This window comes from Conger conger, chromosome 6 (genome assembly GCF_963514075.1).
Source record: "Conger conger chromosome 6, fConCon1.1, whole genome shotgun sequence".
NCBI lineage: Eukaryota > Metazoa > Chordata > Actinopteri > Anguilliformes > Congridae > Conger > Conger conger.
In genome coordinates this window covers 21,486,629-21,608,524 of record NC_083765.1, presented here as the reverse complement: position 1 = coordinate 21,608,524, position 121,896 = coordinate 21,486,629, and the positions used below count along the sequence as shown (strand labels likewise).

Below are 121,896 nucleotides of genomic sequence, written 5' to 3'. Positions count from 1 at the left end.
TGTACCACACTACCTTTGACACCATCCTGTTTTCCATGACACCAGTTTTCCAACAACACCAAACATTGTATTTGGAAAATTTATGGATTATATGTGACAAGTGAAAATCAGTAATACACAAATAACTCGCGTTTAAAAGGACTGAGTTCATGGTCTGTAATGTGATAAAGTTAAAAGTTGAGATATAATTGTATTATCAGTGATCTGCAAAACGATCTTATTCTGCTAACCTGATATTGATTGCTCATGCCTGCCTTTGTGCTGTAGGGGGAGTTCTCGCGCAATTCTTTCCAGTCGTGATGAAGCCATCAGTGGAGGAACGCTTGTGTTGAGTCACAATTATTGTTTCGTCCCCCTATTCAGGTAATTATTACCGTTAATATGGTTAGGAAACATTTGCAAGTTCTCTGTGTATATCTTGTTATCTTAGGAATGTAACTGAACATTTCTATGGCGTTTTCGTCGAATTTCATTCTGAAATTGAAAGAAGAATAACTTGCGGTTTATGTTAGCGTCCTGCTAATCCCAAATTTAGCACATGTGAGGCACGCGTCTTGCTAGCTTGCACAATGCTGGATATATCACGCCGATAAATCGGTTTAATACCTTGTACTTAATTTTGTGTTAGAGAATATGAAGTAAGACCTTTATCTAGGTTATTTCAGAGAAATGGTTATCAGATAAAGTACGGTATGTATCTAGCTAGGATAGCTAAAGCCGCCAGTTTGCTATATCTGAGGCTAATAGTTTTGAACTCCCCAAACATATTATTTTATGTAAGATAACAAGGATGGACATTAGTTCACGGTGTTTCTGCATATGTTACTAGTTAACTGTTTGTATTGGTATTGTTGCTAGTACGCAGTAACTTTTTTCAGTTTATATGCTAATGTTGAATTTACTTATCCAGAATGCAGCAGCTCGTCTACTCACGTCACCCCCCCGCTTACTTCCCTCCACTGGCTGCCTGTCATGGCTCGCATCAAATTCAAAACATTGGTGCTCGCTGACCTTACCTACAAAAAATCATCAGACCTACACCCCTGCCAGACCTCTTCGTTCAGCCTCCACAGGCCGCTTGGCACCTCCACCTCACGCTCACGACTACTGTCTGTTCTGGCTCTGCGGTTGTGGAACTCCCCGTTGAGGTCAGAACTGTAGAATCTCTTCCCACCTTCAAGCGCAAACTGAAGATGCACCTCTTCAAACAGCACCTCTCCCCATCCCTCCCTACCTCCCTGGGAACCTTAATTGTTGTCTTTCTGTGATTTACTTTTTTGTGTATCGGTATTTTTAGTTTGGCTAGGTAAGCAGTGTTTGGCTAGTTAAGTTTGGTCACTTTTGCTTTGTTGTTTTTTTAATAAATAAAAAAAATTAAAAAAATTGGCCCTGGTCCTTATCGTTGTTGTACAGGTAGCAGTTGAAATTGTACTTCCCTCTAGGGTCTTTCAGCGCACCCTGGTTATGGGTATGCACTTTGTACGTTGCTCTGGATAAGAGCGTCTGCCAAGTGCCATTAATGTAATGTAATGTAATGCTTATATCACGTTATTTTAAAAAGGATTCTCTACTTCCACATGCTTACAGCAGAGCAATTGGTTATGAGTATCACTGAGGTAGCCTACTACTACTTCTGCTACCCCCACTGATGTTATTACTACTACCACAGCCATTGCAGTTATTACTTCTAAGCTAATACTGCTAACATGCCTATACTCCTACTACTGAAGCAACCACTGCTACTAAAGCTATAGTAGACTAATGTTGGCATTTTGTTAATCAGTTGGCTAGGAATTTCACAACGTGTCTCTTTCTCTTCAGATTCAGCTGGAATCCGTGACCTGAACGAATCCATCTTTCAGAACGCCAAAGGCCAGACAGTTGTCGGGTGCAGTGCCAAAGTATACATTATACAAGCAGTTCAAAAACCAGGGGCGAGCGCCTCCATCAAAGCTGCAAAGGCAGCCCAGGCAGGTGCAGATCTACAGAAAGACCTTTACGTCTTTTGAGACTCTCAGGGGTAAACTGAAAGAACGTGGTATAAACTTGCTCAGAGATGTGATGCAGAACAAAAGGTCTAACCGGGGAGAACACATTTTCAACAATGCTCTGCTTGGGTTCTATGGGTCGATAATTGATTTGTTCATTGAAAGGCACGTCACAAACGGTAACAGAGTGACGTTGGTCGACCGTATCCCAAACAGCAGTGTTAGTGACGCCTTCCAAGGGAACGCCCCAGATGGCGAACACATCAACTTGACAGCTGATCAGAGACGAAATATTAGAACCTGGGTAGTTCACATTCCGGACAATGTGGTATATATCCCAATCAACATCCTGTTTCCTACATGATAGAGATCATTAGGCTCAATGCTGTTGACTACATGCATTTATTTAGTCAAAATAATGAGAATGTGTTGAGTATTCTCGCTCAATCAGTAGAATGGATGAATATGCATCGCGTTTATCTGGACCCACAGGCTGCGGAAATTTGTTTTTTTGAAAATCCAGGTCTTATTCCTCTTTCATATAACTGGATACGGGGTGCAACGTATGCTTAGGGACCTGGATCCCTACAGGTCAGGCAAGTTGCGTGATTTTGTGAATCAACTGACACTGGCGGGTGCAGGTTTTCAGTAATAGATTGTGTAGCAGTCCTTTTTGTTCAGTGTGATGATTTGAAAACGCTTAGGCTAGCAGCCAATGCAACTTTTAGTTTTTTTTTGTTTTTTCACAAAATAAGTTTCATGGTTTATTTTTGTCACACTGACGAATAAAAATACTGTTTTCTGACAAAAACTGTCCTTTTGTCATTTCCAAGGTGTTTTATTTTTTTATCCCTTTTCAAAATTAACTATTTAAATTGATATGAGAAATTTTTTACCACTAGATATGATTATAATTGTATTCTCTTTCATACCTAAACATGAGTAATTATTTAAAGTCTAACCACTGCGTTATTACCAATCATAAGTTGTATTAAAAATTGATGTAATCATTTTAACCATCATGAAGGGCCGGTTAAATAATGATTCTTGCAACTGTTTCCTAGGTCTCCCATTCAATGAAGGATTCTCTGATTTGTAAAAGGTTTTGATTATTTCTTGATGTATATGATTACTATACATCTTATTCTCAGGCCTCAGGTAAAATAGCTGGAAAATACCTTACCCGGGGGTGGGTTATGGTTGAGTACAGTGTCTCCAAATGTTTGAGCATGCTTTGATACACATACTAATTTTAAGTTGAGAGAACTTAGAAGACAAGTTGATACTAATTAGAGCAAACAACTTCTCAAGTTCACTTTACTTCAAATTCTAACGCAGGAAGGACACGTTTTGTATTTTCAGTTTTGAAATAAGTGATGAATTTTAATATAAGTAAAAAGGATAATGGCTTCTCTCTACTAAATGCATTATTGATGGGTTTGTATTGCATATACTTGTTTTTCAATAGTTATTTTTCTGACATACATTTTTTAGACTTCTACTGCTGTAGCCTATCCACTTAGAGTTATGATGCATTGTATGTTCAGAGATGCCCTTCTGCATACCACTGTTTTAATGTGTGGTTATTTGATTTACTGTCACCTTCCTGTCAGCTTTGACCAGTCTGGCCATTCTCCTTTCACGTCATATTAACATGCCGTTTCTGTCTGCTGAACTACTGTTCACTGGATTTTTACAAGTTTTTGCACCATTCTTTGCAAACTCTAGAGACTTGTGCGTGTGAAAATCCCAGGAGATCAGCTGTTTGTGAGATACTCAAACTACCCTGTCTGGCACCAGCAGTCATTCCATGGTCGAAGTCACTTGGATCACATTTTTCCCCATTCTGATGGTTGATGTGAATATTAACTGAAGCTCAGGTCCCGTATCTACATGACTATGCATTGCACTGCTGCCACACAATTAGCTAATTAGATAATCACATACACACATGCACACAGACTGGCACACTTTTATAGATGCACAAAGGGTCCAATCTTGTCCAGGGAGGGTGTCGGTTTTGTCTTATAATGGGCCTGGTCAAGATGGAATACACACAACTTAGAAAATTGCTAGCTGTCTATGTTTATGTATTAATTGATCAGAGTTGAATGTGTCGAACATCGTGTAGCCCGATTGGCATTTGCCAGAGAACACCAGGATTGGCAGATTCGCCATTGGCACCCTGTGCTCTTCACGGATGAGAGCTGGTTCTCACTGAGCACATGTGACAGACGTGACGGAGTCTGGAGACGCCGTGGAGAACGTTCTGCTGCCTGCAACATCCTCCAGCATGACCGGTTTGGCTGTGGGTCAGCGATGGTCTGGGGAGGCATATCCTTGGAGGGCCGCACAGACCTCCATGTGCTAGCCAGAGGTACCCTGACTGCCATTAGGTACCGGGATGAGATCCTCAGACCCATTGTCAGACCATATGCTGGTGCAGTAGGCCCTGGGTTCCTTCTGATGCATGACAATGCTCAGCCTCAGGTGGCTGGAGTGTGTCTGCAGTTCCTGCATGACAAAGGCATTGATGCTCTGGACTGGCCTGCCCGTTCCCCAGACCTGAATCCAATCGAGCACCTCTGGGACATCATGTCTCGTTCCATCCACCAACGCCACGTCGCACCACAGACTGTCCAGGAGTTGACTGATGCCCTGATCCAGGTCTGGGGGGAGATCCCTCAGGAGAACATCCGTTGTCTCATCAGGAGCATGCCCAGACATTGTAGGGAGTGCATACAGGCACGTGGAGGCCACACACACGACTGAGCCTCATTTTGAATTGTCTTGAGGAATTTCCACAGAAGTTGGATCAGCCTGTGATCTGATTTTTCCACTTTTATTTTGAATATGAATCTGAATCCAGACCCCTATGGGTTAATGATTTTGATTTCCATTGATCATTCTTATGTTATTTTGTTCTTCACGCATTCCACTATATAATGAATAAAGATTTTTAACTGGAATATTTCATTCATCGATATCTAGGATGTGTTGTTTAAGCGTTCCCTCAATTTTTTTGAGCAGTGTATATGTGTAACAATATCTAAGACCAAATTAATATTTTAACCCTTTCCAATTTGCCCCAGGCAAATTTCCACCTATTTTGTACTGGTCCTATAAAAGTGTCAAGCTATTTACTGCACATACATGTTTGAAGAATTTAATTAAGGAACTACAGACAGAACAAATTTATGTCAGAGCATGCACATACAGTACTGTGCAAAAGTTTTAGACAGGTGCAAAAAAATGCTGTAAAATAAGAATGCTTTCAAAAATAGAAATGTTAATAGTTTATTTTTATTCATTAACAAAATGCAAAGTGAGTGAGCAGAAGAACTCTAAATCAAATCAATATTTGGTGTGACCACCATTTGCGTTCAAACCAGCATCAATTCTTCAAGGTACACTTGCACAAAGTCAGGGATTTTGTAGGCATGTAGTCAGGTGTGTGATAAACCAATCATACCAAACAGTCAATGATCATCAATTTCAGATGTAGGTTGAATCACAACCTACAACTTTCAAGGTGAGGTTGCTGAAGACATTTTAATGTCAGAAGTCATACACCATGGAAAGACTGAGCACAGCAAGAAGACACAAGGTAGTTATACTGCATCAGCAAGTTCTCTCCCAGGCAGAAATCAAGTCAAGTTCAAATTCAAGTCAGACAGGGGTTTCCAGATGTGCTGTCCAAGCTCTGTTGAAGAAGCACAAAGAAACGGGCAACGTTGAGGATCGTAGACACAGTCGTCAGCCAAGGAAACTTAGTGCAGCAAGCCATACCTCCGATGTGGAAACAAGTCAAACACAGGAACTGGGGTGCAGAAAAATGGCAACAGGTTCTCCAGACTGATGAGTCAAAATGTGAAATATTTGGCTGTAGCAGAAGGCAGTTTGTTCGCCGAAGGGCTGGAGAGTGGTACAAGAATGATTGTCTGCAGGCAACAGTGAAGCATGGCTGCATTTCTGCCAATTGAGTTCGGGATTTGGTCAGAATTAATGGTGTCTGCAATGCTGAGGAGTCCAGGCAGATACTTAGCCATCAGGCAATACCATCAGGGAGGCATCCGATTGGCCCCAATTTCTTTCTGCAGCAGGACAACGACCCCAAACATACAGCCAACTATCTTCAGTGTAAAGAAGACCAAGGAGTCCTTGAAGTGATGGTATGGCCCCCACAGAGCCCTGATCTCAACATCATCGAGTCTGTCTCGGATTACATGAAGAGACATAAGCATTTGAGGCTGCCTAAATCCACAGAAGAACTGTGGCTAGTTCTCCAAGATGTTTGGAACAACCTACCTGCCGAGTTCCTTCAAAAACTATGCAAGTATACCTAGAAGAATTGATGCTGAAGGCAAAGGGTGGTCACACCAAATATTTATTTGATTAAGATTCTTCTTCTGTTCATTCACTTTTTCTGTTGAAGCATTTTGTTAATTGATAACAAATAAACTATTAACATTTTTTTTTTGAAAGCATTCTTATTTTACAGCATTTTTTCATACCTGCCTAAAACTTTGGCACAGTACTGTACATACATTATGAATTAATTTAGTTTCAGGCTTCAGTCGAGGAAGTTGCACAGGCATTTAACCTGCAATCCAGAGTGTGCTGCCCTTAAAGCTGAATCATTGGCAGCCAGCTAAACCCCTCCCTCCATCAAGACTCTGAAGACAGGTGATCTTTAGTCCACAGGTTTATTGATGAAAAGAACAGGGTGAAACTGTGAATAAACCAGCATAATAATGCTTATGACAACATGCACATTACTGTAAATAAATCCTAGACTAATGTTACATTCTCTTTTTACTTATTTGCCATTGTGTCTTATAATCACGTGCTTGTATTTTAACAATAAATCATAAACCATAGCAATCTATCATGTATTCGTTACTTTATCTTAATTACTATTTATACCCTCATGAAATCACATATTTATTTATTTATTACCGTAGACGTCATGAATTCAGAGCCCAATAAAACACTAGCTAGTATAGAATGAGCTAGCACAAACTTGTGGCTAAACTAGCAAGATAGCTACTGTAGCTAACATCACATAAAAGTTAATACAAAACGACTCGATGGTCACAAATAATGCATTCTGAATGTAGAAGACATATCAAGCTACAGTAGTTACCTGCCAACAATGCAACAAAGGGGGCAAAATATGTGCAGGATGTTCGCTGGATACTGAGCAGATCCAATGTGGATATTCTCCATGCCACAAAACTTACTTCCTCACTAAATGGCTATGGGAAGTCACATGACTTCACTGTTACTGCTCTCAGCGCTAACCACTAGATGGAGCCAAACACATGTAATTAAAGCAGATAGCAATACAAGCAAATGAGTAATAATTAACGTAATTGACAAAATACATTGACTAATCAGCACACAGAGTGATGTACTCATTAAACTCTGCTTATTATATTATGTTATATTATGTTATTATCTAGGTGGCACGGATGGTGCAGTGGGTAGCACTGCCGCCTCACAGCAAGGAGGTCCTGGGTTTGAATCCCCGTCGGCCGGGGCCTCTCTGTGCGGAGTTTGCATGTTCTCCCCGTGTCTGTGTGGGTTTCCTCCGGGTAGTCCGGTTTCCTCCCACAGTCCAAAGACATGCACGTTAGGCTGATTGGAAAGTCTAAATTGCCCGTAGGTATGTATGTGTGAGTGAATGGTGTGTGTGCCCTGTGATGGACTGGTGACCTGTCCAGGGTGTATTCCTGCCTTTCGCCCAATGTATGCTGGGATAGGCTCCAGCCCCCCTGCGACCCTGTTCAGGATAAGCGGGTTCAGATAATGGATGGATGGATGGATGGATGGATGTTATTATCTAGTCTCTTGGATTGTTTTTTGCATTGTATTGCTTTTTTTATTATAATAATAATTATTTATCTTTTTTCATGTTTAATATAGGCTAATTCTGCTATCTAAATCAGTATAAAACAGACTGATAATAAAATATTTAATATATATATATTTTATATTTATAATTATTATTAGGCCATTATTACTACAGTGTATTCAAGTAATTAATTTAGAAATTTGTTGCTTGATTAAATATTTTATCACACATCAGTCTGTTTTATGCTGATTTAGCCTACAGGATTTTCCTGTCAGGAATAGCCTTCTAAGCCACTAGATGTTGCTTTTGCTTCCACTGATTTAAAACACTGTGATGTCTCTGTTAATGATATCATCCTGTCTGCAGTAATGTGTGCTACGGTAAATTAATTGCTTAAAGACCTTTTCCAAGACATAGAGGGCCTATCTCTGTGCTAAATTGAAAAAAGCTTGGAGATTCCTTTACCTTAAAGGTGCAATATAGGTACTATATTTGTATTGCCTATATTTTATAAAATGGATATTTGTAAATTTGTCAAGCTAACCATAGCTAATTTGCTTGTTGATTAGCTTGACAAATTTACAAATATCCACTTATGATAAAACATAGGCAATGCAAACATAGTAGCGATTGCACACATGTTGTGCCTCAGGTGGATATTTGTACATTTGGGAAGATAACTAGTGAGAGCTAATTTGCTTGTTACTGATAGCGAACTGGTATTGTTTTCGAACTAGATAAGCAATAGTATACAGAGTTTCAGTGATCGCTTGTCTGGAGTGCAATTTGGGCAGATACACGAACAATCTGAATAAGCCCCACCACCATTGGCTGTGGCTGTTAGAACCAATTTTCAACCTATGAGCTTGAATTGTTGTACAGCTGTACAATGTTTTAAAACAGAGTGACGGCCCGACAAATGTACACTTTGAAACCCATATTTGAGGACTATAAACACAGGCAGAGTTTGAGTCAATATGTCAGTGAGCCTTTTTGGAAAAGTGCTCCTGTAACTTACGTTTCAGCTTGTTCGTAGGAGGGGTTCCAAGATTGACCTTCATTCCTTTCAAAGAGATTTATAAGCATCATGTAAATTCCAACCATTTACCATTCACCATTCATATTTTCCAGTAAATACTGGCATAGTAAATGTTTGATTGCTGACTTCTGACCCACTCTCCAGTCATCTACTCCTCATTGGATCATCACTGGTGAAATTAAGCTGTTAAAGGACTGCTGTCCTGTTTGACAAGGTAAGTCCCGGCGACTCATAAAGACTGATAGTCTCGTGCAAGCTCCTAAATGTTTCAAGTGGCATTGATCAAACTTGGACTGTTGGTTTTATATTCCATGCACAAGAATGACAGTTTCTGACAATCATTAACTTGCAATTCTCTGATAGTGCTTGATATGCACCTGGCTCCAGGGCACTCTGCCTGGCACTTGTACAGAGAGACGACATGGGGACTGAAGGCAAGGTAATGTATGGTCTGGTCAATGCTTAAAATTAATTATATTTGTAATTCAAATGGGAATTAAATCAAATTGGGGGGTGGGGGGGGGGGGGGGGGGGCATGAAGAGATCTTCTGTTTTTGCAGAGTCACACGAGGAAATCTTCTGTTCCACCAAATATCAGATAGAACAAGTTAGCAGTCAGAGGAAGCCTTATGTTTATGTTTTACTTCTATCCATAAATCAGTCAATCTTTCTGGAAAACAGCCAGAGTATCTGCCAACCTCCATAAAAAAACATTGAGAAGTCAATCTGAACATCATTAATTAATGTTAACAACTACAGCTAAGCCAAGTACCTTATTGTGAATTGAGACAAAATAAACTGGTGTTAACTGGACTGTGCTGTTTCAGGTTATTAAGTGTAAGGCGGCGGTGGCTTGGGAGCCACGGAAGCCTCTTTCACTCGAAGAGGTGGAGGTGGCCCCTCCCAAAGCCCATGAGGTCCGCATTAAGGTTTGTTCACCTTCACACGCAAGCGTTGCCACGGTTACAGAAGCAGTCCTTCTGATAGTAAACCATTATGCTGGATCACTGCTTCTGCCAGAGAAACACTTTTCTCAATATTACCTATTAAACATGGTGTAAAAGTGTGTGTGTGTGTGTGTTTAGGAGGATGCGGCAGTCATAAATGTGCTCTTGCGTGGTTTTTGGACAGATTGTGGCCACTGGGGTGTGTCACAGTGACTTAGCAGTCCTGAGAGAAACACCACTCCCACAAGGTGGAATGCACACCTTCCCGATCCTCCTGGGACATGAGGCAGCTGGCATAGTGGAAAGCATCGGCCCCGGGGTCACCAAATTCTCCAAAGGTGAAGTTCTGCATCGTTACCATAATCACTCGGCAACCTAAATATGTGTAGCTATGCTAACAAGGTGTTAGCCATTAAGCGCTTTCGGCCAATGATGTTGTAAACGTGTTGCGCTGTCTCTCTTGTGTTCTTCTGCAGGAGACGCGGTCATCCCTCTTTTTGTGGCTCAGTGTGGGGAGTGTGAATACTGCCTGTCTCCAAAAACAAACATGTGCAAGACACACTGGTACAGATCCCGCAGTCTTTTCTCTCCCTCCCTCTCCATCTCTTGTCTTCTCGCTTCGCCGTTTGCTTTTTTGTTTTTGGTCTTTAGGGGCCATTTGCCTGCTTGCTGTCTGAGAAACGTAAAAGATCAGCCATTTTACACAGCCTCTCACTGGGTATTTGCTGCCACTGTGTATCAGTCACTGTAAACACTAACAAACACTAACACTAACACTAGGCAAGATGCTGCAGATTACCGGGGAACTCCAGCCACTGACTAGCAATGCACAAAATATTTTTAAAAATAAATATATTTATATATACGACACCTCCAACAGGGCTCAACAGCAACATCTGGTGTGCCAGGTGTGCCCCCCTCCACTTTAACCCCTTCTACATCTCACTCCCTTGATGTCATTTCATTCTTGCAGTTATTTCGTAGCCCAGATGTTTCTCTCCTCCTGATCCAGAGCCACTGACTTGCCCTTTCAGAGAGGGCTTTGATGGCATGACTTTGGGCCTGGCCTCAGATTCCCATATCCTTAAGCAGCCTGGTAGTTGACTTGCCTACAAAGCCAACTTCCACTGGACAAACCATAGTTTTCCAGCCCCTTTGTTCAGCATCGGCTGCCAGCTCAGCGTACCTAAGCCTATTGCGTCCATAGGCCTCATCCACAGCCTCCTCCCAGGGCACTGTGAGCTGTGTTTGGTCGTGGCGATCTCCGTTGGGAGGCAGAGTCTCTGTTCAAGGTAGGCCAGTAATTTCCAGTCTCTTGCTGCTCCCAGCTGTCCAGCCACTGGTTTTGGTGTACGAGTCTTGGGTTGCTTTACGCCTTCACGGACAAAATGTCCTGTACGTGCAGGATGGGATGGCAGCGGAGGCAGGGTGTTGATGGTCGTCCGTCTGCTGTCCAGCATAGCTGCTAGACACTTCAGCCCCTGATTGTGCCGCCAGGTGTAACAGCCTTACACAAGGCTTGTCTTGCAGCCAACTAGAATGTGCTTCAGGTTTGCATGCAGGGTCTTCACCGTACCATTGGCTAAGGTTCTGAGGAGATGGGAGGACATCGTATGTTGCTAGTATGATGAAGCTGGTTTTAAATGCTTCCATGTTCCACAACTCCTTCCAAGAGAACTTTCTCTTCTCAGCTCCGTCCCATCGCATCCACTGTCCTTGCTTTCCTTGTGAGATGGCCTTTGTGCACATTGCTGCCTGCTCTGCAAATCCTCGACCACAAGGCCTCGTCGCTGAGATAGAGTTGTCTTGCAACAGGACGTTTTGCTCCCTCCAGGGCCAAGGCCTCCTCCCCCTCGTTGCACATGGCCAACGATGTCCCAGTGCTTGAGGGCTGACTTTGCCTGCTGTGTAGCTGTAGCTGGAGTCCACTTCCTCCCAGTTGCCGGGGTGGGAACAGTTTGAGCTACACATGGGTCACAGGATTCTGTCAACATCATCTCCAGCCTTACTTTGGTGCTCTTATACTCCTCTGTAAAGCTGCACATGGGAAGTTCCAGGATGCCTTTTCCATCGAGCTCTATGTTGTTAAGGCACCTGGGAAGACCTAGCCATTTCCTGGCAAATGAGCTGATCATCCTCTCAAGATTGTCAACCTTTGAGATTGGAACCTCGTAGATGGTCAATGGCCACATCAGCCAGGGTAGGAGACCAAAGTGAAGACACCAGAGCTTCAACCTGCCAGGGAGCATGGACTTGTCGATACTCTCAAGGCCGCTGGTGGTATCCTGCCAAAGCTGGTCCACTTGTTCTGTGTCCTTGAGGGGGTTGCATTGTACCAACAATTGAGGCTCTTGACTGGCTTCTCTGTGACAGGTGGTATGGGCTCATCACCAATGTAGAAGCGTTGATCTGAGAGCTTCCCTTTGACTACTGATATGCTCCTGGACTTGCTCAGCTTTATCTTCATCTGGGCCCTCTCGATGTTCTCCTGCAGCTTTCTCAGCAGTCGTCTGGTGCATGCCTTGGTTGTGGTGAGTGTGGTTATATCATCCATGTATGGGAGGGAGGGAGCCGCAGGCCTGGTTTTAGCTGCTCTCCTCCCACCACCCACCGTGATGCTCGGATGACGACCTCCATGGCCATGGTGAAGGCAAGCGGGGAGATGGTACATCCTGCCATGAAGCCCATTTCCAGGTGTTGCTGCCTGCAACAGGGCTATTCCCTCCTTCTCCTCCTCTGGGTCTTTCCTCCATTGTTTCTTCAGTTGCCTTCTCTCCTTGACCAGTCACTCTATATCCTGCTGTCTCCTGGACTTAGTTGGGATGGATGGTGTATTCCTCCTCTTCTCCGCAACCGCAAAGCGTTCAGCTCCGTAGCTGAAGATGAGCTCTCCCATTCCATCCTGCTTCTTCACTGCAGTTCCACCCTGTTGTTCCAACATTATGCTGAGGTCTGTGTTGACTGTTTCCCACTTATTTTTCTCACAGGATTTTGGCCAGTTAATGAGCCATCTCGGGCACTGGACCTCAATCCAATCAAAAATCTGTGGGCTGAAGAAAACATTTTTTGGAACAGGAACCGACCCTGCTGGGGTGTTAAGAAACTGTTTAGTGAAGCGACAGACAACCGTGTGACAATCCAAAATGTACTGCCTTCTAGTGTCCAATCAAACTGCTCTTATCCTAGCATGGTAATTGTGGATAAGAAGGTAGCAGAGGTGAATGAGAGCTTGTGTTGCCCAAGTATAGGGCAGAGTCATCCTATAGCACTACTTTGAGTGCTTTCTGGGTGTAGCCTACTCTCTTCAGCTGAATAAACGTGACTGTGGGAAACCCATCACTGTCTGGTGGAAAGTGTTCTTTGTGACAGACTAAGTTTCCCCGACAACACAATTAGTTTGGTGTGAAAAATGTCACATGCTTTTATTGTTATTGTTATCGGTAGATGCCAAACTCACATACAGCAAGCCGAAACCCAGCTGGCCCGCTCTATTGGGGACGGATGGACGGATGGGGGGGGGGGGGGGGATCAGTGAGTGTGCATACAGGCCAGTTTTTTTTTCACCTGCAGGGAGGAATTCCTGAAGGGGGTACTTTTGGATGGGACCAGCCGGATCACCTGTCAGGGGAAGGAGATTTATCAGTTCTCTGCCTTGGGTACTTTCTCAGAGTACACTGTTGTCCCAGAAATCTCACTGACCAAAATCCGGAAGGACGCCCCCCTGGACAAAGTCTGCCTGTTGGGGTGTGGGATCTCCACGGGATACGGGGCCGCCATCAACTCTGCCAAGGTGCGCGTTTTTGCCAAGGAGTTAAAAACACTACGCTTTATTACAGAAGCACAGCAACATCGCTTATACATAGTCACCATTTAGCTCAGTTTAACAGTGCTTTCTGGGTCTGTACAAAAATAAAGTGCAAATACATTGAAACATACAGTACCTACAGTGCAAAGGTCTTGAAAAATTGCTTTTGGCTAGTAAACCACTACACTAGTCTTCCGTGGTCTACCAGGTTGTTTGCCATGAGCTTGCTAGTGTGTTCTTGCTTCTAAACAATGCTGCTTAACAATGGGCCAAACAGTTCTGGGCTGCGGTTCCCGATAACGGTGTCTCTTAGCGTTTTACGAAGACTCTAAAGGCATACTTTACTAAAGTTGTTTACTTTTCTAGGTGTGTTTCTCAAACTATTCCTTCGACGATTGCTTAAGGGATAGCTTCTACGTGCGATTTTACTGGGCCCATCGACTATTCTAAGATCGATTATTCACTCCATCCATGCAGCGACTGCTTGACTGCATTATAAGAGAAAGTAGTGTTCTTTATCAATAAAACACTGCAGGAATACTTTAAAAATATTGAATTTTCAATATTGATTTGATTCAGTTTTTAACTATTCTGCCAAATTAGTAAAATGTAATGTAAAATGTATAGTACGTTTATTTAGGACCTTTCATTGAATTATTTTTTAATCTGTACAGAGTGTTATACAGGTGCCTAAGACTTTTGCACAGTATTGTATGTATGGTTTGTGATATCAGATTGTGCTATAACACCTCGTCCTGCTACACCACTGAGCAATACGCCTTCTTTGGCAAGTCATGTTTTATATACATTATTTTAATATCTTTGTTGTGGTGCCTTAAATGACTTTGCAATCAGGATTGATTTGGCAGAAGCACCATTACACCATTACTGGTGTAATTAACCATTTTCTCTGATTAGCTGACGTTTTCAATAACAGTGCACCAACACAAAAACAGCTTAAGCTATGGCGGAAACAAAACAAAGAAGCGGACCCACAGCTTCACAGCAAACAAAATGGAGATATTGTTTGAGGACGTGGCGCTGAATAAAAAAACATTATTTTCCAGTTTTAGGGCTACAGCGTCCAACAAATCAAAGAAAGAGCTGAAGTTACTCAGTTCACTCCAGCCCACAGAGAGAGTGGGAAATCGTCAGTTTATAAATATTATTTAAAAGGCAATTAGGCAACATGTTCAATAAAGTGCAACATGCATCCTTCTTAATGTACAATTTTGTTCTTTGCATGACAAATGGCCCATTAATGTGGTATTTTAGTAATATTATTAGCTAAGTGCAACTGTAGAAATATTAGTGTATATAATACTTAACATATTGAGATGTAACTAAGAGCAGCAGCTGATTTCAGAGGCTTGCGGTCGTAACAGTGGTGGCCACTAGCGGAGTGAGCTGACAACATCGATAAGGTATAGCTAAGAGTGGTCCGGACCAACTTCACGAAAGTACCACTTTCAGAAGGTAAGTTAAGAATGTTTCAGGAAACACGCTGCAACGTTAAGGTACAGCTTAAGGTATAACTTACGAACGACGTCGTGTTAAGAAGGCTTCAGGAAACGCAGCCCAGGTTCAATCATTATAATCTTACATCACAATCATTACCAAACCAGTCAATTGAAGTCATTGAAGTGTGTGTTAATACTGTTTCTAGACTTTCAACTTTCAATAATTATCAAAGATAATATCATATGCTGTGAGAATGTTGGCAAAGATAATCGCACTATGAAACTTTAATATGGGCACCTCCATACTGTCAACCACCACCCCCCACCCCCAGGTGGAGCCTGGGTCCACGTGCGCGGTGTTCGGTTTGGGGGCCATTGGTTTGGCGGCAGTGATGGGGTGTAAAGCAGCCGGGGCATCCAGGATCTTTGCTGTGGACATCAACAAGGACAAGTTCCCCAAGGCCGAACTGTTGGGGGCGACTGACTTTGTCAACCCCAAGGACCACGACAAGCCCATCAGCCAGGTGCTGGCAGAGATGACCAATGGAGGGGTGGACTTCGCCTTGGAGTGTGTCGGCAGCGTGGAAGTGATGGTGAGATTGATGAGCAGACACTTTCTGTGACTTACTTGTCTGACACCTGCCATCAACTGCGCTGGTAAAATGTGAATGCCATTTTTGTGAAGTCACTTCAGGTAAAGGCACCAGTGAAATTATTAAACTGTAAAATGTATGGCATACACTGATTGGTAAATGGACTGCATTCATATAGTGTACAACAATTGTAGCAAAAACATCAAAAATCTGCCATGAAAGGCACCATTTACCTGATCAGAAGCAATTGGGAGTTAGGTCTCTTGCTCAGGGCAGCACACCCAGGGCAGAGGATCAAGCCAGGAACTCTCTTCGACTGCTCTTACCTCCCGAGTTAATGCCACCCTACACTAGGGATAATCAAATCTGGCCCATGAAGGTCTGCCTGCTACCTTCTGTGTTCTGGGAATTGCATGTTACTCTGGCTGAGGTGAATCTGTGCTCTTCTCCTTTAAGAGAGCTGCTCTGGAGTCGTGTTGTAATGCCTGGGGGACCTGTGTGATCGTGGGGTACGTTCAGGAGAAAGACATGACCTTGGCACCCTTAAGCCTCCTGCTGGGCCGTACACTGAAGGGAACTTTCTTTGGGGGTAAGCATGTCAAATGGAGGTTTGAAGAATTCTACTTGGCTGTTTGCACAAATGTGATATTGCATACCTTTGTTTTCATGTGCCATTTTAAATCAGGATGGATTTTATTTTCTCAATTAATTTGGTCAGCGCTCTAATTTGGTTCTCTGTGTGCCTTAGGGTAAAAGTGTTCTTTTTCTCATCATGTTATGCTACATGTTTGAAAGTGTTGTTTTTCTCAGCGCTGTTTGTGTGGTACATTCCTGTCCTTCAGGATGGAAGAGTGTGGAGAGTGTGCCCAAGCTGGTCGATGACTACATGAACAAGAAGCTCAAGGTGGACGAGTTTGTGACCCACAACCTTCCCCTGGAAAAGATTAATGAGGGTTTTGACCTCATGACAAGTGGGAAAAGGTAAAATGCATAAATATAAAAAACTCAATTGTTAACATTACATTAATGGCATTTGGCAGACGCTCTTACCCAGAGTGATGTAAGGTTGATTAGACAAAGCAGGAGACAATCCTCCCCTGGTGCAATGCAGGGTTAAGGGCCTTGCTCAAGGGCCTCAGGTCTCAGTCATGTACTATAACCACTACTCTACAGGCTGCCCGTTAAGGAATGAAACAACAAAAAATAACATAAAAACAAAAGGTTCAAAGAGAGTAAATTATTATGCAGGCAAGCTCAGAATGATGGGTGTGAGTATGTTTTCCTGGAGTACCCACACTACTTTTCAACACACTACTAATTAGCGGCTCAAATAAATACTCTAGCTGTTGAATGAGGTGCGCTTTGTTAGGGTTGGAGTGAAAACCTACAGGAACAGGGTTGGGCTGCCCTGTTCTACATCATTAGTGTATCTACATTTTCACAATGAACCAGCTTTTTTTGTAAGTCCATTCATTTCAGCCACAAAGAGTAACCACCCCGCAATCCACACTCCTTTATATAATCATAGATTGTTCTCCAGTGTGCAAAAACTTGTTGATAAAAATGTACCCAGGTGCCGGTGTTCAGAACAATTCAAAAGCAACAATTCAGAACGATTGACACCACCAGAGTGATGTGCAGCAGCTTTATTTGATGACATGGCTGAAATGGTGAAAAAGTTAAGCAACTGCAATAGTTTAGGGTGGGTTTCCACCAGTGTTATATATGTGACGGTGGTGTGGGTGGGCATGAAGTAAGGCAAGGCTTTCATATCCATTTTACAAGACAGGCCTGAGGTTCAGTGATCAGTGATAGTGTGATCAGTGGCCTTTACATTGAAGCAACAATACTGAGTTAGCTGGATTACTGCACTGAGTGCACTGTTCAGAGTGACATGTCTCTCCTTTCTTGTGTACTCGTTTAGACTTCAACAGCCATTTTACCTGGTGTCTGGTGTTTGCTCTTCTGCTACTTCTGCTACTCTGTATCGTGTTTTTGTGACAGTGTTTTCTAAAAAGCATGTTGAAAATACTTATTTTCAAATACCATAATAAGTAATGTGAAGTGCGATAAAGGAATCAGTCTGGAGCACAGGGATTTTCAGCTTTTAGTGCAAACAAAAAGACACTCACAGTGTCTTCATCAAGGTCAAAACTGTTTCATTCTAAAGAAGACACTGTATGTACCGATTTGCAATAAAATATGAAAATCCATATCAGAATCAAATCACTCCAACGAAGCTATTTATAAAAATGCCATGGCCAAAGCAAACAGGCTAGTGTATCTTTGTGTTTTTCTTGTTTCAGTTCATTTTCAACTAGAATGTGATGTGAGTGACCGACCGATACAACCAGCACTGACACTGACTGTCACATATTGACAGATATAAAATGATTGGCACATCAACTAATGTCTCATTTTTACCCCCTTTATTGTGCTTATCACTCAGAGGCTGATTTCACTCACTGATTTATTTTCTCTTTCCAGCATTCGAACGGTCATCAAAATGGCCTAAAAGAGGCAGGCTGGAGGTTGAGCACAGAGACATGGCTCCCACTACCCTCCCCCACGCCACACCCTGATGGCTCTGACCTGTATGAGATGTAATGTAATGTAATGAGATGCATAAAATCAAATGGCAGTTCTGATGATTATGGCAACCTTTAAATGGATAATTATGGAAAAATGTATATGGATGATATTGGCCAGTACAATATGGAAGATTGTGGCTGTTGTTGAAATTATAGATTCATGTGATTATTTTATTATTTTTTATTATATTGTTGCGATGTCTCTCCCTTTCTGTACTGTGGGCCTCCAAGGCTACGGCGATAAACTGTGTGTTCTATATTATCTTCTCTTGGGAGCCTGTGAGCCTGCAGAACCAAAAACATAAGACCTCACCACGGAGGCTACCATGGGGATTATCCTCCCCCTAGACATAGGGAGTTAAAACAAGATAAGATAGACTTCTCAGACGCGCAGGGAATGCGCAGGCCCCTGCGTATACATCATGCTGGAATGTTTTGAGAACATGTATCTACATAAACAGTACTTTGAAGGGGGGGGGGGGGGGGGGTATGAATAAACAATCTAGTAAGGAGAAGAGTGGGGAATTGTCTTTGAATATTGATCATTGGGAATGTTTAATCCAAGGGGGCATACATATATCCAGACAAAGGAGAGAAACCTCTGTCCTTGTTTTTGCATGTAACATGGACCCTATGCATAGTAAAGATTGGATTTTATTTACTGTCTGTCTCTGAGTGTTTTCTAACAGGAATAAATTAAAAATCCCACCACAGTGGCCAGTTTCATGAGCATACCTATATGAAAAAATGTGGAAAGTTCCATACAGGTTTTAAAGTATCATAAGCAGATCAGAAAGTACTAAAAATTAATTTCACATGAATCTTCCAAAAACCATCCATCCATCCATTATCTGAACCCGCTTATCCTGATCAGGGTCGCAGGGGGGCTGGAGCCTATCCCAGCATACATTGGGCAAAAGGCAGGAATACACCCTGGACAGGTCGCCAGTCCACCGCAGGGCACACACACCATTCACTCACACACTCATGCCTACGGGCAATTTAGACTCTCCAATCGGCCTAACCTGCATGTCTTTGGACTGTGGGAGGAAACCGGAGTACCCGGAGGAAACCCACGCAGACACGGGGAGAACATGCAAACTCCGCACAGAGAGGCCCCGGCCAACGGGGTGTAGGGGTCCTCGCACGGGACTCCAAATTATGTAGGGTCTTCGCACGGGCCGCCAAATAACGCAGGGATTTAAAGGGAGTTAAACGTTGTGTAGCAGTATAACTGCGAAAAGTAATCAGTCTCATAAAATTATCAGAAATATCCAACCACAAATTTAGTATTTTAATTAATTAAAATAACCAATATTAATGATTGAACATACCGATAACGTGAAGGTTGGAAGTTCTTCGAAAGACTGCTTTAACTCGGCTCTCATGTCTATGCGATTCCAAAACGGACACCGGGGTTTAATAAAATATATTTATTAAACAAACATACAAACACATAACAAATAAACGAATGGGAATTAGTAGGGGAAGTTAGTATGTTAAGTTAGGGCGTGTATGTGTGGTTGCGCGCGATCGCGCGTGTCGCTTGAACAAAGGAAAGGTGGGAGTAGCTAGCTTGAGTAAGCTAGAGTTCTGGGTGTGGTAATAAGTTAGAGTTAGCTGTGAGAAGGGACTACTTGCGTAGTTTTACTCTATATATGCGCAAAAGACGGCGAATCAATTCACGTACATATATATGTAGCTAACCAAACACATTACAATGGTTGGATGGTAAATATTGAAACACAGATTCACAAAAACAGTTAAGACTAAACTAAACACTGGCTATGCCTGAATGTTTGTTTTTGAGTCCATACGCATTGCTGGATCCAAAAGACATGCTGTCCTTGTAGAAGCGGCGATGGTGCTGTGAATGGTGTCCGGGAGAGATGCGCAGGCTGGGGTGTTCCCGTCTTAGCAGCGCGCTGTCGTCTGATCCGCTGGTCCTTTTCCAGGTGTAAAAGTTCGTTGCTGTTTCGTTGTTGAGCTTTATTGGGGTAAACTGATGTAGCGTTCCGCGTACAACAATTTCCACTCACTATAGGCCACGTAGTTACCGCGAGGTAACTGGGTGTGTCCGTAGGCCTGGTAGTGCACTGTGCAGCATTCAGCCTCTGTCCGAGTCTCGGAGCAGATGAGCTGAAGCGAATGGCCAAAAAGGGTGCGTCGAAGAGTAGAAGCAGAAGAGGCAGAAAAAGCAGAAGAGAGATCCCAAGAACGTGTCTTGCTCTTATACGGGACCATTTATTGCTCCTGCCATTACGGGATTGGCTGAACCAAGTTAGACGTCATTCGTGGTGGACGTCGCAGAATTTTCCTGTGGGAATGTGGAAGTTGTCGTCCCTACATCCCCCCTGTGGTCTCAGGATGCGGCTGAAGCCAGTGTTCCTTGAGAGCACAAAAGTCAGTTCACAGTCCACAGGTCAAGTACATTGGGTCGGTAACACAGTTCACAATTGACTGACAAACATCCAGGCATTTATCAACAATTAACTAAACTGGTCTAAGACACATGATACAAACAATGTGAAACACTAAGGTCGAACAGTGAATACATTGTCACAAAACATAAGAAACCTTGGTGAAAGGGTTAGTCGTTTTGTTAGTTCAGGTGTTTTGTTAGTTATTGGATGGTGTCCAGAAGGTGGAGCACCAACAGGAATGACCCAGCCACGAAAATGCTCAGATGATGTAGGGGTCTAGGATGGAGAGGCTGTAGCCTTTTTGGAAGTCTTGTTCAGACTGACCAATTGTTCTAGTCCCTACAGTCAGGTTGCTGACGAGGGTTGTCATCTGAAATATGTGGGGGCATATTCAAATTAGGGCAGCTTTCTGTATCCAAGCTTAACCTTATGGCTGTGTCATCGGGAAGGAAATGGAGAGGTGGTCTCATTTCTAAATGATGTGGTAAGCTCACAAGTGGTCTTGTCTTGCTTGGGGAAGAGGTGGAGTAAGGCACACTGGGGTGTGGCAATATACTTGTAAAGATTACACTGTAGTTTCTACATGCAATACTTTACGATGGTTCAGTAGGTGTGGAAAGAAGCAATGAACGTTTACGAGTTATAACAGGTGTCGGATTTAACTCTACAGTACCTACTTACGATCTGCATTTGCTGCTGCTACATGCAAATCTAAGTGGCTGCTATAAACTACCAGTTTATTTTGCCACCCCCCTTTGGTAGGAAAGGTGTGCAAAAGAAAGTGGTCAAAGCTTCAGCTGGGAGTCTGCCTGTGAGGAGACCATGGCTATAGATCAGTCTTATTCAACGTCTTTTGATGGAGGTTGAACAAGACCAGATAGCTCTTTGGAGTGGTTACTCAAGGCATACACACTACTGAACAAAGGTTAGAGGCTTTAGTTGTCCTCAGAGGAACTGAAGAAGCTCTCTTCAGACAAGGTATCTTCCCTATCAGAGTCATGCTGGTGACTCTGAGGCTTGGGCCTGCCGGGTCGGTCTTCTCTCCAATTCCGGCTGGAATCAGAGTGTGAGAAGAGACCACGGTGGCTCTTAACCGGGAACTTACTCACATGCCGTTGTTTTGAGCCATTAGACTTTAATGGGGCAACTTGGGAAGTGCCGGCGGGCTTGGTTGGAACAACGTGCTTAGCTGTTTCCAATACCTCATTCCTGGGCACAATCCTTAAAGTGTCCCAGACCATTTGGGCTTCATTTCTTAATTCAAGGGCTGAGTGTTGGCCCCTTGAAAACAGTGAAACATGAGTTCGGACACAGGGGTGCAGGTTGTGCACAAAAAGGGATTTGAAGGCTTGATCTTCATCTAAGCCTGGTCCGTTTCTGCCATGGAAAAAAGCATGTTTAAGTCGTTGGTAAAAGTCTTTTGGTCGTTTTGTACGGCTATGTTTAACCTCCACAGATTTGATCATGGCTGTGGCCTGATCAAACCGTGGCAGGTACTCAGCTACCAACGCTTCACAAACCTTGGGATAGCTGGAACGAACCTGTGGTGGAAGTTGTTCCATAAATGTATGGATCTCTCTGGTTGAGGTTTTCCATACAAGTCGTACCTTTTCTCGATCGGTTGCCCTGGGCAGATCCGAGAGACAGTAGTCAACTTCTCTCAAGTAACTCTGAATGTTAAATTCGGAGTCCTTGGGGTCAAATGTGTGGACATACTTCGCCATGGCCTCTAGCTCCTCAAAGCGAAGACCATGTGAAGTTGCACTAGTCTGCCTGTTTGGAGAAGGAGAGCCTGAAATCACATTTGAATGTGAATGCGTTTCATGCGGAGCTCGACGTCCTCGGTTTGGTTTAGGGGGTGGAGCTACAAAACTGTCATTCTCACAATGGTTGGCAGAAGATGAATTGTCGCTGTCAGTGTACTGTACAGAGCTGTCACCTATCCTCTCAGTTATAAAGGGAAAGCTAGCGGGATTAGCGTTGCTTTTTGTGTGCCCAATTAATAACGTTAGATCTCCTCTACCGTGTTCCCGGGAGGGTTCCCTGACCTCCTCATGAGAGGGGTGGGCATGGAAGGTGCAGTCCTGTACTTGCCTGACTGTTTCTCCCTTGCGGAGATGGACCACCGTTGGGATGGAGTCCCCCCTTTCCCTCTCCAGGGAAGAGGTGGGCAAACCATTGCATGGGTGGTCAACAGCACTGCAATCTGAGGAGACTGACGAGTCTCCATCAGAGCAAGCTGTGGAACCGGGATCTGACAAACCCGAATCAATTTGTGACCCCCCTTCCCCCGCCTTGTGGTGTAAGGAGGAAGCAGGAGAAGCTGGAGTTGGGCAAGCCTGAGAAAGCAGGCTTACAGAAGAGAGTGGATGTGGTAGCTTGTGGCATCCACTCTTCAACTGAAATAATTCCTCTCTGTAGGAACAAAGATCTGATTCGGCTGAATGCAGATCACGCAAGTATTGTACTGCTTTCTTGCCAACAGTTTGAAGCTCAAGTAAAACACTGGTGTGTTGTCCTTTGAGGTATGCCATCTCTGATTCTAAGTTTTTGTTGCTCTGGAGAGCAAGACTAATCTGTCTGGCAAAATTCAAGACCAGACAACTTAGAATTGGATCTTTTGAATGGTTGGGGGAGTGACCTTCCTCGTTGATTAATGAGAACATTTCTTTCCTACAATAAGTGAGGTTCATCTGATTGAGGAAAGCTATGTAGCCAGGTGCTAAACCATGGGCTAAAAAGGAAAGGTACTCATCAATAGATATGGGTTCCATATCTCAAGCCAAATAAAGCTAAAAGCTGAATCAGTAACTTAAGAGGGTACTCTTGAAGTTAACTATTTCACAAGGGCCTTGAGCTCCTAAAAGTTGGCAATGAATTGTTCACCAAAATAATCCAACATACAAGTTGTGATGAAGGATAAAGAATTTAAAACGCTCTTTGAATATTCTCTAACTATAGTACAAGGTAGCTATAGCATCACACAGGGACTCGCGTTGCACTAGCGGTACTGCAATGCAACAACAGCAAAATGACCGAACATATGGCGGATATTCAGACCGTAAAATAGGAACTGTGATGCTGATCACATTAATCCTAAATACCAGAATGTGATTGGTTGAAATTACAATTAAATTTGGATTTAAATGTAAAATTCAATTAATTATTAAAATTACTTTGACAAAGTAATTATAATTAATAATACAGTGCGGCTAATAATACTATTATTGATAATACGTATTATACCGGAAGGTAAATGCCAATCAACAAACTACCGTGTAAGATTACGAATGTAATGCCACAATGTTACACGAGGGGGCAGCATATTGAGAAAGCGGCTCATGCAGGCTTTCAAAAATGGTACAAGGGTGACATCTAGTGGTCTTTTCAGAAAATTGCACTTGTGGCAATTTAGCTGAGAAAGAATGCCGAGAATTCGTTCTGGAGTCACGTGACATGAGCCAAAGCTTGTCTTTCTCATGCAGACTCCAAATATGGAGGGGAATTCGTTATGAAGTCACAAGACATGAAATTTGAGCCAAAGCTGTCTTCCTCACACGGGGCACCAAAATATGTAGGGGTCCTCGCACGGGACTCCAAATTATGTAGGGTCCTCGCACGGCCCGCCAAATAACGCAGGGATTTTACTCTCTACGAAAACGGGGCGCCAGTTAAACGTTGTGTAGCAGTATAACTGCGAAAAGTAATCAGTCTCATAAAATTACTGTTATCAGAAATATCCAACCACAAATTTAGTATTTTAATTAATTAAAATAACCAATATTAATGATTGAACATACCGATAACCTGAAGGTTGGAAGTTCTTCGAAAGACTGCTTTAACTCGGCTCTCATGTCTATGCGATTCCAAAACGGACACCGGGGTTTAATAAAATATATTTATTAAACAAACATACAAACACATAACAAATAAACGAATGGGAATTAGTAGGGGAAGTTAGTATGTTAAGTTAGGGCGTGTTTGTGTGGTTGCGCACGATCGCGTGTGTCGCTTGAACAAAGGAAAGGTGGGAGTAGCTAGTTTGAGTAAGCTAGAGTTCTGGGTGTGGTAATAAGTTAGAGTTAGCTGTGAGAAGGGACTACTTGCGTAGTTTTACTCTATATATGCGCAAAAGACGGCGAATCAATTCACGTACATATATATGTAGCTAACCAAACACATTACAATGGTTGGATGGTAAATATTGAAACACAGATTCACAAAAACAGTGAAGACTAAACTAAACACTGGCTATGCCTGAATGTTTGTTTTCTTACTGAGTCCATACGCATTGCTGGATCCAAAAGACATGCTGTCCTTGTAGAAGCGGCGATGGTGCTGTGAATGGTGTCCGGGAGAGATGCGCAGGCTGGGGTGTTCCCGTCTTAGCAGCGCGTTGTCGTCTGATCCGCTGGTCCTTTTCCAGGTGTAAAAGTTTGTTGCTGTTTCGTTGTTGAGCTTTATTGGGGTAAACTGATGTAGCGTTCCGCGTACAACAATTTCCACTCACTATAGGCCACGTAGTTACCGCGAGGTAACTGGGTGTGTCCGTAGGCCTGGTAGTGCGCTGTGCAGCATTCAGCCTCTGTCCGAGTCTCGGAGCAGATGAGCTGAAGCGAATGGCCAAAAAGGGTGTGTCGAAGAGTAGAAGCAGAAGAGGCAGAAAAAGCAGAAGAGAGATCCCAAGAACGTGTCTTGCTCTTATACGGGACCGTTTATTGCTCCCGCCATTACGGGATTGGCTGAACCAAGTTAGATGTCATTCGTGGTGGACGTCGCAGAATTTTCCTGTGGGAATGTGGAAGTTGTAGTCCCTACAGGGGATTTGAACCCAGGACCTCCTTGCTGTGAGGCGGCAGTGCTACCCACTGCACCATCCGTGCCGCCATCTTCCAAAAACTTAAAATATATCTTGTATAACTTGTGTCCTTGCAACAAAATTAAACTAATTCTCATTTATTGATTTCTCGACATTTATCCTATTTTTCTTTCATGATATGACTATGCGTTACCTTTTGTGGCAATATACTTCATGGCAATAATACTTTTATTACTTGTTTCTGTGTTCTCATCTCCCTGAGGGTAATAAAAAAATTAAAACTGTTTTGGGGCCCTTGTCCTTTTGGGTGTGTACAATGGATAGGCCAAATCTGTGAAACAAAGGGAATTATTTACAGAAGTAAACAGACTTTGCACACCCTCCCTGCATGTGATTTGATAAGCAATAAACCTTTGCTTTAGCCCCATAATTAAAGAATGCAAAGCATGAAGAAGGAGGGAAAAGGTTGCACATGAAAATTGCTCCCAGACTGTACAAGCGGTGAGAAGATGTGTATTGCAGCAATGAAGTGGCCATTCTGCCAGTTCTGTGCGAAGGTCATGTGGCTTTGGTTTCACGTTTCATCTGGAAATGTTTGCTGAATACTACTACTAGTAGGCATATTCAGCTAACCTTTAAACATGCCACACATTCTGGACCCAATCCAAACGCATTGCTCACTTGCACAGACACTTATACTCTTTATGTACCTATGGAGCAGCATGGGTACTGAAGGAATTCACGCTATGTACCTTGCTTTAGGCTGCCACACCAGGGCTACACCATAATCAAACTCACAACCTCAGTCACAAGCTCTGTTCACATAGCATTATGCTACACTTTGCACGGATTATGCATGTCCGATAATGAAACCGACATGGCCTCTTCAAGAACTTTCATTGTTAAAGAGTTTGGAGCTCAGCGCCTGGCTTGTCTACAGCATCTGTAATGACCCCTGACATTCTTACGCTCTGGTGCTGAACGGGTCACTGCTCTGATAGTGTCGCTCCCTAGTATGCCACCCAAGACACTGCAAGCTGCACAAGCTGCACACTAATTTTGAGGCATTTATCACTGGGGATCCACATTCCTTTCATCTTGTGTCTTCTTTACTTTTTTTTATACTGCCATCTCCTGTTCAAGAGAGTACAACACACTCAATTATTCTACACAGTGGTTACCAACCCTCTGTACAGGAAAGTAGATCCAGAAACAGGGTTGGGAACACTCCAGTACATTTTTATGACCTCACCAAAATAAAGTTTTAAACTACACACTTACTGCGGAGGATAATAGCTTCATATATTAAAGAGAGTTTTGACGTCAAATTGTCTGTATTTTTTTCAGCTGATAAGCTGTTCTCGGGTGTATCTTTGCTCCGTAGTTTGGTCATTTTAATGCGCGCGCACATTAATGTGTTACTGATGTGCTATCGCAATCAAGAATACATACATCAATTACGAACCATTTTGCGGATCATCTTTTTCTTTTTTAAGGCAATAAAATGACGCAAATGCACCAAAATCAGATCATTTGCGTTTATACTCTGCTAAGTAGCTACAATCATCCTTAGTTAGTGTGTGCATTAAAACTCGGCGAGGTCACTAAAATGAATAGGAGTGAATGGGAGCCGGACAAATTGGGAGACATGGCTGTTAAATGTCGGCAGGGACAGCTAATGTTGCAAAAACGTGATCTATGCAAGTAAAATATAATTGCAATATTTCAGTTTGTACTTCTCAACATTACAAGTTGCTTCAGAGTTAGCTAACGTTAACGTTACTTGAATTGTATTTTCTCGCTGGTGAACCAGCAACCTACTGATGCCCTTGTAGGATATATCTCAATCCGCACATACCACCAACCAAACAGTCTTTGTAGAAAATGTTATGACAGACGTTCAGTGCTTACACAGGAGATAGGGCGTAAGCCAGATTGTCGTTCACAGAGGGTGTCCAGTAAGCTACTCATCTTCTTACAATGGCTACTGTAGGAAAGGTATGTATGCTATTACTTTTAATAGACCATTCTTACAGCCTATGATGTAACTGCCTTTACAAGTGTTTTACTTGGGGTTGAAATGGATTTGATTGAATTATTCCTCAATATTTGGACACATTCATCTCTTAATTACACATTTTAGCAAAATGAAGTTTTTTGGAGTTATTCATTTAATTTAATTAAGTTTCACAAAAATGTAAAGTGGCGGCATGGATGGTGCAGTGGGTAGTACTGTCACCTCACAGCAAGGAGGTCCTGAGTTTGAATCCCCGTCTGTGCGGAGTTTGCATGTTCTCCCCGTGTCTGCGTGGGTTTCCTCCAGGTACTCCGGTTTCCTCCCACAGTCCAAAGACATGCAGGTTAGGCTGATGGGAGAGTCTAAATTGCCCATAGGTATGAGTGTGTGAGTGAATGGTGTGTGTGCCCTGTGATGGACGGGCGACCTGTCCAGGGTGTATTCCTGCCTTTCGCCCAATGTATGCTGGGATAGGCTTCAGCCCCCCTGCGACCCTGTTCAGGATAAGTGGGTTAAGATAATGGATGGATGGATGGATGGAAAAATGTAAAGTCACCTATGTCCAGTATTTGTATGCAATTCGTATGCATTTTATTTATGTTTTGCAAAAAATGTGACCAAAGTAAAAAATATATTGAAGACATAAAAAGCATATTCAAAACAGTATTCCCATCCTTATTACTGTAGCCATAAATCAGCTTTAAGATGAAGGTATGAAGTGATTTAGTCTTATATAATAATGACAGTACTGTTAGGACACAGCCTTTCTTTCGGGTTCTTCAAGCTACCACGGGCATAATTGTTTAATGTTGCAGAGTTACAATGCATACCGAGTTTGTTAAAGCTGTTGAATACATTGGGTAGTTTCAAAAACTTTAGTTGATCCAACTAACAACCCAGGTGAATCTTCATCTGTACATTTACATTTTAATCATTTAGCAGACTCTCTTGCCAATCCTGTTACAATTTTCACATCCTGTGCATTTATGAATGTGGATATTTAATAAAAGTAATTCAGGTTAAATGTTTCAATTACAAATACAATGGGACTTTTTCTGGTACTACTGCACATTTTACTTCATACAAATAAATACCTTCTCTATTTTGGCTGTTTGAATGATTGACCTCAAGAGTATGACCCCAAAAACTGAAAAGTAAACACACTGTTCAACAGTGACCCACTTGCGTAAAGTAAGTCACAGTTTTGCAACAGTGAACAGGGAAAATGATGAAAGTTACAGTCCATGTCCTCCTTTGCCAGAACCAATGAAAGAAGAGTATAGCTGCAAGCAGAAAGAGGCAATAAGAGGCAATGATGCAGTCAGGCCTGAACTAAAATATAAGGAAGATCATTATTATCATTAGATCAATATTTCTAAATAGCAGCCAATTTAATATGGCAGGGGACCCATAGAGCACTATATGCTCAGAATTATGCAAAAAGATGCATAACAGATGCAATGCAAAATGAACTGCAAAAGAACAGTTTTTTTGTGTTAAATATTTTTGCCATTTTGTGTTTTGATTGGGCCACTGCTATTGGGCTTGAAGTCAGTAAGAAGAAACTGAACATGTTTATCTGATGACTCTTTGGCTAAATGTTGTACAGAGTCTCAGGTAAATGGATTCTGCCTGTCAGTACTAAATCAAAGTGAGGTTTGTTGCACATGCACATATGACTCTATCACAACTCAACTCCACATCCTGCGGGCTGCAGTGACTGCAGGCATTTTCTTCAACCGTGCGCTACATTTACATTTACATTTTTGTCATTTGGCAGACGCTTTTAATCCAAAGTGACCTACAAGTACATAGGTTCTACCACAAGTCAAAGCATCACATCCAGAACTAAGAAAATACACATGGAATGCTGTTCTAAACATATAGTCGTCATCATAAGTGCAAATTTTTTTTTTTTTTTTTTTGGGGGGGGGGGTTAGACAAGGCTAGGGGTATCAGAAAGGGGGGGGGCAGGGGAAATCAGGAGGGAGGACTAAGGTAGAGTTTGAAAAGGTGTGTTTTGAGTCTGCGTCGAAATTGGGGGAGGGATTCTGCTGTCCTGACAGTGGTAGGCAAGTCATTCCACCACTGAGGAACCAGAACGGAAAACAGGCGTGAACGTGCAGCTCGACCGCCAGGTGCACGTAGAGAGGGAACCATAAGGCGACCAGAGCTGGCAGACCGGAGTGGTCTAGCTGGGGAGTAGGGAGTGATCAGGGATTGTATGTAAGGTGGGGCCTTGAATCGGATGCGTGCGGCAATAGGAAGCCAGTGGAGGATAATGAGAAGCGGGGTGACATGAGCCGATCTGGGCTGACTGGTGATCAGGCGAGCTCCAGCATTCTGGACCAGCTGGAGGGGCTTGATGGCGCACGCTGGGAGACCGGCTAGGAGGGAGATGCAGTAATCCAGGCGGGAAATGACGAGTGCCTGGACTAGGAGCTGGGTGGCTTTCTCCGTCAGGAGATGACGGATGCGGCGTATATTATACAGAAAGAACCTGCAGGTTCTGGCAGTGGAGGATACTTGTGGAGCCAGGGTGAGGCAGTTATCAAGAGTCACCCCAAGATTCTTTGCCGTACGGGAGGAGGAAACTACAAAGTCCTCAACAGTGAGTGAGAGGTCGATTGACGGAGAGGACTGTAGAGAAGATGTAGAGAAGCTCAGTTTTGGCAAGGTTGAGCTTCAGGTGGTGGGAAGTCATCCACGCAGAGATATCAGCCAAGAAGGCAGAGATCTGTGTGGTGACTTGGGTGTCGGGGGGGAAGGAAATGAAGAGTTGGGTGTCATCAGCGTAAGAGTGATAAGAAAAGCCATGGGAAGAGATAACAGAACCAAGAGACATGGTGTATAGCGAGAAGAGGAGAGGCCCAAGAACTGAGCCCTGCGGGACTCCAGTTTGTAGGGGGTGAGGGTCAGAGACTGAGCATCTCCAAGTCACCTGGTAGGAGCGACCAGACAGGTAGGAAGAAAACCAAGCGAGTGCCGACCCTGTGACACCCATCCCAGACAGCGATGAGAGCAGAATCTCATGGTTGACTTCGAAGGCGGCTGACAGGTCGAGGAAGATGAGGACAGAGGAGAGGGATTTGGCTTTAGCAGAGTGGAGTGCCTCAGTGACCGCGAGCAGGGCAGTCTCAGTGGAGTGGCCACTCTTGAAGCCAGACTGGTTCGCGTCATGGAGATTGTTTTGGAGAAGATAAGTGGACAGTTGGGAGCAGACCGCCCGTTCCAGAGCTACACCTCATTAGCGTATTATCTGAACCAAGCAGGTAAAATAATTACTGAAATCAGGTGGTGTAGCAAACGGTCAGGGTGAATACCTGCAGACACTGTGGCCTGCTGGACAAGGCGCTGATCTAAAATGCTACGAACATCAATTTTGCTTAACTGCTTGCCAGCAGTAAATTTACAGTGTTAGGTGTAGCTACTGCTCCACGTCCTGGTAATCCTCTCCTGCCTCCCAGGTGATAAAGTGCAGGGCGGCAGTGGCCTGGGGCAGGGGCCTTAGGCACTGCGATTACGACCGATATTGGACATTAACGTGACCATGGAATTTTGAGTGCACAACCCTGTCTGTAAAAAATAGCAATAGCAGCAGATTTGCACATTTCATGCCAACCAAGGCTGTCATAGGGAAGAGAGATGTCTGGATGTAGCCTCCATAGCTTAAACTACAGACTACTGTTGACATCAGTGAGCAAGATGTCAATGTAAATGTTACATCTTAATTTGCCAATTAGGCTGTTATCTGACTTACAATATTGACATTTAAATGAAACTATTAAAGTGTGTTGAAAAAATTGAAAATACAATTATTTTTGTCAGTAGGCTACTCATAAGTGAGATATGGTCATAAGCAGTATCAGTTACACGGTTTTCAAAGTGGGATGGTTTTTGTCATGACCCTAGTGTGGACACAGAAATGTAGAAGCTGTGGAGCTCACTGGATAATTTAAAAAAAAAAATTTTTGAGTTAGCTATTGTTGCCTACTTTTATTTCCCTAAAAATTTAGAATGCCTGGTGGTATTTTCAGATCGAACACAATGGCTCATAATCATCAGTTCAGGAAGGTCCCTAGAAGGCCATGCAACCAGCTAATTTAAGCTATGCTCTGCAGTCTCCCAGCTGGGCTGCACTTCTCTGCTGAGGTTCGGTGGAGGCAGACTGTATGTCTTCATTCCATGGGTTGCTATAATGCTGGCATCAGCAACTTCCAGTCCTTGAGGGCTGAGAACTGCTGTTTTTAAATTTACCTGGGAGTCAGGTGTGAAGACAGTCAGGCCAGTCAGTAGCACTAATGACCCAGGAGAAACGAAAACCAGTGCTGGATTTAGATTTTTTGGCCAGAGCCCTGGTATAATGGAAGCAGTCAGGGACACATTGCTGGTACAGCACATGCCCTCCAGCAGAACCTGTAGTGGAAATCTCCTGAGTCTGCTACAGGTATGACACTGCTGCTTCACTGCTTTGCCATTCAAGAATATTTTGTGAATAGTATCTTGGATTGATTTTGTGATCTGTACCTTTGCGTGATGTATGTAATTTGCAGATTGTTGCAATCGCTTTCACACAGACCTGCACTTCCTCCGCGAGCGTGGCCGGGGGGAGGGGTTTCCCGCGGTGCTGGGCCACGAGGGCGCGGGGATTGTGGAGAGAGTGGGACCGGGTGTGACCAGGTTTAAACCAGGTGAGCAGGTGCCCCAAAGCATGCTGGGCCACAGAATCCTCCGATACGGCTCACCAGAGCCTACAGCAACTGTCAAAATGTGTTTGTCACAGAATATATTTAGAATATATAGAATATCTCAGGCGAAGCAGTGGGGAATTACTGACATAACGTGCTCAACCATAACAATAATAAGTGTTTGAAGTTTCCAAAAATCGTTGCCGCTAGTAAAAAATATAAGTTGGCTGAATGCATTGGGGGCGGCACGGATGGTGCAGTGGGTAGCACTGCCGCCTCACAGCAAGGAGGTCCTGGGTTCGAATCCCCGTCGGCCGGGGCCTCTCTGTGCGGAGTTTGCATGTTCTCCCCGTGTCTGCGTGGGTTTCCTCCGGGTACTCTGGTTTCCTCCCACAGTCCAAAGACATGCATGTTAGGCTGATTGGAGAGTCTAAATTGCCCGTAGGTATGAGTGTGTGAGTGAATGGTGTGTGTGCCCTGCGATGGACTGGCGACCTGTCCAGGGTGTATTCCTGCCTTTCGCCCAATGTATGCTGGGATAGGCTCCAGCCCCCCTGCGACCCTGTTCAGGATAAGCGGGTTCAGATAATGGATGGATGGATGGATGGATGGATGAATGCATTGGTATGCTGCTTTTAATCACTTTTGTCCGCATGCTTTTTGCCTTTAACAGAACATTGTTAGAAACAGAGAGAATAAAAACAGGGCTGTGTGTTTGTATTTGTTATCCTCTAAAACAATCACAGAAAATAAATGGGGAAAGACTTCTGTGACAAACTACCAGCCATACAAATAATTGCGCTTCTGGGAGAAATGAAATATATCATGGAACCTCCGACACAACGTTCCCATTCTATCCCGACAATAGTCAAGCTCATTGCAACATCTTTGTTCTACGTCGCTCTGGATAAGAGCGTCTGCCAAATGCCATTAATGTAATGTAATGTAACGTTACAGTACATCTCGCATTTACTTCAAACGACAATAGCTGTCACAGCTGGAATATGTGCACTGCTCTAGATACGTTTTTACGTGGCAGCCAATACAAGGAATAAGCCACACACAGTGAAGCTATCAAATGCACTAAACACATGTTTTAACTGGCTGTTTAAGATCTGCCTCTTTCGCAAAGTGCGGTTCGTAGGCAGTCCCATTCGCTGATTACTTACTGAGCTGTAATTTCAATCTGTTACCGCACCAACATACCCTGATCAGGCTGCATTTTGCGCTGCGAGTTTCATGTACGTAAATCTGGCCCCTAGTCTTGTAAATGGACTGCATGTAAAAGAACGTGAGCTCTGCAGTTTGTTCAGGTTACTTGAAAAGTGTACTGCTAATCGGCGAAAGGTAAATATCTCTTTTCCTCTTTTTCAGGAGACACGGTCATTCCTCTTTTTGTGTCACAGTGCCGGGAGCGCAGATTCTGCCGGAATCCCAGCCTGTGACAAGAGCTGGTAAGTACCAAAGTACTAAACAAGCACAAGTACGCATAAAAACCAAACGGACATACAATTCATGGTGTTTCATTAGTGTTCCAAAATGGTTCTTGCATGAACAGTAATACATAAAATAATAAATCAATTGTTTTGTTTTTTCCATGATTGCTTTAATGTTTTGTTACATGGGCTCATAAAACACCTTTATTAATTAATAATTTGTTTGCTATTTGTCATACATGGAGCTGGATGACAACTTCCTCTTTGTGTAAAAATGCGTACTGAAAATAAAGATACATATATATAATTAGCTTGTGTACAGTAAAATGTCCATGTTAATTCAACTGAAACAGTGTACATATTAGTCAAATAGGGATCATATGTACACTGTAAGAGCTGATTTAGCAGTGAAAATGTTATTCTGTTACTGACAAAAAAGAAAAAGAAAAACTCAACTAGAGTATGAAAGGGGACGGACTGTATCTGTGAATCTAATTGTTCCAAGTGATCCATGAGCCAGGGGTAATGCCCACTATGTTTCATAGTGATTTTTTTGGATAGCCCAAGTATTAGAAAATGAAATGATGTAGAAAATGAATGATAGCATTGCAGCAATGGTAGCTTTCTAGGTGTTATTTGTATCTATCCTATTCCATCACCTCAGGTTTCATTTCTTCTCACGAAGAGGGTTATTTCTGCTGATATACATATCATACATAATTTTAAAGCTTATCTTGTGTTCTGTCAAATTACAGCACTATTGGTGGCACCAGACAAGTGTAAAAAGAGTGTTAAAATAAATTGCACTTACGATGACTGTATTTTTGTTTGGAAACAGCACTCAATGTGTATTTTACTAGTTATGGATGTGATGCTTTAACTGAAATTATTAAAATGTGGAAGAACCTATGCACTTGTAAGTCTATTTGAATTAAAAGCGTCTGCCAAATGACTAAAATGTAAATGTAAATAGTTTTTAAGCGTCATTTAGAGGCATCTTAAGGCATTCTATAATTGCTTTATCACATCACAAGAGGTAAAAGGTCAAGTTATATTGAGTTCTAATAACACTGTTGGATAGACAGAATTGTAAGCTTACATGTATGACTTGATATTCTGCTTTGTTTAACTATTTTTATATGAGTGATGACACATAGAAAGCTACCATTGCCACAATGCTGTCATACATCCCCAAGTTTGGATGATGACTAACATTTCTGGGTTTTGCTCATGGACTAAAATTCCTGTACAACGAAAAGGAAACCAAATGAAATTATTCTGCAAAAATGACCAAAAATAACAGAAATTGCATCCCAGTGTTTCTAAGCAAGGATCTTTTTGTGTTCTTCTCAGGTCCAGCCAGAGGTAACATCACCTTCCAGATTGTTCCACACAGGGGCTGTAGCTTTGTGTAGCTTCTTAATACTTCTTGGGTCAGCCTGTAGCCTAGTGGCTAAGGTACATAACCGAGAAGATTGGTGGTTCAAGCCCCACTGTGGCCACAATAAGATCTGTGCAGCTGCTGGGACCTTGAGCCCTTAATCCTACATTGATCCAGGAGGGATTGTCCCCGCTTAGTCTAGTCAACTGTAAGTCACCTTGGATAAAAGTGTCAGCTACAAAAAAAGAAAAAGAAAAAATAATTTGTTACAGTAACAGGATTCTGGGTTGGGTGCAGTCCAACTCTACACATATTACACACCTGTGTGTAAACTGTTAACTAAACCTCAAGGCTGGTCAGTGAACCTGGTCAGTGAACTTCTCTGCACTTAAATTGTTAAATCAAAGTAAGGACAGTCATTTCATTCTATCCAGTCTTATTTTATTCCATCCACAGTCTCATTTTATTGCATCCACCGTCTCATTTTATTCCATCCAGTCTCATTATATTCAATCCAGTCCCATTTTATACCATCCACAGTCACATTTCATTCCATCCACAGTCACATTTTATTCCATCCAGTCTTGTTTTATTCCATCCACAGTCATATATTTTGGTGTCAGATTAATGATCTGAGAGGAAAGTGTGGCATCCCAGTGCGTAAAAGCTAGATATCTGGAGGGGTTTAAATCTAGGTTGAGAGACATTTTTACATCAACCGACAAGGTTAACCCCAGTATAGCTCAGGCAACATCCGCACAGGCTAAAATATTCTCTGGGTAAGTGCAGGAGTGCCTCTAGGCAATGTGTGTACAGTTGTGCAGCATGTGTTAATCATGGCTATTTCACTATTTCACTTTTTTTCTGAAAGTCAATAGGCTGAACCGGGGTGAAGCTGTGACTTGTTTTACATCATGTACATTTCTGATATATTCAATGGACAAAAATATTCCCCATCCACATAAAACGCACACATGCACCAAATCAGACACTAGTTATAGTCTGTCCCCATGTTAACAGAAAACGAGAAAATGTATAATGCATGTAGAGATAATCTGTAGCATATGATAATCACATCCCTTTCCAGAGAAGTGCCCTTGAGTCCTGTGTTAAAGGTTGGGGTGTCAGCGTGTTGACAGGGTACAACGACAGTCAGGACATATCTGCTCGATGCCTGCAGTTTCTAGCGGATCACTCTTCGGCAGTAGGTTACAAAGCTTTGGCTCGTTTTATCAATACCTAATTTCTGATCTATCGCAATATTTTTCAGATATATTTTTCATATTGTCAATTTCGCATGTATACCATGAATGTTTCCATGTTTCATGTTTCTTAAGGATTATTGATATTTGGTTAAATACACCGTACAGTCCGTTTAAAATGCTGTTTCTGACACACTGAGTAGACAGGGTTCTGTGATGGGAGTTAGCATTCTGTCTCTGACAGGCTACAAGAGTGTGGAGAGCGTTCCCAAGCTGGTCAGTGATGTCATGAGTGGGAAGCTGCAACTGGACGAGTTTGTGACCAAAACCCTTCCCCTGGATGAAATCAATGAAGCTTTTGACCTTATGGCCAACAGTGAAGGGTAAACAGTGCTCTCATATGTGTTTTTTTGTGATGCTTGTGATGCAAAGTGATCATTATCAGATCATTGTCTTCATAATCATGAAGCCTATTGTTCAAATTGGCTTAACTATGGCAACTTTTGTCATTTTGTATTTCAGAATTCGGACAGTGCTGAATGTTTTGACACTTTGAACCAAAAATGGAAGATTTGGTTTCATAAGAAGATGCACAAAATAAACTCCCAGAATATTTGAAAAGAACACTTCAGCCTTCACAATTTCCTTTATATAGACAAAATATGTCTATAATCGAGGCGGCACGGATGGTGCAGTGGGTAGCACTGCCGCCTCACAGCAAGGAGGTCCTGGGTTCGAATCCCCGTCGGCCGGGGCCTCTCTGTGCGGAGTTTGCATGTTCTCCCCGTGTCTGCGTGGGTTTCCTCCGGGTACTCCGGTTTCCTCCCACAGTCCAAAGACATGCAGGTTAGGCTGATTGGAGAGTCTAAATTGCCCATAGGTATGAGTGTGTGAGTGAATGGTGTGTGTGCCCTGTGATGGACTGGCGACCTGTCCAGGGTGTATTCCTGCCTTTCGCCCAATGTATGCTGGGATAGGCTCCAGCCCCCTGCGACCCTGTTCAGGATAAGCGGGTTCAGATAATGGATGGGATGGATGGATGTCTATAATCACTGAATGAAAAACCTATATTGGCCCAAAGGGAATTTGTTTTACACAATGATGATCAAGAAAAACAAATAAAATTCACCTGAAAATTCAAGTTCACATCAGAATGTTGAATGATGTGGCATGGATTGATTCATTCAACTTATTATAAATTCTGTTTAAATCGATTCGTAATTCTCTCAAGTACATTCACGTTTCTCTTCACCAATAATCATAATTCACCATGAATATAATTGCTTAAGGCTGCATTAACATGTGAGCAAAACCTAAGGACAAATATTAGGTGAAATAAAAGCCATCATCTTTGAGGAGAAAAGTGCACAGTCTTCGTTAAATCACAAAGTGAATACTGCTGCCATCTACAGGTAGGCTTGCTAAACTGCTGACAAACAGCAAAGCAAGACATTCCACACATTCTCTGATCCATTAATACATAAACACATCCAGGAAATGCTTGCCTTTTTCCAAAATGTTAAATGGTAAATGATTGGCATTTATATAGCGCCTTTATCCAAAGCGCTGTACAATTGATGCTTCTCATTCACCCATTCATACATACACTCACACACATATACATGTTTGTGTTTGGAGTACCTATATACTCTTCTCCTGTCAGTACAAACTCATTTAATACTTTTGAGATGAGTGTGTTTTCTGCTTGACTAGGCATCTGCAATCTTACCCAAAAAGGGTTGGTATGGGCGCAGGTGTTGGTTTTAGCCAACACCTGTGTGTGTGTGTGTGTGTGTGTGTGTGTGTGTGTGTGTGTGTGCGTGTGTGTGTGTGCGTGCATGCGTGTGTGTGGGTGTTTATGAACATACAGTCATGGACAAAAGTATTGGCACCCCTGCAATTCTGTCAGATAATGCTCAGTTTCTCCCAGAAAATTGTTGCAATTACAAATGTTTTGGTTTTAATATCTTTATTTGTTTGGCTTGCAATGAAAAAACACAAAAAAGAATAGACAAAAATCCAAATCAGATATAATTTTACACCTAAATCAAAAAAGGGCCGGATAAAAGTATTGGCACCCTCAATTTAATATTTGGTAGCACAACCTTTAGAAAAAATTACTGAAAACAATCGCTTCCTGTAACCATCAATGAGCTTCCTACACCTCTCTACTGGAATTTTGGACCACTCTTCTTTTGCCAACTGCTCCAGGTCACTCAGATTTGAAGGGTGCCTTCTCCAAACTGCTTTTTTGAGATCTCTCCACAGATGTTCTATGGGATTCAGATCTGTACTCATTGCTGGCCACTTCAGAACTCTCCAGCGCTTTCCCTCAAACGATTTTTGAGTGCTTTTTGAAGTGTGCTTTGGGTCATTGTCCTGCTGGAAGACCCATGACCTGTGACGGAGACCCAGCTTTCTGACACTGGGCCCTACATTGCGCTCCAAAATTCTTTGGTAGTCGTCAGATATTCTTAGCCTGTTGACCAACAAAATGCAAGTGTTTATATAGCTTTCGTAGCAGTGGTTGTTTCATAAACTTTGGTAACATTTTTAGTAGTATTATAACCGTTATACTAGCAATAGTAGTAGAGAGCTATAGCAGAACGGGTATGCTGTCATATGCAGTAAATTACGTGAAATGCAGTGGAGGTCAGAATCTTTTAATTGAGTAACAACAAATCAAAGAAATCCTCCATCCTGCCCATTGCCTACCCAGGAAGTCCTCATAGCCCTTGGCCTCCGCGGTCTTTCGGTCTCCTTGGAGCAGCGCAATGAAGCCATCCACCATGTTGGCAGAAGTGCCCACCAAGGGCACGTAGTTCACATATCCTACCCATAATTCCCTTGGGCGCATTGCCATGAACCGTTCCCCTAGAGTTTGAGAATATTTGCATGGTTACTGACTTACACTAAGGTTTACAATACGATTCCTTTTATCCATTAAACACAATCCAACAATAGTAAGGTTGGGATAACTTAGGTAAATAGGCATGTTTTCTGCTTTTTGGGCTACTTCTACTGTAGCAATTCAAAACATAGTTCATATGTAGCCACAATAAATCAGATTCCTGATCCTTGATTCACAGTACGTGCACCATTTTGCCTTTCGGAAACTGTAAATCCATCAATATGAATGTAATGTACTTCCTCAAGCTTTTAAAAGCTTATTATGTGTGTCCATGTCTGGAATCACAAGCAGAGGATTTCTGACTTTGAAAAGTGTGAATATTACAGGTGATACACTACAATGAAGATTTATAACCCTTGGCTATCCTGCCGCCCCCGAAATGCAAGTATTCAGGTATTATCAAAAGTGAATCCAAAATTATTTCTTACTTTATTTGAATGTTACAGTAAAGTTATTCTGATGAAAAGCACTGATGCTGCTGGATACTCAATAAAATAGTATTGAAGTCTAAGCAGTCGCTGTCTTGTGTCTTCATGAAGTTTGAAAATTGCACTCTTCCCACGTGATATACAATGGGAGCAATAATTATTTGATCCCTTGCTGATTTTGTAGGTTTGCCCACTTACAAAGAATGGAACTGTGTAGAATTTTAATCATAGGTACATTTTAACATTGAGAGACAGAATATCACAAAATAATCCACAATAACAACATCATAAAAAAATTATAAATTGACTATTGTATTTTTGCATGAAATAAGTATTTGATCCCCTATCAATCAGCAATAATTCTGTCTCCCACAGACCAGTTAGAAGCACTCCTAATCTCAACTCATTACCCAAAACACCTGTGTCAACTTGTTACATCGTTATGTAGCTGTATAAAAGACACCTGTCCACACAATCAATCAGATTCCAACGTTTCCACCATGGCCAAGACAAAGGAGCTATCTCAGGACATCAGGGACAAAATTGTAGACCTGCACAAGGCTGGGATGAGCTACAAGAAAATAAGCAAGCAGCTTGGTGAGAAGTTAACAACTGTTGGAGCAATTATTAGAAATTGGAAGAAACACAAAGTCACCGCCAATCTCCCTCGGTCTGGGGCTCCACGCAAGATCTCGCCACGTGGAATATCAATGATCATGAGAGGTCAGGGATCAGCCCAGTACTACACAGGAGGAGCTTGTTAATGACCTGAAGGCAGTTGGGACCACAGACACAAAGAGAACCATCACACTATACTGTGAAGGATTAAAATCCTGATGCGTGCGCAAGGTTCCTGTGCTGAAGAAGGCACATGTACAGGCCTGTCTGAAGTTTGCCAAAGAACACCTGGATGATCCAGAGGAGGCTTGGGAGAAAGTGATGTGGTCAGATGAGACCAAAATAGAGCTATTTGGCATCAGCTCGACTCGCCATGTTTGGAGGAAGAGAAATGCTGAATACAACCCCAAGAACACCATCCCCACTGTGAAGCATGGAGGTGGACCTAAATCCCATCGAAAATTTGTGGAGGGAGCTGAAGCTTCGAGTTGCCAAGCGACAGCCTCTGAACCTTAAGGATTTGGAGAGGATCTACAAAGAGGAGTGGACCAAAATCCCTCCCAAGATCTGTGCAAACCTGGTGAACAACTCCAACAAACGTCTGACTTCTGTGCTTGCCAACAAAGGTTTCTCCAAGTATTAAGTCCTATTGTTCTATGGATCAAATACTTATTTCATGTGAAAATATGATTAAATTCATAAAATTTATATTGTGGATTATTTTGTGATATTCTGTCTCTCAATGTTAAAATGTACCTATGATTAAAATTCTACACAGTTCCATTCTAATAATTATTGCTCCCACTGTATATACAGACTTTTCTCGAAACACTCCCAAATTACAACATCTTTTCTCTGATAAAATATTCGTCTATCATCACCACAACATTGATCATTGGTGATAGGAAGGGAAGAGGCTGTTTCTGCTTATCTATTGTTACTTCACAGTCCTGCATTACCAAATATGAAATTTAACTTCAGTCAAGGTTCGTGTGAAAAAAATATACTCTTTACAAATGATCTTGGCTGCTGCTGTTTGTTAAGCAGGTCTTTGGGCAGCTTTAATATCCTTGTGTTGCACATACATTTTTTCCCATGAGAGAATAAGGAAGTAGATTTCTGAGTTGTGACAAGATGATAATTTGCATAAGATCGCAGCTAATGATGCGATTTAGTGTTTTCAAAGTGGTTTGGTTTCTATAAAAATGATGGGTTAGTCTGATAATAACATTCACCTCTCTCCTGTTTCGGAGAATCCTGACCAACAATTTTGAACTAATTTGTTACCCACCTAATGCATGAATAGTGTAAGTTTAGTGTGTTAGTTAGATATTGCTGTAAATAAAGTGAGGTTGGGCAATGCAGCTTTAAGCTTTTATTCTTTGAGGGAAGTGAAAGTATGCAGTCTCACACAAAACATTGCACAAGCTAACAGTTCAGAAAACTCAGTGCAGTCAGTAGGTATTTAGATTTTTTGTTTTTGCTCTGTACTCTGTTAAAGTGCAGACTTTCAACTTTAAGTTGAGGGGTTTTACATGCACATTTTACATGCACATTAAAACACTGTGATGTCTCTGTTAATGATATCATCCTGTCTGCAGTAATGTGTGCTACGGTAAATTAAATGCTTCAAGACCTTTTCCAAGACATAGAGGGCCTATCTCTGTGCTAAATTTTAAAAAGCTTGGAGATTCCTTTACCTTAAACGTACAATATAGGTACTATATTTGTATTGCCTATATTTTATCTTAAATGGATATTTGTAAATTTGTCAAGCTAACCATAGCTAATTTGCTTGTTGGTTAGCTTGACACATTTACAAATTAGCTATGGTTAGCTTGACGAATTTACAAATATCCACTTATGATAAAATATAGGCTGTACAAACATAGTAGCAATTGCACAAGCGTTGTGCCTCAGGTGGATATTTGTACATTTGGGAAGATAACTAGTGATAGCTAATTTGCTTGTTACTGATAGCGAACTGGTATTGTTTTCGAACTAGATAAGCAATACTATACAGAGTTTCAGTGATCGCTTGTCTGGAGTGCAATTTGGATAAGCCCCACCATTGGCTCTGGCAGTTAGAAGCAATTTTCAACCAATGAGCTTGAATTGTTGTACAGCTGTACAATGTTTTAAAACAGAGTGACGGCCCGACAAATGTACACTTTGAAACCCATATTTTAGGACTATAAACACAGGCAGAGGTTGAGTCTATATGTCAGTGAGCCTTTTTGCAAAGTCCTCCTGTAACTTATGTTTCAGCTTGTCTTTAGGAGGGGTTCCAAGATTGACCCTCATTCCTTTCAAAAAGATTTATAAACATCATATAAATTCCAACCATTCACCATTCATATTTTCCAGTGTTGGCTGGCATAGTAAATGTTTGATTGCTGACGGCTGCCAGACTGTGTGACTTCTTCCACAACTTTCATTCATTCCTTTTTATTTTCCTTTATTTAAACTCACACACATTGAGAGCAGGTGCCCTCTTTCAAAAGTGTGCTGATTGTACTGTACAAATAAATACAACAACTTTTAGAATGACATAGTATACAATTAATAATAAAATTTTCTAATACAGAAGCATTGAATGATATAGTGGCAGTTTTGTACAAATGCCTTGTAAAGATACCCATGGATTTTGTTCCTAAAAGAAAGTGATGGCCAGCCAACTTTCCAGCATAGAATGCAGTGATGGGTGTGAGCATCATGCTCCCTGCTCCTGCCAAACAGTGGAGCGAAGCAAGTGTGGGCTTGGGTAGTACTTGAATGGTAGACCAGGGAAAACTAAGTTGATGCTGGAAGCATTATTGGTGGGCCAGTAGATCTTCCCTCTTAACAAATTACCCCAATGCTCCAGCATGGTGATGGGGACACTGTGTTCTAGGACTCTTTCAGATGAGACGTTAAACCGAGGTCCTTATTCACTATGGTCATTAAAGATCCCATGTCACTCGTTGCAACGGGTAGGTGGTTTCCTCGTGTCCTGGCTAAATTCCCAACCTGGCTCTTTCAACCTACCACTTAAACATCCCATGATTCAATTGGCAAAAACATCCACCTCAGCTGGTGTGTGGTGAGCTTTCTGGCACAAAGTGGCAGGCTCATTCCTATATACGTATAACATCCGAATAGTCCAGGACAGATTGAAATGTTACCTTGACAATAATCTGCCTACAGGCCATAGGAAAACAAGGCTTGTTCCTATATAGAATACCTAGCTTCATTCTTAATTTCTTGACCAGATTGTCAATGTGAGTCTTAAAAGTAAATCTGTCATCAAGCCAAATGCCTAGATAGTTATATAATTAGATAACTATCTGCAAGCACTACATACTGTAATGCATTCATAATCAGGTTGGTATAGTCTATCAGTGACCTCAGGCCAGGTCAGACAGACTGGCAGGACTCCCATTGGCCAAGAGATCCACCAATGACATCAGCTGGGGGGTTTCCCCCTCCTCTCCGAAGTCCTGGCATCTTCCCATCTGGCATCATTGAAGACTCTTTTTTTAACCCTGTCACCCTGTACCACCTTATCTAAACCTGTTCTCCTCACTCACTCCAGCTGTGCCACCCTCTCTCCAGTCATCTACTCCTCATTGGATCATCACTGGTGAAATTAAGCTGTTAAAAGACTGCTGTCCTGTTTGACAAGGTAAGTCCCGGCGACTCATGAAGACTGATAGTCTTGTGCAAGCTCCTAAATGTTTCAAGTGGCATTAATCAAACTTGGACTGTTGGTTTTATATTCCATGCACAAGAATTACAGTTTCTGACAATCATTAACTTGCAATTCACTGATAGTGCTTGATATGCACCTGGCTACAGGGCACACTGCCTGGCACTTGTACAGAGAGACGACATGGGGACTGAAGGCAAGGTAATGTATGGTCTGGTCAATGCTTAAAATTACTTATATTTGTCTTTCAAATGGGAATCAAAGTGAGATGGGGGGGGGGGAGATGAAGAGATCTTCTGTTTTTGCAGAGTCACATGAGAATATCTTCTGTTCCACCAAATATCAGATAAAACAAGTTAGCAGTCAGAGGAAGCCTTATGTTTATGTTTTACTTCTATCCATAAATCAGTCAATCTTTCTGGAAAACAGCCAGAGTATCTGCCAACCTCCATAAAAAACATTGAGAAGTCAATCTGAACATCATAAATTAATGTTAACAACTACAGTTAATGCCAATTCATATTGGAATGAAAAACAGTTAAAAGTACTTGTTAATGGTTAGCTTGTTCTAAGTTTATCCTCTGGTTTGCTAATGAATAAATATTCATGGAACAAAAACATTAGTTAGTAATTAAAAATCTATTTCATGCTAAATTAATTCATTAGGACATCAATAAATTACCATTAACAACTACAGCTAAGCCAAGTACCTTATTGTGAATTGAGACCAAATAAACTGGTGTTAACTGGACTGTGCTGTTTCAGGTTATTAAGTGTAAGGCGGCGGTGGCTTGGGAGCCACGGAAGCCTCTTTCACTCGAAGAGGTGGAGGTGGCCCCTCCCAAAGCCCATGAGGTCCGCATTAAGGTAATGTTCACACACAAGCGTCGCCACAGTTACAGAAGCAGTCTTTTTTTGGGGATTTTTTTCCTTTTTTCTCCCAATTTGGTACCCCGTCTAATTCAATTAGAGCTAGTATTAGATACACCGCCCACACCCCGTCCCTCGGCGGCCCTACGGAGCTGGTAACCGTGATTCCGAGGCGCCCAAGGTGCTTTTTGTGCGGTGATCTACTAACCCTGCCAAGTCCCTCCCCCTGGGGCAGCAAGCCAATTATGCTGCTCCACGTGAGCCGGCCAAAGTTGGCTTTTGGCAGGACCAAGAATCGAACCCCGGTCCCCGGTGTGCAACTGCAGCGAACTGCAACCGCAAGTCTGCTGCATCTTAGCCTGTTGCGCCACCACTGCCCCCAAAAGCAGTCCTTCTGATAGTAAACCATTATGCTGGATCACTGCTCCTGCCAGAGAAACACTTTTCTCAATATTACCTATTAAACATGGTGTCGAAGTGTATGTGTGTGTGTTTAGGAGGATATGTGCTCTTCAGACTGAATGGAAGTTAAAGGGGCTGCACTTATAAATGTGCTGTTGCGTGGTTTTGGGACAGATTGTGGCCACTGGGGTGTGTCACAGTGACTTAGCAGTCCTGAGAGAAACACCACTCCCACAAGGTGGAATGCACACCTTCCCGATCCTCCTGGGACATGAGGCAGCTGGCATAGTGGAAAGCATCGGCCCCGGGGTCACCAAATTCTCTAAAGGTGAAGTTCTGCACCGTTACCATAATCACTCCGCAACCTAAATATATGTAGCTATGCTAACAAGGTGTTAGCCATTAAGCGCTTTCGGCCAATGATGTTGTAAACGTGTTGCGCTGTCTCTCTTCTCTTGTGTTCTTCTGCAGGAGACGCGGTCATCCCTCTTTTTGTGGCTCAGTGTGGGGAGTGTGAATACTGCCTGTCTCCAAAAACAAACATGTGCAAGACACACTGGTACAGATCCCGCCGCAGTCTTTTCTCTCCCTCTCTCTCCATCTCTTGTCTTCTCGCTTCGCCGTTTGCTTTTTTGTTTTTGGTCTTTAGGGGCCATTTGCCTGCCTGCTGTCTGAGAAACGTAAAAGATCAGCCATTTTACACAGCCTCTCACTGGGTATTTGCTGCCACTGTGTATCAGTCACTGTAGACACTAACAGGCATGATGCTGCAGATTGCTGGAGAACTCCAGCCACTGACTAGCAATGCACAAAATAAAAAAATAAAAAAAGAATATTTATATATATACGACACCTCCAACAGGGCTCAACAGCAACATCTGGTGTCCCAGGTGTGCCCCCCTCCACTTTAACCCCTTCTACACCTCACTCCCTTGATGTCATTTCATTCTTGCAGTTATTTCGGAGCCCAGATGTTGTCTCTCCTCCAGATCCAGAGCCACTGACTTGCCCTTTCAGCAGCACCGGAGAGGGCTTTGATGGCATGATGTTGGGCCTGGCCTCGAATTCCCATATCCTTAAGCAGCCTGGTAGTTGCCTACAAAGCCTCTGCAGCCAACTTACACTGGACAAACCATAGTTTTCCAGCCCCTTTGTTCAGCATCGGCTGGCAGCTCAGCATACCTAAGCTTATCGCGTTCATAGGCCTCATCCACAGCCTCCTCCCAGGGCACTGTGAGCTCTATGATGTTGATGCTTCGATGTGAACAGGACCAAAGCATGAGTCTGAGTTTGGTGTTGGCGATCTCCGTTGGGAAACTGTTCAAGGTAGGCCAGTAATTTCAGTCTCTTGCTGCTCCCAGCTGCCAGCCACTGGTTTTGGTGTACGAGTCTTGGGTTGCTTTACGCCTTCACGCACAAAATGTCCTGTAGGTGCAGGATGGGATGGCAGTGGAGGCAGGGTGTTGATGGTCGTCCGTCTGCTGTCCAGCATAGCTGCTAGACACTTTAGCCCCTGATTGTGCCGCCAGGTGTAACGGCCTTGTGTAAGGCTTGTCTTGCAGCCAACTAGAATATGCTTCAGGTTTGCATGCAGGGTCTTCACCGTACCATTGGCTGAGGTTCTGAGGAGATGGTAGGACATTGTATGTTGCTAGTATGATGAAGCTGGTTTTAAATGCTTCCATGTTCCACAACTCCTTCCAAGAGAACTTTCTCTTCTCAGCTCCGTCCCATCGCATCCACTGTCCTTGCTTTCCTTGTGAGATGGCCTTTGTGCACATTGCTGCCTGCTCTGTAAATCCTCAACACCTCGTCGCTGAGATAGAGTTGCCTTGCACCAGGATGTTTTGCTCCCTCCAAGGCCAAGGCTTCCTCCCCCTCGTTGCACATGGCCAACGATGTCCCGGTGCTTGAGGGCTGACTTTGCCTGCTGTGTACCTGTGGCTGGAGTCCACTTCCTCCCAGTTGCCAGGGTGGGAGCAGTTTGAGTTACACATGGGTCACAGGATTCTGTCAACATCATCTCCAGCCTTACTTTGGTGCTCTTATACTCCTCTGTAAGGCTGCACATAGGAAATTCCAGGATGCCTTTTCCATAGAGCCCTAGGTTGTTAAGGCACCTGGGAAGACCTAGCCATTTCCTGACAAATGAGCTGATCATCCTCTCAAGCTTGTCAACCTTTGAGATTGGAACCTCGTAGATGGTCAATGGCCACATCAGCCAGGGTAGGAGACCAAAGTGAAGACACCAGAGCTTCAACCTGCCAGGGAGCATGGACTTGTCGATACTCTCAAGGCCGCTGGTGGTATCCTGCCTAAGCTGGTCCACTTGTTCTGTTCTGCATTGTTCCAACATTTGAGGCTCTTGACTGGCTTCTCTGTGACAGTTGGTATGGGCTCATCACCAATGTAGAAGTGTTGATCTGAGAGCTTCCCTTTGACTACTGATATGCTCCTGGACTTGCTCAGCTTTATCTTCATCTGGGCCCTCTCGATGTTCTCCTGCAGCTTTCTCAGCAGTCGTCTGGTGCATGCCTTGGTTGTGGTGAGTGTGGTTATATCATCCATGTATGCCCTAATGGGCGGGAGCCGCAGGCCTGGTTTTAGCTGCTCTCCTCCCACCACCCACCGTGAGGAGAGATGGTACATCCTGCCATGATGTCCATTTCCAGGTGTTGCCATGGTGTGGTGTACTCTGCCATCATCAGACATAGCTGCACATCCTGGAAATAGGCCCTGACAAGGGCAGTGATAGTCTCTGGGACACTGAAGAAGCTGAACGCAGTCCAAAGGAGGTTATGTGGAACCGAGCCAAAAGCGTTGGCGAGGTCCAGGAACACGACATGGAGATCTCTTCCATCCCTTCTTGCGGCTTGGATTTGATCCAAATCATGCTTGTGTGCTCTACACAACCAGAGAAGCCTGGAATCCCTGCTTTCTGCACCGATGTGTCAATGAAGTGGTTCCTTTCTAGGTAGACGGCTAGCCTGCGAGCCACCACACTGAATAATATTTTGCCTTCTATGTTCAGGAGGCTGATTTGGAAAAACTGGCTGATGTCAGCAGTGTCATTTTCCTTTGGGATCAGGATGCCACCTGCCGTCCGCCAGGCTGTTGGTATTGTTTGTTTCTGCCACACCACCCTCATCAGTTTCCACAGAAAACGTAAGACATCTGGTGAGTTTTTATAAAGCCTGTATGGGACCCTGCTGGGCCCAGGGGAGGATGCTGCTCTTGCCTGACGTACAGTTCTTTTCACTCACTCCTCTTGGGAGGGCTAATGTCTAGCTGATCTTCTGGAGGATGTATTGGTGGCATATCAGGTTGAAGGGCGACCTGTTAGTGTCGACGGCTGTCTTTGTGAGTTTTTTCCAGGTGGGCTGCAAGGTCTTTCTTTGATGTTATGAGTTTGCCGCTTTCTCAGGTTCTCAGCTCACCTCATTGCTGATAACCAGATCTTGTTTTCTGCCCGCAGCATGTCTATTCCCTCCTTCTCCTCCTCTGGGGCTTTCTTCCACTGTTTCTTTAGTTGCCTTCTCTCCTTGACCAGTCGCTCTATTTCCTGCTGTCTCCTGGACTTAGTTGGGATGGATGGTGTATTCCTCTTCTTCTCCGCAACCACAAAGCGTTCAGCTCCATAGCTGAAGATGAGTTCTCCCATTCCATCCAGCTTCTTCACTGCAGTTCCGCCCTGTTGTTCCAACATTATGCTGAGGTCTGTGTTGACTGTTTCCCACTTCTTTTTCTCACAGGATTTTGGGCAGTTAATTAGTGCCTTTTATCTGTATAATTATTGAAAAACTGTAATGCCATTGGACATTTTGGTCAGATACAGCATCGGCATGTTTGGCATCAAAACAGAGTTGCATAAAAGGAGGGGCATCTCATACCCACATTGAAATATGGTGGTGGGTCACTGGTGTTTTGGCACTATTTTAATTCCAGGGGTCCAGGGGCACTGGTTAAGATCAACGGTATAATGGATTCCACCAACTATCAGGCAATTTTGGGTGATGATCTGGTTACCTCTATTACAAGGCTGAGACTTGGCTGTCGGTGGACTTTCCGGCAATGACCCAAAGCATACCTTAAAATCCATACAGAAATGGTTCTGTGATAACAAAATGTACTGCAATGGCCATCTCAGGCACCGGACCTCAATCCAATCAAAAATCTGTGGGCTGAACTGAAGAGGGCACTTGATAAGTTCAAACCCAGGATAGTTAAGGATCTTGCAAGGATCTGCATAGAGGAAAAATCTAAAATCCCTCAATTTTTTCCTTAACCTTGTAAATCATTACAGCAAAAGACTGCGTGCTTTTATACTTCCCAGAGATGCATGCACCATGGAAGTACTAAACCAGGGGTGCCAACAATTATGAAACCTTGATTTTGGCTAAATTTCTTTTTTTATTAAATGAATGGTTTCATTGAAGCATAATAAAGTACAGTATTGTTCACGTTGGTATTTTGAGTTTATCTCAATCATTATATTGTTACTTTTGTATTTTTTGTGCATTGCTTTTCATGGGTGGCAGTAATTCTGGAGCCCACTGTACATGCTTATTCTCTGTCTCAATATGTGCCTAGAGAAGCAACTGAATTTTTTGAACAGGAACCGACCCTGCTGGGTTGTGAAGAAACTGTTTATTTTCATTGAGATAGTGAAGCGACAGACAACCGTGTGACAATCCAAAGTGAGTGTACATACAGGGCAGTTTTCTTTTCACCTGCAGGGAGGAATTCCTGAAGGGGGTACTTTTGGACGGGACCAGCCGGATCACCTGTCAAGGGAAGCAGATTACGCAGCTTTTTGCCTTGGGCACTTTCTCTGAGTACACTGTTGTCCCAGAAATCTCACTGACCAAAATCCGGAAGGACGCCCCCCTGGACAAAGTCTGCCTGTTGGGGTGTGGGATCTCCACAGGATACGGGGCCGCCATCAACTCTGCCAAGGTGCACGATTTTGCCAAAAAATACTCCACACACAGCAGCAGAGATTCACAGCTCTAAGGTGCCACAGCGCTCAAACATACAGTCCCCATTTAGCTCAGTTTAACAGTGCTTTCTGGGTCTGTACAAAAATAAAATGCAAATACATTCAAACTTACAGTACCTACAGTGCAAGTCTTCGGCAAATTTTATAAAATTCTGTAAAGTGAAGATGCTATTAAAAATTATTAAATAAAAAATACTTGAAAAATATCATAATTATATAAAAAACGGAATAAATAAAATCAATATTTGTAGTTAACAGCAACTTTGCCTTTAAAACTGCATAAATTCTCTTAAATACGCTGCAATTTTATAAGAAAATCTGATTGTTAGTTCTTCGAAACCTATTGGAGAACTTAATGGTTCTTCTGCAGACGTTGGCTGTCTGGCTTGCTTCTGGCTCTCCAGGTAATCCAAGACAGCCTTGATCAAGTTTTTATCTGAAAAGTGGTCTATTACTTAATAGGTTGCTCGATTTAATTAAAACAATATATTCTCTGTAACATGTTACATGGAAATTTCTGAACTGTGTATAGCCCTTTTTATACATATTTCCCCCAATTTTAAGGGACAAAAATGGGACAAATGAACAAAAACTTAAATAAAGTCATCATATTCAATATTTCTTTACAATCAATGACTGCCTGATAAACGTCACTAGATGCTAGGTATCTTCCCTGGTGATGCTCTGCCAGGCCTGTACTGCAGCCCTCTTCAGCTCCTGCTTGTTTTGCCTGCAGTCTGGTCTTCGGCACTGGAACTGCATGCTCAGTTGTCCTGCTGCTTGATGAAGCATTGTACAATCCGTTTTGATGCATTTGCTTGGATCTGACAGACAAGATGCCTGTATACTTCAGCATTCATCCATCAGCAGGGACATTATCAATGAACACAAGTGAGCCAGTTCCAGTGGCAGTCATACATGCCCAAGCCATAACACTACCTCCACCACGTTTGACTGATTAGGTGGTATGCTTTGCATCATGAGCTATTCCTTTTTTCTTCACACCTTCCTCTTTTCATCACTCTGGTACAGGTTCATCTTCCTGTCATCTATCCGTAACACTTTGTTCCAGAACTGTACAGTTTTTCCACAACTTGGCCATTCTATTCTTGAGGCTTACCACGGGTTTGCATCTTGTGGTGAACCCTCTGAGGTTATGCTGGTGTAGTCTTCTCTTGATGGTCGTCATTCTTGACACGCCTACGCCTACATCCTGAAGAATGTTCTTAATGTGTTGAACAGTCACAAACAGTTAAATATTTTGTCAAATAAAGCAGTCTGCTTTACCGTCTTTGACACTCATTGGCCGCATGTTGTCAACTGACTCCAAATGCACATGGCACTCCTAGAATCAGCTCAAGACCATTTTCTTGCTGTTTTATGCGTGAATGTTAAAACATAACACAACTATCCAAGAAACATTTGGCCAACTGTCCAATTACTTTTGTTCCCCTAATATTGCATGGACTATGTAAAAAAAGCTAGAAGTCTGCACTTTACCTTTATTGAAATTGTTTTATTTCAAATTCAATTTGCTGGAATACAGATCCAAACAACAAAAAATGTGTCACTGACCAAATAAGTACAGACAACTGTAGCTATATTTTTTTCATGGTTATTTAATCATCATATTGTTACATCACAGTCATTGCCAAGCCAGTCAATTGAAGTCATTGAAGTGTGTGTAATACTGTTCAAAAATGATGAAGATAATATCATATGCTGTGAAAATGTTGGCCAAGATAATCGCATATGAATCACTATGAAACTTTAATATGGGCACCTCCATACTGTCAACCACCACCCCCCACCCCCAGGTGGAGCCTGGGTCCACGTGCGCGGTGTTCGGTTTGGGGGCCATTGGTTTGGCGGCAGTGATGGGGTGTAAAGCAGCCGGGGCATCCAGAATCTTTGCTGTAGACATCAACAAGGACAAGTTCCCCAAGGCCGAACTGTTGGGGGCAACTGACTTTGTCAACCCCAAGGACTACGACAAGCCCATCAACCAGGTGCTGGCAGAGATGACCAATGGAGGGGTGGACTTCGCCTTGGAGTGTGTCGGCAGCGTGGAAGTGATGGTAAGATTGATGAGCAGACACCTTCTGTGACTTACCTGTCTGACACCTGCCATCAACTGAGCTGGTAAAATGTGAAAGGCACTTTTGTAAAGTCACTTCAGGTAAAGGCACCAGTGAAATTATTAAACTGTGAAAAGTATGGCATACACTGATTGGTAAATGGACTGCATTTATATAGTGCTTTTTTTCAATGTGCTTTACAATAAATGCTTCTCATTCAGCCAAAACATAAAAAATCCTCCATGAAAGGCACCATTTACCTGATCAGAAGAAATTGGGAGTTAGGTCTCTTGCTCAGGGCAGCACACCCAGGGCAGAAGATCAAGCCAGGAACTCTCTTCGACTGCTCTTACCTATCGAGTTAATGCCACCCTACACTAGGGATAATCAAATCTGGCCCATGAAGGTCTGCCTGCTACCTTCTGTGTTCTGGGAATGACATGTTACACTGGCTGAGGTGAATCTGTGCTCTTCTCCTTTAAGAGAGCTGCTCTGGAGTCGTGTTGTAATGCCTGGGGGACCTGTGTGATCGTGGGGTACGTTCCGGAGAAAGACATGACCTTGGCACCCTTAACCCTCCTGCTGGGCCGTACGCTGAGGGGAACTTTCTTTGGGGGTAAGCATGTCAAATGGAGGTTTGAAGAATTCTACTTGGCTGTTTGCACAAATGTGATATTGCAGACCTTTGTTTTCATGTGCCATTTTAAATCAGGATGGATTTTATTTTCTCAATTAATTTGGTCAGCGCTCTAATTTGGTTCTCTGTGTGCCTTAGGGTAAAAGTGTTCTTTTTCTCATCATGTTATGCTACATGTTTGAAAGTGTTGTTTTTCTCAGCGCTGTTTGTGTGGTGCATTCCTGTCCTTCAGGATGGAAGAGTGTGGAGAGTGTGCCCAAGCTGGTCGATGACTACATGAACAAGAAGCTCAAGGTGGACGAGTTTGTGACCCACAACCTTCCCCTGGAAGAGATTAATGAGGGTTTTGACCTCATGATAAGTGGGAAAAGGTAAAATGGCATGAATAAATAAAAGCTCAATTGTTAACATTACATTCATGGCATTTGGCAGACGCTCTTACCCAGAGTGACATACAGTTGATTAGAAAAAGCAGGAGACAATCCTCCCCTGGAGCAATGCAGGGTTAAGGGCCTTGCTCAAGGGCCCAACAGCTCCATGGATGGTTTGTGGCTAAACAGGGATTGAACCACCGACCTTATGGGTCCCAGTCATGTACCATAACCACTACTCTACAGGCTGCCTGTTAAGGAATGAAACAACAAAAAATAACATAAAAACGAAAGGTTCAAAGACAGTAAATTATTAGGCAGGCAAGCTCAGAATGATGGGTGTGGGTGTGTGTGTTCCTGGAATACCCACACTACTTTTCAACACACTACTAATTAGCACCTCAAAGAAAAACTCTAGCTGTTGAATGAGGTGCGCTTTGTTCGGGTTGGAGTGAAAATCTACAGGAAAGTAGATCTCCAGGAACAGGGTTGGGCTGCCCTGTTCTACATCATTAGTGTATCTACATTTTCACAATGAACCAGCTTTTTTTGTAAGTTCCATTCATTTCAGCCACAAAGACCCAGCAATCCACACTCCTTTATATAATCATAGATTGTTCTCCAGTGTGCAAAAACTTGTTGATAAAATTGTACCCAGGTGCCAGTGTTCAGAACAATTTAAAAGCAACAATTCAGAACAATTGACACCGCCAGAGTGCAGCAGCTTTATTTGATGACATGGCTTAAATGGTGAAAACGTTAAGGAACTGCAATAGTTTAGGATGGGTTTCCACCAGTGTTATATATGTGACGGTGGTGTGGGTGGGCATGAAGTAAGGCAAGGCTTTCACATCCATTTTACAAGACAGGCCTGAGGTTCAGTGATCAGTGATAGTGTGATCAGTGGCCTTTATATTGAAGCAACAATACTGAGTTAGCTGGATAACTGCACTGAGTGCACTGTTCAGAGTGACATGTCTCTCCTTTCTTGTGTACTTGTGTAGACTTCAACAGCCATTTTACCTGGTGTCTGGTGTTTGCTCTTCTGCTATGCTGTATAGTGTTTTTGTGACAGTGTTCTCTAAAAAGCATGTTGAAAATACTTATTTTCAAATACCATTATAAGTCATGTGAAGTGCGATAAAGGAATCAGTCTGGAGCACAGGGATTTTCAGCTTTTATTGCAAACAAAAAGACACTCAAAACTGTTTCATTCTAAGGAAGACACTGTATGTACCTATTTGCAATAACATCTGAAAATCCATATCAGAATCAAATCACTCCAACAAAGCTATTTATAAAAATGCCATGGCCAAAGCAAACAGGCTAGTGTATCTTTGTGTTTTTCTTGTTTCAGTTCATTTTCAACTAGAATGTGATGTGAGTGACCGACCGATACAACCAGCACTGACACTGACTGTCACATATTGACAGATATAAAATGATTGGCACTGTCACTGACTGACACATCAACTAATGTCACATTTTTACCCCCTTTATTGTGCTTATCACTCAGAGGCTGATTTCACTCACTGATTTATTTCCTCTTTCCAGCATTCGAACGGTCATCAAAATGGCCTAAAAGAGGCAGGCTGGAGGTTGAGCACAGAGACATGGCTCCCACTACCCTCCCCCAAGCCACACCCTGATGGCTCTGACCTGTATGAGATGTAATGTAATGTAATGAGATGCATAAAATCAAATGGCAGTTCTGATGATTATGGCAACCTTTAAATAGATGATTATGGAAAAATGTATATGGATGATATTGGCCAGTACAATATGGAAGATTGTGGCCAGTTTTATGAGCATACCTATATGACAAAATGTGGAAAGTTCCATTCAGGTTTTAAAGTATCATAAGCAGATCAGGGTCCAAAAGTACTAAAAATGTATTAAGGGCAAGTTCTGGAAATTATTGAAACATCTTTTCACATGAATCTTCCAAAAGCTTAAAATATATCTTGTACAACTTGTGTCCTTGCAACAAAATTAAACAAATTCTCATTTATTGATTTCTTGACATTTATCCTATTTTTCTTTCATTTTATGACTATGCGTTAACTTTTGTGGCAATATACATCATGGCAATAATACTTTACCCATTGTTTCTCTGTTCTCATCTCCCTGAGGCGAATAAAAAGAAAAATTTAAATCTTGTGACTAGTTTTCTCCTGAGATGAACTGTTTTTGGGCCCTTGTCCTTTTGGGTGTGTACTCTGGATAGGCCAAATCCATTTCAACAGTTTAAACATCTCTGTTTAAACTGTGGAACAAAGGGAATTATTAAGAAATAAACAGACTTTGCACACCCGCCCTGCGTGTGGTTTGATAAGCAATAAACAAAGTTTGCTTTAGCCCCATAATTAAAGAATGCAAAGCATGAAGAAGGAGGGAAAAGGTTGCACATGAAAATGGCTCCCAGACTGTACAAGCGGTGAGAAGATGTGTATTGCAGCAATGAAGTGGCCATTCTGCCAGTTCAGTGCGAAGGTCATGTGGCTTTGGTTTCACGTTTCATCTGCAAATGTTTGCTGAATGATCTCCACTGTGTGTTTTGTAACTGGATATTTTGGGAGGGCTACTAGTAGGCATATTCAGCTAACCTTTAAACATGCCTCACATTCTGGACCAAATCCAAACACATTGCTCACTTGCACAGACACTTACACTCTTTATCTATCTATGGAGCAGCATGGTTACTGAAGGATTCACGCTATGTACCTTGCTTTAGGCTGCCACACCAGGGCTCCACCGTGATCAAATCCACAACCTCACAGTCACAAGCTCCGTTCACTTAGCATTATGCTACACTTTGCACGGATTATGCATGTCCGATAATGAAACCAGATATGGCCTCTTCAAGAACTTTCATTGTTAAAGAGTTTGGAGCTCAGCGCCTGGCTTGTCTAAGGCATCTGTAATGACCCCTGACATTCTTACGCTCTGGTGCTGAACGGGTCACTGCTCTGATAGTGTCGCTCCCTAGTATGCCACCCAAGACACTGCAAACTGCACAAGCTGCACACTAATTTTGAGGCATTTCTCACTGGGGATCTTTTTTTATACTGCCACCTCCTGTTCAAGAGAGTACAACACACTCAATTATTCTACAGCAGTGGTTACCAACCCTCTGTACAGGAAAGTAGATCCAGAAACAGGGTTGGGAACATAGGTTAGGAAGCACTGTTTTAAAGAGTCCTTTATTCCTGTTCTATTCCCCTGGGATTCTTAGCACATTCTCCAAACAACATAAAATACTCTCAATATGGAATTTACATGATGTTGTCTACCCAGTTACTGCCATTTCAATATGTAATAAAGGTGTTTGCAAAGCCTTTAAAGGGATATTTCACTTTGGTATAACACAAGTAAATGTGTGGAGCTTACCCCTTTTTATTTGCGTAGAGTGAACATTTGCAACATCAGCTGTCACTGCCGACCGTCATATTGCACCTTGCCATTATGCGGCTTCCACTCCAGTACATTTTTGTGACCTCGCCAAAATAAAGTTTTAAACTACACACTTACTGCGAAGGATAATAGCTTCACATATTAAAGAGAGTCGACGTAAAATTGTCTGTATTTTTTCAGCTGATAAGCTGTTTTCGGGTGTATCTTTGCTCCGTAGTTTGGTAATTTTAATGCGCGCGCACATTAATGTGTTACTGACGTGTTATCGCAATCAAGAAACATACATCAATTACGAACCATTTTGCGGATCATCTTTTTCTTTTTTAAGGCAATACAACGATCAACAATCATCCTTAGTTAGTGTGTGCATTAAACCTCGGCGAGGTCACTAAAATGAATAGGAGTGAATGGTAGGCGAACAAATTGGGAGATATGGCCATAGCTACTGTGAAATGTCGGCAGGGACAGCTAATGTGGCAAAAACGTAATCTATGCAAGTTAAATATAATTTGAATATTTCAGTTCGTACATCTCAACATAACAAGTTGCTTCAGATTTAGCTAGCTTTAACGTTACTTGAATTGTATTTTCTCGCTGGTGAACCAGCAACCTATTGATGCCCTTGTAGCATATAGCCCAATCCGCACATACCACCAACCAAACAGTCTTTGTAGAAAATGTTATGACAGACGTTCAGTGCTGACACAGGAGATAGGGCGTAAGCCAGATTGTCGTTCACAGAGCGTGTCCAGTAAGCTACTCATCTTCTTACAATGGCTACTGTAGGAAAGGTATGTACGCAATTACTTTTAATAGACCATTCTTACAGCCTATGATGTAATTGCATTTACTAGTGCTTTACTTGGGGCCTGAAATGGATTTTATTGAATTGTTCCTCAACATTAGGACACAGTCATCTCTTAATTACACATTTTAGCAAAATTATGTTTTTTGGAGTTATTCATTTAATTTAATTAAGTTTCACAAAAATGTAAAGTCACCTATGTCCAGTATTTGTATGCAATTCGTATGCATTTTATTTATGTTTTGCAAAAAATGTGACCAAAGTAAAAAATATATTGAAGACATAAAAAGCATATTCAAAACAGTATTCCCGTCCTTATTACTGTAGCCATGAATCAGCTTTAAGATGAAGGTATGAAGTGATTTAGTCTTATATAATGACAGTACTGTTAGGACACAGCCTTTCTTTCAGGTTCTTCAAGCTACCACGGGCATAACTGTTTAATGTTGCAGAGTTACAATGCATACCGAGTTTGTTAAAGCTGTTGAATACATTGGGTAGTTTCAATCACTTTAGTTGATCCAACTAACAACCCAGGTGAATCTTCATCTGGACATTTACATTTTAATAATTTAGCAGACTCTCTTGCCAATCCTGTTACCATTTTCACATACTGTGCATTTATAAATGTCAATATTTAATAAAAGTAATTCAGGTTAAATGTTTCAATTACAAATACAATGGGACTTGCACATTTTACTTCATGCAAATAAGTACCGTCTCTATTTTGGCTGTTTGAATGATTGACCTCAAAAAGTGAAAAGTAAACACACTGTTCAACAGTGACCCACTTGCGTAAAAGAAGTCACAGTTTTGCAACAGTGAACAGGGAAAATGATGAAAGTTACAGTCCATGTCCTTCTTTGCCAGAACCAATGAAAGAAGAGTATAGCTGCAAGCAGAAAGAGGCAATAAGAGGCAATGATGCAGTCAGGCCTGAACTAAAATATAAGGAAGATCATTATTATCATTAGATCAATATTTCTAAATAGCAGCCAATTTAATATGGCAGGGGACCCATAGAGCACTATATGCTCAGAATTATGCAAAAGATGCATAACAGATGCAATGCAAAATGCAAAATGAACTGCAAAAGAACAGTTTTTTTGTGTTAAATATTTTTGCCATTTTGTGTTTTGATTGGGCCACTGCTATTGGGCTTGAAGTCAATAAGAAGAAACTGAACATGTTTATCTGATGATTATTTGGCTAAATGTTGTACAGAGTCTCAGGTAAATTGATTCTGCCTGTCAGTCATATATCAAAGCGAGGTTTGTTGCACATGCACATATGACTCTAACACAACTGGTAATCCTCTCCTGCCTCCCAGGTGATAAAGTGCAGGGCGGCAGTGGCCTGGGGGCCCAACATACCCTTGGTCATGGAGGAGATTGAGGTTGCGCCACCAGAGGCTAATGAGATCCGCATCAAGGTGAGACAAAGTCAAAACTCCATGCTATATGAGGTGAGGAAGGTGACCAAGCAATTATTGGTTAAAATTGCAATTTAGGCACTGCGATTACGACCGATATTGGACATCAACGTGACCATGGAATTTTGAGTTCTCAATAGCAGCAGATCGGGCACATTTCATGCCAATCAAGGCTGTCAGGCAGAAGCCATAGGGAAGAGAGATGTCTGGATGCAGTCTCCATAGCTTAAACTACAGACTACTGTTGACATCAGTGAGCAAGATGTCAATGTAAATGTTACATCTTAATTTGCCAATTAGGCTGTTATCTGACTTACAATATTGACATTAAAATGAAACTATTAAAATGTGTTATATTTTAAAATAAAAATTGAAAACACAATTACATTTTTGTCAGTAGGCTACTCATAAGTGAGATACGGTTTTCAAAGTGGGATGGTTTTTGTCATGACCCTAGTGTGGACACAGAAATGTAGAAGCTGTGGAGCTCACTGGATAATTTTAAATTCTTTTCTTTTTTTCTAGGAAGCTATCGTTGCCTACTTTTATTTCCCTCAAAATTTAGAAAGCCTGGTGGTATTTGCTGATCAAACACAATGGCTCATAATCATCAGTTTGTTCAGGAAGGTCCCTAGAAGGCCATGCAGCCAGCTAATTTAGGCTATGCTCTGCAGTCTCCCGGCTGGGCTGCACTTCTCTGCTGAGGTTCGGTGGAGGCAGACTGTATGTCTTCATTCCATGGGTTGCTATAATGCTGGCATCAGCAACTTCCAGTCCTTGAGGGCTGAGAACTGCTGTTTTTCCTCTTTCAATTTACCTGGGAGTCAGGTGTGAAGACAGTCAGTAGCACTAATGACCCAGGAGAAACGAAAACCAGTGCTGGATTTAGATTTTTGGGCCCGAGCCCTGGTATAATGGAAGCAGTCAGGGACACATTGCTGGTACAGCACATGCCCTCCAGCAGAACCTGTCGTGGAAATCTCCTGGGGCCTCATTGATAAAACTGTGCGTAGGATTCACGTCAAAAGGTTGCGTACGCATGAAACCCAGGACGTGCGTACGCACAAAAATATTCTGATTTATAAAACAGTGGACACGCACGTCCCATGCCAGTTTTCCTTTATAAATCACAATCAACTCTAAATGTGGCGCACCTTTGCCAGCTTGATGACCCGCCCACAGTTGCCTATAAATAGGCAGTGAAACACCCCTAATGGCAAACGCTGAAAAGAAGGCCAAGAAAAGGGATTTCAGCCATATGATTGCCTCTGAAAAGCTACAGGTGTGGGAATTATCCTGATTGATTGTAAATGACGAACAGTTCTGCACAACGAATGTGATGATGACAATGATAATAATAATAATAATAATAATAATAATAATAATAATGATAATAATACACGTTATTTGTCTAGCACCATTGAAAACACAGTTACAAAATTAAGAGATAAAACGAACAAAAATCCATAACAATAAACACATTATAAAACATAATCTATAAATATGATAACAATATATGAAACTATGCACTCGTATCTGCCCGACTGACGCATTGTAAACGGCATCAGTGCAACGTAATTTGTCCGACTGTTCACCATATTATTTATGAGAATACATTTAATAACATGAAGTATTGTTTAACAATTCGCCTACATATTTGAGGGATTATTTTACAACAACATCTCCGTTTATATTTATCATCCTAAATCATATTTTTTGGGCACTCCAGGGAGCATCAATCAAACAGCTGTTTGTTTATTCGTTGTAAGAGAGGCTTTTATCCGTTTTTGCAAATTAACTCTTCATATATGATACGTGAGAGGTAATATTTCGCTTTATTTTACACAGTGGTATCAATTTCACACCATTTCTCGCGTTTCATCCCATTGCCACCGGAGTCGCAGTTTCTCATTTCTCCAGTTAATGTGCGTACGCATGGGTCAGAGTTTCTGTGGAGGACCGCACATTTTCCCGTCAAGTTCGTTTTTTATAAATGCCAAAGTTTGCTTAGAAAGTGGCGTAAGCATTCTTTTGTGCATACGCAACGTTTATAAATGAGGCCCCTGGTCTGCTACAGGTATGACACTGCTGCTTCACTGCTTTTTGCAATTCAAGAACATTTTGTGAATAGTATCTTGTATTGATTTTGTGATCTGTACCTTTGCGTGATGTATGCAATTTGCAGATTGTTGCAACCGCGGTTTGCCACACAGACCTGTACTTCCTCCGCGAGCGTGGCCGGGGGGAGGGGTTTCCCGCAGTGCTGGGCCACGAGGGCGCGGGGATCGTGGAGAGCGTGGGACCGGGTGTGACCAGGTTTAACCCAGGTGAGCAGGTGCCCCAAAGCATGCTGGGCCACAGAATCCTCCGATACGGCTCACCAGAGCCTGCAGGACCTGTCAAAATGTGTTTGTCACAGAATATATTTAGAAAATAATTGTTTTAATAAACCAATATCTCAATATCTCTGGGGATGTCACGTTTCAGGTCTGTCTCGCCATGTTTTATGTTTATTCATGTTGTCTTAGTCACGTAGTGTCTTATCATGTATTATGTTAGTCTAGGTTCGTCATGTTGTTTAGTTTATTTCTTGTTACGATTTATTTTCTCGTCATGTCTAGTTATGTTTCGTTACGATTATATTACCTTGTTATGTTGAATGGTTATCGTCTTAGTTTAGTTTTGTATTATGTTTTGATTTATGTTTATTGTTACGTTAACTGGTCGTTGTTTATGCATACACTTTTACATGTCTTTCCGCAAACCTTGCGTTCCGCCTTTTCTCTCTCGCTCCTTCTGTCATTCACTCCCTAATTATTTCCATTTGTCTATTTACTAAAACGACTAATGCTAGATCAGGATTGGGTAGAAACTAACAAGACTAATCATGTGTTCATGTTACCTTACGTTTCTCGTGCATGTCATTTACTAATTTACTAATGCTAGGGCAGGATAGGTTTATTACTAACGATTACTAATCTCCTTGTTAAACTTGTCATCCATCGCACCTGTTTTCCATTTCCTTGCTACGCTCTAAGTAATTGTCTACACCTGTCTACACCCGCATTTATAGCCCAGTCGCGCAACTGTTCTTCGCGAAATTGTCTGCCTCTGTTTTCCACGCAACTCTTGAGCATTTACTGTTTTGATTACACGTTACGATCCAAGCCTGTTTACCGACCATAGTTTATTGATTTCTGTTTTGTTGACCACCGCTTGTTTTTGACCACGTCCTCGCCTACCGTCTTTGTACTTTTGCCTCGCTGATTGTTTTATGGTTTCGACTTCCGCATCGCCCTCGACTACGACTCTGCCTGCCGTCCGCCTGTACTTCAGCCCCGCTGACAGCTCTCCTGCTACCGGACCTCCCTGCACGTTTACCGACTACGAGTTTGCCTCTTCCCTCGGCACCGTGCTTTTTGTTTGTTTACTTTTTGTTTGGCTGGATCTACGTGTATGGACTTTGCTTGTGTTGACTACTCTCCTGGGATTCGTCCCGAATAAAGCCCTGAGGGGTCTTTATATTACTATTGTTTCTGAGTCGTGCATTTTGGGTCCAACCCCCACGCACCCGTCTCAGAACAATTTCGCCAACATGGACCCGGCTGACTCAACCGCCATGTTCTACGCACTCCAGGAACAAGGCGCCATTGTCCAGCAACACTCACAAGGAATCTCCGAACTTCGTCTGGAGATTCGTGAGCTGTGTGCGGAGATGAGGAGACTCGCCATCGCGGTCCAGCCACACCCACTGGAGGAACCTGCCAACCCGCCTGCACCTCTACCTTCCCACCCCATGGGAACCTGGCAATTCCGGGAGCCACAACAACCCCCCCCGGAGAGGTTCGGTGGAGAACCGGAGAGATGCAAGGCGTTCCTGCTCCAGTGCGACTTTGTGTTCAGACAGCAACCTCAGACCTACAACAGCGATGACCGCCGGATCGGCTATGTGATGGGATTACTGAAGGGGAGAGCCTTGGACTGGGCGACAGCTGTGTGGTCCGGGGGTTCATTCCCTCCCCGGTACCCGGAGTTCGCCGAGGAGATCCGCAAGGTTTTCCAGCATGCTTCCAGTGACCAAGAGCCATCCCAACGTCTGATCGCCCTTCGCCAAGGCAGGAGAACTGCGGCGGACCATTCTATCGAGTTCCGTACTCTCGCGGCAGCCACCAGCTGGAATGATGCAGCGTTGGCTAACCTGTTCCTGGCCAGCCTGAGTGAGGCACTCCAGGACGAGTTGGCACGTCTCGAACCCATCATTCAGTTCGACCCACTCGTCCGTGCTGCGAACCTCATTGACGAAATGATGGCCATGGAATTGGACATTCCCACCCTCCCACTACCCCACCCCGAGAATGCTCGGTCATTGGACGGAAAGACGTTCTGCCGCATGACCCACATCACCAAACCCATTCAGCTGATCATTTCTGGAAACCACCACAAGATGATTCAGTTCCGTGTCATCCGGTCCCCTAACGACCAGCTCATTTTGGGATTACCCTGGCTCCAGAGACACAACCCCACCATTGACTGGAGTTCATGCCAGATTCAAGCCTGGAGTCGTGAGTGTCACCAATCCTGCCTACGATCCGCTCCTGCACCAGCAGAGGGTGCACCCAACCCACCACAGGTCCCCAAGCCCTCCCTGGAGAAGGTGCCCACCCCTTACCATGACCTAGGCACGGTCTTCTCCAAGACACAGGCACAGACGCTTCCCCCTCATCGACCCTACGACTGCGCCATCGAGCTGCTACCCGGTTCCACACTCCCCTCAAGCCGTTTATACAAAGTCTCCAGACCTGAGAGGGAGGCCATGGAGAAATACATCCGGGACTGCCTAGCCAATGGACTGATTCGCCCATCCTCCTCACCTGTGGGCGCCGGATTCTTCTTCGTGCAGAAGAAGGATGGCTCATTGCGTCCCTGTATTGACTTCAGAGAACTTAACAACATTACAATAAAAAACAAATACCCTCTGCCATTGATGGACTCTGCCTTTCACCCTCTACACGATGCCACGATCTTCACCAAGTTAGACCTACGCAATGCCTACCACCTGGTTCGTATCCGAGAAGGTGATGAGTGGAAAACCGCCTTCAATACCTCCCTTGGACACTTTGAGTACCTGGTCATGCCATTCGGCCTCACTAACGCACCTGCTGTGTTCCAGGCGCTAGTCAATGATGTTCTTCGGGACTTACTGGGCCGACACGTATTTGTTTACCTGGACGACATTCTAATTTACTCTACCAATGCCAAGGAACATGAGATTCACGTCAGGCAAGTTCTCCAGAGACTTTTGGAGAACAAATTGTTTGTCAAGGCGGAGAAGTGTGTCTTCCACACCGACACTGTCGAGTTCCTTGGCTTCATTCTGGAGAAGGGACAGATCAGGGCGGATCCCAAGAAGATTCAAGCGGTCACTGACTGGCCTACGCCTTCCACCCGGAAACAACTCCAACGCTTCTTGGGATTCGCCAACTTTTACCGCAGATTCGTAAGATCATACAGCCAAGTTGTCTCCCCCCTCACCAAGCTCACATCCACTGCCATGCCTTTCCGTTGGGGCCCCGAAGCAGATGGGGCATTTGTAAAAATTAAGAGACTGTTCTCTACCGCCCCTATCCTGGTGCACCCCGATCCCACTCGCCAGTTTATTGTGGAGACTGATGCCTCTGACACTGGGGTGGGAGCCGTGCTGTCACAAGTCTCTGCCTCCGACAACCGGTTACACCCATGTGCCTTCTTCTCCAAGAAGCTCTCACCAGCGGAGAGAAATTATGACGTGGGAAATCGAGAACTCCTCGCAGTCAAACTGTCACTAGAGGAGTGGAGGCATTGGCTGGAGGGATCCGAGAAGTCTTTCATCGTCTGGACCGACCATAAGAACTTGGCGTACCTCCAGACGGCCAAAAGACTGAACTCACGCCAAGCCAGATGGGCGCTGTTTTTCGGAAGATTCAACTTCACTCTCACTTACCGCCCGGGTTCTAAGAACGTCAAGCCAGATGCCCTATCCCGACAATTCGACACCTGTCCTGAGCGTGAGGCACCTGAGAACATCCTCCCGGGTTCCTGCACTGTCGCATCCGTAACCTGGAAGATTGAGGCTGTTATCCAGAGGGCTCTACGGGAGGAACCCGATCCCAGGTCCAACCCAGGAATACGCCTCTATGTCCCATCAGCTGCTCGGACACAGGTGCTCCAATGGGCTCATTCATCTCCCCTGTCCTGCCATCCCGGCTTTACCCGCACTTTGGCGGTGCTTAAGCGAAAGTTCTGGTGGAGCACCATGATCCCCGACACCAGACACTTCATCAAGGCATGCACCACCTGTGCCAGAAGCAAGGCCTCCCACCAAGCCCCTGCTGGTCTGCTCCAACCTCTGCCCATGCCCAGCCGACCCTGGAGCCACATTGGGGTGGATTTCGTTACCGGACTTCCCCCTTCCGAAGGTAACACCACCATCCTCACCGTGGTGGATCGATTTAGTAAAGCAGCCCACTTCATCCCCCTACCTGGATTACCCACCTCCCAAGAGACTGCGGACGTTTTGATTAAGGAAGTGTTCCGCATCCACGGAATCCCCTCAGACATTGTATCCGACCGGGGCCCACAATTCATCTCTCAAGTGTGGAAAGCTTTCTGTCTGGCCCTCGGTGCCACGGCCAGCCTCTCATCCGGCTATCACCCCCAGTCCAATGGGCAAACCGAGAGGGCCAACCAGGATTTGGGAGCCGCACTTCGTTGTGTCTCAACCCAGAATCCGACTTCTTGGAGCAAGATGCTCACCTGGGTTGAGTACGCGCACAACACCCTGCCCTGCGCCGCCACCGGAAAGTCTCCCTTCGAGATCTCTCTTGGCTATCAACCTCCACTGTTTCCTGACCAGGAAGCCGAGATTGCTGTTCCCTCCCTCGCCACCAACATGAAGCGCTGTGCTAAGATCTGGAGGGATGCCAAGGCCGCGCTCTTACGCACGGCAGATCGTAATCGGCGCTTTGCTGATCGCCACCGCACACCAGCACCAGCCTACAAACCAGGTGACTCCGTCTGGCTGTCCACTAAGGACATTCCCCTCCAAGCCACATCGCACAAACTACAACCCCGCTTCATTGGCCCCTTTAAGATCCACACCATTATCAATCCATCTTCTGTTAAACTGTCACTCCCCGCTTCACTTAAGATTCACCCTACATTCCACGTTTCATGTATTAAGCCTGTATCCTCTCACCCCCTTTGTCCCCCCGATCCCCCACCCCCTCCCCCCCGCATCATTGATAACCACCCTGCATTCACCGTGAAAAAGCTCTTGAACATTCATAAGAGGGGCCGTGGTGTGCAATATCTGGTTGACTGGGAGGGCTATGGCCCTGAGGAGCGTTCCTGGGTAGCTCCCAGTCTCATCCTAGATAAGACATTGATCAAGGACTTCCATCGTGACCACCCTGATAAATTCCAAGGACCGCCAGGAGTCGGTCGTTAAGGGGGGGGTCCTGTCACGTTTCAGGTCTGTCTCGCCATGTTTTATGTTTATTCATGTTGTCTTAGTCACGTAGTGTCTTATCATGTATTATGTTAGTCTAGGTTCGTCATGTTGTTTAGTTTATTTCTTGTTACGATTTATTTTCTCGTCATGTCTAGTTATGTTTCGTTACGATTATATTACCTTGTTATGTTGAATGGTTATCGTCTTAGTTTCGTTTTGTATTATGTTTTGATTTATGTTTATTGTTACGTTAACTGGTCGTTGTTTATGCATACACTTTTACATGTCTTTCCGCAAACCTTGCGTTCCGCCTTTTCTCTCTCGCTCCTTCTGTCATTCACTCCCTAATTATTTCCATTTGTCTATTTACTAAAACGACTAACGCTAGATCAGGATTGGGTAGAAACTAACAAGACTAATCATGTGTTCATGTTACCTTACGTTTCTCGTGCATGTCATTTACTAATTTACTAATGCTAGGGCAGGATAGGTTTATTACTAACGATTACTAATCTCCTTGTTAAACTTGTCATCCATCGCACCTGTTTTCCATTTCCTTGCTACGCTCTAAGTAATTGTCTACACCTGTCTACACCCGCATTTATAGCCCAGTCGCGCAACTGTTCTTCGCGAAATTGTCTGCCTCTGTTTTCCACGCAACTCTTGAGCATTTACTGTTTTGATTACACGTTACGATCCAAGCCTGTTTACCGACCATAGTTTATTGATTTCTGTTTTGTTGACCACCGCTTGTTTTTGACCACGTCCTCGCCTACCGTCTTTGTACTTTTGCCTCGCTGATTGTTTTATGGTTTCGACTTCCGCATCGCCCTCGACTACGACTCTGCCTGCCGTCCGCCTGTACTTCAGCCCCGCTGACAGCTCTCCTGCTACCGGACCTTCCTGCACGTCTACCGACTACGAGTTTGCCTCTTCCCTCGGCACCGTGCTTTTTGTTTGTTTACTTTTTGTTTGGCTGGATCTACGTGTATGGACTTTGCTTGTGTTGACTACTCTCCTGGGATTCGTCCCGAATAAAGCCCTGAGGGGTCTTTATATTACTATTGTTTTTGAGTCGTGCATTTTGGGTCCAACCCCCACGCACCCGTCTCAGGGGAGTTACTGACAACGTGTTCAACCATAACAATAAGTGATTGAAGTTTCCAAAAATCGTTGCCGCTAGTAAAAAAAAATATAAGTTGGCTGAATGCATTGGTATGCTGCTTTTAATCATTTTTGTCCACATGCTTTTTGCCTTTAACAGAACATTGTTAGAAACCGAGAGAATAAAAACCATCAGAGCTGTGTGCTTGTATTAGTTATCCTCCAAAACAATCACAGAAAATAAATGTGGAAAGACTTCTGTGACAAATTACCAGCCATACAAATAATTGCGCTTCTGGGAGAAATAAAACATATCATGGAACCTCCGACACATCGTTCCCATTCTATCCCGACAATAGTCAAGCTCATTGCAACATCTTTGTTGTACGTCGCTCTGGATGAGAGCGTCATGTAATGTAATTTAACGTCACAGTACAAACTACAATAGCTGTCACAGCTGGAATATGTACGCATGTTGTCCTGCTCTAGATACGCTTTTACGTGGCAGCCAATACAAGGAATAAGCCACACACAGTGAAGCTATTAAATGCACTAAACACATGTTTTAATTGGCTGTTTAAGATCTGCCTCTTTCGCAAAGTGCGGTTCGTAGGCAGTCCCATTCGCTGATTACTTATTGAGCTGTAGCCTTCGTAAATAAGACGTTAATTTCAATCAGACTGTTACCGCACCAACATACCCTGATCAGGCTGCATTTTGCGCTGCGAGTTTCATGTACGTAAATCTGGCCCCTAGTCTTGTAAATGGACTGCATGTAAAAGAACGTGAGCTCTGCAGTTTGTTCAGGTTACTTGAAAAGTGTGTACTGCTAATCGGCGAAAGGTAAATATCTATTTTCCTCTTTTTCCAGGAGACACGGTCATTCCTCTTTTTGTGTCACAGTGCCGGGACTGCAGATTCTGCCGGAATCCCAACACCAATCAGTGTGACAAGAGCTGGTAAATACCAAAGTACTAAACAAGTACAAGTACCAAACCCACAAAAACCAAACGGACATACAATTCATGGTGTTTCATTGCTGTTCCAAAATGGTTCTTGCATGAACAGTAATACATAAAATAATAAATCAATTGCTTCGCTTTTTCCATGATTGCTTTAATGTTTTGTTACATGGGCTCATAAAACACCTTTATTAATTCATAATTTGTTTGCTATTTGTCATACATGGAGCTGGATGACAACTGCCTCTTTGTGTAAAAATGCGTACTGAAAATAAAGATACATATATATAATTAGCTTGTATACAGTAAAATGTCCATGTTAATTCAACTGAAACAGTGTACATATTAGTCCAATAGGGATCATATGTACACTGTAAGAGCTGATTTAGCAGTGAAAATGTTATTCTGTTACTGACAAAAAAGAAAAAGAAAAACTCAACTAGAGTATGAAAGGGGATGGACTGTATCTGTGAATCTAATTGTTCCAAATGATCCATGAGCCAGGGGAGATGGTAATGCCCACTATGTTTCATAGTGATTTTTTTGGATAGCCCAAGTATTAGAAAATTTAATGATGTAGAAAATGAATGATAGCATTGCAGCAATGGTAGCTTTATTTGTATTGTGTTATTTGTATCTATCCTATCCCATCAAAATTCTGATGAAGAGTTCTTCTCATGAAGAGGGTTATTTCTGCTGATATACATATCATACATAATTTTAAAGCTTATCTTGTGTTCTGTCAAATTTCAGCACTATTGGTGGCACCAGACAAGTGTAAAAAGAGTGTTAAAATGAATTGCACTTACGATGACTGTATTTTTGTTTAGAACAGCACTCCATGTGTATTTTACTAGTTATGGATGTGATGCTTTAACTGAAATTATTAAAATGTGGAAGAACCTATGCACTTGTAAGTCTCTTTGAATTAAAAGCGTCTGCCAAATGACTAAAATGTAAATGTAAATGTAAATAGTTTTTAAGCGTCATTTAGAGGCATCTAGAGGCATTCTGTAATTACTTTATCACATCAAAAGAGGTAAAAGGTCAAGTTATATTGAGTTCTAATAACACTGTTGGATAGACAGAATTGTAAGCTTACATATATGACTTGATATTCTGCTTTGTTTAACTATTTTTATATGAGTGATGGCACATAGAAAGCTACCATTGCTGCAATGATGTCATACATCCCCAAGTTTGGATGATGACTAAAATTTCTGGGTTTTGCTCATGGACTAAAATTCCTGTACAACGAAAAGGAAACCGAATGAAATTATTCTGCAAAAATGACCAAAAATAACAGAAATTGCATTCCAGTGTTTCTAAGCAAGGATCTTTTTGTGTTCTTCTCAGGTCCAGCCAGAGGTAACATCACCTTCCAGATTGTTCCACACAGGGGCTGTAGCTTTGTGTAGCTTCTTAATACTTCTTGGGTCAGCCTATAGCCTAGTGGCTAAGGTACATGGCTGAGAAGATTGGTGGTTCAAGACCCACTGTAGCCACAATAAGATCTGTGCCGCTGCTGGGACCTTGAGCCCTTAACCCCACATTGCTCCAGGAGGGATTGTCCCCTGCTTAGTCTAGTCAACTGTAAGTCGCCTTGGATGAAAGTGTCAACTACAAAAAAAAAAATTGGTTACAGTAACAGGATTCTGGGTTGGGTGCAGTCCAACTCTACACGTATTTCACACCTGTGTGTAAACTGTTTAATGAACCTCAAGGCTGGTCAGTGAACCGTGGAGTGGTAAACTTCTGTACTCTGATGGTTAAATTGTTAAATCAAAGTAATGACAGTCTTTATCAGATAACATTGCTTGCAAATTTCAGGCATGTTTACTTACATTGGGCGTGTTCATTCTGATTAGACGCTGGGTAAGACATAAAACTTGTATTCTAAAAGAAGGATCTTATCCTTCTGATCCCTGATTATGGGTATGTACTTTGAACTTTGTTGTACGTCGCTCTGGATAAGAGCGTCTGCCAAATGTCATTAATGTAATGTAATGTAATGGATCTGGAATTATTCAAAATCAATCCGATCAATCAATTCCCCCAGCATCCTCTTGTGTGATTATATAAATTTTTACCATTATATTGTATGCCTATTTTTCTACTAAGCAGGAAAGCAAAGTGTAAATGGAATAAGTATAAATAGGCTGTGATAATACACAAAAATAACATTTTGATCTGTCTTCCTGAGATGGGGAAAGCCTATGTGACAGCAATGCTAATGTGTACTATACTAAAGCGTATTATATGCCACAGCAATGTGTACTAACCACTGTTTCATAAACCTGCCAGGTTCATTTGACCCTCTCTGAGTTGTAGAGGTAGAGAAACCATGGACCAGAAAGTAAACTTTTTTTCCACCAGTAAACTCAGTCAGCTGATTTAATTGTTTACTTCTGCTTCCTGTCTGAAGAATTGTGCTAATTAGCCAATCAGGGTGGTTGGAACAATCAGTCCAGGGAGGACTCATACTTTCTGAATCTGGATTTTGACCCTCTGCTGTGTAGGCCTGGTAAAAGGCTGGATGTGAGCTCTGATACCACGTCCAGGCTGCAGTGCAGAGGTCAAACCCTGCTTCAGTACATGGGCACTAGCACCTTCTCCGAGTACACTGTTGTCAAGGAGATAGCGGCCGCCAAGATCCCTGACTCCGCCCCACTGGACAAAGCCTGTCTGCTGGGCTGTGGCGTCGCCACGGGATACGGAGCGGCTGTCAACACAGCAAAGGTGACCACCAGCAAATGGGAGAAGCTAAAACCGGTTAACTGTGCTAACATTCGCTCAGCGAACTTCAAATAATCAAATAATTGCATTATGCTGTGTTGAGAAAAAGCTGTTGATTGACTCAAACAACTCTTTCTGGATGCAACTAAACGTTGTTCTTAGATTTTTATTTTACATAAACAGTGCCACAGATTAGCATTAAATTAAACTGATTCAAAATGATTTCTTAAGAATATACGACAAAGTATAGTACATTCTTATATAGTTACAATAGTAGTGCAACTTTGATAGCTGTGAATGAGAACTGATTTCCTCATGTTGTTAAAATATATATTCCCATCATAGTGCCGGGATGGGATTCAATCAACATTCAATGAGAAACACAAGTTTGATGGCTTAATTTTTAATCATGTTCACACCCCCTACCCAAATCCCCAGGTGGAGCCTGGGTCCACGTGTGCGGTGTTCGGTTTGGGAGGCGTGGGTTTGGCAGCAGTGATGGGGTGTAAAGCAGCCGGGGCATCCAGGATCTTTGCTGTGGACATCAACAAGGACAAGTTCCCCAAGGCTGAACTGTTGGGGGCGACTGACTTTGTCAACCCCAAGGACTACGACAAGCCCATCAGCCAGGTGCTGGCAGAGATGACCAATGGAGGGGTGGACTTCGCCTTGGAGTGTGTTGGCAGCGTGGAAGTGATGGTTGGCATGGAGCTTCTTTATCATATATTTTATCCACAGTCCAGTCTATCCAGTCTCATTTTATTCCATCCAGATTGTTCCACACAGGGGCTGTAGCTTTGTGTAGCTTCTTAATACTTAATACTTAGCCCAGTGGCTAAGGTACATGATTGAGAAGATTGGTGGGTCAAGCCCCACTGTGGCCACAATAAGATCTGTGCAGCTGCTGGGACCTTGAGCCCTTAACCTCACATTGCTCCAGGAGGGATTGTCCCCTGCTTAGTCTAGTCAACTGTAAGTCACCTTGGATAAAAGTGTCAACTACAAAAAAGGAAAAAGAAAAAATAATTTGTTACAGTAACAGGATTCTGGGTTGGGTGCAGTCCAACTCTACACATATTACACACCTGTGTGTAAACTGTTAACTGAACCTCAAGGCTGGTCAGTGAACCTGGTCAGTGAACGTCTCTGATTAACTTGTTAAATCAAAGTAATGACAGTCATTTTATTCCATCAAGTCTCATTTTATTCCATCCACAGTCACATTTTCTTCCATCCAGTCTTCTTTTATTCCATCCATAGTTTAATTTTATTCCATCCAGTCTTGTTTTATTCCATCCACAGTCATATATTTTGGTGTCGGATTAATGATCTGAGAGGAGAGTGTGGCATCCCAGTGAGTAAAAGCTAGATATCTAGAGGGGTTTAAATCTAGTTTGAGAGACATTTTTACATCAACAACAAGGTTAACCCCAGTATAGCTCAGGCAACATCCTCACAGGCTAAAATATTCTCTGGGTAAGTGCAGGAGTGCCTCTAGGCAATGTGTGTACAGTTGTGCAGCATGTGTTAATCATGGCTATTTCACTACTTCACTTTTTTTCTGAAAGTCAATAGGCTGAACCGGGTTCAAGCTGTGACTCATTTTACATCATGTACATTTCTGATATATTCAATGGACAAAAATATTCCTCATCCACATAAAATGCGCACATACACCAAATCAGACACTGTAGTTATAGTCTGTCCCCATGTTAACAGAAAACAAGAAAATGTTTTACAATTATGCACGTAGAGATAATCTGTAGCATATGATAATCACATTCCTTTCCAGAGAAGTGCCCTTGAGTCCTGTGTTAAAGGTTGGGGTGTCAGCGTGTTGACAGGGTACAACGACAGTCAGGACGTATCTGCTCGATGCCTGCAGTTTCTAGCCGGACGGACTTTAAAGGGGTCACTCTTCGGCGGTAGGTTACAAAGCTTTTTCTGCCTATTTTTATCAATACCTAATTTCTGATCTATCGGAATATTTTTCAGATATATTTTTCATATTGTCAATTTCACATGTATACCATGAATGTTTCCATGTTTCATGTTTCTTAAGGATGATTGATATTTGGTTAAATACACCATACAGTCCGTTTAAAATGCTGTTTCTGACACACTGAGTAGACAGGGTTCTGTGATGTGAGTTCGCATTCTGTCTCTGACACTGAGAGTGTAGACAGTGTTCTGTCATGGGAGTTAGCATTCTGTCTCTGACACTGAGAGTGTAGACAGTGTTCTGTGATGGGAGTTAGCATTCTGTTTCTGACAGGCTACAAGAGTGTGGACAGCGTTCCCAAGCTGGTCAGTGATGTCATGAGTGGGAAGCTGCAACTGGACGAGTTTGTGACCAAAACCCTTCCCCTGGATCAAATCAATGAAGCTTTTGACCTTATGGCCAACAGTGAAGGGTAAACAGTGTTCTCATATGTGTTTTTTTGTGATGCTTGTGATGCAAAGTGATCATTATCAGATGATTGTCTTTAATCATAATCGTGAAGCCTATTGTTCAGATTGGCTTAACGATGGCAACTTTTGTCACTTTGTATTTCAGAATTCGGACAGTGCTGAATGTTTTGGCACTTTGAACCAAAAATGGAAGATTTGGTTTCATAAGAAGATGCACAAAATAAACTCCCAGAATATTTGAAAAGAACACTTCAGCCTTCACAATTTCCTTTATATAGACAAAATATGTCTATAATCACTGAATTTGTTTTACACAATGATGATCAAGAAAAACAAATAAAATTCAACTGAAAATTCAAGTTCACAGTAGAATGTTGAATGATGTGGCATGGATTGATTCATTCAACTTATTATGAATTCTGTTTAAATCGATTCGTAATTCTCTCAAGTACATTCACGTTTCTCTTCACCAATAATCATAATTCACCATGAATATAATTGCTTTAGGCTGCGAGTAAAACCTAAGGACAAATATTAGGTGAAATAAAAGCCATCATCTTTGAGAAGAAAAATGCACAGTCTTCGTTAAATCTCAAAGTGAATACTGCTGCCATCTACTGGTAGGCTTGCTAAACTGCTGACCACAGCAAAGCAAGACATTCCACACATTCTCTGATCCATTAATACATAAACACATCCAGGAAATGCTTGCCTTTTTCCAAAATGTTAATATACATGTTTGTGTTTGGAGTACCTCTTCTCCTGTCAGTACAAACTCATTTAATACTTTTCAGATGAGTGTGTATTCTGCTTGACTAGGCATCTGCAATCTTACCCAAAAAGGGTTGGTATGGGCGGAGGCTTTGGTTTTAGCCCATTATGAGACTAACAACAACCTGCACCCTCCCCGGCCCTTCTTGGACAAGATTGGACGCCTCTGTGTGTATCTATGAATGTGTGTTTGTGTGTGTGTGTGTGTGTGTGTGTGTGCGCGCACACGTGTGTGTGCACATATATATCTGACTCCTGTTCATGAAACCTACATTATGCATATGAGAAAACTAACTATTGACAAATCAGCATGCATTAAGTAGAGAAGCCATTGTATTTTTAACTTTTGAAAATAACAAAAGAAACTAAAAATTATGTAAATCAGCACCCAGAAATGGAGCAGTGTTTCTCACAACACAACCTTATTCCCACCCCCAGAGCAGTGCAGGTATGTTCAGGCTATTTTACCTGAGGCCTGAGAATAACATGTATAGTAATCAGGAAATAATCAAAAAACATTTACATTTACATTTACATTTACATTTACATTTACATTTATTTAATGAAACCCTTCAAGATGTCACCAACACCCAAACAATTACATCGTTTTCTCCACCAGTAGTTGAAAGATATTTTAACATCTTACAGAAGAACATGCCAATTATTTCAATGGTAATAGTAAAAAAAAACAAAAAACATTTAAGTTAAATTATTAAAGATACATTTTTAATCTTTAATTTTAAACATTATGCAGTGGTTACATTTCGAAATAAAATATTTCGGGATAAAATAAAACCCCTTCATTTTCGCGCATTTTGAGAAAGGAGGAAATGCATTACCTTAAAAAGTATAAAAGGACACAGTTTCACTGTCTTCTATAAAACATTGAAAATCTAAAAATGAAAATGAAACTTAAACTAAGTTTTGGAAAATAAATAAATAAATCTTCACTCACAGTGTTCACTACTACTACTACTACTACTACTACTACTAATAATAATAATAATAATAATAATAATAATAATAATAATAATGATAAAGCAATGCAGCATCTGTAGGCTACTTACAAGCTTAAAGAGTTTGATTTAAAAAAATAAAATATATATATATATATTTGTATTTATCAAATAGTGCTGATACAAATAAACCATGAAAGAAACATATTTAAAACAAGTTTTTTTTTTAACGTAAGCTACTAAGAATTTTACAATGAGCAGGAATGCATAAGGCTTCTTACCTGTGGTTAACCCATAAAATCTATTAACGGAAATGTGCACCCACCAGTTGGGCGGCCCGTGTCAGGTCATTCACAAAATTATGTAACAGGGTTGACCTCCCGGGATCGAGGTGCCTCAGCATACGTTGCACGCCGTCTTCAGTTATGTGAAATTGAGGAATGAGATTTGGGTTTTCAGAAAACCAAATTTCCGCGGCCTGTGGGTCCAGATAAACGCGATGCATATGCATCCATTCTACTGATTGAGCGAGAATACGCAACACGTTCATATTATTTTGATGCAGACGAAATAAATGCATGTAGTCAACAGCATTGAGCCTAATGGTGTCTGTCATGTATGCAAACAGAATGTTGTTGATTGGGATATATACCACATTGTCCGGAATGTGAACTACCCAGGTTCTAATGTTTTGTCTCTGTTCAGCAGTCAAGTTGATGTGTTCGCCATCTGGGGCGTTCCCTTGGAAGGCGTCACTAACGCTGCTGTTTGAGATACGGTCGACCAACGTCACTCTGTTACCGTTTGTGACGTGCCTTTCAATGAACAAATCAATTATCGACCCATATAACCCAAGCAGGGCGTTGTTGAAAACGTGTTCTCCCCGGGTAGACCTTCGGTTCTGTTGTACATCTTTTAGCAAGTCTATACGACGTTCTTTCAATTTATCCCTGAGAGCCTCGAAAGACGTGGAAAGGTTTGTGTATAGATTTGTACCTGCCTGGGCTGCCTTAGTAACTTTAACGGTGGCGCTCGCCCCTGGTTTTACTGCTTGTATAATGTAGTCATTTATATCTTTGGATACTTTGGCACTGCACCCGACTACTGTCTGGCTTTTGGCGTTCTGAAGGATGGACCCTGGCTTCAGGTCACGGATTCCAGCTGAATCTGAATAGAAACAGAGACACGTTATGAAATTCTTAGCCTGTTGAAAATGCAAACGTTTATATAGCTTTCGTAGCAGTGGTTGTTTCAGTAGTAGTAGATAAACTTTGGTCACATTTTTAGTAGTTTTAGTTGTACTAGCAATAGTAGTAGAGAGCTATAGCAGAATGGGTATGCTGTCATATGCAGTAAATTATTTGAAATGCAGTGGAGGTCAGAATCTTTTGATTGAGTAACAACAAATCAAAGAAATCCTCCATCCTGCCCATTGCCTACCCAGGAAGTCCTTATAGCCCTTGGCCTCCGCGGTCTTTCGGTCTCCTTGGAGCAGCGCAATGAAGCCGTCCACCATGTTGGCAGAAGTGCCCACCAAGGGCACGTAGTTCACATATCCTACCCACAATTCCCTTGGGCGCGTTCCCATGAACCGTTCCCCTGTTGGGCGGGATCCCATCAACAGATCTGTCGGTGGGTGGGACGGCATCCTGACTGCAGCCTTGGCCATGTTCTAATCAGATAAATGGAAGTTTTTTTAATCACAGTTACAGTGTGTGAAATGGTGGTAGTAAATGGTTTTACTTCTAACGTCTGGTCTCTGATAACTGACTAACACTAAGGTTTACAATACGATTCCTTTTATCTATTAAACGCAATCCAACAATAGTAATGTTGGGATAACTTAGTTAATTAGGCATGTTTTCTGATTTTTGGGCTACTTCTACTGTAGCAATTCTAAACATAGTTTATATGTAGCCACTATAAATCCGATTCCTGATCCTTGATTCACTGTGCATACATCATTTTGCCTTTCTGAAACTGTAAGTCCATAAATATGAATATAATGTACTTCCTCAAGCTTTTTAAAGCTTATTATGTATGTCCATATCTGGAATCACAAGCAGAGGATTTCTTACTTTGAAAAGTGTGAATATTACAGGTGATGCACTACAATGAAGATGTATAACCTTTGGCTATCCTGCCGCCCCCAAAATGCAAGTATTCAGGTATTATCAAAAGTGAATCCAAAATGATTTCTTACCTTATTTGAATGTTACAGTAAAGTTATTCTGATGAAAAGCACTGATGCTGCTGGATACTCAATAAAGTAGTAGAAGTCTAAGCAGTCGCTGTCTGCGTCTTCACTCTTCCCAGGTGGTATATATACAGACTCGAAACACTCCCAAATTACAACATTTTTTCTCTGATAAAATATTAGTATATCATCACCACAACATTGATCATTGGTGATAGGAGGGGAAGAGGCTGTTACTTCACTGTCCTGCATTGCCAAATATGAAATATAACTTCAGTCAAGGTGAAGAGTATATGTGAAAAAAATATACTCTTCACAAATGTTCTTGGCTGCTGCTTTGTTTGTGACGCAGGTTAAGCAGGTCTTTGGGCAGCTTTACTGTCCTTGTGTTGCACATACATTTTTTCCCATGAGAAAATAAGGAAGTAGATTTCTGAGTCATTGTGACAAGATGATAAGATTTAAATAATTTGATGATCCAGGATGTTCACTTTAAAGACTTGTTCAAAATGATTTGTTTGTGCCCAAGACAAGTCCATACCAGTGTGTCTTGCACATGTTCGTTTTTGGAGACAGGCAGTATTCACACTCCCCACACTGAGCCGCGAAAAGAGGGATGACCGTGTCTCCTGTAGAAGAACACAAGAGAAGAGAAGCAGGGTACAGAGTGGGTTAAAGGGAAAAACTCACAGCGCAACACGTTTACAACACCTAATGCTAACAAATCTTTTCACCTTTGGAGAATTTGGTGACCCCGGGGCCGATGCTTTCCACTATGCCAGCTGCCTCATGTCCCAGGAGGATCGGGAAGGTGTGCATTCCACCTTGTGTGAGTGGTGTTTCTCTCAGGACCTGTAGGTCACTGTGGCACACCGAAGTGGCTACGATCTGTCCCAAAACCATACAACAGCTGTTCACCTTCTGTTCAGTAGGAATCAGCACATATTCTCCCAAACACACGCACACACTTACACACCACACTAACTGTTTAATAGGTAATATTGAGAAAAGTGTTTCTCTGGCAGAAGCAGTGATCCAGCATAATGGTTTACTATCAGAAGGACTGCTTCTGTAACCGTGGCAACGCTTGTGTGTGAACATTACCTTAATGCAGACCTCATGGGCTTTGGGAGGGGCCACCTCCACCTCTTCGAGTGAAAGAGGCTTCCGTGGCTCCCAAGCCACTGCCGCCTTACACTTAATAACCTGAAACAGCACAGTCCATTTAACACCAGTTTATTTGGTCTCAATTCACAATAAGGCACTTGGCTTAGCTATAGTTGTTAACGCTAATTCATTGATGTCCTAATGCATTAATTAAGCATGAAATAGATTTTTCATTAGTTCATGTATTGAAATATTAACTAATTTATTTATTCCACAAATATTTATTCATCAGCAAACCAGAGTATAAACTTAGAACTAGCTAACCATTAACAAGTACTTTTAACTGTTTTTCATTCAAATATGAATTGACATTAACTAATGTAGTTGTTAACGTTAATTAATGACGTTGCACTTGTAAGTCTCTTTGGATTAAAAGCATCTGCCAAATGACAAAAATGTAAATGTAAATGTTCAGATTGACTTCTCAGTAGTTAGGTCATTTTTTGAATGTTTTTATGGAGTTTGACAGATACTCTGGCTGTTTTCCAGAAAAATCTCCTGATCGCATTCAGATTGACTGATTTATGGATTGAAGTAAAATATAAACATAACCCTTCCTCTGACTGCTAACTTGTTCTATCTGATAGTTGGTGGAACAGAAGATTTCCTCATGTCACTCTGCAAAAACAGAATAACTCTCATCTCTTCATTTGAATTACAAATAGAAGTAATTTTAAGCATTCACCAGACCATATATTACCTTGCCTTCAGTCCCCATGTCGTCTCTCTGTACAAATGCCAAACAGTGTGCCCTGTAGCCAGGTGCATATCAAGCACTATCAGTGAATTGCTAGGTAATGATTGCCAGAAACTGTAATTCTCGTGCATGGAATATAAAACCAACAGTCCAAGTTTGATTAATGCCACTTGAAACATTTAAGTGTTCTGACAGTTCTGACTATCAGTCTTCATGGCAGTTTTAAGTGAGTCGCTGGGAATTACCTTGTCAAACAGGACAGCAGTCTTTAAACAGCTTAATTTCACCAGTGATGATCCAAGGAGTAGATGACTGGAGAGAGGGTGGTATAGCTGGAGTGAGTGAGGAGAACAGGTTTACATACAGAACAGGTTTGGATACAGAAGGGTGTACGTGTGTGTGCGGGGGGCTTGTATGGGAACTGTATAGCTGTATAACTGTATAGGTATTGGTTTCAAGTCTTGTTTTTTATAGTCTGCAGGCAGAGGATTGTTGAGGCAAAATTTATGTAGTCTGTCCTGGACTATGTTATACAGTCAGGTCCATAAATATTGGGACATCGACAATTCTCATCTTTTTGGCTCTATACACCACCACAATGGATTTGAAATGAAACGAACAAGATGTGCTTTAACTTCAGACTTTCAGCTTTAATGTGGGGGAATTTACATCCAAATCAGGTGAATGGTGTAGGAATTACAACAGTTTGTATATGTGCCTCCCACTTTTTAAGGGACCAAAAGTAATGGGACAAACTAACAATCATAAATCAAACTTTCACTTTTTAATACTTGGTTGCAAATCATTTGCAGTCAATTACAGCCTGAAGTCTGGAACGCATAGACATCACCAGACGCTGGGTTTCATCCCTGGTGATGCTCTGCCAGGCCTCTACTGCAACTGTCTTCAGTTCCTGCTTGTTCTTGGGGCATTTTCCCTTCAGTTTTGTCTTCAGCAAGTGAAATGCTTATTCAATCGGATTCAGGTCAGGTGATTGACTTGGCCATTGCATAACATTCCACTTCTTTGCCTTAAAAAACTCTTTGGTTGCTTTCTCAGTATGCTTCCGGTCATTGTCCATCTGCACTGTGAAGCGCCATCCACTGAGTTCTGAAGCATTTGGCTGAATATGAGCAGATAATATTGCCCGAAACACTTCAGAATTCATCCTGCTGCTTTTGTCAGCAGTCACATCATCAATAAATACAAGGGAACCAGTTCCATTGGTAGCCATACATGCCCACACCATGACATTACCACCACCATGCTTCACTGATGAGGTGGTATGTTTTGGATCATGAGCAGTTCCTTTCCTTCTCCGTACTCTTCTCTTCCCATCATTCTGGTACAAGTTGATCTTTGTCTCATCTGTCCATAGGATGTTGTTCCAGAACTGTAAAGGCTTTTTTAGATGTTGTTTGGCAAACTCTAATCAGGTCTTCCTGTTTTTGAGGCTCACCAATGGTTTACATCTTGTGGTGAACCCTCTGTATTCACTCTGGTGAAGTCTTCTCTTGATTGTTGACTTTGACACACATACACCTACCTCCTGGAGAGTGTTCTTGATCTGGCCAACTGTTGTGAAGGGGTTTTTCTTCACCAGGGATAGAATTATTCTGTCATCCACCACAGTTGTTTTCCGTGGTCTTCCGGGTCTTTTGGTGTTGCTGAGCTCACCGGTGCGTTCTTTCTTTTTAAGAATGTTCCAAACAGTTGATTTGGCCACACCTAATGTTTTTGCTATCTCTCTGATGGGTTTGTTTTGATTTTTCAGCCTAATGATGGTTTGCTTCACTGATAGTGACAGCTCTTTGGATCTCATATTGAGAGTTGACAGCAACATATTCCAAATGCAAATAGCACACTTGAAATGAACTCTAGACCTTTTATCTGCTCCTTGTAAATGAGATAATGAGATAACACACACCTGGCCATGGAACAGCTGAGCAGCCAATTGTCCGATTACTTTTGGTCCCTTAAAAAGTAGGAGGCAACTGTTAAAACTGTAAAAAGTAAAAGTAGAAGTAAAAGTAGAAACTGTTGTAATTCCTACACCGTTCACCTGATTTGGGTGTCAATATCTTCAAATTAAAGCCGAAAGTCTGCAGTTAAAGCATATCGTGTTCGTTTCATTTCAAATCCATTGTGGTGGTGTATAGAGCCAAAAAGAGGTGAATTATGTCGATGTCCCAATATTTATGGACCTGACTGTATATAGGCATGCACCTGTCACATACTTAAGGTTACTTTAGCTTAGCATTCTGCAATCTGCCCTCGGGTTTAGAACAGGTGAAGCTCATGACACCCATCACTGCATTCTGTGCTGGAAAGCTACCTAGCCATCACTTTCTGTGAAGAAAAACATCCATTGGTATGTGTTTATTTACAAGACCTTCCAAAAACTGCCACCATATCTTTCAATGCTTCTAGATTGGATAATAGGTATCCATAGAACACGGTCTCACGGTTGTCATTTCATGTTACTGGGGTTAAGTTAAATTTAGCAAAAAACCTACTGAAAGCTGCTGAATGCCACTTCATCAAAAACTATGACTGCACAGCATTCTTGGTCTGTTGATACTTCAAACAGTGAAATCTTCTCGCTGTTTCCAACAGACAAAAGTTTGCATGTTACCTGAGAAACTTTGGTTAGGGTGTGTTTTAATATTTTCTGGTCCCTTATTTTCTTCTTCTCATGAGAAGCACTGGTATTGGTGAAGCCAAATCACATTTATAATGCATAATTCAATTCTGAACACTCTTGCTCTGAAACATATATGTTTATATTTCACACATCAGATACACCAAACAGCAGAAGTATCAGAGTGGCAAAGGAACATGTATGGTCTTACCTTGTGCTACTGGAACGGGATTAATTTAATGACATCTTGTTTGCCTGGCTGCAAAATAGCGTTCTAACCTTTGCTCTTTGCGAACAGTTGTACATAGGAGGATACTGCACGTGAGGAATGATAGCCTCTTTCCACCTGTAGTGCAGCTCTGTGTGAATTGCTGTGTATCTTGGTCGACATGGACTTGCTTCTGGCTGGAGAAGCTTGCAATGGTGCAATTGTGTATCTTGTGACAGCACTAGTGTATAGGCAAGTTGGGGTGCAGATATCCTGAGTTCTGTGTGTATGCTAGGATTGCTAGGTGTGTAGTGGTTTAGAGTCAGAGAGGAAAGGTCAAAGTGAATGCAATTTATTTTAGTGTTTTCAATAACAGCAATATACAATTGTGCAAAATGCGGAATGGCTATCGAACCTTGAACCGTTCCACTTTTCCCCTTATATACTCAAAGATCAAAGAAAAACCCCAAATCATCAAAGAAAGACACAATCCCAATAAAATCACAGTACGTCAATGACGCTGCTTGCACTCTCTCTGTAGGCCTATCACACCAGATTAACATTTGTTGCACAGCTAGCTGCTGACTCATGGGTAACTTGCATTACCTACAGTTCACTTTTGAATGGTGTTCCAAGATCTTCATTCAGCACCCAATGTACCACCCCACCAATGACACCACTCTGTTCCCCATGACATTGGCTTTCCAACAACACCAAGCATGATTACACTGTATATTGAAAACCTAAGGTTTACATAACTATAAGAATCCCCAAGCCAGAACACAAGTGAAAACGTATCGTATCAGGGTCACCATCTGTAAGAATCCCCCTCCCTTCCAAAGTAAGTAGAATTTTTCAGTAAGTTATGCATCACAACGTATCGTGAGGTGAATAGCATCACATTGTATAGTGAATGTAATTACATCATGACCCATGAAGTGCAAATCATATTTATAAATCGCATCATGAGATCCTTGCCCCTACTAAGTGGCCACCTCCCATCACTTTCATAAGGGGATAAGGAGCTTTTTAAAAGCCTCAAAGTTGTTTAAAATGTTGAAAAACCGATTGAACCCTAACCCAAACAATAACTAATTCCATCTAATGTTCAGCACAGTTCAGTAGTTTTGGCAGCAGTTTTGACTCATAGAAGTTCTCCAGCAGCTGCAGGTTTGGTTGCCACTCCTTGTCCCTCTTGATTGGGACTATAACCCTGTCCTTTGTAGTCCATACCACAAAATAACAAACATCCCTCCCAGCAATATGTATCTGTCCCTGTATCTGGTGCCAGTAATCATGATTTTGGCGAAGCTGGTAGTCTTCGCCGACTTTCTCCAGGAAAAAGTAATCCAACTCAGAAACTGCCTCCTCAATTGAGAGAGGCACCCAACACCCCTGACTTGGATAACCACAGGCCGGAGTCCTGCACTACCACCTGTTTCTCCTCCTCGAAGGCCTTTCTTGCCTTCTCCTCATTCTGTATGCCCCACTTGATCGCTGGCACATGTTCCAGTGACCTTGGTTCAATTAAACGAGAGATGGCCGAAGAGGACACTTCTCTCCCACTTTGCAGTGCAGGCAGGAGGACACCGAAGTTACTGCTGGTAATCCGGCCTTCCCTCATAATGCCCCACATTGGGTTCTCTCGCTGACCTCTTGTGGCGAACTCAACTGCTCTCCTCTGCTCATCCGTGAGCCCCATACCGGCCAGGATGGCCGAAAGCTCCAGATGTCCCTGCTGTTTGACGATGCTGGGGAATGACAGCACCTTCAGGGACTGGTTCTGCCCCAAAGCCATCTGTGGACAATTCTGAGAATCACATTTCACCAGTCCAGTAATTAGTAAATATACAATATTGGTCAAGACCATAAGTAAAATTACTTGTTACTTTTTATGAAACTGCATATTTAAGCTCAGAAAATTTTGGCTCTGTATTTCAGCACATTAGATGTGAAGTGAAACAATGAATATGACAGTGCAGACTGTCACCTTCAATTTGAGGATGTAAGTAAAAGTAGCCATACCATTATGGAAAATACTCCCAAGTTAAAAGTTCTATTCAAAATGAGGTGAGAACGTGCAGCTCGACCGCCAGGTGCTCGTAGTGAGGGAACCATAAGGCGACCAGAGCTGGCAGACCGGAATGGACTAGCTGGGGAGTAGGGAGTGATTAAGGATTGTCCGTGAGGTGGGACAGTCCCCTTAGCAGCCTGAAATGATTATTATTCTAATAATAAGCAGCTCAACAAGATCTCTAACCGTGGGAAAAGGTGTGTTTTGTTAGGGTTGGCCTGCAGGATGGTAGATCTTCAGGAACAGGTTTGGGCATCCCTGTTGTGCTCCAGGTGTCCATCATCGTTTAATTTCTAACATTGCATCATATTGTATGAGCTCATTGTATGAGAACCCTTATCATGCAAAGCAACCATTAACTACATCCATGAGATAGGTAGCTATGTAGGGGAGTGAAAAGTTAAATACTTTCTTCTGAAGTAAAAATATTAAGTCTTAGTAATAGGACCAGGACTGAAACGGGCAAGTGTAGATCTCAATGCCTTTGTGGCCTGAGTTTTGGACTAAATGCCTCCCTCTCCCTTCCATCGGCTCCCCTGGTATTATTGCCCAGGTGAATAACTATGTTATGGATAGCTTGTTTGGGGAATTATTTAATTTATGAGAGGCATGACTCATTTTTTTATTGTATGAACAATCTCAGAGTGCTTTACAATAGGAAGGATAAAAGCACCAAGACAAAAATGATGCAAAATTAATACTTGTAGTAAATATTAAAAGAAACAAAGATAAGACCAGCACCTCTCCACTCCTCCCTCCTGTCACACTGCTAGCTGGATTGGTCATTTCCTGGAAGCTGCTGGAATCCATGTTCTAAAAAACATGCATGTCATGTTACATATTACATACTTTTGTAAAAGATTGTAAGTGTGTTTTTCTGAACAAGAGTCAGTGGAGGGGGTCTCGCTGATTGATCTGCTGATTCAGCTTCACTGTCGGGTGGACATCAGAAGGTTAAAGATCGTCATTCTGATGTGTGATGTCTGTGCAACCACTGAACCTCTTGACCATGTCTGAATATTGTTATGCATTGACTTGCTGCAACATTATTGACTGATTAGATATTTGCATTAACCTTCAGACCTGAATTATGTTCCAGGGATGGGAAAAATAGAACTAGAACTTTCCCCATCCCAAATGCATCCAGAAATGAGATTCAATTAAAAAAATATTTTTATTGCAAATCTTTAATGATCATTTTTTGTACATTCCAGTGGATGCTAGGTCCGAAACAGTTATAGCATGGAACATATAAGATTCAATAGACAATGTTTTTTTAATAGTGGTGAAAAATGTCACAAAGCATTTGAAAAAAGGGGAAACAAATGGTGTACTTTGTAATGTGCACAGGGTCTGAAGGGGTTAAAGAGCTGGTGTACAGGTGTACCTAATGAAGTGATTGCTGAGTGTATATATAGTGTATGTATCTCATTCCTGTAAGGCTTGTGTGTACACAGGTTTTTGTTGTCATGCAATTGTAGATTTTTAATCAAACAATTCAGAGAATCCACACTAACCACATGTGAATTATTTGATTTTGAATTAAAATTGTGTATAATAAAGCCAAATCAAGAAAACAATGCACCTGTTCCAAACATTATGGCACTCACTGTATATACTGTATAGTAATCATACATAATCATAGATAGTCCATTAACTCTAATGTGTTTTATTATATGTTAATGTGTCTTGGGCTGTGCATATATAGTGCTCATACATAAAATGGTTATTGTGACAGGGAACGCTTATTTTGTTTATTACATTGGCAGGCAGGAAATTGCATAGGCAACCACCTAAAATGATTTTTTAAATCTACCTGCCATCTTGGCAGATAAGCCAAAAAGTTAATTTTGGACACTGAATGGGCACCTTTCATGTAAAGTTTCATCATCACTGACAATGTCATTTTGTCTTTCTGAAACTAAATTCATGCATACATTTTTCTTTAAAGCACATTATTATCTATTTCTGGAAGGAAAAGTACAGGATTTCTTACCTTAAATGTGCAGATGTTATTGGGGATATGCAATATATCCTTTAACATACATAATTATAACCCCTGTCTGCCTAAAGCCAAAATATATTTCAGACTGTTCAGTTGAAATACTATTTGAAAAATATTCTTCACAAATAAAATGAAAAAATGTCCTAGTTTTGTGCCTGCTCCTTTGAGTTTGTTTAGCAATTGAAATCGTTTGCCAACTTTACCTCAATTTTGTTGCATTTATTAGCCTGACAAAATGAGGTCAAACCCCATTGTCAAAAGACAATTTTGATTGGATCCCGTTGTTTTTCTCAAAGTGGTTTAGCTTATGCAGAAATAATGGGATAGTCTGGTAATAATATGCATGCACTCAACCTACCTTTCCTGTTTCTTGAATCTTTACCAACAATTAGTCATAAACAACGTACAAACACAGAACAGATAAACTAACGGGAATTAGTAGGGGAAGTTAGGGTGTGTGTGTGCGTGTGTGTGTGGGTGCGCGCAAGCGCGCGTGTCGCTTGAACAAAGGAAAGGTAAAAGTGGGAGTAGCTAGCTTGGGTAAGCTAGAGTTCTGGGTGTGTTAATGAGTTTCAGTGTTAGCTGTGAGAAGAGCGACTACTTGTGTAGTTCACTCTATATATGCGCGAAAGACGACGAATTAATTCACGTACATACACGGCTAACAGAATACATTCAAATGGTAAGACGGCAAATATAGAAACACAGATTCAAAATAACAGTTAAGACTAAGCTAACAGTGGATATGCCTGCAAATGCTTGTTTAGTCTTACTGAGATCATACGCATTGCTGGATCCAAAAGACGTGCTGTCCTTGTAGGAACCGCACTGTGAATGCGTGTCCGGGAGAGGTGCGCAAAGCTGGGGCGTTCCCGTCTTAGCCGCGCGTTGCTGTCTGGACCGCTCGGTTGCTGGAAGGATGTTCGTTGGTCCCTTTTCCGTGTGGAAAAGTTTGTTGCTGGTGTTCTTTGGTGGGCTTTGCAGGGGTAAACTGATGTAGCGTTCCGCGTACACCAGTTTCCACTCGCTATAGGCCACGAAGTTACCGCGAGGTAACTGGGTGTGTCCGTAGGCCTGGTAGTGCGCTGTGCAGCATTCAGCCTCTGTCCGAGTCTCGGAGCAGATGAGCTGAAGCGAATGGCCAAAAAGGGTGCGTTGAAGAAGTGGGTGAAGAGAGTGAAGAGAAGAAGAAGAGGAGAGAGATCCTGAGAACGTGTCTTGCTCTATATAGGAAAGTTTATTTCTCCCGCCATTACGGGATTGGCTGAACCAAGCTAGACGTCATGCGGGGTGGACGTCGCGGAATTGTCCTGTGGGAATGTGGAAGTTGTAGTTCCTACAAAATGTTGACTCTTCCCAGGTGATATATATACAAACTTTTCACAGACCACTTCGAAATTACAACATCCTTTTTCTGATTAAAAATATTAGGCTGTCATCACCACAAAAGTGATCATTGGCGATAGGAGGGGAAGAGGCTGTTTCTGCTTATCTATTGTTACTTCACTGTCCTGTATTGCCAAATCCATCCATCCATCCATCCATCATCACCCGCTTATCCGGAGTCGGGTCGCGGGGGCAGTAGGCAAAGCCGGGTATTCCAGGCGTCCCTCTCCCCAGCAACGCATTCTAGCTCCTCCTGGGGGATCCCGAGGCGTTCCCTGGCCAGGAGAGATATATAATCTCTCCAGCGGGCTCTGGGTCTCCCTCGGGGTCTCCGCCCAGTTGGACGAGCCCGGAAAACCTCCAAAGGGAGGCGCCCGGGAGGCATCCTGATGAGATGCCCGAACCACCTCAATTGGCTCCTTTCGACGCGAAGGAGCAGCGGCTCTACTCCGAGCTCCCTCCGGATGTCCGAGCTCCTCACCCTATCTCTAAGGCTGAGCCCGGCCACCCTACGGAGGAAGCTCATTTCGGCCGCTTGTATACGCGATCTCGTTCTTTCGGTCACTACCCAAAGCTCGTGACCATAGGTGAGGGTTGGGACGTAGATCGACCAGTAAATCGAGAGCTTCGCCTTCCGGCTCAGCTCCTTCTTCACCACAACGGTCCGGTGCAACGCCCGCATTACTGCTGACGCTGCACCGATCCGCCTGTCGATCTCACGCTCCCTTCTACCCTCACTCGTGAACAAGACCCCGAGATACTTGAACTCCTTCACTTGGGGCAAAGACTCGTTCCCAACCCGGAGGGAGCAATCCACCGTTTTCCGGCAGAGAACCATGGCCTCGGACTTGGAGGTGCTGACTCTCATCCCGGCCGCTTCACACTCGGCTGCAAACCGCTCCAGTACGTGCTGAACGTCACGGTCCGATGAAGCCAGCAGAACCACATCATCCGCAAAAAGCAGAGATGCGATTCTGAGGTCACCAAACCGGACACTCTCCTCACCTCGGCTGCGCCTTGAGATCCTGTCCATGAATACCACAAACAGGACCGGTGACAAGGGGCAACCTTGGCGGAGTCCAACACCCACCGGAAACGTGCTTGACTTTGTGCCGAGAATGCGGACACAGCTCTCACTTTGGTTATACAGGGACCTGATGGCTCGTAACAACGGCCCCGGTACCCCATACTCCCGCAGTACACCCCCCACAGGGTTCCCTGGGGGACACGGTCGAAAGCCTTCTCCAAGTCCACAAAGCACATGTGGACTGGATGGGCAAACTCCCATGACCCCGCCAGCAACCCTGCCAAGGTAAAGAGCTGGTCCACTGTTCCACGGCCAGGACGGAAGCCACATTGCTCCTCCTGAATCCGAGGTTCGACCGTCGGTCGGAGCCTCCTTTCCAGTACCCTAGAGTAAGCTTTCCCAGGGAGGCTGAGGAGTGTGATACCCCGGTAATTGGAGCACACCCTCCGGTCCCCCTTCTTGAAAATGGGGACCACCACCCCGGTCTGCCACTCTACAGGTACTGTCCCCGATCTCCATGCGACACTGAAGAGGCGTGTCAGCCAAGACAGCCCAACAATGTCCAGAGCCTTCAGCATCTCAGGGCGAATCTCATCTACACCCGGCGACTTGCCACTGAGGAGCTTTTTGACTACCTCAGCAACTTCCGCCAGGGATATAGGTGCAGATTCCCCCGAGTCTTCAGGCTCTGCCTCTTCCACAGAGGACGTGTTGTTCGGGTTCAGGAGCTCCTCGAAGTGCTCTTTCCACCGCCCGACAATATCCCCAGTCCGGGTCAGCAGTTCTCCTCCCCTGCTGAAAACAGCCTGAGACAAGCCCTGCTTTCCCTTTCTGAGTCGTCGGATGGTTTGCCAGAACTTCCTCGAGGCCAACCGAAAGTCCTTCTCCATAGCCTCCCCGAACTCCTCCCATACCCGGGTTTTTGCTTCAGCGACTGCCGAAGCTGCAGCCCTTCTGTATTGCCAAATATGAAATATAACTCTTTGCCAAAAGAGAAGAGGATCATTTTAATTGGCTCATGTTGGGTTTTTTTTTTTCAAGTGGTTTGGCTTCTGCAGAACTGAATAGTCTGGTAATAACATCTACTTACCGGTTTTTTTTATCTTTACAAACAATTTAGAAGTCACCAGATGTTTTCCACCTGGTCCACTCCATCTAATTCTTTGAGATTCGCAAATATTTAAGGACTAGAGCCCCAGGAATTTGTAGAGATCAAAATGGGACCAGGCACAAGTCCAAGAATCACATACCACTAACATGAAGTAAAACATAAACAGAGACCTGAAAACAGAAAATTAATTTATTTTTAGAGAAGAGAAATTAATTAAATTAAATGTTAAACACTGACTTCTATACCATTGTCTACCTGTTGACACAAATCAAATGTGCTTTGTTATGTATAAACTTAAGAAGATGACATGAGAGATTTCGGTTAGGGTGCCTCTCTTTTTTCGATGATTGAAACTTGAGATTTGGAACCTGTTCCCAGCCAACCAAATATTCTTGGTCTGTTGAAACTTGGGGGAGTGGGAGGCGGAGGGGGAGGGACTTTCCCCGCGCAAAACACATACATACGTAGATCAAACACACAGATATCATACACATAGTCAAAATGGATCTTCCCCACCTGAAACACACACACAAACAGAGTTCCATTTGGTCCAAAAGGAAGGGCACCAATACCTAAAATGCTGTTTCTGACACACTGAGTAGACAGGGTTCTGTGATGGGAAGATGCAACTGGACGAGTTTGTGACCAAAACCCTTCCCCTGGATCAAATCAATGAAGCTTTTGACCTTATGGCCAACAGTGAAGGATAAACAGTGTTCTCATATGTGCTTTTTTGTGATGCTTGTGATGCAAAGTGATCATTATCAGATCATTGTCTTTAATCATAATCGTGAAGCCTGATTGGCTTAACTATGGCAACTTTTGTAATTTTGTATTTCAGAATTTGGACAGTGTTGGTGTCTCGGTGGCGCAGCCTGCAGAGCACTGACCGCATGCTCATTGTGAGCCGCGACGTCAACGGTTCGAATCCGACCGTCTGACAATTTGTTGCATGTCTTTCCCTCTCTCTCGCCCCCATTCTTCCTGTCTCTATATACTGTCCAATAAAGCTATAAAAATATCTTTAAAAGAATTCGGACAGTGGTGAAAGTTTTGTCACTTTGAACCAAAAATGGAAGATTTGGTTTCATAAGAAGATGCACAAAATAAACTCTATTTGACAAGAACACTTCAGCCTTCACAATTTCCTTTATATAGACAAAATCTCACTCACAAGTGGAAAATTCTGGTAAATTCATTTTTGTTTATAATCACTGAATGAAAAACCTATGTTGGCCCAAAGGGAATTTGTTTTCCACAATGATGATCAAGAAAAACAAATTAAATTCAACTGAAAATTCAAGTTCACAGTAGAATGTTGAATGATGTGGCATGGATTGATTCATTCAACTTATTATGAATTATGTTTAAATCAATTCGTAATTCTCTCAAGTACATTCACGTTTCTCTTCACCAATAATCATAATTCACCATGAATATAATTGCTTAAGGCTGCAAAAAGGACAAATATTAGTGAAATAAAAGCCATCATCTTTGAGAAGAAAAATGCACAGTCTTCGTTAAATCTCAAAGTGAATACTGCTGCCATCTAACTGGTAGGCTTGCTAAACTGCTGACCACAGCAAAGCAAGACATTCCACACATTCTCTGATCCATTAATACATAAACACATCCAGGAAATGCTTGCCTTTTTCCAAAATGTTAATATACATGTTTGTGTTTGGAGTACCTCTATACTCTTCTCCTGTCAGTACACAGTCTCATTTAATACTTTTCAGATGAGTGTGTATTCTGCTTGACTAGGCATCTGCAATCTTGCCCAGAAAGGGTTGGTGTGGGCGCAGGCTTTGGTTTTAGCCCATCATGAGACTAACAACAACCTGCACCCTCCCCAGCCCTTCTTGGACAAGATTGGACGCCTCTGTGTGCATCTATGAATTTGTGTGTGTGCGTGTGTGCGTGTGCGTGTGTGCGTGTGTGTGGGTGTTTGTGCACATATATATCTGACTCCTGTTCATGAAACCTACATTATGCATATGAGAACTAACTATTACAAATCAGCATGTTCAATATATCCATATCAATCATGCATTAAGTAGAGAAGCCATTGTATTTTTTACTTTTGAAAATAACAAAAGAAACTAAAAATAATGTAAATCAGCACCCAGAAATGGAGCAGTGTTTGTCTGGTTAAAAACGGTAGTTTTCTCACAACACAACCTTATTCCCACCCCCAGAGCAGTGCAGGTATGTTCAGGCTATTTTACCTGAGGCCTGAGAATAACATGTATAGTAATCAGGAAATAATCAAAAAACATTTACAAATCAAACCATTTTCAAGGACACAGTTGCAATAATCGTTTGCAGACAATGTATTTAATGAAACCCTTCAAGATGTCACCAACACCCAAACAATTACATTGTTTTCTCCACCAGTAGTTGAAAGATATTTTAACATCTTACAGAAGAACATGCAAATTAATTCAATGGTAATAGTAAAAAAAATATATATACATTTAAGTTAAATTATTAAAGATACATTTTTAATCTTTAATTTTAAACATTATGCAGTGGTTACATTTCGAAATAAAATATTTCGGGATAAAATAAAACCCCTTCATTTTCGCGCATTTTGAGAAAGGAGGAAATGCATTACCTTAAAAAGTATAAAAGGACACAGTTGCACTGTCTTCTATAAAACATTGAAAATCTAAAAATTAAAATGAAACTTAAACTAAGTTTTGGAAAATAAATAAATAAATCTTCACTCACGGTGTTTACTACTACTTCTACTACTACTACTACTACTGTAGGGGTCCTCGCACGGGACTCCAAATTATGTAGGGTCCTCGCACGGGCCGCCAAATAACGCAGGGATTTTATTCTCTACGAAACCGGGGCGCCAGTTAAACGTTGTGTTGCAGTATAACTGCAAAAAGTAATCAGTCTCATAAAATTACTGTTATCAGAAATATCCAACCACAAATTTAGTATTTTAATTAATTAAAATAACCAATATTAATGATTGAACATACCGATAACCTGAAGGTTGGAAGTTCTTCGAAAGACTGCTTTAACTCGGCTCTCATGTCTATGCGATTCCAAAACTGACACCGGGGTTCAATAAAATATATTTATTTATTTATTAAACACAGAACAGATAAACTAACGGGGATTAGTAGGGGAAGTTAGGGTGTGTGTGTGCGTGTATGTGGGCGCGAGCAAGCGCGCGTGTCGCTTGAACAAAGGAAAGGTGGGAGTAGCTAGCTTGAGTAAGCTAGAGTTCTGGGTGTGGTAATGAGTTAGAGTTAGCTGTGAGAAGGGACTACTTGCATAGTTTTACTCTATATATGCGCAAAAGACGGCGAATCAATTCACGTACATATATATGTAGCTAACCAAACGCATTACAATGGTTGGATGGTAAATATTGAAACACAGATTCACAAAAACAGTTAAGACTAAACTAAACACTGGCTATGCCTGAATGTTTGTTTTCTTACTGAGTCCATACGCATTGCTGGATCCAAAAGACATGCTGTCCTTGTAGAAGCGGCGATGGTGCTGTGAATGGTGTCCGGGAGAGATGCGCAGGCTGGGGTGTTCCCGTCTTAGCAGCGCGTTGTCGTCTGATCCGCTGGTCCTTTTCCAGGTGTAAAAGTTTGTTGCTGTTTCGTTGTTGAGCTTTATTGGGGTAAACTGATGTAGCGTTCCGCGTACAACAATTTCCACTCACTATAGGCCACGTAGTTACCGCGAGGTAACTGGGTGTGTCCGTAGGCCTGGTAGTGCGCTGTGCAGCCTTCAGCCTCTGTCCGAGTCTCGGAGCAGATGAGCTGAAGCGAATGGCAAAAAAGGGTGCGTCGAAGAGAAGAAGCAGAAGAAGCAGAAGAAGCAGAAAAAGCAGAAGAGAGATCCCAAGAACGTGTCTTGCTCTTATACGGGACCGTTTATTGCTCCCGCCATTACGGGATTGGCTGAACCAAGTTAGACGTCATTCGTGGTGGACGTCGCAGAATTTTCCTGTGGGAATGTGGAAGTTGTAGTCCCTACACTACTAATGATAAAGCAATGCAACATCTGTAGGCTACTTACAAGCTTAAAGAGTTTGATTTAAAAAAAACTCTGTCACTCTGTTACCGTTTGTGACGTGCCTTTCAATGAACAAATCAATTATCGACCCATATAACCCAAGCAGGGCATTGTTGAAAACGTGTTCTCCCCGGGTAGACCTTCGGTTCTGTTGTACATCTTTTAGCAAGTCTATACGACGTTCTTTCAATTTATCCCTGAGAGCCTCAAAAGACGTGGAAAGGTTTGTGTATAGATTTGTACCTGCCTGGGCTGCCTTAGTAACTTTAACAGTGGCGCTCGCCCCTGGTTTTACTGCTTGTATAATGTAGTCATTTATATCTTTGGATACTTTGGCACTGCACCCGACTACTGTCTGGCTTTTGGCGTTCTGAAGGATGGACCCTGGCTTCAGGTCACGGATTCCAGCTGAATCTGAATAGAAACAGAGACACGTTATGAAATTCTCAGCCTGTTGAAAATGCAAACGTTTATGTAACTTTCGTAGCAGTGGTTGTTTCAGTAGTAGTAGATAAACTTTGGTAACATTTTTAGTACTTTTAGTTGTACTAGCAATAGTAGTAGAGAGCTATGTTGGCAGAAGTGCCCACCAAGGGCACGTAGTTCACATATCCTACCCACAATTCCCTTGGGCGCGTTCCCATGAACCGTTCCCCTGTTGGGCGGGATCCCATCAACAGATCTGTTGGTGGGTGGGACGGCATCCTGACTGCAGCCTTGGCCATGTTCTAATCAGATAAATGGAAGTTTTTTTAATCACAGTTACAGTGTGTGAAATGGTGGTAGTAAATGGCGTTACTTCTAACATCTGGTCTCTGGTTACTGACTTACACTAAGGTTTACAATACGATTCCTTTTATCTATTAAACACAATCCAACAATAGTAATGTTGGGATAACTTAGTTAATTAGGCATGTTTTCTGCTTTTTGGGCTACTTCTACTGAAGCAATTCTAAACATAGTTTATATGTAGCCACTATAAATCCGATTCCTGATCCTTGATTCACTGTGCATGCATCATTTTGCCTTTCTGAAACTGTAAATCCATAAATATGAATGTAATGTACTTCCTCAAGCTTTTTAAAGCTTATTATGTATGTCCATGTCTGGAATCACAAGCAGAGGATTTCTTACTTTGAAAAGTGTGAATATTACAGGTGATGCACTACAATGAAGATTTATAACCTTTGGCTATCCTGCCGCCCCCAAAATGCAAATATTCAGGTATTTTCAAAAGTGAATCTAAAATGATTTCTTACCTTATTTGAATGTTACAGTAAAGTTATTCTGATGAAAAGCACTGATGCTGCTGGATACTCAATAAAGTAGTAGAAGTCTAAGCAGTCGCTGTCTGCGTCTTCACTCTTCCCAGGTGATATATATACAGACTTTTCTTGAAACACTCCCAAATTACAACATCTTTTCTCTGATAAAATATTAGTCTATTATCACCACAACATCGATCATTGGTGATAGGAGGGGAAGAGGCTGTTTCAGCTTATCTATTGTTACTTCACTGTCCTGCATTGCCAAATATGAAATATAACTTCAGTCAAGGTGAAGAGTATATGTGGAAAAAAAAATACTCTTCACAAATGTTCTTGGCTGCTGCGTTGTTTGTGACGCAGGTTAAGCAGGTCTTTGGGCAGCTTTACTGTCCTTGTGTTGCACATACATTTTTCCCCATGAGAAAATAAGGAAGTAGATTTCTGAGTTAGGTATCATTGTGACAAGATAAGATCGCAGCTGATGATGCGATTTTGTGCTTTCAAACTGGTTTGGTTTCTGTAGAAATTATGGGTTAGTCTGATAATAACATTCACCTCTCTCCGGAGAAGAAAATTCTCTCTTTTGGAGAATCTTGACCAACAATTTTGAACTAATTTGTTAATCCACCTAAAGCATGAATAGTGTAAGTTTATTGTGTTAGTCAGATATTGCTGTAAATAAAGTGAGGTTGGGCAATGCAGCTTTTATTAAGCTTTTATTCTTTGAAAGAAGTGAAAGTATGCAGTCTCACACAAGAACATTGCACAAGCTAGTTGTATGGGACAGTTCAGAAAACCCAGTGCAGTCAGTAAGTATTTAGATTTTTAGTTTTTGCTCTGTACTCCAGCAAACAAATAAATTGAGATAAAACAATCACCATGTGGTTAAAGTGCAGACTTTCAACTTTAAGATGAGGGGTTTTACATGCACATTGGGTGAACCATGTAGGAATTGCAGCTCCTAAGCCCCCTAATTTGAAGTCATCATATTGATAATTTTCAAATCTTTTGCAATCAAACACTGCCTGAAGTCTATGACCCAGATATGAGCAGATGCTGGGTATCTTCCCTGCTGATGCTCTGCCAGGCCTGTACTGCGGCCTCTTCAGCTCCTGCTTGTTTTGCATTCAGTCAGGTCTTCAGCCAGTGAAATGCATGTTCAATTGGATTGAGGTCACTTGGTCAGTCAAGAACAGAAGTGGAGGTGTTTTCCAGTTTCAGCTGTAAATAATATGAGGTTGGGCAATGCAGCTCTGACAAAGCTATATTATTTGAGGGAAGTAACATTCTGCAGCCTCACACAAGAACATTGCACAAGCTAGTTGTATGGGACAGTTCAGAAAACACAGTGCTGTCAGTAAGTATTTGGATGGTGACACTTCTTTGTTGTTTTCGCTCCGCACTTCAGCCAACAAAATGGGTGAAATAAAACAATCGTGCAACTTTAACTTTCAACTTTAATTTGAGGGTGTTTAAATCCATATTGGGTGAACCATGTAGGAATTACAGCCCGTAGGTCTCCCACTTTTAGGGGACCAAAAGTGCACACAAACTGAAATAAAGTCATCATATTTATATGAATCTGAGCAGACAAGATGTTTCTATATACTTCGGCATTCACTCTGCGGCTGCCGTCAGCAGTGTCATCATCAATGAACACAAGTGAGCCAGTTCCAGTGGCTGCCATACATGCTCAAGCCATAACCTCCACCACGCTTGACAGATGAGGGGGTATGCTTTGGATCATAAATAACTCTGGTACCGGTTGATCTTCATCTCATCTGTCCAGAACATAGGTTTTTTAATGTACATTTTTGTGAACTGTAACCTATTCTATTCTTGAGGCTTGCCTGGCGCTTGCATCATGTGGTGAACCCTCTGAGGTTATTCTTCTGACGTCCACTACATTGGTCTTCCATGGTCATTGCTGAGCTCACCAGTGCCTTCTTGCTTCTTAACAATGTAGATGTTTACATGGCAAATATTTTGCCTATGTCAATGATTTGTTCTTCATTTTTCAGCCTAATGATGGCCTGCTTTACTGGCATTCTTTGGTCCTCACGCTTCATGACAACAGCAACAGACTCCAAATGCAGATGGCACTCCTAGAATCAACTGTAGACATAATATAGGCTCTTTTGTGCATGAGCTAACAATGAAATTCAAACCAGCTGTCCGGAAAACATTTGAGGAGCCAATTGTCCAATTAGTTTTGGTCCCCTAAGATTGAGGGGACTATGTATCCTACAATTCTTCCCCTGTTCACCCAATATTTTACATTACATTACATTACATTATTGGCATTTGGCAGACGCTCTTATCCAGAGCGACGTACAACAAAGTGCATACCCATAACCAGGGATAAGTTCGCTGAAAGACCCTAGAGGTAAGTACAATTTCAACTGCTACCTGTACAACAAAGATAAGGACAAGGGCCATTTTTTTTTTTTTTTTTTTTTCTCTTTTTTGAACAAACAAACAAACAGAGCAAAAGTCACCAAAGTTAACTATCCAAACACTGCTTACCTAGCCAACTAAAATACCGATACACAAAGCAAGTCACAGAGACAACAATTAAGGTTCACAGGGAGGTAGGGAGGGATGGGGAGAGGTGCTGCTTGAAGAGGTGTGTCTTCAGCTTGCGCTTGAAGGTGGGGAGAGATTCTATAGTTCTGACCTCAACGGGGAGTTCGTTCCACCACCGTGGAGCCAGAACAGACAGTAGTCGTGAGCGTGAGGTGGAGGTTCTGAGAGGGGGAGGTGCCAAGCGGACTGTGGAGGCTGAACGAAGAGGTCTGGCAGGGGTGTAGGGTCTGATGATTTTTTGCAGATAAGCTGGGGAAGACCCTTTAACTGCTTGGAAGGCTAGCACCAATGTTTTGAATTTGATGCGAGCCATGACAGGCAGCCAGTGGAGGGAAGTAAGCAGGGGGGTGACGTGTGAGTATTTGGGAAGGTTGAAGACCAGACGAGCTGCTGCATTCTGGATGAGTTGGAGGGGTCTGATGGCGGACGCTGGGAGGCCAGCCAAGAGGGAATTGCAGTAGTCCAGGCGGGACAGAACCATCGCTTGGACCAGGAGCTGGGTCGAGTAGGGGGTGAGAAAGGGGCGGATTCTCTGTATGTTGTATAGGAAGAATGGATGTAAAAACCCTCAAGTCATTGTTTTATTGCAAATTCAATGTGCTGGAGTACAGAGCCAATACAACAAGAACATGTGTCACTGTCCAAATACTTAAGGACAGCACTGTAAATGCATTCAGCCCTGGGGGGCTTTATGTTTCCATAACGTCTCAGAGGGTTGGATGAGTAGTTGAATGGATGGACCTCTGTGAGACAGTCCAGCTCAATCTTCTGTGTAAACATTGACTGTCTGTCACTACCTTTTCCACAACCACTGTTTGGTTGGTGGTACAGTATGTGCAGACTGGGCTCAAATATGCAGTATAGGGGCATCGGTGGGTTTCTGGTTCACCGCCCTCCATGACACATCATGGCTCTCCATGACACATGATTGGGCACCAGTGAGCTAGAGATTCCTTTGAGCTGCTGGAATCTCAAGTTGCATCGAGTAGTAGAATCAGGTGTGCCAATGTAATGTTAAAATGAAAACCTACAGGATGGTAGATTTTCAGGAACATATCAACTGTGTTGTATTCTCTTGAACAGTAGGTGGCATTAGCAAAAGGAACATACAGAGCGATCCTAGACACCATTGGAAAACATTTAAATGCAGAAACTGAGGGTACGAATTGGCAAAGCAAACGGACGGATTACAAAACTGGGGATGAAATGAATGTGGCTCCCCAGTGACCTTAATTTAGATGCTCTGAAAGGAGTGTGCTGCTTGTAGTGTCTTGGGTGGCACACTAGGGGGCAGCCGTCTCACAGCAGTGACCCGTTCAGCACATTTGAATGCTGAAATACCAGAGTGTAAGAATGTCAGGGGTCATTACAGATTATGTAGACAAGCCAGATGCTGAGCTCCAACCCACTACATTACATGGCATTTAGCAGACGCTCTTATCCAGAGCGACGTACAATGAAGTGCAAATCTAACGCAAGTATGAGTTCTAAGAGGACCTGAGAGGACAGTACAGTTCCGAGTCCTAGTGTAAATATACAGATAATCAGAACCCTCGAAGAGTACAATCAACCCCCTTACGATGAAAGTTCTGTCCCCCTGCCACTGAAGATGAACTGTTCCAGTTTGATGTATCTTATAATTATTCTTGAAGAGGCCATAACTAAGGACAATACTGCAGCAATGCATGGTTGCATTATCGGACATGCATAATCCGTGCAAAGTGTAGCATAATGCTAAGAGAATGGAACTTGTGACTGTGAGGTTTGATTACGCTGGAGCCAGGGTGTGTCAGCCTAAAGCAAAGTACATAACGTGAATTTGTTCAGTAACCATGCTGCTCCATAGATTAATAAAGAGTGTAAGTGTCTGTACAAGTGAGCAATTTGCTTGGATTGGGTCCAGACTGTGAGAGATCATTGTGGAGATCATTCAGCAAACATTTGCAGATGAAACACGAAACCAAAGCATCTGAATTGGCAGAATGGCCACGCTGAGAGTCATTTTCACGTACAACCTTTTCTCTTCATGCTTTGCATTCTTTAATTATGGGGTCAAAGCAAAGGTTGATTTCTTATCAAATCACAGGCAGGACAGGTTGTCCAAAGTCTGTGTATTTATGTTAATAATTCTCTTTTTTATTGTGCCATAGTCATCAGAACTGCCATTTGACTTCATGTACATGATTCTGGCTTCAGTCACGGTGGAGCCGTGGTGTGGGTTTGGGTAGCCATCTCTCTTCAGCCTGCCTCTTTTAGGCCATTTTGATGACCGTTCGAATGCTGGAAAGAGAAAGAAAATCACTGAGTGAAATCAGCCTTGATTCTGAGTGATAATGCTTTCAGTACTTGACTTTGAAAGCACAATAAAGTCATTTTGTACCTGTCAATCTGGGTGACAGTCAGATGTGAGTGACCGCTCATAAGGCCACTCAGGCTGGAAAATATAAGCTGGTCCCAGATACACTATGTGTCCTGACATGCATACAAACACTCCTGGTAATAAGTAAGGCAAAATGGCCGGCAAAATGGCCGGCAAAGTCTACACCAGTACACAACACAGACATGTCACTCAGGGCTCTGAAGCCTGTTATGCTGTGAAGCCTTTGGGATATACGATGTATATCCATGCTGGATGGCATCTCAAAATGGAAACTGATACTTGAATGGGTCTTGAAAAAACGGTCTCTTATCATTTATCTTATTAAAGTGTGAATGAGCTTTGCCTTACAAACACCTACAATACATAACACACACAAACACACACGTGCAAATACAGTGCCAGCCAAAAGTAGTGGCATCCTTCAAAAGATGGGAGAAAATGGGTAATCTGTGGTGAAAACCTGCCTGCAACTTAATGAAATCAATAAAACCTTACATTTTGAAATCATTCAACAGTAACCTTCACATTTCCATGAGAACCTGACTTGCCCTGAAAGATCTCCTTATTGAAGCCACATCGGCTGTCTGCAATTTGAAACAAGATAGCCTACTGCTATCCTACAGAGCAGAACACCATGTTCCTGTATCCCCAAGTACTCACATAACCCCCCAGGTGCCTATATCGTGAAGCAGGAGTTACTGCATAACTGCACTGAGCAAACCCCTAGATATAGCACACTGGAGAAAAATCTACTGTACATCCCACACCCTGAAATACAGGGTGCCCTGGCTTTTATGGGGCTGTTTCCCCTCTTTCCCCAAACCAATGAACACTCCCTTTTGGTTACAGGCATAAGACACTGTTCAGACAAACACGTACAGTGGGAGCAATAATTATTTGATCCCTTGCTGATTTTGTAGGTTTGCCCACTCACAAAGAATGGAACTGTGTAGAATTTTAATCATAGGTACATTTTAACACTGAGAGACAGAATATCACAAAATAATCCACAATAACAATATCATATACATTTTATACATTTGCATGAAATAAGTATTCGATCCCCTACCAATCAGCAATAATTCTGGTTCTCTCAGACCAGTTAGTTTTCCAATAAGAAGCACTCCTAATCTCAACTCATTACCCAAAACTCCTGTGTCAACTCGTTACATCGTTATGTAGCTGTATAAAAGACACCTGTCCACACAATCAATCAGATTCCAACGTTTCCACCATGGCCAAGACAAAGGAGCTATCTCAGGACATCAGGGACAAAATTGTAGACCTGCACAAGGCTGGGATGGGCTACAAGAAAATAAGCAAGCAGCTTGGTGAGAAGTTAACAACTGTTGGAGCAATTATTAGAAAATGGAAGAAACCCGAAGTCACCGCCAATCTCCCTCGATCTGGGGTTCCACGCAAGATCTTGCCTTGTGGGATATCAATGATCATGAGAAAGGTCAGGGATCAGCCCAGTACTACACAGGAGGAGCTTGTTAATGACCTGAAGGCAGTTGGGACCACAATCACGAAGAGAACCATCAGTAACACATTACACCGTGAAGGATTAAATTCCTGCTGCGCGCGCAAGGTTCCTCTGCTGAAGAAAGCACATTTACAGGCCCATCTGAAGTTTGCCAAAGAACACCCGGATGATCCAGAGGAGGCTTGGGAGAAGGTGATGTGGTCAGATGAGACCAAAATAGAGCTATTTGGCATCAACTCGACTCGCCGTGTTTGGAGGAAGAGGAATGCTGAGTAGAACCCCAAGAATACCTTCCCCACTGTGAAGCATGGAGGTGGAAACCTTATGCTTTGGTTGTGTTTCTCAGCTGAGGGGACAGGACGACTTCACCGTATCGAGGGCAGGATGAATGGGGCCATGTACCAGGAAATTTTGGCCGACAACCTCCTTCCCTCAGTGAGAGCACTGAAAATGGGTCGTGGATGGGTCTTCCAACATGACAATGACCCAAAACATACGGCCAAGGCAACAAAGGAGTGGCTCAAAAAGAAGCATATTAAGGTCCTGGAGTGGCCTAGCCAGTCTCCAGACCCAAATCCCATCAAAAATCTGTGGAGGGAGCTGAAGCTTCGAGTTGCCAAGCAACAGCCTCGGAACCTTAAAGATTTGGAGAGGATCTGCAAAGAGGAGTGGACCAAAATCCCTCCCAAGATCTGTGCAAACCTGGTGAAAAACTACAACAAACATCTGACCTCTGTGCTTGCCAACAAAGGTTTCTCCACCAAGTATTAAGTCCTATTGTTCTATGGATCAAATACTTATTTCATGTGAAAATATGATATTACATTTATAAAATGTATATGATGTTGTTATTGTGGATTATTTTGTGATTCTGTCTCTCAATGTTAAAATGTACCTATGATTAAAATTCTACACAGTTCCATTCTTTGTAAGTGGGCAACACAACAAAATCAGCAAGGGATCAAATCCCACTGTACATAAGTCTCAGTCTGTACTGGATATGCAATATGAAAAAAGGAACACAGGCATCGTGAGAAAACTTATACAAATGCACCCAGGCATCTAAGTGTGTCAGAGACAAGAGCGGCAATTCACAACAATTAACACCACCAGAGTGATGTGCAGCACCTGCAATCCATAAAGTAAACATGGCTTTATGACCCTCCTAAATCTGGAACATGGACTGAAGTAAAAAGAGCTGGGGTTTTACTCAGAACAGCTATCCAGCTCCATCAGTATTCCTGCTTCAATATACGGGCCGCATGCTCCCCAGACACAGCACACTGGAAAACAATCTATTGATCTCTTGGTTATATAAAAGAGTGTGGATTGCAGGGTGGTTACTCTTTGAGGCTGAAGTGAACGGGACTTACAAAAAAAGCTGATGCATTGTGAAAATGTAGATACACTAATGATATAGAGCATGATGGCATGTTCCTGGAGATCTCCCATCCTGTAGGTTTTCACTCGAACCCTATCAAAGTACACCTCATTCAACAGCTAGAGCAGGGCTGCCCAACCCTGTTCCTGGAGATCTACCATCCTGTAGGTTTTCACTCCAACCCTAACAAAGCTCAGCAAGAGATATCTTTGAGGTGCTAAATAGTAGAGTGTGCCAAATTACGGTCAAATGAAATCTTCAGGATTTCACACACACACCCACACACATCAAACATTCATCAATCAGTAGCAATAGTGTGAATCCATAATTCTCAGTTTGCCTGTGTAACCAGTGGGTCATTGTGAATAGTACGTCCGGGTTACGTCCCGGGTAGTTGTTTACATTTTGCCACAGTAGCTACTGTGAGCTCAAGATCATTCATTGCACAGCTGGTTTTGATCTCGCAATCACGCTAAAAGCAGCAAGGATAAAACCAGGAAGAGGCAGCTTGTGGAAGGCTTGCTCTTTGTTCATTCTGGAATCCATTTGTGGGGAATAGATGGGAATCCTGGCGAGTCGCCAGGTATCCTCCTTTTGGGTGTTTTCGGCTGCAGTGCGGGCGTGTGTCAAACAGTGACTACGGAGTCTGCCATTGCTGTTTTGTCTGAGTTGTTTTTATGTATTTTTGTTTATTTGATTTGTTACAAATTAGGTGTTTGATTGGGCAATGTTCGATGGCCCTTGGCTGCTTGTATTTATATAAGATTTTCTTCCCACTAAGCTCAGCTTCCGGGTACTGGCTGGTCCACTAGTTTGAGCATTAAGCTTAGTGTATTGACTTTTCTGTGTTCTCCTTTCTATCAACAGAAGCCAGTGAATGTGGTTCCAGTGTATTGGGGGCATTGGGTGGTTCCATTCCTGCACTGTATGAGGTGAACTAAGCAAAAAGTTAATAAGCACTTTCAAATCATTCTTGTGGTTTGCCGTGTATGCCTTGGTGTGTTTTGATACACTCTTAGATATTGGAGCACGCGGAGTGGTTGCTGTGTTGAACTTCTCTCTCTCTCTCCCTGTATGCCAGGTAACTACTCTCATTGGCCAAATTAACTATTTGCTTAACTCTGCTCACTTTAGGACTGCCAGTACCCTGCACTTGCTATTTCCCTGCCTTTTACATTACATTACATTACATTATTGGCATTTGGCAGACGCTCTTATCCAGAGCGACGTACAACAAAGTGCATACCCATAACCAGGGATAAGTTCGCTGAAAGACCCTAGAGGGAAGTACAATTTCAACTGCTACCTGTACAACAAAGATAAGGACAAGGGCCATTTTTTTTTTTTTTTTTTTTTTTTTTGAACAAGCAAACAAACAGAGCAAAACTATCCAAACACTGCCTTTTGTCACGTTTCAGGTCTGTCTCGCCATGTTTTATGTTTATTCATGTTGTCTTAGTCACGTAGTGTCTTATCATGTATTATGTTAGTCTAGGTTCGTCATGTTGTTTAGTTATGTTTCGTTAAGATTTATTTTCTTGTCATGTTTAGTTATGTTTCGTTACGATTTATTTTCTTGTCATGTCTAGTTATGTTTTGTACGATTATATTACCTTGTTATGTTGATTGTTATCGTCTTAGTTTCGCTTTGTGTTATGTTTTGATTTATGTTTATTGTTACGTTAACTGGTCGTTGTTTATGCATACACTTTTACATGTCTTTCCGCAAACCTTGCGTTCCGCCTTTTCTCTCTCTCTCCTTCTGTCATTCACTCCCTAAGTGTTTCCACTTGTCTATTTACTAAGACTACTAACGCTAGATCAGGATTGGGTAGAAACTAACAAACTAATCATGTGTTCATGTTACCTTACGTTTCTCGTGCATGTCATTTACTAATTTACTAATGCTAGGGCAGGATAGGTTTATTACTAACGATTACTAATCTCCTTGTTAAACTTGTCATCCATTGCACCTGTTTTCCATTTCCTTGCTACGCTCTAACTAATTGTCTACACCTGTCTACACCCGCATTTATAGCCCAGTCGCGCTACTGTTCACTGCGAAATTGTCTGCCTCTTGAACTCCAAAGCAACTCTTGAGCATTACTATTATTGATTACACGTTACGATCCAAGCCTGTTTACCGACCATAGTTTATTGATTTCTGTTTTGTTGACCACCGCTTGTTTTTGCCCACGTCCTCGCCTACCGTCTTTGTACTTTTGCCTCGCTGATTGTTTTATGGTTTCGACTTCCGCATCGCCCTCGACTACGACTCTGCCTGCTGTTCGTCTGTACTTCAGCCCCGCTGACAGCTCTCCTGCTACCGGACCTCCCTGCACGTTTACCGACTACGAGTTTGCCTCTTCCCTCGGCACCGTACTTTTTGTTTGTTTATCGTCTGTTTGGCTGGATCTACGTGTATGGACTTTGCTTGTTGTGACTACGCTCCTGGGATTCGTCCCAAATAAAGCCCTGACGGGACTTTATTCCATTATTGTTTCTGAGTCGTGCATTTTTGGGTCCAACCCCCACGCACCCGTCTCACCTTTCTCTCTATATGCTGATGGCTTGTGTGCTTTTAACTATATTACCTATTTTTGTAATGAAGATGTGCTATTGATTAATTCCTCTTTAATGAGTCAATCTATTTAAAACATATTGCCCAGTCTAACTGGAATACCTGTCTCTGTCTTATTTGTACAGCTTAATTCTGGGGAAACCTGAAGAGTGTGAACTGCAAGTCTTAAGGTGCAAGGCCTTAGGTGGCTTAATCTGGTCTATGGCCAGGTGTAATTTTTTTTTGTTGCAGGGTTACACCTGCAAAATAATTTACTGTCTTTCAACCTTTTGTTTTCATGTTCTTTCTTTGTTGTTCTGTTCTTTAACCATTTAGGATTTTTACGCATTTTACCTTTTTCCACTTGTCATGAGGTCAAAACCCTCATTAATCTCTTCCAGGGGAAGGTTGTGGGTCACAAACTCGTCCACCTTGAGCATCTTGTTCATGTAGTCATCCACCAGCTTGGGCACACTCTCCACACTTTTCCATCCTGAAGGACAGGAATGCACCACACAAACAGCGCTGAGAAAAACAACACTTTCAAACATGTAGCATAACATGATGAGAAAAAGAACACTTTTACCCTAAGGCACACAGAGAACCACACAAAGAGCACTGACCAAATTAATTGAGAAAATAAAATCCATCCTGATTTCAAATGGCACATGAAAATATCAATAGCAATAGCAATATCACATTTACACAATAGCACAAGTAGAATTCTTCAAACCTCCATTTGACATGCTTACCCCCAAAGAAAGTTCCCCTCAGCGTACGGCCCAGCAGGAGGGTTAAGGGTGCCAAGGTCATGTCTTTCTCCGGAACGTACCCCACGATCACACAGGTCCCCCAGGCATTACAACACGACTCCAGAGCAGCTCTCTTAAAGGAGAAGAGCACAGTTTCACCTCAGCCAGTGTAGCACATTATTCCCAGAACACAGAAGGTAGCGGCAACCTTGACAAACCTTCATAAGTCAGATTTGCGAATCGCAAGTGTAGGGCAACATTAGCTTAGGAGGTAAGAGCGGTCATGTGGCAGAGTTCCTGGTTTGATCCCCTGCCCTGGATATGCCAAGTGTCCCTGAGCAAGAGAACTAACTCCCAATAGCTCCTGGTTGCCAGTCCATCGCAGGGCACACACACCATTCACGCACACACTTATACGGGGAGAACATGCAAACTCCAGGCCCCAGCCGACTGGGATTCGAACACAGGACCTCCTTGCTACCCTCCTTGCTACCCATTTTACAGTTTAGTAATTTCACTGGTGCCTTTACCTGAAGTGATTTTACAAAGGTGCCATTCACATTTTACCAGCGCAGTTGATGGCAGGTGTCAGACAGGTAAGTCACAGAAAGTGTCTGCTCATCAATCTCACCATCACTTCCACGCTGCCGACACACTCCAAGGCGAAGTCCACCCCCCATTTGGTCATCTCTGCCAGCACCTGGTTGATGGGCTTGTCTTAGTCCTTGGGGTTGACAAAGTCAGTCGCCCCCAACAGTTTGGCCTTGGGGAACTTGTCCTTGTTGATGTCCACAGCAAAGATCCTGGATGCCCCGGCTGCTTTACACCCCATCACTGCCGCCAAACCCACGCCTCCCAAACCGAACACCGTGCACGTGGACCCAGGCTCCACCTGGGGGTGGGGGGTGGTGGTAGACAGTATGATTTGTTATGGTGAATTCATTTCTTGTGGTGAGTTTGCTTCAGTTCAAAAGGACAAAAAAACACTGTAGTTTTGGAAAATGTTTTTGTAAAACTGATTGCAACTCAGTAATCTGATCAAAGTTTGCCATGTGTATGTAACCATCATGTTTGTTTGTTTTTTGCTGCCTTTTGGCCAGGTAAGTGTGGTTAATGCTGCAATCACTTCTGTGAAAAACACCCTCTTTTCAATGTTACCAATGTGATTGTTATTGTGTTTTATGATCTATGTTTCAATGTATTGCATTTTATTTTTGTAACCGAGCTAAATGGCATCCCCAGTGGCGACTGTATGTATGAGTGCTATGAAGTTGAGACTTAGAGCTGTGAATCCCTGCAGCTGTAACAAAGTGTAGTGTTTTTAACTCCTTGGCAAAAATTGCCACCTTGGCAGAGTTGATGGCGGCCCCGTATCCTGTGGAGATCCCACACCCCAACAGGCAGACTTTGTCCAGGGGGGCGTCCTTCCGGATTTTGGTCAGTGAGATTTCTGGGACAACAGTGTACTCAGAGAAAGTACCCAAGGCAAAAAGCTGCGTAATCTGCTTCCCTTGACAGGTGATCCGGCTGGTCCCGTCCAAAAGTACCCCCTTCCGGAATTCCTCCCTGCAGGTGACGAAAATACACATTTACCTTACAAGAGCAGTTTGCCTAGAAGGCACAAACAGTACATTTTGGATTGTCACACGGTTGTCTGTCGCTTCACTATCTCGATGAAAATAAACAGTTTCTTAACACCCCAGCAGGGTGGGCTCCTGTCAAAAATTTACTCACATATTGAGACACAGTATGAGCTTATGTGTAGAGCCACCTCAATCTTTCTCCCATAGTGTTCCCTGCCTCCACCTCAGTGGCTGGTGGTTTGCTAATAATCAGCAGCATCTTGTCTGTCCGAGTTTGCGGTGACCAACATTACACCCAGTGAGTGAGCAGCTGTGTTTTCAGCGGCAGCTGGCAGGCATACGGAGAAATAATGTGATGATCCAGGATGTTCACTTTAAAGACTTGTTCAAAATGATTTGTTTGTGCCCAAGACAAGTCCATACCAGTGTGTCTTGCACATGTTCGTTTTTGGAGACAGGCAGTATTCACACTCCCCACACTGAGCTGCGCCAAAAGGGATGACCGTGTCTCCTGCAGAAGAGAAGCAGGGTACAGAGTGGGTTAAAGGGAAAAACTCACAGCGCAACACGTTTACAACACCTAATGGCTAACAAATCTTTTCACCTTTGGAGAATTTGGTGACCCCGGGGCCGATGCTTTCCACTATGCCAGCTGCCTCATGTCCCAGGAGGATCGGGAAGGTGTGGGAGTGGTGTTTCTCTCAGGACCTGTAGGTCACTGTGGCACACCGAAGTGGCTACAATCTGTCCCAAAACCATACAACAGCTGTTCACCTTCTGTTCAGTCTGAATGAGCACATATCCTCCTAAACACACACACACACACACACTTCTACACCATGTTTAATAGGTAATATTGAGAAAAGTGTTTCTCTGGCAGAAGCAGTGATCCAGCATAATGGTTTACTATCAGAAGGACTACTTCTGTAACCGTGGCGACGCTTGCGTGTGAACATTACCTTAATGCGGACCTCATGGGCTTTGGGAGGGGCCACCTCCACCTCTTCGAGTGAAAGAGGCTTCCGTGGCTCCCAAGCCACCGCCGCCTTACACTTAGTAACCTGAAACAGCACAGTCCAGTTAACACCAGTTTATTTGGTCTCAACTCACAATAAGGCACTTGGCTTAGCTATAGTTGTTAACGCTAATTTATTGATGTCCTAATGCGTTAATTAAGCATGAAATTGATTTTTCATTAGTTCATGTATTGAAATATTAACTAATGTATTTATTCTGCGAATATTTATTCATCAGCAAACCAGAGGATAAACTTTGTACTAGCTAACCATTAGCAAGTACTTTTAACTGTTTTTCATTCAAATATGAATTGACATTAACTGATGTAGTCACACGGACGCTGAGGGTAGAACTCAGAGGCTGAGGGTCTAGCCAACACAATACATGCAAAATACTGCCATGATAGTTGCGAGCCCAGGTCGGCGTGTATTTAGAGGGCTCCTTAGAGTTAACTTGACAGGAACCGGCGTATAAACGCCCATGGGTTCCCTTCGCGTCAAATTACAAGAGCCATACACCACCAATCCTTTTACGGGCCGAACTTGACTGCCTTTCCCAGCTTGGAAACACCACGAAAGCACCAAGCCACTGATCAGTCGGTCTTTGATCAATATCGTCCCCCTGAGTATTCAGTTGTAATTTAGGCTGAAAAGGTACAAGATGAATTAGTCATGGAGATCACGCAAGTTACATACAAAATAGTTTATTCGCCGACAGGTTGGTTATTAGCTTTAGAATATCACAGTCAGTTACAAAATACACAAATTAAGAATAGAGATAGAGTAAATAATCATACCTAGCCTGCTTTGGCTACACACAAACACAGAGTATAGAATATGCCGTGTGGGAAGTCGAATGCGATCTTCCGTTGCTACACATACATAGAACGTGCTGTGTCGGAAGTTGAATGCGATCTTCCCAGATTGGTCTGTCTCCCTTGCTTTTATGCCAAATCATACGTTTGAAACCAGGCGGCAGTGCCGTAAATCAACCTGGAGGGGTAATCAAATCTGGAATTTAGACCCCCACCCTTGGGGGTTGTTAAGTAGGGAAAATGAGATGATTACCAAGAGAGGACATGCAGGTTTTCCCTTGAGTTACTGAAACTATGGTTTATTAAACTCCATTTGGTATGAAATGTATCTCATCCGATTCCTTGATTTTACCGGATCACATCCATACCAAACAGATTGCCCTTATGTTTTATTATGTTGCAGTTATCATGAAACTTCCCTCCTGATTATCCATTTTACATGCACTCCCTGTTACCATTACATAAGACTTAATGCAATAATACAAGGATCACATGGACAATGTTTTCAAGGTTTTACCGGGTCTATTTACTATCTTAATAGCAGTTTTGAATATTTAATCTAGGAGAGCAGTCACCGGTGTAATGACAGCAGTGCCCAAATGGGGGCACTGTGGTAGTGTCCTAGCCTTTCCCATAGGAGATGTCCAGGTAGTGGGTCACGGACGCATTCTTTTCCCATGAGTTTTTTAATGGTCCTTGTGGTCTAACTGACCTTAAACCACTCATATATCCATCATATATCTACCCCTTATCTCCTTGGCACCGATGGCCTGAAACTCCCCAAAAGGTAGTATTGTCCTCTGTTCCTTTGACACATGCCAGAAACCCCAACTCTCAGGCTCCTCACAAATGGCAGCCCTTCCTGAGCCCCACTTTGGATACCCAGTGTCGTAGGGCTGACTGTGGGTTGAGGTGTGCTCTGTAAGGAGTGGATCAGATGTCGGATGGTCGGGGGGGGGGGGGGGGGGGAAGGTTGCAAGATATTATATCTATGAATGTAGTTGGGAGTTTTCATGATAACTGCATTATGCTGTAAATATGTTTTGTGCCTCTCATGGTAATATACCTTTTGGATAAACCTGATTTGGGTGAATGAAAGGAAAGGAGACAAAACCCCAGATTGCTTGGTTTCTTCTCCTTATCTCAAAAAATCTAGGCCTTAGTTCTTGACCCTAAAAATGGGTCACCCATCTATAATTTACAGCCAAACTCGCACCAGTGAGACCTTGGTCAGGGAGCTAAAACACATGGCTTCTACAGAGACAGCTTTTGCCCAGTTTCCCCTCGGCTCCTGGATGGTTATGATATCAAAGGTAGACTGTTACAAAAACTAGACTATTACACCAGTCGCACTGAACCAATCAGAATAACACCAAACATTACTATATTCTGACCTGGGATTATCATGAAACATCTTTATGCCACCTCCAGTATTCCTGTGCTCAAACCCTGTAAGGAATGTGAGAGAAGGGGGGCTCCCCAGGGGTCCCAGGAAAACTCCTCCAGGAGCCCTTCTCTAGCTCTCCCCCACAGGCATGTGTGCCAAAAGGTGGGGGCTAACAATGCATGCTCCGGGAGGGGGAAGTCAGCAAGCTGACCAGCGAATGACACCAAATGTTACTTATTACTGGCTTACACATTGTTTTTCTCAAAGTGGTTTAGCTTATGCAGAAATAATGGGATAGTCTGGTAATACTATGCATGTACTCAACCTACCTTTCCTGTTTCTTTACCAACAATTAGTCATTTGAAAACCAACATAAAGCATGACTAGTGTTTATTGTGTCAGTCAAATATTACAAAAGGATTATATCTAATATTTTCTCTTTTTATCTAATAGATTATATTACACTGATCCTCTGTGTTGGATGTGTACTAGTCCATTTATAAAGCAGTATTCATTCAAATGAAATACTCACACAATGGATATGCAATACAGGGAGCTTTATTGATGTGTGCGCTTTGGGAACGTCTTCATGCATTTAGTACATTTTAGTACATTTTACCACAATTACTTATTATAATTTTACTTCACATTTTGAACAGAACATTTAACTTGGGAGTATTTTCCATAATGGTATGGCTAGCAACGTTGCTCCTGGGTGTAATATGAAGCTCCTGGACATCAATTATGGGTGAAAGGAGACCAATTGAAAAATATATACATATGTTGTCATTTTTAAAATTATCCCAAAACATCATCCCAAATCTGTCTTCTCTGGATTATCAGACAATGCTAGAACAGAAAAACACCAATGCTGCTGGAAACATGTATTTAAGTCTAAACAGTAGCTGTCTGTGCGTCATAATGAAGCTTAAAATGTTGACTCTTCCCAGGTGATATACATACAAACTTTTCACAGACCACTTTGAAATTACAACATTCTTTTTCTGATGAAAAAATATTAGGCTGTCTTCACCACAAAAGTGATCATTGGCGATAGGAGGGGAAGAGGCTGTTTCTGATTATCTATTGTTACTTCACTGTCCTGTATTGCCAAATATGAAATATAACTCTTTGCCAAAAGAGGATCATTTTGATTGGGGTTGATTGTTGGGGTTTTTTTTTTTTTTTCAAGTGGTTTGGCTTCTGCAGAACTGAATAGTCTGGTAATAACATGTACTTACCTTTCCAGTTTTTTTAATCTTTACAAACAATTTAGAAGTCACCAGATGTTTTCCACCTGGTCCACTCCATCTAATCCTTTGAGATTAGCAAATATTTAAGGACTAGAGCCCCAGGAATTTGTAGAGATCAAAATGGGACCAGGCACAAGTCTAAGAATTGTATGTGACCAAGAATCACATCCCACTAACATGAAGTAAAACATAAACAGAGAAATGAAACAGAGAACTGAAAACAGAAAATTAATTTCTGTTTTAGAGAAGAGAAATTAATTAAATTAAATGTTAAACACTGACCACTGTCTACCTGTTGACACAAATCAAATGTGCTTTGTTATGTATGAACTTAAGAAGATGACATGAGAGATTTCGGTTAGGGTGCCTCTCTTTTTTCCATGACTGAAACTTGAGATTTGGAACCTGTTCCCAGCCAACCAAAAATTCTTGGTCTGTTGAAACTTGTCAAATCTGCACCAGAGAGATTTCGATTTGGGTTCGGTTCTATTATCCATGGGTACATTTTGAATGTATATTTTATTCATTGAGCAGACACTTTTTATCGAAAGCGACTTAAGTGAGAAGCAACAAATCTATGAATAGCAAAACATACATGTAGCGCAGTGGTAGGCGGAAGGTCATTCCATCACTGAGGAACCAAATCAGAGAATGTGCAGCTCACCCACCTGGTGCTCATAATGAGGGCACCACAAGGTGACCAGAGCTGGTGGACTGAAGTAGTCTTGCTGGGGTGTAAGGTGTGATTAAAGTCTGGGTAAGGTCACCTTAGCAGCCCCAGCAGAGTACAGTCAGGTCACATATTTGTCACCTTATTGAACAAGGTCAGCCCTAGAACTATGTTAACTCAGATAACCATTGGGCGACATTGGCTCAGGTAGTAAGAGCAGTCATCTGGCAGTTGGATGATTGCCGATTTGATCCCGCCCTGGGTGTGTTGCAGTGCCCTGAGCAAGACACCTAACCGCCAAATACTCCTGACGAGCTGGTTGGTACCTTGAATGGCAGCCAATCGCTGTTGGTGTGTGAGTGTGCGTATGTGAATGGGTGAATGAGAAGCATTAATTGCACAGCACTTTGGATAAAGGCGCTATATAAATGCCAACCATTTACCATTTACCATAACCACTCTATACAATTGTGGTGAGCAGAAAAGCATCTCAGAACATGTAGAACCGTGAGGCAGATTACATTATTGGCATTTGGCAGACGCTCTTATCCAGAGCGACGTACAACAAAGTGCATATCCATAACCAGGGATAAGTTCGCTGAAAGACCCTAGAGGGAAGTACAATTTGAACTGCTACCTGTACAACAAAGATAAGGACGAGGGCCAATTCTTTTTATTTTTTTTTTGTTTTATTTTTATTTTTTTTGAACAAAGAAACAAAGAAACAGAGCAAAAGTGACCAAAGTTAACTATCCAAACACTGCTTACCTAGCCAACTAAAAATACCGATACACAAAGCAAGTCACAGAGACAACAATTAAGGTTCACAGGGAGGTAGGGAGGGATGGGGAGAGGTGCTGCTTGAAGAGGTGTGTCTTCAGCTTGCGCTTGAAGGTGGGGAGAGATTCTACAGTTCTGACCTCAACGGGGAGTTCGTTCCACCACCGTGGAGCCAGAACAGACAGTAGTCGTGAGCGTGAGGTGGAGGTTCGGAGAGGGGGAGGTGCCAAGCGGCCTGTGGAGGCTGAACGAAGAGGTCTGGCAGGGGTGTAGGGTCTGAAGATTTTTTGTAGATAAGCTGGAGAAGACCCTTTAACTACTTGGAAGGCTAGCACCAATTTTTTGAATTTGAGGCGAGCCATGACAGGCAGCCAGTGGAGGGAAGTAAGCAGGGGGGTGACGTGTGAGTATTTTGGAAGGTTGAAGACCAGACGAGCTGCTGCATTCTGGATGAGTTGGAGGGGTCTGATGGCGGACGCTGGGAGGCCAGCCAAGAGGGAATTGCAGTAGTCCAGGTGGGACAGAACCGCCGCAATGTTCTCGGAAAGGGACAGTCTGCTGTCCATCACCACGCCGAGGTTCCTTGCACTGGGTGACGGCGTGAGTGTGGTATCCCCGAGGGAAATGGAGAGATCCAGATGGGGAGAGGTATTAGCAGGGATGAATATCATTTCAGTCTTGCCTGGGTTGAGCTTTAGATGGTGGTTGTCCATCCAGCTCTGGATGTCCCTCAGGCAAGCAAAGATACGGGCTGAAACCTGCGTATCAGACGGCGGGAACGAGACGAAGAGTTGGGTATCGTCCGCGTAGCAGTGGTAGGATAGCCCATGTGCAGTGATCACAGGGCCAAGGGAGCAAGTGTAAAGAGAAAAAAGAAGCGGGCCAAGGACTGAGCTCTGGGGAACTCCTGTGGCGAGGGGCCGAGGTGTCGATACCGAACCAGCCCAGGCAACCTGGAAGGAGCGACCAGAGAGGTAGGACTCAATCCAGTCCAGGGCTGTGCCACAGATGCCCGTTGCTGACAGGGCAGACAGGAGGATGGAGTGATCCACAGTGTCGAAGGCAGCAGAGAGATCTAGAAGAATGAGGACAGAGGAGAGGGAGGCTGCTCGTGCGGCATGGAGTGACTCACTGACGGAGAGGAGCGCGGTCTCTGTTGAGTGGCACGATCTGAAGCCAGACTGATGGGGGTCTAGCAGGTTGTTGTTAGAAAAGAAAGAAGAAAGTTGAGTAGAAGCAGCTCGTTCTATGGTTTTAGAAAGAAAAGGAAGAAGAGATACCGGGTGGTAGTTCTGGATGATGGAGGGATCCAGGGTAGGCTTTTTTTTAGCAACGGAGTGATGTGTGCCCTCTTGGAGGATGCTGGAAAACAGCCGGAAGACAGGGAGGAGTTGACAAGGGAGGTGACGAATGCGAGAATGGGAAAAATAAAGAACAACCTATAAAACACTAGGCAAGAAAACAAAGAACCTTGAGACGCAGAGAGCCGGTATGCTCTCACTAACACTCTAGGGACCAGGTCCCAAGCACTGAAAGTGTTAGAGAGTGATTATTAGCAATACTAACACTCTGGGACTGGGTCCGAAGTGCTGATAGAAGTAATAGTTAATAGTTAACTTTTAGAATTGATTGGTCTTAATGAGTAAATACGTATAAAAAAAAGAACTGAGCTCTAAAATAAATTACCTTGTTGTGTAATATGGTATGTTTTGTTGTCCATGAGAGTGCAAGCTGAAAACAGGCCAGTGTGATAGAGACGTTGCGTAGCGGGTCTGTGTGTGTGTGCGCGCATGTGTGAAAGTGTTGACAATGGAGACAAATTGTCTTTTAGACTCTGATTAGGTCAGGTGCACCTTAAAAAAAAGAAAAATTAAGTTAATTAAGTTAAAAAAAAATGTTTTAAAAATAAAACTAATGCACATTAAAATAAGTAAAAAGGAAAATGATTAATAATAAGGTACAGACTGGTAGTGGGGTGAGGTAATAACCATGAGCTCAAAGAGCTCAAAGAGGCAAGACCCAGAATTTGCGGGTCCTATGAAAATAATGCATGACAGTATGGGTCGGCAACCACACACCAGTGTATTATCATTTTATACTGTAAAAATAAACGTAAATGGAAATATGTTTGAAGTAGATTTGTGGAAAAAAGAAACAATGTCAAAACAGGAAAAGCAGGCTAAGAGGGAAGAAGGAGATACATCTGCAGTCAAAAAAAGAATAATTAAAAAATAAAAATCTATTTTTTAAATGTATTACAATGTATTACCTCCTGTTGTGCATTTCAACTGCTCTTTTGATCCAAATTTAGCATAACTCGCCGGCATATACACAATTGACCCGGACCTAGATTACCCTGCATGTCTGCCAGATCACTATCAGCAACACCCGGCACTGCGAGACCCCCACTTTCCAGCAGTGGGGCTGCGGATAGCTGAGTCAGGCAACAGCCTCAGCAAGCCCAGATTCCACGGGAAAGGTAATTTCCACCACGGGCAAACTGCACAGAATGCCCAAACCCCAGAGTGGGTCAGGAAGACCAGGGTCTGACGGTCCTGCAACTCATCTCTGGAAGATGTTAGAGTTGCAGGCTGTGTGTGAGGACCTGCAGATCCGACTCAGGTGGGTCCGGTGGAGAAGGTTTGGTGAAACTGTTAATGATGTTCTTGAGAGACTTACAGAAAAATAAGACGCACATAGTGGAATGGAGAAACCTGGAGATAACAGTCTCACCCCATACGGAACCCAGCTGACTAACTGCTTCATGGATGGTTTGCGGAAAGAGCTGGCTTCAGCAAAAGGATACTGGACTTTGGGAAACGGTTCCCCAGGGTAATGTCACGATGCAAAACCCTGGTGGCTGCCCTGGATGGAATGGCTGGACTCAGATGCCACAGGGCGCTGGTGTTTTCCTGAATCCTGGCAGCCAAACTGGATTGCAAGGACAATGAAGGTGTGCAGGGCGCATGCACGGGGTGGTGAGTCCACAGGTTTGATATTGATTCCCAGTACTGGCTTGCTTTTACGTTTAAGACAAAACAATACACCTGGTCTAGACTACCACAAGGGTATTCTCTGCTGCTCTACAGGAGAATTTGGAACAGTTCCAAATACTAATTCAGTATGTTGTTGACATTCCCAATTCAAGATTCACTCAAGCTGCTAAAATTCCTAGTAACAGGGCTGCAAGGTCAAACAAGAAAAACTCCAGTTCACCCTGATTGAAGTTATATATCTAGGCCACAAAATTTCTAAAGCAGGAAAATATTTGGGAATTGACAGAATCCAGGCGATTTTCGATTTTCCTAAACTCCAAAGTAAAAAGACAAAATTATCTTCTCTAGGCATGACAGGTTATTGTAGACAGTGGATCCCTGACTACTTGGCCCACGGCCTAAATCTCTCTGCTAACGATAAGGTTACATGGACAGGGACTGCTGACAAGTATTTTCAGAAATTAAAACGAGAACTGACATCAGCCCCGACTTTGGGCCTCCTGACATTAACAAACCCTTTCTTTTGACTATGAATGAGAAGGCTGGTTATATGACAAAACATGGTGATAGAAACCTGTTGCATATTATTCTCAGAGACTTGATGCTGTCACTAGGGGTCTCCCCCCTTGTCTGCGATCAATTTCAGCAGCTGTTTCTGCATCGATCGTTGCTTATCGCCCATTTTTGGTTCCTCATGCAGTAGCTGAAATTCTGCTAAAACAGAAAACTGCTCATTTCTCATCAGTCCGATTTCCAGGTCACTTGTTTGCCCAGGCTGCTGAACCTTTTTTTGCTGCCCGGGTCCACGCCAGCCACTGCAAAAGGAGGGATAAGGGTGAAAGACCCACCTCAACCAACACGCAAGACCAGCTAGTTCTCACAGAGTTTAAAAACACATCAAGGAGCACATGATAGTAAACTCAGCTCCCAACATGCCACACCCAGACAGGAAAGCCGAGGGGTTCAAACCCTTCAGAAAAGCAGGCTGCAGTGCCGAAGTAGGCCTAGCCATATTAGATCTCATCTCCCTCATCATTGTTCTGCCAATCATCTTGGTCCATGAGAAATTCTGCAACAACACCTGGTAGGCCATATGCAGTGGTGTGAAAAAGTGTTTGCCCCCTTCCTGATTTCTTATTTTTTTGAAAAAATCCAAACCTACATGGCCCTGTGTGAAAAAGTGATTGCCCCCTAAACCTAATAACTGGTTGGGCCACCCTTAGCAGCAACAACTGCAATCAAGCGTTTGCGATAACTTGCAATGAGTCTCTTACAGCGCTGTGGAGGAATATTGGCCCACTCATCTTTGCAGAATTGTTGTAATTCAGCCACATTGGAGGGTTTTCGAGCATGAATGCCTTTTTATGGTCATGCCACAGCATCTCAATAGGATTCAGGTCAGGACTTTGACTAGGGCACTCCAAAGTCTTCATTTTGTTTTTCTTCAGCCATCCAGAGGTGGACTTGCTGGTGTGTTTTTGATCATTGTCCTGCTGCAGAACCCAAGTTCATTTCAGCTTGAGGTCACGAACAGATGGCCGGACATTCTCCTTCAGGATTTTTTGGTAGACAGTAGAATTCATGGTTCCATTTATCACAGCAAGTCTTCCAGGTCCTGAAGCAGCAAAACAGCCCCAGACCATCACACTACCACCACCATATTTTACTGTTGGTATGATGTTCTTTTTCTGAAATACAGTGTTACTTTTACACCAGATGTAATGGGACACACACCTTCCAAAAAGTTCAACTTTTGTCTCGTCAGACCACAGAGTATTTTCCCAAAAGTCTTGGGGAACATCAAGATGTTTTCTGGAAAAATTGAGACGAGCCTTAATGTTCTTTTTGTTCAGCAGTGGTTTTCGTCTTGGAACGCTGCCATGCAGGCCATTTTTGCCCAGTCTCTTTCTTATGGTGGAGTCATGAACACTGACCTTAACTGAGGCAAGTGAGGCCTGCACTGCCCTACAAAGCCAAAGTGCAGTATCTGCAAAAATGCCAAAATGAGAAAAACAGCTTTTTGTGTTTTTCTTTCGCCAAGTTTAAGCATACAATTATATTTAACTACGGGAAATTCAGCAGTACAACTACGAAACTCTAGTAGATTGAAGAGCAGATACTGCACTTTCGATTGGTGCAAAAACATTTTTTTGCAAAAAATGCAGATACTGCACTTTGGCTTTGTAGGGCAGTGCAGACCTTTTGGATGAGTCGTCGCTGCGCTCTTGGGGTAATTTTGGTCGGCCGGCCACTCCTGGGAAGGTTCACCACTGTTCCATGTTTTCGCCATTTGTGGATAATGGCTCTCACTGTGGTTCGCTGGAGTCCCAAAGCTTTAGAAATGGCTTTATAACCTTTTCCAGACTGATAGATCTCAATGACTTTCCTTCTCATTTGTTCCTGAATTTTTTTAGATCATGGCATGATGTCTAGCTTTTGAGGATCATTTGGTCTACTTCACTTTGTCAGGCAGGTCCTATTTAAGTGATTTCTTGATTGAGAACAGGTGTGGCAGTAATCAGGCCTGGGTGTGGCTAGAGAAATTGAACTCAGGTTTGATAAACCACAGTTAAGTTATGTTTTAACAGGGGGGGCAATCACTTTTTCACACAGGGCCATGTAGGTTTGGATTTTTTTTCTCCCTTAATAATAAAAACCTTCATTTAAAAACTGCATTTTGTGTTTACTTGTGTTGTCTTTGACTAATATTTAAATTTGTTTGATGATCTGAAACATTTAAGTGTGACAAACATGCAAAAAAAAAAGAAATCAGGAAGGGGCAAACACTTTTTCACACCACTGTACATCTCCGCATTCCTGACCCAGAGTATAACACATTTCTGAACATTAATGATGTTACTCTAGGGTTCTGTGATTTTCTGTATCTGTTTTTGTCTTAGGGTTTTCAGTCCTTCTTTCCCTCTGTGACCACTATAGTCTGTCTGTCTGTCTGTCTGTCTGTCTGTCCCTGCATTCCCACTCATTGATCCCACTTGTTCTTCATTTAGTGTCTCCACCTCCCACTCCTTATATAGATTTCCTTCCTGTCTTTCTCGCTTCCCTCTCACCTGTTTCTTGTTGTCTGTTCAGTTCTGCGATTGGTTCCCCCTGCCCAGGTTCTTGACAGTTACACCCATAATCAGTACATTGTTAGTTGCATAATCACCTAATTGATTCATACATGATTACAATGTTTATTGTAAAAGTGTGTATAAGAGTCTTACTGTGTCTGATGCAAATCAGAAAGCCGGTAAGCTTTCTCACTTTCTGTCATTTCTTTGTGTGTGTGTGTGTGTGTGTGTGTGTGTGTGTGTGTGTGCGTGTGTGTGGGTGTTTGTGCACATATATATCTGACTCCTGTTCATGAAACCTACATTATGCATATGAGAAAACGAACTATTCACAAATCAGTATGTTCAATATATCCATGTCAATCAGGAAATAATCAAAAAACATTTACAAATCAAACCATTTTCAAGGACACAGTTGTAATAATCGTTTGCAGACAATTTATTGAATGAAACCCTTCAAGATGTCACCAACACCCAAACAATTACATCATTTTATCCACCAGTAGTTGAAAGATATTTTAACATCTTACAGAAGAACATGCAAATTAATGCAATGGTTATAGTAAAAAAAAAAAGACATTTAAGTTAAATTATTAAAGATACATTTTTAATCTTTAATTTTAAACATTATGCAGTGGTTACATTTCGAAATAAAATATTTCGGGATAAAATAAAACCCCTTCATTTTCACGCATTTTGAGAAAGGAGGAAATACATTACCTTAAAAAGTATAAAAGGACACAGTTGCAATGGCTTCTATAAAACATAGAAAATCTAAAATATTAGGAAAATTTAAAATGAAACTTAAACTAAGTTTTGGAAAATTAATAAATAAATCTTCACTCACGGTGTTGAAGTTAATCTTCTTCCCTGACCGTATCAGGGCCAAGGCAGTCGAGCCTGCTACTACTACTACTACTACTACTACTACTACTACTACTACTACTAATAATAATAATAATAATAATAATAATAATAATAATTATTATTATTATTATTATTATTATTATTATTATTATTATAAAGCAATGCAGTATCTGTAGGCTACTTACAAGCTTAAGGAGTTTGATTAAAAAAAAGAAAATATATATTTGTATTTATCAAATAGTGCTGATACAAATAAACCATGAAAGAAACGTATTTAAAGCAAGTTATTTTTTTACGTAAGCTACTAAGAATTTTACAATGAGCAGGAATGCATAAGGCTTCATACCTGTGGTTAACCCATGAAATCAATTAATGGAAACCCACCAGTTGGGCCAGTGTCAGGTCATTCGCAAAATTACGTAACAGGGTTGACCTCTCGGGATCGAGCTGCCTCAGCATATGTTGCACGCCGTTTTCAGTTTCGGGAAATTGAGGAATAAGATCTGAGTTTTCAGAAAACCACATTTCCACGACCTGTGGGTCCAGATAAACGCGATGCATATGCATCCATTCTACTGTTTGAGCGAGAATAGACCTCACCTTCCAATTTCTTTCGGCTTTTTCTGGACAAAAAAAGAAATGCAGTGCAATGTAGTCAACAGCATTGCGCCTAATGACACCTATAATGTGTGCAAACAGGATGTTGTTGATTGGGATATATACCACATTGTCCGGAATGTGAACTACCCAGGTTCTAATGTTTTGTCTCTGATCAGCAGTCAAGTTGATGTGTTTGCCGTCTGGAGCGTTCCCTTGGAAGGCGTCACTAATGCTGCTGTTTGGGATAAGGTCAACCAACTTCACTCTGTTACCTTTTGTGACGTGCCTTTCAATGAACAAATCAATTATCGACCCACAGAACCCAAGCAGGGCGTTGTTGAAAACGTGTTCTCCCCGGGTAGACCTTCGGTTCTGTTGTACATCTTCTGGCAAGTCTATACGACGTTCTTTCAATTTATCCCTGAGAGCCTTAAAAGACGTGGAAAGGTTTGTGTATAGATTTGTACCTGCCTGGGCTGCCTTAGTAACTTTAATGGTGGCGCTCGCGCCTGGTTTTGCTGCTTGGATAATGTAGTCATTTATATCTTCG

At 42.6% G+C, this 121,896-nt stretch overlaps 5 protein-coding genes, 2 long non-coding RNA genes and 1 pseudogene across 9 annotated transcripts in view; 4 read left to right on the top strand and 4 right to left on the bottom strand.

The window, feature by feature from the left end:
* Positions 1-242: 242 nt before the first annotated feature.
* LOC133131704 (uncharacterized) lies at positions 243-2,603 on the top strand. The gene is made up of 3 exons (XR_009709039.1): positions 243-363; positions 911-1,148; positions 1,822-2,603. It is a non-coding gene; the product is annotated as an uncharacterized LOC133131704 (long non-coding RNA).
* Positions 2,604-9,286: 6,683 nt separating this feature from the next.
* On the top strand, positions 9,287-18,374 carry LOC133130023 (alcohol dehydrogenase class-3-like). The gene is made up of 9 exons (XM_061244233.1): positions 9,287-9,323; positions 9,712-9,813; positions 10,016-10,169; positions 10,308-10,395; positions 13,402-13,621; positions 15,429-15,689; positions 16,146-16,278; positions 16,532-16,670; positions 18,177-18,374. Exons 1-9 carry the CDS (start codon positions 9,306-9,308, stop codon positions 18,202-18,204), a joined length of 1,143 nt encoding a protein of 380 aa, XP_061100217.1. The 5' UTR covers positions 9,287-9,305; the 3' UTR covers positions 18,205-18,374.
* A 25,383-nt stretch (positions 18,375-43,757) lies between these two features.
* On the top strand, positions 43,758-55,408 carry LOC133130022 (alcohol dehydrogenase class-3-like). Of its 2 annotated transcripts, XM_061244231.1 has the most exons (10): positions 43,758-43,867; positions 44,041-44,092; positions 44,657-44,758; positions 45,338-45,491; positions 45,635-45,722; positions 49,900-50,119; positions 51,980-52,240; positions 52,724-52,856; positions 53,110-53,248; positions 54,803-55,408. In XM_061244231.1, the coding sequence occupies exons 2-10, from the start codon at positions 44,075-44,077 to the stop codon at positions 54,828-54,830; spliced, it is 1,143 nt and encodes a 380-aa protein (XP_061100215.1). In that variant the 5' UTR covers positions 43,758-43,867; positions 44,041-44,074; the 3' UTR covers positions 54,831-55,408. The 2 variants fall into 2 exon arrangements, with proteins under 2 accessions (XP_061100215.1, XP_061100216.1); XM_061244232.1 differs by lacking the exon at positions 43,758-43,867 and having other exon boundaries at positions 43,947-44,092.
* Positions 55,409-57,346: 1,938 nt separating this feature from the next.
* On the top strand, positions 57,347-73,944 carry LOC133130821 (alcohol dehydrogenase 1-like). 2 transcript variants are annotated; one of them, XM_061245698.1, is made up of 9 exons: positions 57,347-57,453; positions 58,798-58,899; positions 61,085-61,226; positions 68,364-68,451; positions 70,974-71,193; positions 71,629-71,889; positions 72,983-73,115; positions 73,466-73,604; positions 73,748-73,944. In XM_061245698.1, the coding sequence occupies exons 1-9, from the start codon at positions 57,436-57,438 to the stop codon at positions 73,779-73,781; spliced, it is 1,137 nt and encodes a 378-aa protein (XP_061101682.1). In that variant the 5' UTR covers positions 57,347-57,435; the 3' UTR covers positions 73,782-73,944. The 2 variants fall into 2 exon arrangements, with proteins under 2 accessions (XP_061101682.1, XP_061101683.1); XM_061245699.1 differs by lacking the exons at positions 57,347-57,453; positions 58,798-58,899; positions 61,085-61,226 and adding an exon at positions 68,199-68,277.
* A 977-nt stretch (positions 73,945-74,921) lies between these two features.
* LOC133131426 (uncharacterized) lies at positions 74,922-77,876 on the bottom strand. Its single transcript, XM_061246792.1, has 3 exons — positions 77,533-77,876; positions 76,770-77,001; positions 74,922-76,496 (listed from the first exon to the last, which is right to left on the bottom strand). The coding sequence occupies exons 2-3, from the start codon at positions 76,996-76,998 to the stop codon at positions 75,634-75,636; spliced, it is 1,092 nt and encodes a 363-aa protein (XP_061102776.1). The 5' UTR covers positions 76,999-77,001; positions 77,533-77,876; the 3' UTR covers positions 74,922-75,633.
* A 14,502-nt stretch (positions 77,877-92,378) lies between these two features.
* LOC133131661 (uncharacterized) lies at positions 92,379-95,529 on the bottom strand. Its single transcript, XR_009709033.1, has 3 exons — positions 95,155-95,529; positions 94,513-94,623; positions 92,379-94,309 (listed from the first exon to the last, which is right to left on the bottom strand). It is a non-coding gene; the product is annotated as an uncharacterized LOC133131661 (long non-coding RNA).
* Positions 95,530-100,001: 4,472 nt separating this feature from the next.
* On the bottom strand, positions 100,002-113,041 carry LOC133131504 (alcohol dehydrogenase class-3-like; annotated as a pseudogene).
* Positions 113,042-120,385: 7,344 nt separating this feature from the next.
* The window catches only part of LOC133131645 (uncharacterized), a 2,885-nt gene continuing 1,374 nt past the window's right edge, over positions 120,386-121,896 (bottom strand). The window contains exon 3 of the mRNA XM_061247037.1: positions 120,386-121,896. This exon is cut by the window's right edge and continues 88 nt beyond it. Within this exon, the coding sequence (XP_061103021.1) occupies positions 121,116-121,896 (781 nt within the window). The 3' untranslated portion in view covers positions 120,386-121,115.

Excerpts from the sequence above, each read along its gene's own strand:
- LOC133130023 (XM_061244233.1), top strand. Across the intron at positions 10,396-13,401 it reads AACATGTGCAAGACACACTG|GGAGGAATTCCTGAAGGGGG; the intron begins GTACAGATCCCG and ends TTTCACCTGCAG. Across the intron at positions 15,690-16,145 it reads TCGGCAGCGTGGAAGTGATG|AGAGCTGCTCTGGAGTCGTG; the intron begins GTGAGATTGATG and ends TTCTCCTTTAAG.
- LOC133130022 (XM_061244231.1), top strand. Across the intron at positions 45,492-45,634 it reads GGTCACCAAATTCTCTAAAG|GAGACGCGGTCATCCCTCTT; the intron begins GTGAAGTTCTGC and ends GTTCTTCTGCAG. Across the intron at positions 50,120-51,979 it reads CCGCCATCAACTCTGCCAAG|GTGGAGCCTGGGTCCACGTG; the intron begins GTGCACGATTTT and ends CCCCACCCCCAG.
- LOC133130821 (XM_061245698.1), top strand. Across the intron at positions 61,227-68,363 it reads TGTGACCAGGTTTAACCCAG|GAGACACGGTCATTCCTCTT; the intron begins GTGAGCAGGTGC and ends CTCTTTTTCCAG. Across the intron at positions 73,116-73,465 it reads AAAGGGGTCACTCTTCGGCG|GCTACAAGAGTGTGGACAGC; the intron begins GTAGGTTACAAA and ends TGTTTCTGACAG.
- LOC133131426 (XM_061246792.1), bottom strand. The coding sequence starts at position 76,998 with ATGGCCAAGGCTGCAGTCAGGATGCCGTCCCACCCACCGACAGATCTG. Across the intron at positions 76,497-76,769 it reads GGGCTATAAGGACTTCCTGG|ATTCAGCTGGAATCCGTGAC; the intron begins GTAGGCAATGGG and ends GTTTCTATTCAG.